This window comes from Peromyscus maniculatus, chromosome 8 (genome assembly GCF_049852395.1).
Source record: "Peromyscus maniculatus bairdii isolate BWxNUB_F1_BW_parent chromosome 8, HU_Pman_BW_mat_3.1, whole genome shotgun sequence".
Classification (NCBI taxonomy): domain Eukaryota; kingdom Metazoa; phylum Chordata; class Mammalia; order Rodentia; family Cricetidae; genus Peromyscus; species Peromyscus maniculatus.
This window is the reverse complement of record NC_134859.1, coordinates 17,374,564-17,512,030: the sequence shown is the minus strand read 5'-3', so window position 1 is coordinate 17,512,030 and position 137,467 is coordinate 17,374,564. Positions and strand designations below refer to the sequence as shown.

At 50.1% G+C, this 137,467-nt stretch overlaps 7 protein-coding genes, 1 long non-coding RNA gene, 1 other non-coding gene and 2 pseudogenes across 16 annotated transcripts; 4 read left to right on the top strand and 7 right to left on the bottom strand.

Moving 5' to 3' along the window:
* Positions 1-310: 310 nt before the first annotated feature.
* On the bottom strand, positions 311-1,189 carry LOC102928917 (hemoglobin subunit alpha). The gene is made up of 3 exons (XM_006978846.4): positions 1,036-1,189; positions 710-914; positions 311-546 (listed from the first exon to the last, which is right to left on the bottom strand). The coding sequence occupies exons 1-3, from the start codon at positions 1,128-1,130 to the stop codon at positions 418-420; spliced, it is 429 nt and encodes a 142-aa protein (XP_006978908.1). The 5' UTR covers positions 1,131-1,189; the 3' UTR covers positions 311-417.
* Positions 1,190-5,563: 4,374 nt separating this feature from the next.
* LOC102903712 (hemoglobin subunit zeta) lies at positions 5,564-7,240 on the bottom strand. Its single transcript, XM_006978850.2, has 3 exons — positions 7,073-7,240; positions 5,913-6,117; positions 5,564-5,803 (listed from the first exon to the last, which is right to left on the bottom strand). Exons 1-3 carry the CDS (start codon positions 7,165-7,167, stop codon positions 5,675-5,677), a joined length of 429 nt encoding a protein of 142 aa, XP_006978912.1. The 5' UTR covers positions 7,168-7,240; the 3' UTR covers positions 5,564-5,674.
* A 10,785-nt stretch (positions 7,241-18,025) lies between these two features.
* On the top strand, positions 18,026-54,129 carry Nprl3 (NPR3 like, GATOR1 complex subunit). 6 transcript variants are annotated; one of them, XR_013053191.1, is made up of 14 exons: positions 18,026-18,309; positions 22,136-22,205; positions 24,070-24,108; positions 27,464-27,593; positions 29,209-29,283; positions 33,408-33,561; positions 36,039-36,120; positions 42,188-42,325; positions 44,135-44,291; positions 49,284-49,390; positions 49,767-49,896; positions 51,837-52,055; positions 52,664-52,856; positions 53,637-54,129. XR_013053191.1 is itself a non-coding variant. In XM_006978853.4 (14 exons), the coding sequence occupies exons 1-14, from the start codon at positions 18,192-18,194 to the stop codon at positions 53,800-53,802; spliced, it is 1,749 nt and encodes a 582-aa protein (XP_006978915.1). In that variant the 5' UTR covers positions 18,026-18,191; the 3' UTR covers positions 53,803-54,129. The 6 variants fall into 6 exon arrangements, 4 of the variants coding, with proteins under 4 accessions (XP_006978915.1, XP_006978916.1, XP_076434198.1 ...); XM_006978853.4 differs by having other exon boundaries at positions 51,837-52,026; XR_013053192.1 differs by lacking the exon at positions 24,070-24,108.
* Positions 45,041-45,163, bottom strand: LOC121831916 (small nucleolar RNA SNORA55). Its single transcript, XR_006075511.2, has one exon. It is a non-coding gene; the product is annotated as a small nucleolar RNA SNORA55 (small nucleolar RNA).
* LOC121831741 (uncharacterized) lies at positions 46,322-49,292 on the bottom strand. 2 transcript variants are annotated; one of them, XR_013053194.1, is made up of 2 exons: positions 49,175-49,292; positions 46,322-46,497 (listed from the first exon to the last, which is right to left on the bottom strand). It is a non-coding gene; the product is annotated as an uncharacterized LOC121831741 (long non-coding RNA). The 2 variants fall into 2 exon arrangements; XR_013053193.1 differs by lacking the exon at positions 49,175-49,292 and adding an exon at positions 48,987-49,124.
* A 595-nt stretch (positions 54,130-54,724) lies between the features above and the next one.
* Positions 54,725-60,837, bottom strand: Mpg (N-methylpurine DNA glycosylase). The gene is made up of 4 exons (XM_006978852.4): positions 60,610-60,837; positions 59,640-59,843; positions 57,333-57,537; positions 54,725-55,162 (listed from the first exon to the last, which is right to left on the bottom strand). Exons 1-4 carry the CDS (start codon positions 60,793-60,795, stop codon positions 54,774-54,776), a joined length of 984 nt encoding a protein of 327 aa, XP_006978914.2. The 5' UTR covers positions 60,796-60,837; the 3' UTR covers positions 54,725-54,773.
* Positions 60,838-65,077: 4,240 nt separating this feature from the next.
* Rhbdf1 (rhomboid 5 homolog 1) lies at positions 65,078-78,475 on the top strand. Of its 2 annotated transcripts, XM_076578082.1 has the most exons (19): positions 65,078-65,215; positions 71,987-72,124; positions 72,194-72,324; positions 72,587-72,688; positions 73,148-73,361; positions 73,659-73,868; positions 73,959-74,081; positions 74,154-74,311; positions 74,768-75,025; positions 75,104-75,215; positions 75,336-75,410; positions 75,495-75,656; positions 76,255-76,355; positions 76,482-76,545; positions 76,921-77,015; positions 77,200-77,275; positions 77,344-77,444; positions 77,558-77,711; positions 77,840-78,475. In XM_076578082.1, the coding sequence occupies exons 2-19, from the start codon at positions 72,011-72,013 to the stop codon at positions 78,257-78,259; spliced, it is 2,670 nt and encodes an 889-aa protein (XP_076434197.1). In that variant the 5' UTR covers positions 65,078-65,215; positions 71,987-72,010; the 3' UTR covers positions 78,260-78,475. The 2 variants fall into 2 exon arrangements, with proteins under 2 accessions (XP_076434197.1, XP_076434196.1); XM_076578081.1 differs by lacking the exon at positions 72,587-72,688.
* Positions 78,476-79,213: 738 nt separating this feature from the next.
* Snrnp25 (small nuclear ribonucleoprotein U11/U12 subunit 25) lies at positions 79,214-82,318 on the bottom strand. The gene is made up of 5 exons (XM_006978857.4): positions 82,124-82,318; positions 81,146-81,236; positions 80,449-80,554; positions 79,788-79,862; positions 79,214-79,505 (listed from the first exon to the last, which is right to left on the bottom strand). Exons 1-5 carry the CDS (start codon positions 82,163-82,165, stop codon positions 79,448-79,450), a joined length of 372 nt encoding a protein of 123 aa, XP_006978919.1. The 5' UTR covers positions 82,166-82,318; the 3' UTR covers positions 79,214-79,447.
* Positions 82,319-86,405: 4,087 nt separating this feature from the next.
* Positions 86,406-99,031, top strand: Il9r (interleukin 9 receptor). Its single transcript, XM_006978858.4, has 9 exons — positions 86,406-86,934; positions 92,649-92,762; positions 93,086-93,197; positions 93,282-93,460; positions 93,949-94,094; positions 94,456-94,666; positions 95,127-95,232; positions 96,258-96,342; positions 97,080-99,031. The coding sequence occupies exons 1-9, from the start codon at positions 86,907-86,909 to the stop codon at positions 97,512-97,514; spliced, it is 1,416 nt and encodes a 471-aa protein (XP_006978920.2). The 5' UTR covers positions 86,406-86,906; the 3' UTR covers positions 97,515-99,031.
* Positions 99,032-106,724: 7,693 nt separating this feature from the next.
* On the top strand, positions 106,725-106,886 carry LOC102906607 (large ribosomal subunit protein eL39 pseudogene; annotated as a pseudogene).
* Positions 106,887-108,997: 2,111 nt separating this feature from the next.
* On the bottom strand, positions 108,998-109,872 carry LOC102906915 (small ribosomal subunit protein uS5-like; annotated as a pseudogene).
* Positions 109,873-137,467: the final 27,595 nt, after the last annotated feature.

The window sequence follows — 137,467 nt, the reverse complement described above, 5'->3', positions numbered from 1 at the left end:
CAGCACAGGGGACCTAAGTCCCAGGCTAGGGATGTGTCCCCCTAGACACCTAGAGGTGCTGCTATGCATTGTGACCTCTTTGGGCACCATATAGCAGATACCCTGCATACCAGATAGTTACATTAGAAATCACAGCAGTAGCAAAATTACATTGATGAAGTAGCAACAAAATAATTTCTTGTCACCACAACAGGAGGAACTGTATTAGAGGGTCACAGCATGGAAGGTTGAGAACCACTGCTTAGGTCCGGGTGGCTCCCCACCCCAGCCCCAGCACCTTTGCACACGCAGACAAGCCAGGGACACAGGCTTCTTCCTACTTAGGCTTTATTCAAAGACCAAGAGGTACAGGTGCGAGGGAGGGGGAGGGCCTGGCCAGAAGGCAAGCCTGGCGGGAGGCAGCCCTGAGGCTCCAGCTTAACGGTACTTGGAGGTCAGCACGGTGCTCACAGAGGCAAGGAATTTGTCCAGAGAAGCGTGCACCGCGGGGGTGAAATCGGCAGGGTGGTGGGCGGCCAGGGTCACCAGCAGGCAGTGGCTCAGGAGCTGTGGAGATAGGAAGGGTGAGTGCGTGGCAGTAGACGCCTAGCTGCCTGGGCTCCCTTTCCCCATGGGTTCCCTGCCCTGGGCATGAGGGACCCCCACGCCCTCCCTGCGGGTCCCAGATCTTGCTCCCCTGTCCCCGCCGCTGTCAGGCCCCAGCACACACCTTGAAGTTGACAGGGTCCACACGCAGCTTGTGAGCGTGCAGGTCGCTCAGAGCAGACAGGGCAGCAGGCAGGTCATCGAGGTGGCTAGCTGCGGTGGCCAGGGCGCCGGCGACCTTCGCGCCGTGGCCCTTGACCTGGGCAGAGCCGTGGCTCACATCAAAGTGAGGGAAGTAGGTCTTGGTGGTGGGGAAGCTGCAGAACATCCTGTGGGAAGAAGGTGGGAGTTGAGATCACAGGACAGCACAGGTAAGGGGCTGCCTGCCCTCTGAGCACCAGATCTGCTTTGGATCCCGTGGTCCTTACAGAGCAGAGGCCCCGGTCTCACCTCTCTAGAGCCTCCGCGCCATATTCAGCACCATGGCCGCCAATCTTGCCCCAGGCAGCCTTGATGTTGGCCTTGTCGTCCGCAGAGAGCACCATGATGATTCCTTCCTGAGTCTGTGAGAATCAGAAGTGTGTTGGATCTGCAGCAAGTTGCACTTAAATACGTGCGGCGCCTGGGCCACGCCCTCGGGTCGGCCCTCATTGGCTGGCTAGGGCGGTGCGCTGCAGAGCAAGGCCGGCAGGGGGCGCTCGGGTTCTTGGAGGCGGCGATCGGCCTCCACCGGGGACGGTGGGGTGGGGAGGAGGGAATCCTCATCCCCTCTGGGGTGCTTCTTGCCCCTTCATTTGTCTCCAGTGATGGTGTTTGGGAGGAAGTAAGGGTCCCAGTGACTTGGGCAGAGAAGGAAGTCGCTCAGACCAGCCTGAGCAGTGCCCCTCCTCCCTCCACCTTGCCCTGGGTCCCAGCTTCTCACTCTCCTTCCTAACCCACACACTCCCTGCTCTGGCTGGCCCCACACTCTTCTGGAAACAAGAAGGGTAAGATGCTAGAGACCCACAAAGGAGCCCTCCCTGACTTCATCTTAGCTGCCCAGTGCTCCCAGTGCTCCCATGGATGAAAAGGAAAAGTACCAAAGCTGGTTTTGGTGTCACTGGTGGGGAACTTCGTTGACTGGCAGGGTGAGCCCAGGAATCCAAGGTCAGCCTCTGCAGAGAGAGACCTCATCTTTGTTATAGTAGCAAACAATAGCAAAGAAGCTGGAGATGTAAGTGGATGGCAGAATGTTTACCTAGTGTGAGGAAGGTTCTGGATTCAGTCCCAGCACTGCAAAAATAGATGTATGATAAAACAGCAGGAGGCGGTGGTCAATGGAAGCTCCTGGGCTCAGTTCCAACTTCTGTGACTTGGCTTGAGGGAGACAGAGCAGAGGGACTAACTTCCCAACTGGAATCACAAAAAGTGTCTGAAGTCCAAATGGCTGTCTATTTCTTCTTTCTCTCTTTTTTCTCCTCCATCCTTCCTTCCTTTCTTTTTCTTTTCTTCCTTTCACTACTTTTTTTCTCCTTTTCCTTCTTTGATTTTTTTTTTCTTTCTGAGTCTTGGGACCAAATGAACAACACCCCTACTACCTTGTAGGCTCTGAGCCCTGCCTGCTTGCTGACTTTGAAGTTGGCCTGGGACACACACAGCTGGTGGACATGTAGTCCGCTCAGAGCCTACAAGGTAGTAGGGGTGTTGTTCATTTGGTCCACTGCATGGCTCAGCACAGGAGCTGCCTCCTTGCCTTGGGTCCTGACCTGGACAGAGTCAGGGTTTTGGTTGTCCTCAGGGGAGTAGGTCCTGAGGAAGCTGTTAAACAGCCTGTGAAGAGAAGCGGTGGTGGTGGGTGAAGGGGATTGGGAAAGGTGAGGGGAAGTTTAGTTAGGGACTGTAAGCAGGACTGATGGGTGGCTTTTGGTATCTAATCCAGGAGTCAGAGCAGGGGAGAAGGCAGAAGATTCCTCATCTCTTCAGGGTCTCCTAACAATAGTCAGCCTTATGCCTTTCTACCTTGTCCCAGATAGCCCCGATGTCGGCCTTATCATCAACAGAGAGAACCATGGTGTGCTCTTTCTGAGTCTGTGTCCCAACTACTGGATTTGGGGAGCATTGTGCATTTATGTACAGTGTTCAGGAGATGGATGAGGTAGTGTACTGTGGTAGGGTGTGAATGCAGCCAGGTTCCTGGGCTCAGCTCATTCATCTAGGGAAGAACCTTACTGGGAACGTGCAGATGGGAGGGGTTAGGGCTTGCTTTGAGTCTCACAGTACTGTGTAGGCAGAGACCAGGCTCTGTATGCCGTAAACCACGGTATCTTGTGGTTCTTGCACAGTTTCTAGAAGCTGCTGAATGCACAATCCATCCTTATGTGGACCAGACCCAGACTTATTTGTTTGTTTCTTTGTTTATTGTGTGTGTGCCATGGTACATGTGTGGAAGTGAGAGAACAACTTGTGGGATGCATTCTTTCCTTCTACCATGTCAGTCTTGGGGATCTTACTTAGGTCCTCAGGCTTCATGGCAAAGGCTTTACTGACTGATGCAATTCACTCGCCATGTAATCGTATATGCTATCTTCTATCATGTTTTCCCAAGGACTAAAGCTGTTATGGGCCCATGTAGCAAAGGATGGTGTGTGTTAACTTCCCCTCTTCTCTCTGCTCAGCTAGTGTTCAGGCAATTCAGGGTAACAGGTCCTCAGCACCAGCTACTGGAGGAGTTCAGGGAGGCATGGATAGGGCATCCCTTTTCAGATCTGGCACTGCGCCAGATCGGGTCTAGTGTTCCCTACACTATGGGGTGTCATCCTGGAGACCAAATGTATTCAGTGTGTACAAAGCCTCAGAATCATGTTCTCTTCAGTTTTTGTTCTTTGCCAACAAACCACGGGAGCCCTGTGATTTTTGCTCCTCAGTCAACCTGAGAGGGTTGAAACATCATGTGGGAAAGAACCCCAAAGTTTAAGTCTCCAGGATGGGGTGGGGAGCTACTGTCTGGTATCCACCATGCACCGCGATCTCAAATTAATTTGAAAAACCTAGTGAGTTCATGATTGTCTGCTTGACAGCTCATACATGCACAGACTCAACCAGCTTGTCGATGGGATCTCTCTGCCACAATGTGGCCACCAACAATCCCCAACTCTCCCCATGCTATGAGGTTCAGAGGAAGGGGCAACCTGTTCCAGGTCAAAGATTGTTGCAGAGAGAGCATGTTAGGAAGGAACAGGAATGGAAAGGAACGGAGGTGAAGCCTGGACCTGCCCATCTTTACCAGGCTTCAGGTTATACACTTGATCCCAGGGGCTTGGTTCCATCTTTGTTTGCAGAAGTCCAGGGATTGGCTGCTGAAGTCCCGGCAAAGGAGGAGGTGAAGGGAGAACGGATGCATGAGAAGACATAGATCTGCTTTGGGGATGCTATGACATGCCTTGGTGCCAGATTTGACTTGGAAAAGAACACACTCCCCTGCCCCCATCCAAGCTCGCTCTCTCTCTGCCCGTGGCACTCAGTGGCATAGGAGGACAAGCCTGAATGGACATTTACGAATTCCAGGGGACTATCTGAGGGATACTGAACTTCTTTGTCCTGCAACGGGGATGTAACCCTTCTAGTTCTCCAAAAATGTCATACACCATTTTGAAGTCTCTGTTAACACAGACTGAGGCCAGCGACTTAGCAGTACTTTTCAGTTAGCTCCACACAACTTGTCCCCCTCTCCCTGCATGTCCACAGTAAACTCACCCTGCAGATGGGAAGTCAGTACCACCCTGAAACACTGGATTAGCAGTTTTAGAAAAAGGGACGAGTCAGCCATTCAGCCACAGTAACTTCTGTTGAACACACCCAGCTGTGCTCTGGACCCTTATGTAGGCCGGATAAGCTCACAGGAACGTTGGTAGGGTCTACCTGAAGCACCAGAGCCAGTCAGATCTGCAGATGAGTGGTCCAGATGCTGCACAGGACATAGCTGTGAGCATGCGCGGTCCGAAGCTCAGCACCTCTCTGACCCGCATTTATTTAGTTGCGGGAAATCTTGGTGTTGGGGCACTGCATGAATAGCCTGCCTCAGCAAGCAGGGCAGCCGTGTGGTTCCCACTAACCCTTGCACTTTGTTTAGTGCCCCGGGAAAGGTCAGGTGAGCCCCGTGCCCCATCCCTGACATGGTAAGGTGGAGGGCTAAGATCTGACTGAAGACCTGCGTGGGCTGGTCCTGGGCTGCTTCCTAGAGGCCCTGGAGACCCCGCCACTTCCACCCGAGAAACAGTTGCGCCTCTAAGCGTGCCTGGTGGCGGGTGGTCAGGTGCAATGTGGCCGCACTGCTGACTGCTGGGTGCTGAGTTTGGTACAGTCGTGGAGGTCTCAGGGGGCCACGCGCCCCGCCTCTTCATCAGAGTCCCCTATCCCCCCCCCCCCAGATCGCCCTGACCCGCTGAGCTCAGTAGCAACGCAGAGCCCTCCGCCTGTCCACAGAAACATGCCCGGAGTGAGGCCTGCGGACAGAGCTTCTGGCTCGGCTCAATCCTGTAGTGGGTGTCTTCGTTTTGAACTCTCAGAACCTGTAATGACTCCTAAGAAGCCAGTTACTGCTCTGTCAGGAGGGAGCCAGAAAGAATCCAGCCAGGAAATCATCCGTTCCTTTAAGGACAGGGTCACCCCCTCCCCCCAGCTGCTAGGGCGGTGGGAGCCGTGATGTCAGACTTTGGGGAACTCCTGACACCCACCACCACTCTGTGCGAAGCGATTTGGGAAGGAGGAGAAGCCCAGCTGCACATCTCACCGAGGACCGGCGTGGGATGGCACTGGGATGCTCTGCTTCCTGCGTGCTGTGACTCTGGGGGTTCTTAAGCGCAAGACCCTCCCCCAATCACCCCAGGGATGCCCTTCAGGCAGTGTGTGGCACTAGGATCCACAGCGTTCCTGGAAGCCCCTGTGCATCCCATAGCGTCCCCATTCCCCTTTCCCTCAGAGAATGAGAACAGAGGACCAGTTATTTCTATTTTCAACCATTTATTGGGGGCTACTAGAAAGACCCGAGGGAGGGTTCAGTGAAGGGGAGGAGAAGGGTCGTAGCCCATCTTGGGGGTCGTGGCGCTGGCGCTTAGCGGTACTTCTCAGTCAGGATGGAAGACAGGATAGACATGAACTTGTCCCAGGCTTCGTGGACCTCAGCGGTGAAGTCGGCCGGGAAGCGGGAGGCCAGGGTGACCAGCAGACAGTGGGACAGGAGCTGCGGAGGCCGGGAGGGAGATTCAGTGCACAGTGCAGCGGAGACCTCACCCGCTTTCCTGCTTTGTGTCCTTCCCTGCTGATCTCCCCCTCCATTCGCACAAACCCACCTTAAAGTTGACCGGGTCCACACGCAGGATGTAGGCATGCAGCTCGCTCAGCTTGGTCAGAGCACTCGCGAGGTTGTCGATGTTCTTAACCGCGTCGCCTACAGCAGCCAGGATCTTGGAGCCGTGGACACGCAGCTGTTGCGACCCGTGGTGCAGGTCGAAGTGCGGGAAATAGGTCTTCGTCTGGGGGTAGCTACAGAAGAGCCTGGGGGTCGGGAGAAAGCGTTAGTTTTGTGGGTGTTCGTTAGGCGGAGGGCTAGGACCCTGGCGCTTGCCTTGGGCTCAGAATTTAAGGGGTACACAAAGACGTACCACACAGAAAAACAAAACAAAACAATATTTTATGCAGTATTTAAAGAAATGAAATTAAGAGCTGGAGAGATGGCTCAGCGGTTAGGAGGACTGACTATTCTTCCAGAGGACCCAGGTTCAGTTCCCAGCACCCTTGTGGCAGCTCACAACTGTCTGTAACTCCACTTCCAGCGTTTCTGGCACCCTCACACAGATACACATGCAGGCAAAACACCAATGAACACAAAATGAAATATTGAAATTAAGTGCAAAAAAATGTACATCAAATCATACAAAACACAAAACAAAAAGCGGTCTAGAGAGATGGCTCAGTGGGTATTCTTCAAGAGCACTGCCTGCCCTTGAAGAGAACTTAGAACCTTCTGTAACTAAGGTGCAAGGGAATCTGATGCCTACACACCCACCCACCCACACAAATAATAAATAAATATTTTTTTTAAAAAAACCCAAGATTGATGTTACTATTTCCTGTTGCACCAGGCTCCACTCTATCTGCTCACTGCCTGTCCCTCTTTCTTTCTTTCATCCATTCATTCCTATTCATTCAACAAAGACTTGCGGAGCCCTGTGGAGGACTCTGGCGAGGGCTGTGAATGCCAGTCCACCTCCTCTAGCAGCTCATCGGCCCGCCTGGACCCGCTCTTTACAAGCACCTGCTCTCACAGTCCCTTCTGGCCAGTCACTCTTCACCAGGTTTACCTCATCGTCTCAGTCCTTACCATCCTCACCACCCCCTCCTCACGGCCCCTTCTCAGTGGCTTCTCCCCACGAACTTCTCCTTGTCATTCCCTTCTTACTGATCCCTGCCTTCTCACTTGGTTACTCAAGCCCCCGGTGCCTGGACTTACCTCTCCAGAGTCTCGGTGCCGATGGCCTCAGCCTGCGAAGCCATCTTGTCCCACATGGACATGATGATAGCTCTCTCATTCTTCATCAGAGACATGGTGGTGGTGGTGAGTGTTGGAGGCTGTGCTGGAGCTGAATGCACTCAGGGCTGGCCTGACGGTGCTTGTCCCCTGTGTCCCCTTATATACACAAAGTTGGGGCCTGCCTGGCTGTGACCACTGCCTGGGAGAGGGGAGGGGGCTTGCTGGGTGGGGCCTGTTATCAGACACAGCAACAACGGGAATCAGGGCCTGGTGGGACTTGGAGGTCAAGCGCTATCGCTCCTGCCCACTCCCCTGGGTCTAAAGGGGGTGGGTGGGGTGTTGGTCATAGTCCTGCACAGAATCCAGGAGAGATAGGGGCCCAGCCATGTCAGGAGGTCATTCCTTGTGTCCAGATCTGCACTGTCCCTACTCATTTCAGAATCTCAAATTACTTGTACCACCCGTGTCCCCTAGTTCCCGTGACTCTTGGGTTTCCTCCAAGGAAGTAGTAGGCCCTCTCTCTCAGCACTGAGGGAAGAGGATGGGAGTCTGCTCCCACCATGAGGTGACAAGTTAATCAGAAAAAATCATCAGTTTGCCCCATAGCCCTCCATAGCAACCAGTGTCTGGTGAAACATACGATTTTTTTTAATTTATCTTAATATGCAGTAAAGTTGATTTGCTCATTGTCCTCTGAATTGACACGTATATAGATTTATGTAACCAAGTCACAATCAGGATATAGAATAGCCCCGCCATCCCAGAAACCCCCACAGCCACCCATTTGCTGTCTCATCTTCCTCTTGCTCCCCATCTAAGCCATGCTAATCCATCTTTTTCAAAAAATTGTGTGACTGGAATCATACAGTGCTATATCCTTTAAGACTGGCTTCTTTCATCCTGCCGACTGTTTTGTGGCTTCATCTGCAGTATCAGCCGTTAGCTACTTTTTATTTTATGATGTAAATATGCAGCAGTTTATCTTTTCTTTCACTGAAGGACTTTTGGACAGTTTCTAGTGTGGGGTTATTACAAAATAAAGATGCTTTGAACATTCATAGAGAAATCTGTGCATGAACATAGGTTTCTATTTCTCTATCCCTGTGTGTAGATGTATCTATATCCAGGAGCAGATGTGCTGGCATTTGCAAAATGCATATTTAACCTTATAAGAAATGACACTGTTTTCATGAGTATCTTTGCTGTTTTGTTTTCCTGTGTGTATCATTGCCAGAGTTTTTGAGTCTTAGTGTTTTGACAGGTAAATAGTGATGTAACATCATGGCTGAGAACTGTATATCTCTGACGGCCAGTGATGTGGAAGATCTCTTCATGTGGCTATTTGCCATCCATATGTTGTCTACAGTAGCCTCTTTGCTCAAGTACTCTGGCCACGTTTAAACTAGGCTGCTTTCTTACTGGCGGCTTATGGGCAGTCTGTGTACAGTTTGGGTGTATTTCTTTTTGTCTGATATGTTGTTTGCAAACGCTTTCCATCAGTTTTTTTACTTTTTAATTTCATCTTTCAATTTTTTCCATTTATCATTTGTTTATTTTGTGTGAAGGGGCATGCGTGTGCCACAACACGTGTGTGGAAGTCAGGGGGCAGCTAACTCACATTGTTAAGAGGTGCTAAGTGCCTCCACCCACTTAGTGAGACAACTCACCCAGCCCTCAGTTCATCTTAGGAAAGTTTTGTAGAACCAAAGTTTGAATTTTATGCAATCTAATTTATCAAGCTCCTCTTTTAGAACTCATTCTTTTGGGCTGTGGTGCCGGTTTTAATCTCAGCACTCAAGAGGCAGAGGCAGATGCATCTTGGTGAACCTGAGGGCAACCTAGTCTAAAGAGTGAGTTCCAGGCCAGCCAGGGCTACATAGTGAGACCCTATCTCAAAATTAAATTAAATTAAGTGGAAGAAAGAATTTATTTTTTGAGACAGAGTCTCACTATTGTAGCCTTGGCTGTCCTGGAACTTGCTATGTAGACCAGGCTGGCTCATAGAGACCCACCTGCCTCTACCTCCCTAGTGCTGGGATCAAAGGTATGGGCCATCACACCCAGTTTAAGAAAGAATTCTTAAGAATTCACTGCCTATCGACAAAACACAAAGATTTGTAATCTATATTTTCTTCTAAAAGTGTCATAGTTTGTTTTGTGTTTGTACAGATGGTTCATTTTGAGATCATTTTTGTCTGAGGTGTGAGGGTCAGGCCTCTGTTAATTACTTTTGGCCATGGACATCTGCTCCACGGTTAATTGTTGCAAAGACTCTAAGCTCTCTAATAGATTCACTTTTCACACTTATTGGTACAAATTTAATTGGCTAGGCTGGGGATATGTGCTTGCCTAGCTTGTGTGAGGCCCTGGATTCAATCCTCAGGCTTACACGCCCCTCCCCCCATGCTAATTAGCTATCACTTCTCTGCGTCTTTGCCAAGAGGGAGTGTAAACATTAATTAGCCATATTTTACTACATTTCATTTCTTGTGTGTGCATGTGCCATGGCACATAACTGGAGGTCAGAGGACAACTTTGAGAGTCAGGTCTTGTCTTCTACCATGTGGATCCTAGGGATGAGGCTCTGGTCATCAGGCTTGGTTGCAAGCGCCTTTATCCACTAAGCCAACTTGCTGGCCCAAATTAGCCATATTTTTATAAGACAGTTTCTGGACTCCATTCTGTCCCACTGATTTACATGTCTATGTTTAGCCACAATGACATTGTCTTGATTACTATAGATTTATAGTAAGTCTTGGGTAATATCCCACAGATTAAGAAAGATAATTTTTATTTACTAATTGAGTTTTAGTTTTTTTAATTTTTTGTTTTTTCAAGACAGGGTTTCTCTGTGTAGCCCTGGTTGTCCAGGAACTTGCTCTGTAGACCAGGCTGGCCTTAAACTTAGTGATCCCCCTGCCTCTGCTTCCTGAGTACTGGGATTAAAGGCATGAAGGCATGTGCAGCCACTACTGAACTTTTTTTTTTTTTTTTTTTAGAAAGAGAGGGTCTTGCTATGTAGTTTAGGCTGGTCATGAATTTGTGATCCTCCTGCCTCCATTTCTCAAGTGCTGGGATTAGAGATGTGTGCCACATGCCTGATAAAAAATATTTGACAATCATATGTCTAATAAAGAACTTATCTAAACTAAGGGACTTGGGGACAGCTCAGTAGTGGAGCCCATGCTTAGCATGAACAAGGCAATGAGTTTATTCCATATACCAAAACTAAAGCAAAATCAAAATTTGATTTTGAAACAGTTTCTCTGCATAGCCTTGGCTCTTCTGGAACTGGCTCTGTAGATCAGGCTGGCCTCAAACTCAGAGATCTGCCTGCCTCTGCCTCCCGAGTGCTGGGACTAAAGGTATGTGCCACCACTGCCTGGCAAAAGTTATCCAAAATATATATTTTAAAATTATACCTTAAACAGAAAGAGACAAGTAATTTTAAAAAGGGGGAAAAGTAATCAGCAGTTTTGAAACTTTCTAAAACTGGCTTATTTTACTTGGCAAAGCACCCTAGAGATTCATCTGCTGTATCAGTAGGTTCCCCTTCCTTTCTTTTTTATTCATATTTATTGTTTTCATTTATTTGTATGTATATATCTGTGTAACGCACACCATGTGCAGAGGCCTGACAGCACCAGATCCCCTGGAGTTCAGAGTTACAGACGAGCCACCTGACATGGGTACAGGGAAACCAAACTTGGATCCTTTGGAAGAGGAGCAAGTGCTCTTAACCACTGAGCCACCTCTCCAGTACCACTGCGCTCTCTCGCGCTCTCTCTCTCTCTCTCTCTCTCTCTCTCTCTCTCTCTCTCTCTCTCTCTCTCTCCTTTTTTACCCCCTTTTGCTTTTTTTTTTTTTTTAAGATTTATTTATTTATTATGTATACAGAAGAGGGCACCAGATCTCATTACAGATGGTTGTGAGCCACCATGTGGGTGCTGGGAACTGAACTCAGGACAGTCGGTGCTCTTAACCTCTGAGCCATCTCTCCAGCCCACTTGTTTGGTTTTTGAGACAGGGTTTCTCTGGGTAGCTCTGACTGTTCTGGACCTTGTTCTGTACACCAGGCCTGCCTCTGTCTGCTGAGTGCTGGGACTAAAAGCATGGGCTTTTATTTCTTCATGTGAATGTACAATAGTTTATCTTTCCATTAACTAATGGGGTTTTGACTGTTCAAAGAAGATATACAGAACCAGGCATGATGATGACTGCCTATGATCCTAGCGTTTGTCAGGCTAAGGCATGTACATTGTCACAAATTTGAAGCTGGGCTACATAGTGAGTTCCTCAAGCTATCCTGAACTAGAGTGTGAGACATTGTATCAAAAATAGACAAACACTGTAGGTATACCACTTCATCGTTACCAGGATGGCCATAATTAAAACCACAAAATAAAGTTCCGGCACTCAGGAGGCAGAGACAAGTAGATCTCTGAGGAGTTCCAGGCCAGCCTGGGCTACAGAGTGAGTTCTAGGACAACCAGGGGTACACGGAGAAACCCTGTCTTGAAAAACAAACAAACAAAAGTGACAAAATAAAGATGCTAGTGAAGATTTAAAGAAACTGGAATCTTGATAAAATGCCGTAGGGAGACATAAAATGGTGCACACTAGAAAGCAATTTGGCAGTTCCTTAAAAAGTAAAAGGTAGGTAGGTGCAGGGTAAGGTGATGCACACCTTTAATTCCAGCACTTTGAAGCCAGCCTGGTCTACAAAGGGAGTCCCAGGACAGCCAGGGCTATGTAGAGAGATCCTGTCTCTAAATAAAATAAATAAATAAATAAATGAACATACAAATAAATAGAAGTTAAAGGGGTTAGCGTATGGTCGGTCTTGCTGTTCCATTACTGCATATACACTCAAGAGAAATGAAGCATATGTATAAAATAACAATGGGAGTATGTTCATAGCAACACCATCACTTTTTGTTTTTGTGAACTGTGGGTTTTTGAGACAGGGTTCCACTGTGTAGCCCTGGCTGCTCTACAACTCGCTCTGTAGCCCAGGCTGGCCTCGAACTCACAGAGATCTTCCTGCCTCTGCCTCCCGAGTGCTGGAATTTGGCCTCTTTTGGGTTTAGAACAGCCAATAAACCACAGGAAGACAGTCCTCTAGGCTGCTCTTGAAACCAACAGCTGTAGTATAACCAACTGCTGGTCTCCAGTCAGGGCTAGCGTAACAATATTATTGATCATAGTCCGAAGTGGAAACAACCCAAATCTCCCTTTTTCTCCCTCGCTGATTTCTCCACTCCAACTCTGACAGGGTCTCATGTATCCCAGGTTAGCCTCAAACTTCCTAGGTAGCCACAGATGACCTCTGAATTTTTTGATCCTTCTGCCTCTACCTCCTGAGTGCTGGGATTACAGGCATGTGCCACCACACTCAGTTTATGTGGTGCTGGGAATTGAACCCGAGGCTTCATGCATGCTAGGCAAGTGCTCTACCAACTGAGCTCCACCTCTTGCCCTGGCACATGGCCTTTCAAAGTCAGAAAAAGAACACTGGACTTTTCCAAATAGCTGGTCAATTTTTTATTTAACTTTTATTTTATGTGCATTGGTGTCAGATCCCCCTGGAACAGGACTTACAGACAGTTGCGAGCTGCTGCCATGTGGGTCCTGAGAACTGAACCTGGGTCCTCTGGAAGAGCAGCCAGTACACTTAACTGCTGAGCCGTCTATCTCCCTGCCCCTATAGTTGGTCAGTTTATATTTCCCCTGCTGGTGTGAGTTTCCCACCCAAACATCTCACCCTGCTGGTCTTCTAGTCTCTTCTAACTTAGTCTTTCTGGTTTGGAGTGCAGTGATTTCTCTTGTGGTTTCCTGGTGGTGAGTGAGGCTGTGTCCTTTTCACAACTTCCCTGGCTGCTGGATTTCCTCTTCCTGAAGTGGCGCTATCTAAGTGGCGCTCGTTCTCCCATTGTGCTGTTCTCACTGATGTGTCAGAATTTGACAAATATTCTGGGTACATTTCCTTGTCAGTCTCACCCTGCTTCCACTGCAAATCGACCTCGGGCCTTGCCCAGGCTAGGTAGACGCTCTGCATTGAGTCACATCTTCACCTCTGCCTCATTCCCCCAGCCCTCAGACCAGTAGCTTTGGTGCTGTCCTGGATCTTGCTCTGTAGCCCAGGCTGGCCTTAAACTCACAGAGAGCCACCTGGCTTTGCCTCCCAAGTGCTGGGATTAAAGGTGTGCGCCACCACCACCTGCTCAGCTCTGCCTCATTCTGACAAGTAACAGTGACAGTGTCTAACCTTAAGCTGTGAGTGGTGGCACAGTTGTAATACTAAGTTTTGTGGAGGCTGAAGCTGGAGGATTGCCGTGAGTTTGAGGTCAGGCTGAGCTTTATAGTGTGTTCCAGGACAGAGAGCTTGTCTCAAAGAAGAAGGGAAAAAAAATAAAGAAGTTGGTAATTTTTTTTTTTAGACTGGTCTTGAACTCACAGAGACCTGTCTGCCTCTGCCTCCCAAGTGCTGGGATTAAAGGCGTGTGCCACCACCGCCCGGCATTAAGTTTGTAATTTTGACATAGTCAATTTGTGAATTTGTTGACCTGTTGGAAAAATGTCATATCTTTCTATTTGAAATACCCTGAGGCTGGAAACACCTTAGATGCCCATCAATGTATGACAGACAAATTATAGTTAGGATATTTCCCTGCAATGAGACACTGTTTAGCCATAAAAATGAAGTGATGATACACACTGCAACGTGGAAAAACCTTGGAAACATTATAGAGAGTGAGATTGACCTAGTTGTGCATGTGATTCCGTGTCCAGTAACTGAAGAGGCAGATCTGAGGAGAGTGGATGACCGTCATCAGACCCGGGGAGAGGGGAGAGCGGAGAGGGGTGCTTATAGGAAGATCTCTTTGCGGGGAGATGACGACATTCTAGAACTAGAGAAAGGTGGTTGTACACTATCATGAATGTACAAAATGCTACTGACTGTTTACCTTTAAAATGTTATATTATTATTTTTGTATTTAAAATTTTTTTTTCTTATTTACTCTTTGTGGGGGGAGGGGCATTGTGGCACGCCAATGTGTGGAGACCAGAGTACGTGGGAATCAGCTCCTTCCACCATGTTGCTCTCTGGGATGGAACTCAGGTCGTCAGACTTGGTGACAAGTCCTTGACCCACTAAAACCATCTCACCGGCCCCGTTTCTGTGGTTTGTTTCTTGTTTGTTTTATTCTGAGTTAAGGTCTTGCTATGTCAACCCAACTCCCTGGGGACTTGCTATGCAGCCCACCATGGTATTGAACTTGCAGCGACCCTCTTGTCTTTACCTCCTGAGTGTTACAGGCATGTACCACCATGCTTGACAACTTTGTGTATTTTTTGAGACAGATCCTCACTATGTAGTGCAGACTAGCTCAGAACTCACTACGAAGCCAAGGGAGTGAAAATCATCACTTCCTGCTTTGACCTCTGGAATGCCGGGGTTGCTGATATGTGCCACCATGCCTTGCTGCCCATGTTATTTTTCATTTGTTCACTTTTTAAACATTTTTTTGGCAGGTAGGGTTTTGTGTGTTTTGAACTTCTGATTCTCCAGTCTCAAATCAAATCAGAATATAAAATATATAAAATAAAGTTAAATAAAGAGTAGCTGGTTGGGAATCGATCTACCTCAAGACCCAGCCATCCCACTCTTGGGCATATACCCAAGGAATGCTCAATCATACCATAAAGATACATGCTCAACTATGTTCATAGCAGCACTATTTGTAATAGCCAGAACCTGGAAACAACCTAGATGCCCATCAACTGAAGAATGGATTAAGAAAATGTTGTACATATCTACAATGGAGTACTACTCAGCAGAGAAAAACAATGACAGCATGAAATTTGCAGGCAAATGGATGGAACTAGAAAATATCATCCTGAGTGAGGTAACCCAGACCCAGAAGGACAAACATGGTATGTACTCGCTCATAAGTGGATACTAGATATAAAGCAAAGAACAATCAGACTGCAACCCACAGAACCAGGGAGGCTACATAGCAGGGGGGACCCTAGGATGACTGTGGCTTATAATAAATTTTAGTTTTACTCAATCACTGGGCAAGCCTCAGTGAAACATTTCACTATTAGGATAAGAATTTGTACTGTATCAAGCTGATAATAGAAAAAAGAAAAAAAAGAAAGAGTAGCTGGATATGGTGGCACACACCTTTAATCCAGCACTCAGGAGGCACATCTCTGAGTTCATGTGGCCAGCTTGATCTACATAGCGAATTTCAGGACAACTAGAACTATGTAGAGAGACCCTGTTCCAAAACAAAACGAACAAACAAGAATAAAAGCATGTCCAAATGTCAGGATTAAGAGAGGTTCTAAGTATACTTTTAAAAGCTTTGCAATGCCGTCGTGTGTATTTGCAACAGTTTGTACTGGGTTGCTTTTGTGTGACGTACGACCACTGACATTTGTCAAGTGCTTTCTAAGGTCCTCACATGGCACCACACTCTCTGTGTTGAGTCCACAGCCCTCATTGCCACTCTGTAAGGGCAGTTCTCTCATCACTGGGATTTGTTTTAACGTAAGAAAATAGAAGCTCAGGGAGGTTATAAATGTGCCTGTAGTTCCAACGGAAGCGGGATCTAGCTGCATGGTGTGGGCTGGCTGCTGACTGCATAGAGGCCGATCTTGGCCTCTCCCCCTGTGGACACAAAGAGCCCAGACCTGTGCAGAGTCCAGGATGCTGAAGCTGCTGATCTGCAGTCAGAACTGCAAGCTCCAGGCACATTCTGCATTTGAGTAGCTGGGCTGAGATGTCTGCCTGGTTAATCGAGCAGAAGACCAGGCTGGGGATCTGTAGAACACACCCCCACCCCCAAAGGTGACCGTGGGAGTTAACCTTGTGAGTTCAGTTTCACCATTTAAACCTCTATGGTGAAGTGGACTTAACTTCCACGTCAGTGTGATGAGAGGTCACCTCTAGCCACAAGAATTCAGGACATGACATTTAAAATTATCCTTTTGCTGTTCTAGGCAAGTGGCTAGAGGCCCTTGGAGAGGCAGGAACACCCAGTGGAGAAGGTGGCTCCCAGATAGTGTCTGTGAACCCCACCCAGCCCTCTGACTGACCAAGTGACAGAATTGATAAGGTCTAACATCCATGTGGTCTCCCACTCTGCACAAGGGAGACCCTGGGGGTAGGGTGGGGACCAAGGGTCCAAAGTTCCAGTTTCTTCTTCTATAAAGGAGGTTATGACACCACATTATTTAAAATTGAAATGAGGACTCGTGGGGCTGGAGGGATGACTCACTGGTTAGAAACATTGGCTGCTCTTCCAGAGGACCTAGGTTCAATTTCCAGCACCCACATGGCAGCTCACAATTGTCTGTAACTCCAGTTCCAGTGGAACTGACTTCCTCACACAGACATGCAGGCTAAACACCAATGCACATAAAAAATAAAAAACGAGGACTCGCTTCTTTAACCCAGCAGTCAGTCAGAGGCTATGCCCTGCAGAGCTGAGGCTAGTCCTGGTGTTTCACTGAACAGTTTCAAATCCTACTCTTGGTGAAAAAGCTGGGGTCCACAGTGGCGTTCCTTGGTCCACAGTTGACAGTGTGACCTTAAGTTCTGATTTCTGTGATAGCTGATGGCGTTTCTTAGCAATGATGTGGACAACTTGAGGGATGAGGTGATGCACCTGAGGAGTCTGGGCTCTCCTCTCCAGTGCTGTCAGTATTGGGTAGGGTGGCCTGGGAGGGAATAACCAGAACGTTGTAGAATGGGATCTGGTACTAGAGTTAGCAGTGGTGGAAAAGATCGAGCCCAGGGCTTTGTGCATAACAGCCACGTGCTCACCACTAGGCAACATCTACAGCCTTCTCATTCCTTCTTGAGAGGTCTCACTGAGTTGCCCAGGTTGGCTTTAACTTTCTTCCCCCCTACCTTAGTCTCTCTAGTAGCTGGAAACACCAGTCTCCACCAAGCCTGGCTGTCACTGTTGATTGCATAGAAAAGTAAACTGTGAATACTCCTCTGAAGGTGGCTGGCAAAAAGTGGGTCCTAAGATCGCTAACTGGGGAAACACTGGGCTCCTTCATTTAGGCCCTTCCGATCCCAGAGATGACCACTGGAGTCCCAAGGCCCTGGCTAATGAAGTAACCTGGACCACAGTCCTTCCTGGCCCGAGTGCCTGGGCGGGCATCTAGTCTCTGTGGGAAGGGCCCACGATACCTTTTAGCCATCCCCAGGCGCCCAGTCCCATATCCCCATCTGCTTCCTTCCCAGTCTCACTTCCCCTGTCTCCTGATTTCCGGTTTAGGTCTAGGGGCCCTGCTGGGAAACACGGAGACGGCAGTAACATTATACAACACTCAAAACAAACAAGATTGGGATAATTGAGTAAGAGGATACCAATCCTTTCACAGAACACGTCCAAACCATCAAAGGGCAAAAGTGTCATTCTCAGACACTGGCAAGTAATCAAATGACACCTTATCTCTGAGTTGGAAAAAAATAGAAAAAGCAGTAAGACTACTTTTGCCTTTATAAAATTTGGGAAACAATTAAAATAAATTAGTGCTCCTTGGTTATGTGATGCCCAGACTGGTATGAAGAGGACCTCTTCCCCTCCCACTCCCAGACATGGTTTCTCGGTGTAGCCCTGGCTGTCATGGAGCTCATTCTGTAGCCCAGGCTGGCCTCGAACTCAATCAGCCTGCCCCTGCCCCCCGAGGGCTGGGGTTAAAGGCGTGCGCCACCGCCGCCCGACTCCTTCTCATAAGTTTAAGTTTGTGCTCTCTGGTCAGAGCAAGCGTGTGACTTGAAACCACAGACACATTCCCTTGCAGAGCCACTGCGGCTCGGAGAACCCGTCGCGCCTGCGCTTCCGGCCGTCCGCGCCTGCGCAGAGGCCCTGCAGGGCGGCGCTCCGCGGCTCTTCCCCCGGCACCGGTGAAGTCTCGCGAGAGCGGGGTCGCGCGCGTTTGTGTCCGGGCCGTGGCGCCGGCTTCCTCCGTGTCCCTGCGGGCCGGGCGCCTGGCTCGGGCTCCCACCCTCCGTCCCCGCGGTCCCCACCGAGTTCCCCTCAGGCCCCCGGCCCGGCCCGGCCCCCGCAGGATGGGGGACAATACCAGCCCCATCAGCGTGATCCTGGTGAGCTCGGGCAGCAGGGGCAATAAGCTGCTCTTCAGGTACCCCTTCCAGAGGAGCCAGGAGCACCCCGCGTCCCAGACAAGTAAGTGGCGCCTGGCGGCCACCCGCCCTGCCTGCCCGCGCGCGGGACACCGTGCGGAGGAGGCAAAGGGCCACGGCACGACTCCGGAGTCTCCAGCCTAGGAAAGTGTCAAAATGCGTTAAGAATCGCAGGCTCTAGCCGCGGTCGGTGCACACGTCTACTCCCAGCTCTCAGGAGGCTGAGGCGCGAGCGTTGCCATGAGTTCAAGGCCAACCTTTTCTCCAAACAAAAACAAAAAGACACCGGGTTTTACACACAGGCACGAATTTATTAATTATTTTAGAAAGTACAGGTTCCTGTAAAGTCTGAAGTTGCCCTTGAACTCTGCTCCTTGCCCATTGCGGGGATAACCGCTCACCGTTTTGGTAATCATCCCTCCGGTACATAAACTTCAAAAGTGTATCCACGAAAAAATAAAATAGTGCGTCGCCCCCGCCTCCCAGCGAGTCGCAGGACGCTCGTTTTTTGTGCTGTATCATCCATCTGCCTGGAAGCCTCCTCATCTGTTGAACACATCCTCTTCTCAGTTATTGTGCACTACTGCATGAGCATACAGCCTTCCTCTGTGGGTGACTGTTATTCTTAAAACTTGGTAATATGATACAAAGGGTTTAAAGCTACAAAAACAGTTGATATCATGCTCTCAGTACCCCCGAACCGTCCATGTAAACACAAGCATAAGCACACATTCTGTTCTAAGAAGCAGTGGAAATACACTGTTTGCCCGTTTTTATTTGTACTTGGTGTCTGTCTTGAATACAGGATCAACCTTTGTAGGAGTCTTGTTCTTTTTAATGGCTGCAGGGAATTCCTTGAGATGAGCATACTATGAATTGTTCATCTAGTCCTCTGTTACAGTTTTTTCAATCTTTTGGGGGCTGGGCAGGTGCTTCAGTGGGTAAGAGCGCTTGCTGTGCAAGCTTGAGGACCTCACTTTGAACCCCCAGCACCTGTGTGAAAAGCCTGGCATGGCTGTGGTGCCTCTCATTGAGTGATAGACATGGGCTGATTTGGAGAGCTCCCTGGCCAACCGGCCAGCCTAGCCCGAAGGGTAGTGTTCTGGTTCAGTGAGAAACCCTGTTTCAAGGCAGTAAGATGTCGATAAAGGAAAACACTTAGCATTTTGCTCTGGCCTCCACCTGTGTATAGGTCACATACACAAAATCCCCAACACTACCACTACCATCAATAAAAAACCCACAAACTGCACATGTCCTTTCTGGATATTACTCTTTTGTAGACTATCTGTACTAACAAATCTTGAGTCATGTGGTTGAGTCTGAAGGCTAATGGTCATGTGCTAAACAGATTAATTTTCAGTCTTTATTAGTCAAATGACAAAAGGCTGCATCTGATAGTGTTTTGTTTTGGTTTGGTTTTTTGAGACAAGGTTTCTCTGTGTAGCCCTGGCTGTCCTGGAACTCAATCTGTAGACCAGATGGGCTTGAACTCACAGAGATCTGCCTGGCTCTGCCTCTGGAATGCTGAGATTAAATAAATGCATGTGCTACCACTGCCTGGGTGTATCTGATAGTCTTATTATGCATTTCTTATTTGTCTTACTGAGAACAAGAATGTTTTCCTATCTTCAGAGCCATTTGCAATTACTTTTCAGAGAATTCATATCCTGTGCCTGATTTCCTCTTGAATACTTAATTTTTTCTTTATAGACTTGAAAGAATTATTCATATATTTGAGTTAAAAAGCAAGAATTTTGCTGGGTGGTGGTGGTGCATGCCTTTAATCCCAGCACTTGGGAGGCAAAGGCAGGTGGATTTCTGAGTTCGAGGCCAGCCTGGTCTACAGAGTGAGTTCCAGGACATCCAGGGCTACACAGAGAAACCCTGTTTTGAAAAACAAAACAAAAAAAGTAAGAATTTTGGACCAGGAGTGGTGGTCAGCATACCTTTAATCCCGGCACTCTAGATGCAGAGGTGGGCACATATCGCTGAGTCCCAGGCCTGCCTGGTCTAATAGTGAGGTCCAGATTAGTTAGAGCTACATGGTAAGATCCTGTCTCAAAAAAAACAAAAAGGATTTTTTTTTTTTTAAATCATAGTAGGTAGCCAGTTTGCTTTTCCTATGTAGTTTTTGCCAGAATTTTGATTTTTACGGAGTCAGGTTTTCAATCTAGTCTCTTGTGGTTTCTGAGTTTTGCTATCTCTAAGGCCTTCTGCTCTGGATGATGTCAGTTTATTTTGAGTCAAGGTTGGCTTGGAATTTGCTGTGTAGACTAGACTAGTCTTAAACTGGGACACCCTTCCTCTCTGGTTCTGGATTGCAAGTGAGCATTTCAAGATTATTAACAAGAGAAAACTCAGGAGTTTTTCATTAGAACATTTATTGTCTTGTTTTAAAATTAATTAATTTACTTACTTACGACAGGATCCTACTATGTATCCCTGGCTGCCTGGAGTTAGGCTACACTAGTCTTGAACTCACAGAGATCCTCCTGCTCCTGAGTGCTGGGAATAAAGGCGTGAACCACCACACTTGGCCTTCAAATGAATTTGTCTTGGTATAAGGTAGAGGCCCCTAAGAGCTAGTGTGGTCTGGGTACTTGCTGCCTGCTTGCCTCCAGAGCCCTGTGGAAGGGGAGCTGTGACAGCCAGGATGTGGCCATATTTGTTGTTCTTGTTGGATTTCCTTGGATGTTGGTCCTGAAAAGCCAACATAATTTATTATTTTTCCATATGGTTATATCAAAAAAAAATTTTTTTTTTCTGAGACAGGGTTTCTCTTGTAGTTTTGGTGCCTGTCCTGGATCTCCCATAGTTGGGGTTTTTTTTTTTTTTTTTTTTTTTTTTAAATTTTTGGTTTTTCTTTCGAGACAGGGTTTCTCTGTGTAGCTTTGGAGTCTGTCCTGGAACTCACTCTGTAGACCAGGTTGGCCTCGAACTCACAGAGATCTGCCTGCCTCTGCCTCCTGAGTGCTGGGATTAAAGGCATGTGCCACCACCGCCTGGCTCATATGGGTTTTAAACCAGGTTTTTAAGCCATAGTGTTCTAGTAAAGAATTGTTTATATATTGTTTATATATATGAGGGATATGGTATGTACATTTAAAAAAACCAAAAACCAAAAAAAAAAAAAAAAAAAGAAAGAAAGAAAATTAAGATCATAGCTGGGCATGGTGGCCCACATCTGTAATCCCAACACTGTAATATCCAACATTTAGGAGATAGATGAGGAGTCCAGCCTCAGCTATATAGAGATTGAGGCTGGCCCTGGCTGCATGGTAAGGTCCTGTCTAAATCCTCTCCTCAAAGAGTAGCTGTTTCCCCACATTGTCATAACTTCTTGGAAACCATCTAATGATTTTCCTCTGTGCTCCAGATAGAACCTGGTTTCACATGCTAAGCACCATCACTGAGCTACGTGCATCCTTAACCCCTGAACATTTTTATTATAATGTGAGATTTGCCATTGTAACCAGTTTAAGTATATGACTCAGTAGCATTAACTGCATTCTTTCCATTGTGAAACTGTCACCAATATGTATTTCCAAAACTTTCATCATCTAAAGTGAAGTTCTGTAATGATAAGTAATATTTCATTTCCTATTCCTCCCAGCCCTTGCTATTATCCAGATGACTTTGTAGCCCTATGAATTTGCTTACTTTAGTGTTTTCATATAAATAATATTTGACATTATATATCAGACTTATTTCATTCAACCTAATATTTTCAAGCTGTATGAGTTTGTTCCTCTTTGTAACTGAATAATAATTGTGTAGACAATGGAAGCCATGGGTTTTAATAGCCCACAATCTTGTGTGTGGAGAGATCCTACTTTCTTAGCCATTCTTCTTTTGCCCTCACTCAGATAAACCACGCAGCAGATACGCTGTCAACAACACGGGCGAACATGTTGATGACCAGGATGGTGACTCCAGGTAAGGACTCACCAGTCATTCTGGGCAGGAGGCCTGGTTCCCTTCCCTGGCCTGACCAGAGCTCTACCTTCCTATTGACCCAGATATTTGTCCCTCTGAGATGACTGGTGTCCTTCTCCATGTTGTGAGTGCAGAGCTGGGGTCACACTGCCTCCCCTGACTTGCTCAGAGATTTCAGCCCGTGCACCAGGTGTGGCTAGTGTGCATGCTATGTGGTTAGTAAAGGAGTCGTGATACATTTCTCTCCACTGAGAGGCTTGCAGATCCCTTTGCTGTCCTCAGACCTGATTCCTTAGCACATGCCTAGTCAGATGCAGTGCTCAGGTACAGTGCAGCCTGGGCACATCCTTTCTCAGGTACAGTGCAGCCTGGGCACATCCTTTCTCAGGTACAGTGGCAGCTAGGGCTGCTTCAGGCCTGGATGAAAGGCAAGTCCTTCTTCTGCCTGTATCTGCTCCTCTGTGTCTAGGAGGACTGTCAGGTCTACATTCATAAACAACTACTTCTGCTTTTTTTTTAAAGTTTACTTTATTGATGTTTTGCCTGCATGCGTGTCTGTGTGAGAGTGTTGAATCCCCTGGAACTAGAGTTACAGACAGTTGTGAGCCACCATGTGGGTGCTAGCAATTGAACCCTGGTCCTTGGGAACAGCAGCCAGTGCTGAGCCATCTCTCCAGCTTTCTGGGTGGGCTTGTCTGCCCTTTGTAATCAAGGACCAGAACTGTGCTCTTCAGTCAGGATCATGGCCAGTGTGGCTATTTACGCAGAAATACTTGGATTCCCAGCACTTCATAAACTGGGCATGGTGGTGAATTCTTGCAGTCCCAGAATTTAAGAGGTGGAGGCAATTGGATCAGAAGGTCAAGGTCATCCTGGGCTTTATAGTGAATTTGAGGTTAACTTGAGATATGGGAGACCCTGTCTCAAAACCAACCAGTCAATAAATAAACGTCTCTGAAATGAAGAAGAGTCCAACTCCTTAGTGTCCTGTGCCCTGTGTTGCCCCTCCCCCTTCAGGTTGCTCAGTGGCACACTTAGAATGTAGCCATCACTGTAAAAAGTTGTGTCAGATAGCCCGTTGTGACTTGGCTAGTTGTAGACATCAAGCTGAGTGAGGCTTGAGCTGCTAGACTGCTAGGTGAAGTCTATTAAACAGCTCCCCCTTCAGTGCTAGCGAATGTGAGGAGCTTAAGTTTGAAGCAGCTAAGGAAGGGCTTCTCTGATATGCTTTTCTTTTACACGAGTCTTTGGCCATCCTGTTTCTGGACAGGGGTCCACAGCGGGTAGTCCAGGTAGGGCCCTTATGTAGTTCTTCACAGGAACATAAAATACTGAACTAAACACCTGAGTCGGATAGTACAGAAACCCCAGTTTTCTGGCAAACTGTGACCTCCTTTCCAGCTGGGGTAGAGGCTCAGGGAGGTCAGGATGCAGGTGGTCCACAGTGTTCCAAGAACTGGGGCTGAATGATACTCATATGACACTACAGATCAGAAGGCTTTTCTGTCCAGGCATCTTATGTGGTCTGTTAGGAAGGCCAGATACTTGTCCTCAGCTGTCCAGCTAAGTCTTGTGACACTGGGGTCTAGCCTTGCAATGTCCTGGGTTCTGAACAGTGTTTCTCAGTCTCTCCTGGCCTGTATTTTGAGAATGTGAGCGTTAGTGAGAACAATCCCTTGGTAAGTGTTCATCTGGGGTATGTATGTCTTCTTTCTCCTCCGGTAAGTTGCTCCATTCAGCTAATACTTTATAATGGTGCTTCTGCTAGACGTTAATGCTGTTTTTATAAAACAACCTTGTAACTTTTCATGGTTTTTAAGAAACAATGATTTGTTTGGTCTTGATGGTCCTGTTCCCATTTCAGCAAGCCATGTCCTCCAACCGATGAGCAATTGGTTGCAGGGTAAGACCAAGATCTCTCCCCCCTTTTCTGTCTTGATTCCGGCTGCCTTCTCTTCTTGTAATTGTGCTTCCTGCCTAATTTCTCTCAATGTGGAAGAATGACTAACGAGGTGCATAGGCCCTAGCTTGGAACCCCTGCCTTTCAGAGCCCAGATCTTCCCACGGCCTCTGCCCTTTCCCCATCTAGAATTATTTAGCTATTTCACATCTCTCGAGAACCTAAAGCATGGTTGGCTGGCACCAGAGAGACTTCTGGACCAGGTGTGCTGTACAGACCTCCTCCCCAAATAGGAGCTAGTGGTCCTGTGATGTTGGACCACCACATACGGGTTTCTCGTTTCCTGTCCTACTGCCACAGCAGGGGCCCATGGTCATTGCTCCTTGCCTTTAGTTTTGAGAGGGAGAGGGATAGATAGAGACAGACAGACAGATAGACACACGGACACTATCAACAGCATTTGAGTATTTGAGAGTTTAGTTAGAGACTCAGGATTAGATGGAACTGAATATACCAAGAAGTGGCAAATATGTCCCCATGAAGGTGATGTGGAGCTTTTGCAGTCTGCACTGTCTTGTCCCCCAACAGTACATCCTGTGTGAGCCATGGATGTACATACAGCGTGTGTGAGTTTCCATCAATAGGCAGGTTGAGAGGCTGGAGAGAGGGCTCAGTGGTTAAGAACACTTGCTCTTGAGAGGACCTGGGTTCAATTCCCAGCACCCATATGGCAGCTCACAGCTATCTGTAACTTTCGTTTCAGGGGATCCAGTGCCCTCTTCTGGCCTCCATAGACCTCAGGTACACACCTGGTTCACATACATACATGCAGGTGAAAACATTCATACACATTTAAAAAAAAAAAAAAAAAGACAAGTTGAAGATGTGGAGTTGAAACCTTTCCAGTCTCTCTCCCTCTGTTTTTGGATAGCCCTACTCCAGAATGATTTATTAAAAATAGAATCCTGGCCTGCTTTTCAACTGTTACATCTTCCTAAATATGCTTTTCTTTGATGTTCAAGTTAGAAATTTTTAGTTTTTATAGTAGCTATTTTATTATCTTATGTTACATTTACCATGTTCTCACCATCAAAAGGATTTTTGTAAATTTTGGAAACGACAAACCTTGTCCTTTGTAATTTGCTATGTATAAGTTTTACCCTTTTCTTGGTCTCAAGATGACTTTATCTTTGGGCATATTATGTCATCAAACACTATGTGAAGTCCACAGCCAAGCAAGTGTCTTTTCATCCTAAGTGTGTAATGTTAAGAGGTGGCGTGCAGCTCAGACCTGCTCAGATGAACAGAACCTAGGACAGCCACTTTAGCGTCAGCACACACATCTCTGTGCTTTGTAGAGGGGGGGGCAGATTTGATTTTGCTCCTTCAAGGGCATATTTGGATTTTGGTATTTATGAATGGGAGCTGAGATACCACTGCTTGCCTCTGGGAATCCCATGACCAGAGCTGAGGCATGTCTGTGGCTCTTCATGGCAGTGAGGGTTTTTGGTGGAGATTTTTGGCTATCAAGGCAGAGTTGCTGTGGAGTGGTTAAGATCATTCTCCCATCTGCTACTTTTGTGTATTAAGTCATTGGTTGGTAGAATGTTGGGTGCTGCTTGTTGAGATGTGATATAGAATGTTGCCTGGCTCAGAACCCAAGTGTTTGATAGGGTTTTGATATCCTGATATGTCCTTCAGACAGGTGGAATAGGGCAGAGAGAGGTTGACTTTGAAGAAAACCTGTAATGCCCTTGTCTGAGATGCTGGAGTCTTCCATATCTGTTTAATCACCCCAGACATTAATGTTCCAGGAAAGCAGGAAGTAAGGACTTGGCTATGGGTCCTGCAGGTCCCAGAATGTCAGTGATAAGACTGCTGCTGAAAGGTTTGACCAAGCCCTCATTGTAAAGGGCCAGGAAGCCCTTTCTGACCCACTCTCTGTCTGGTTTATTTGGGGGCCCGGAAGCCCTGTGGCTGCTGGAGGATCTTGCTCATTCTGCAGGAGCCAGTATAAGCCCTGCAGGCCATAGCAGCCTGGAGCTTTCTTGCTGGCATGGGTAGAAGTGGGAGAATTTGCACGGCTGCTTGTCTTACATGTTGACATAGCCAGGCTTCAGCTCTGTACTGTCTCCAGGCCGCTTTCCTGTGGCCCTGCTTTGTGTAGGGTGGCCTGGAATGAATGCCCCTCCTAGATACTTTCTATCCCATGTCATTGCTGCTTTGGAGTTGAGCCACATCAGCTCCTTGAAGCTCACCTTCCTTTTCCATCTTATAATGGAGGAGTTACGATGTAAGTCTGTCTCCCCCCTCCCAACTGAGAATGCCTCCAGAAGAAACAAGACTAAGGTCCCACAATGGAATGTCTGTCCCAAATAGTCTCTTTCAGGACTCTAAGGGTCTCTCTGCCCAGGGCAGACTGTGGTCCTGGTAGTGCTGGAGCTGTCTTCCTAAAACCACCCTCCCTAGATGTTAGAAAGCTTTCCTTAGTAGATAGTGAGCATAGGTGCTCTCTCCCTTCAGGACCAGATCAGAAACAGTGCCTGTGTGTCTTCAGTGGAGGCCCTCAGTTCCTGCTCTCTGAGATAAGAGGCAACGCCAGGCCCCTGTGCTCTCCTCCCTGCAGGCAATTCACTTATCCAGATCCCCCAGACAGGGAGGACTAGGTTTGCCAGTAGGGGGAACAGATGTACAGATGCTTAGTGGAAGGGGTGAGATCTCACACCCCAGCTATTCCCACTTCTCCATGACACTTGGTTTCTATGCATCCCATGTTCCTGTAACAGTGCATCTGCATGCTTTGTACAAAATTCCCTCAATAAGAACTGAGAAGTTGAAGTGTTGAGGATAAGGAAGGGCTGGGCAGCTATGCTGAAAAGATGTAGTTAGCATACTGCATGCATCATTGAGCTCTGCCCTCTGGTCCTTTTTGTGGTCCTGTTGTGGAGGGTCTGGGGTCACGGAGGTTGAGAGGTACAGTTCCACAAACCAAAGTACAGTAAGGAGAGGCCCTTCTGCCTGTGAGCCTCTGAGTGGCTCCTGAGGGCAGTGCCAGCCCCAGCTGATCTTCCTTTAAATGCAAACCGCAGCTGTTTCTCTTCTAATTTCATACAGCATGCAACCAATGACAGCATGTGCCTTCAGCCTGTGCTTCTCCTGCCTTCTACCTGTAATTCTGGTGATTTCACATCCCTACCCTTGGGATTGCTGCAAGAGAGCCGTTGATAGACATGCCACCCACTGGGGACAAAGTAGCTCCACAGAACTGTCATTCTTGAGCCACTCCCCCTGTGGGTACTGGGCACGGTGCTGTGATGTTCGTTAATGCATTTCCGTCCTGCCTTTCTAAAATTTGAAGGTTCTCCGATGTTATTCTGGCAACAATTTTGGCAACCAAGTCTGAAATGTGCGGCCAAAAATTTGAACTGAAGATTGATAATGTACGGTTTGTTGGGCACCCAACACTGCTGCAGCATGCTCTGGGGCAGGTATGACCCTCCTCGGCAGGTAGGAGTTTTCTAGGGTGGGTGGGCCTGGCCTCTTCTGTGCTGACATGGATGGTGGTGAATGGGCCACTGGGGCAGAGGCCTGATAACCGCTTGAATTGTGTCCCTTCATAGGTCCTGGGGTCCAGGAGAGGATGACAGGGGTGCTGCCCCCAGGTGCTGCAGTCCCTGCCACTGGCTTGTGCCATCACTCAGTGGTGGATAGAACCCAAGGCTTTCTACGTGCTGTGTGGTTGTTGGCCACTGAGCTGCATTCCCAGTTCTCTGTGACTAGTCTTTGCTGACTACATTCTCTGTCTCTTCTAACTGGCCTTTCCTCTTGGATAGATAGATAGATAGATAGATAGATAGATAGATAGATAGATAGATAGGGTATTTGCTTCCAGAGAAGACATAGAATGAATTAGCTAACAATTGTCTAACTCTTGAGCTTTCTAAAAAATGGTGCAAACACTACCTGTTAAATGATATTTTAATAACCAACACATTTTAGCAGGTGTTATTGTGCTAACCTTTTTATATTTGTTTTCTGATAGGTGGGTATTTGGGTCCTGAGGAATGTTAGCAAGGGGGAATGTGCTATTACCAAAGGAGCTTGTCCACTAGAGCAGTCCACTCTGTGTACAGGCAGGATCCATAACAGTCACCTAGATTCAGAAGGGCTTCAGTATGCCATACCATATAGAAGTGGTATAAAGAGCTTCATCCACGTGTGGAGCTTCTGAGGTCATCGGAAGTATCTTGCTCCTTTGATAATACCCTCCCTCCTCACAATGGTCTCTAATGACAGGGCTTGGGTTCCTGTCTATGGATTGGGGGGCAGGGTTGACAGTCACTTAGTGTAGAAATGCAGTGACAGGCAGGGATGGGTACATTTCCTGGGTGTTACAGGGAGAGTTATAACTCCCTCTTTAGGCAACATTTAGAACTGGGCTCAAAGAACTCATGCCGCTCAGAGTGGTACCTTTAAAGGCTGCGGTGTTTGTGACTGAAGCTGCCTGGACGCCAGAACTGGAAGAGATAGGGACTTGGTTCTCTAGCAAGACTGGCTGCCCCTTTTCATCAGGGCTGCTGAACACCGTCGTGTCTCTGATGTCCCGAGGACTTGCCACGGCAGCAGAGGCATGGCTGGACTCTCCGTCCCATACATCTTTTTCTGTCCTGTCACTTTGGGACATTGTCAGCTTGATCCTTTGGTCACGGAGCTCAGAGAGCCAGCCATTCTGTTCCTTCCACACATGTAGTCCATCTGTTTCTATGGCTGATTCTTCTCTGAGCAAAAGCACTGATCGCATCTCACAGACTGGGGTGTTTTCTCTGATTTTACCACACTCTGGAGCCCTTCTCCATGCATGAAGTAGACAGATCTGAACGACTTCCTGTAGCATGTCACGGCTGACTGCTGGCCGTAGTGTCTCACCCCTCCAATTCCAGTATTGGGAGCCTGAGGTAGGATCACTGTGAGTTCAAGACCAGCTTGGATCCATAGTAAATTCTAGGTCACCCCAAAGTTCATAGTGTTAGTCTGTCACAGACAGACAGACAGATAGAAAGGATGTCGTGTCTTTTGATTTATTAGAATTATGCTCTTTTACAGGTCTCCAAAACAGACCCATCTCCAAAGCGGGAAGCACCCACCATGATTCTTTTTAACGTGGTGTTTGCACTGAGGGTGAGTGTTTGCGCGATTGCTTAGATCAGAAGGAGGGCCTGAGGGAGAAGAGCCAGTTTCCAGTGAGGTTTTCATTGGCCCAGAGCTCAGACTCTGCGTATGGCACTTACACTTTTGGTGTGCAGGTGGAGCGAAGCTCATTGTTTTTCCTCCTTCTCCTCTTCCTCCTTGAACTTTTTTTGTAAAATACATACATATAACACTATTTACAGTCATGGTGGAACCCAGGGCCTCATGCATGTTGGACAAGCACTTTGTTACTAAGCTACATTCCTAGTCCTGAATGTTTTCCATTTTTAAGTGTGTGATGGGGGCTGGAGAGAAGGCTCAGCGGTCTTCTGGAGGACTCCAGTTCAATTCCCAGCACTCACATGGTGGCTCACAACCCTTTGTAATTACAGTTCCAGGGGATCCAACACTCTCACACAAATGAAACACTAATGCACATAAAATAAAATTAGATAAATTTAACAAACAAACAAAAAAAGTATATGGTAGTACACACCTGTGGTCCCAGAGCTTGGGAAGCTGATGCAGGAGAATTGCCATACGTTTGAGGCTAGCCTATGCCACAGAATAAGATCCTATCTCAAAACAGATGAACACTCAGCTAGACCAGGTGGTATACTCCTATAATCCAAGCACTTGGGGAGCTGAGGTAGGACAAGCAGGAGTTCAAGGTCATAGTGAGTTTGAGGCCAGCTTGGGCTAATAAAACCCTGTCTTATGCCCTATTACCCTAAAAAAAAAAAAAAAAAAAAAAAAAAAACAACAACAACAATAAAATACAATTTAAGTCCGGCATGACTGCACATGTCTTGGGCTGTATAGTAAGATCCTGACTTTAAACACCAAATAATATAAATGAAACACACAATTTAATTATACCTAATACATTTATAATGTAATGTCACCATGTATCATTCATGTTGTTCATCCCTGCTATCTAGATTCATGTTTTATCCCTCTTCACAAGAAACCCATGAGGAGCCCAGCAGCAGTTTTTATGCCTCTGTATCTCAAAGAAAGTCCTAGGCCTCATGTGCATTCTTTTTTTTTTAAGATTTATTTTTATTTTACGTGCATAATTAGTACATAGGTGTCTGTCCAAGGCCAGTAGAGGAGTCAGAGCCCTTGGATCTGGAGTTACAAGCAGTTGTGAGCGACCTGATGTGTGTTAGGAACAGAACTCAGGACCTCTGGAAGAGCAACAAGTGCTCTTAACCACTGAGCCATCTTTCCACCTTGCCCCCCACCTCCCTTTTTTTGAGACAAGGTTTCTCTGTATAGTCTTGGCTGTTGTGGAACTCCCTCTGTAGACCAGGTTGCCCTTGAACTCAGAGATCCTCCTGCCTCTGCCTCTTGAGTCCTGGAATTAAAGGTGTGTACCACCATGCCTGGCTTTTGTTTCTATTTTAGACATGGTCTTGTATATCCCAGACTGACCATGAACTCTTATGTATCTGAGGATGACCTAGAACTCCTGATGCTTCTGCCTCTACCTCACAAGTGCTAGGATTATAGGCATGTGCCCCATGCCTATTGTATGTCCATTCATTTTGCATTACTACAAGACTTATCTATAAAGTAATGGCTGGTATTTTATGCCATAATACCCGTTTCTATCTGACAAGAGTTAACCACGATAAGTTGGTATTAACTAGTACCTGGTCCGTTAAAACTTACTGATTAAGAGCATAGTTTTCTAGTTGGCCTGTGTGAGCCATGGTGCAGCCCCTACTCAGTGTGTGTGGTATCTCTGTCTCTAGCCTTAGCAGTCCTGCCCATTGTCTGGCCACATTTTCCACATCCCAGTTTGTGTCATTGGCAGGCTGTTATATCTGCTTCCTGACTTTCTGTGCCCTGCAGACTGGAAGTTACTCTGAAGGTGTTATATTTGGATACAAGCTTTTTGCAGGAAGCCCCGTGGGGGTTGACATAGTCACTTGGGTGCTGCTTCCTGTTCTGTACTGTGAAAGTTTACTTTGTTTGCCGGAGATGGTGTTGCAGAGACTAGACTGGCCTCAAACTTTATATGTAGACTTGGACTTGATCCTTCTACCTCTGCCTGCCAAATGCTGGCATTATAGGGAGAAGCAATCACACCTAGCTGCAAGTGTGCTCTCCGTAAGCATTCCCATCAAAGTCTGGCATCTCCTAGGTGGCAGCTTTCTCAGCATCCCTGCATAGCCTTGGGAGCTAAGGCAGCTTCCTCAGTGTTAGCCTGTGCTAACAGTACACACCAGATAGCCCGTCAGTGCATGTCTTTGACCTTAGAGGGGTGGGAGGAGGTAAGAACCACTTTGTACAAAGAGGAAACTCAAACAGTTGGTCCCCAACAGCTGATGTAGGGATGCTTTTGTGCCTCAGCTAGTGGCACCTCTGCCAGAGGGTAAGACTCAACTGTGACTTCAGTTTTTCCTCAAAGGAGCAATCTGTGTTCAAGATTGTTTTCTCCCTGCTTTGGAGTGGGAATGTTTGTACTCAGACTCCTATGTGTGTTTTATTTTGAGGCAGTTGTATATACTCTGTAAATCAGCCCATTTAGAACATGCAGGGGATGCCTTAGGCCTGCTTCCAAGTCTGCCCATGTGCTAGTTCTCTTTGTAAAGATGGAACTTACTGAGGATATAGAAACTCTCTCCAGCTCCAGGTTAACAAAGTGTGGTCTGGGTAAGATTTTGATTTAAGGTAATAGGCACAGAGTCCCCTGGAAAATACACAGGATGGGAAAACAGCATCAGAGGTCCTAATCAGTAGTGCCATTTCTCCCTCTCCCTTCTAACCCTGTGCCCCAAAGTATTACTCAGCAGTCCTGGTGGCCTCTAGAAACACTGAGTCATGCTTGGCTCAGTTATCTACTCCTTCAAGCATCTCCATAGATCCCACGGTGGCCTGCTCCACCCTTGGTCTGGGTGTGTACACCTGCTGGTTGACTGTGGTCTCTGATAGGTTCCAGAGGGGTGAGGGACACTTCTAACTTGAGAACCCTCTGCATGCTACTTTGACCTAGTCATTGTGGGTGTACAGTGGATGCTGGGGGTGGAACGGGATGGATGTGGGCCTGGAGCCTGCTGGTACTCTGGTTAACTTGGGTCTTCTTTGCTAAGAAGAACTCATCCCTGACAGATGTTTAGCAAACAACATAATACTTCTGTATTACATGTTCTGTAACACTGTGGCCTGTTGTGAATGAATTCCTATATACTCTAGGCCAGGCATGTTCATGAATGGTCAGATCACAGCAATGATTACAGAAACCTCCATGGTTTTGCTCATGGCAGCCTCTGTTCTGAGTACTGTATGTGTCTGACTAGCTTTCTCTGCTCAGTTGGTTGTCCTTCCTCAGATGAGGACCTGTGTCCCAGGATCACATGACAGATGGGTAGGATCTGTGCCCTTAGCTGTCCCTTGCTTTTCTGTACAGTCCTAGCATAGTGGGAATGTATGTTCCCCATAGAGGATTCCCATAGAGTCATCTCTGCAGCCCTGTAGACAGTTGTTCCCAAGACTGTAAGATGGGGATGCCAGCCAGCATTTATGGAGGTAGGCTGTAGACATGCACAGGGAATTCTGGAAGGTAAAATTACCTACGAGGAACCTAGTGGAAAGGAATGGAGAGGGCTTTTTTTTTTTTTTTTTTTTTTTTTAAATGATTTATTTGTTTTATGTGCATTGGTGTTTTACACGAATGTATGTCTGTATAAGGGTGTTGGATCCCTGGAACTGGAGTTACAGACAGGTGTAAGCTGCCATATGGGTGCTCAGAATTGAACCTGGGTCCTCTAAAAAGAGCAACCAGTGCTCTTAACCACTGAGCCATCTCTCTAGCCTGAGAGGGCTTTTTTTTTTTTTTTTTTTTTATGGTCTACACTTTTTATTTTTTTAGTTTTTCAAAACAGGGTTTCTCTATGTAGTTTTGGTTCCTGTCCTGGATCTCACTCTGTAGACCACGCTGGCCTCGAACTCACAGAAATCCACCTGGCTCTGCCTCCCCAGTGCTGAGATTAAAGGCGTGTGCCTCCACTTCCTGGCTTGGTCTACTCTTTTGCTGTGCACATGTATTAGCTCCTTTTACATTTTGTCTGTGTACATATTTTGAGTATCTGACCTCTCTCCTGTAGGCCAACGCTGACCCGTCAGTGATCAACTGTCTGCATAACTTGTCCCGGCGCATCGCCACTGTCCTGCAGCATGAGGAGCGCCGCTGCCAGTACCTCACTCGGGAGGCCAAGCTGATCCTGGCGCTTCAGGATGAGGTGTCTGCTATGGCTGACGGTAAGTGCTGCCGTCTGAGGGTCACGGGGCTGGTCTGGCTGATGGCTTCTCTTGGGGTAGTATCTCTAGAGGACCAGTTGGTCACCATGCTTTGTTTTGAGGCAATTGCAGATAATGCTACTAATTGGCCCTCTAGTTTCAGGGACAATATATTGAAGAGATCCTTTGTGCAGGAAAGGCAGGCTTACTGCCTGGTTGCAGGTTTGATCACATGCCAGTTCTCTTTGTGGACTGAGAGTACAAAGAATCTCTCTGCCTCCACGGGCCTCTCCCATACCACAACAGAACAGTCAGAAGCTGCCAAAGCTTTGGCTTTTGGTGAGCTAGACACTGGAGAGGAAGGAAGTCCTTATAACAACTGGTAAGCAGGGACTGGCCAGAGAAGTTACAGGATCTTCATGTTGAGCTGCTCATGTCCAGAAGCACAGGAAGGCTCTTCTAAGGGTTTATATATGAATCTACTTTCCTAATGGAAGGGTCTGAATTGATATTTACAGGAAATACCCCATACACTGCTGTATGATGATCTTTCACCTAGCACAGGCACCTCTACCTGGCATTCGTTCTGTAGACAAATCTGCCCTAGAGTGGGAAACTCAGGGAGGGGTTATTGAGACCATCCAGCTGGTAAAATGGGTGATTTCCATGCTTTTGGCTTTTAAATTGAAGAAGAATCTAACTATATCCCCTAACCAGTCTTTGCTGAGAGACACTGTAACATTTGGTATGCCCAAAGGACCAAACACAGGAGAGAAACTGGTAACAAGCTTGGCCTCCTTTCCCTAAGGTTAGCAGCTACAAAAGAAAGAAAGAAGAACGGAGTGAGACAAAATTAACAAAATCCCGTCTGGTTCTAGTGTATTTTCAGTAAAAAAAATTTACCCCTTTTCTTCAAAAATTAGCTGGGTATAGTGGTGTACACTTTTTTTTTTGGAGACAGTTTCTCTGTGTAGCCCTGCCTGTCCTTTATCTCACTCTGTAGACCAGGCTGACCTTGAATTCACAGAGATCCACCTGCCTCTGCCTCTGCCTCTGCCTCCTGAGTGCTGGGATTAAAGGTGTGCGCCACCACTGCCTAGCTAAGGTAGTGTATACCTTCAATACTAGCACTTGGGAGCCAAAGGCCAGTGGATCTCTGAGTTCCAGGTCAGTCAGGGATATATAGAGAGACCATATCTCCAAAACAAAAACACTTGTATTGGGAGCCTGGAAATAGTTACAGAGTGGTTGCCTAGTAGATGTGAGGCTCTGGATTCCAGCCCCAGGACCCAAAACAAAGTAACAACTAAAACAAACACAAAACACTTAGATTTTTTATTTTAGTTAATTATAAGTATGATAGTAAGCAACTCAGAAATTTTATTTCCTCTTCTTCTTCTTTGATGGTACTCACTTTTTTTTTTTTCCTTCAAGACAGGGTTTCTCTGTGTAGTTTTGTGCCTTTCCTGGAACTCACTCTGTAGCCCAGGCTGGCCTCAAACTCACAGAGGTCCGCCTGGCTCTGTCTCCCGAGTGCTGGGATTAAAGGCGTGTGCCACCACCGCCCGGCTTGATGGTACTCACTTTTAATCCCAGGATTTGGGAAGAAGAGGAGGTGGATCTCTGTGAGTTCGAGGCCAGCCTGGTCTGCATAGTGAGCTCCAGTCTAGCCAAAGGTACACAGTGAGACCATGTCTTAAAAGGAAAGAAACAGACAAACCAAAAGCAACAACAAAAATATGTTAAAAAATTAAATACTGAAAAACCCCACGTTCATCTTAATTATATATATTTTTGTTAGAGATTTATGAAGGTTAATAAAAGATAATTCAGTCGTAAACACATCTCATTAGCATATGAGTGTGAGAAGAGGAGTGGGATGTGGCGTGGGAATACCCAGTAATACCCAGTCACTGCAACAGAAAGGTGGGGGCTGGTGAGCCAAGAGACACTTTTCCATGGGAGGCCGTGAAATGGTTTGCTCCTGTGACTACAAGGTTGTGTAGGCCAGTGACAAGTTTAAATACAGATATTTTATATAGAAATAATTTCACAGCTGGGCTGTGGTGGCACATGCCTTTAATCCCAGCACTTGGCCAAGGAGGCCAAGGCAGGTAAATCTCTGTGGGTTTGAGGCCAGCCTGGTCTACAAAGCGAGTTCCAGGTCAGCCAGGACTGTTAGAGAGAAACCCTGTCTTGAAAAATCCAAAAAAAAAAAAAAAAAAGAGAGAGAGAGAGAAAAGAAAAAAAAATAATTTCACAGATCAGTATGAGTCTACTTTTATTTTACAGGGATCAGGGATACACTGATTTTATTTTTATTATTATTATTATTATTGTTATTGTTATCATCATCACTACAAGGATTTCCTGATGTTAGTTTAACATTGCTTTAACATTACTTGTTAATGTTGACTTTGTTCTATAGTTCCTGTTCTGGCCTGTGCATGTTTCCTTGCTTTGGAAGCTGTGATCCTTACCTGTTGTGATTCTTGTAGCAAATGAAGGTCCTCAGTCTCCGTTCCACCACATCCTGCCCAAGTGCAAGCTGGCTAGGGACCTCAAGGAAGCTTACGACAGGTAAGACGGGCCATGCTTGTTGAATCCCTCCTCCTGGGCCAGCTGCCCTAAGCTTCCTTCCAGAGCCGGAACATCCTGCAGCAGTGCTACCATAGCCTGGGGAATGCTCTGGCCTGTGTGTGCTGGGACAGCAACAAGGACGGCCAGGGGGGGGACGGCTGCGTGGCCGGCCACTCTTCAGGAAAGCCACCTTGGTGTCCACTTTTCAAATGGCAGCCCGCCCCTTTGTTGAGTGATGTGTACTTAGCAGGGACACATCACTTCAGACTCCTTTTAAAACAGAAGATTATACAAGATTATATACGAAAGCTGAAATTATTTTTCAACCATTAAACAAAGTGACATTTTATTGAGCTTAACTTCTTGCCAGGTTCTTGACCACTTTTATTGAGGTGGGTCTCATTGAAGGCTACCTCTTCACACGTGAGGAAATGTAGGTTCAGTGGGTAGAACTAGACTTGACTGTGATGGTCCTTGTTCCAGGAGAGCTGGAATGTGAGACACTGGTGTATAGATAGGGTCAGCAAGTGTAGGACACAGTGGAACCTTATGTTGATCATATTGGTGACTGAATACTCTATTAAAATACTCTGGGTTGGCTTGAGACTTAAGCTCCTTCTGCTGGGATTGCAGGTGTGTGACTCTGTCTGGCTTTCTCTTTCTCTTTGTTTTCTTAGACAGGGTTCCATTATGTAGCCCTGGCTGGCCTGGAACTAACTCGCTTTTGTAGAAAAGGCTGGGCTACATAGCATCCAAAAAACAAAGTAAAAAGCAAATCAGAGACTGTAGGTTTCTAAAGAAAAAGGAGAAAAGGAGTGGACTGGGATTGTGGTGGAAAGTTGGAAGGAAATAAGACCTTTTTTTTTTTTTTTTTTTTAAACAATAATTTTTTTATTAAGATATTTTCTATTGATTTTACATACCAACCACAGATTCCTCTGTCCTCCCTCCTCCCATCCCCCAGTCCTCCCCCACAATCCACCCCTCATTCCCACCTCCTCCAAGGCAAGGTCTCCTCCCATGGGGAGTCAGATAAGACCTTATAGCTTTGTCATCTGCCAGGCACAGCTCAGGGCTTGGTGCATTACAGCACCACCTAGTGGACCAATTTGGAGGCGCACAGGAATTTGAGCTTTTGGTGAGAAAGATTTCTTCTCCTAGCCAGATATCCCTTCTGTTAGTACACAGGGTCTCTCTCACTCCTCAGGTGAACTCTTACACCAGCCAGTCCTGGGTCCTAGAACCTGTCTTGGTGAGGCTGAGAGCCACAGTTCGTTGACAGGATGTGGCAGTTGTGACCTCCTCTGCTTCCACTCCTGTCTGGTATTGGCACAGCTCTGTAATTGCCTAGTAGCCCTCTTGGCCTGATTCCCCCAGCCTCATCCCACAAGGTCTGTGGTTGGCCTTGAAGTCCTGTTCTCTCAGCAGTAAAAAGGTATGGCTGAGTGACATTGGCTGGGTAGCTGTAGTTCTCAGAGAAGACTTAAAAGACAGGAAGTTGTGGGCTTAATTTGTGTAGAGCTTTGAGAGCATCTTTTCAACAGAATCGTTCTGCATTTACTATTTTAACCAAAGCCAGGGTTCTGGTATGGTTGGGTAGCTAGTAATCCTGTTCCCTAAGTGTCTGTGAATATAGACTGGAAGTAGGAATCTCTTAGGAGGTCACCCTGACTGTCCCAGTACCTGTTTCTCCTTATGGAACTCCATGATTCCACGTGAAGAAATGTTTTGTTGAGTGATTCTCTGAGTTAACAGGACTGTGAAGAGTCCGGGAGGCTTAGTTCTTGGGGAGTGCTGTCTGAGGCCTGGCCAGGCAGGTAGTACTGGCTGCACTGCTAACTAACTGCTCAAGAGCAAGAGCAAGCCTGTAGATGCCTCGGAATATTCTGAGAGTTACAGTCTGTGTTTCACAAAAATGCCCCTATATGTAAAGTTCTGTTGGAAGTCTCAAGGTAGGACTTTCGAAGCCCCCACCCATGTCTCTTGGTTTGTGCGGCATTCCACCACATGGAGCAGGAACCCTGACTGCCACCGTGTGGGGCAGAGGACACAGTACACATGATACAGTCTCAGAGTAGGAAGAGGATAAGCTGAGTGGAGGTCAAAAAGTGACCTTTGGTTCTTAGCTAAAGGTAGGAGTTGGCATTCTTTCTCATGCTGAGGAGTGGGGGGTGAGATAAGCTTACACAGGGTGCATCTTGGGTGTGGACCGTAGGATCCTGGTGCTCTGCACAGTCATGGTATGCAGATGCAGGGCTCTGGCAGAAGCATTATCTCCTGTTGCAGAAAGGGCTGGGCTCTTCTGCTGTGAAGGCTGGATAAGCTTGGGGACAGTGTTTTTTTTTTTTTTGTAGACTGTTTTCAGACTAAATAATGAAACACCTGCAAACAGAAACACAAGCTTAGCAGGAAACTTTTCTGGGTGCAGACCCTGGGTTCTGTCTTGAAATGCAGATTACAGAAGTAGGGGAAGCCCCTTTTCTTCCCTTCTCTTAACAGACGTTCGTGTGTTTCCTGGTTTACCCTCTTGCTGTGAAGGTTTCCCCTGACTTCTCCAGAGCTGGAGGCTAAAGTTGGGCAGGAACATTTCTAGTGCTCCCTGTCCTCCCAGTGCACTCCAGAGGCTTGTCTAGAGTGCATCTGTTCCTGGGGGCTCCTAATGGCAGCGCTCGGTGTCTCCACACACAGAGCTTGGTTAGTTTGTAAAGAGCTACAGCCCAGTACCAAGTATTCAGAGGGAAATCATAGGCTGGGGATCCAAAGTCAGCTGTCAGGAGGATGCAGAGACACTTGAGCTGCGCAGGTGTTATTAAGGCCACAGCTAGCATTTAAGCCTGGCCAACACTGTCACACAAGTCTCTGATGTGCCTTTCCCTATGACTCTGTGGTTTATATAATTTGCTAAAGGTTGTCTTCCTTAGTGCCAGCCAGAGTAAGATTCTCCCAAGTGCAAGGCTGTAATTTGTTTCCTTTCTTGTTGTATCCCAGGTACCTGAAACAGTACTTAGAGTTGCACCTAGCAAATGGTTGTCACAGTGTCACTGAGGTCCTAGGTGGAGCAGATCAGTTGTATTTGAAATGATAGGAGTCTTGGCCTTTAATTCTGATTTCATGTTGTTCCAATAGCTACCCTGTGCTATACCCTAAATAAGAGAGCTCAAAAATAGGGCCTATTATTTCTTCCCTTTCTGACCACGCGTTAGCAGATAGGAGGAGCCTGGCTGGTGTTCACATGGGCAAGACTCCATGCAGCAGCACACTGTGACCTCTCCCCTTGTGTTCTCTTTTCCCATCTGTGTGTAGATCCTGGGAGCTTATGATGCAGTGTTTCCTTAGGTGGTTTCTGAAGGTTGGTTGTGAACTTTCCATCTCGAAGAAGGGTACAGCTCTGGAAACTACACTCAGAAATGCGTGGTTCAGGCCCATTTCTAGAGTCCAAGTATGTTGACCTCCTCAGGAAGCCTGGTCTTCAACCCACATCTTGACACTCATTAAACCGTCTAGTTTGTTCTCCCCAAGGGCCTGGGAACCACCGTTGCTCTAGACTCAGCCAGTGTGTGCCTGTCCCTACACCGTTCTTGGTGCTGAGGCCCTGGGAGAAGCAGACATATTTGGGAGCCATGGCATGCTTTGCATTGAACAGACAGTCAGTGCTGCAGGGATCCTGGGGGAGTGAGGAGTCACAGATGTGTTCTTCCAGGTCTCCTTCCCCCACTGCCTAGTCCATGCTTGAAGGGGAAAAGACTAGTTTTTGTGTTTGGAACTGTTGGCTAGAGTTCTTGGCAACCCTCTGGGGAAATTCAGAAGCCTAGGGCTCTTGGTTTATTGCTGCAGGCTTCAGGGAAGAGGCTCTAATAGTCTTCAGCAGCTATGTTGTGACACATGTTGAGAATCTCAGCATTTGGGAGGTAGAGAGGCAGGAGGATCACATGTTTGAAGTCAGTTTGGGGTTACACAGCAAAATTGTGTCTTAAAAAAGGGAGCAGCTCTTGGAAGGCAGAAGCAGGCAGAACCTGTGAGTTTGAAGCCAGTCTGCATATCGAGACCTGGGACAGCCAGGGCTACATACAGAGACCCTGTCTCAGAAAAAGAAGTGTGTGTGTGTGTGTGTGTGTGTGTGTGTGTGTGTGTGTCGGGGGGGGGGAGCAGAGAGAAAAGAGAAAAGAAAATGTGTTTTCCCGGGACTGGAGCAAGGACCTTGTTTCTCCCACAGTACCCAACATTTCCCCCTTTGACCTGGACAGGAAGAACTCCTTGAGCTGCTGGCCTGCCCTATACTTGGCCATTCCCATACTGGGAGCTGAGAATAGCAGCAGCGTGTGTGGTGATGGGAAAGTATTTCTTGGCTGCTCTTCTGGGTAGGAGGCAGCAAAGGAAACGAGATGGGGAAGGTGCTTTAGAAATGGGCAGTTTGAAAACCAAGTGATGTGTCCTGTACGCTTATTTGAGAACTGAAGTTGTCATGAAGCTTTAGGTTGTATTTCCTACATTGGATGAAGGAGGCTACCTGCCTGCTTTGCTCTGAGCTGGACTGGGTTGGGGCGGATGACAAGAAACAGCTTTCTGGTGCAGAATCAGTAGTCACGGGGCTTTGCCTACACGGTCGCTTTCCCTCCTTTCTGTCACTTGTAGAACTGCAGAAGTGTGCTAACATACTTCCTGCCACACTGCATATAGACCTGAACAGATTCTGTTTAATAAGCACATGCTGTTGGCACTTAACACGAGGACTGTGTGGCTGAACTATGGGGCGGGACTCCTTTGCACAACCCACTTCCTGTGTGTGGTTCTTCCAGGGACAGCCTACAGGGCCACATGTCCATATGGAGCCTGTTCTCAGCAGACAGTGTTCCTGAAGACATTGCCTGACTCTGGGTTCTCCCCTCCTCTGCATGAGTGCTGTGTATGCAGTGCACACCTGGCGTAGACATGGTGTGGTTGGTCAGCACAGCAGGAGGTAGCAGACAAGTAGTATCTTGTGGTCCTGAGTACATGGGCAAGGGTGAGGGGTCAGAGTGAAGGTGGGACCAGGTGTCATGGGTCAGGGAATACCTCATTGAGAATGTGACTTTGGTTGAGATTGAAGTAACGAGAGAGCCATGAGGCATCTGGGAAGACAGTTCACGGCAAAATTTTAAGTGCCAGGGTCCTGACAATGGCTAGACTTGAGTGATGGAGCAGGAAAAGAGAGCAGGAAGTGTGTGCGGGCCGTGGGGTTCTCTGTGTTGGAAGACCTTGGATGGTACTGCCCAGGCAGAAGCTGTGAGGAAGTGGCCCAGGTGTTGGTTGTCTGGGCAGCTCTGGACTGCTGTTGCTGAAGAGGTCTGGATTTTGATTATCCTTGCAGGTAGAGCACATAGGATTGATTGATGGTTTGGGGTTCTGTTTGAAATAAGTGAGTTGGGGACAGTGCTGCCATGTTTGCCCTGAACATGCTGAAGCTGTGACTACGTGTCAGTCATTGAGAATGTGGGTAAGAGGTTTGTCGTGGTAGGATGTGGGAGCTGGCTGGATAGTCACTTGTATGTCCTCTGAGTGATCGCTACATACACTGTACCTTAGCACTCCTACCACCAGCAAAGCCTGGGAAGGCGGGTGCTCTGTGCTTCTTACCATTGGCCGCTTCCCTCTTCTACCCATTTCTTCTCTTTGGGACTAGGCCCTGTCCTGCCCACTGCCCAGCCTGTGCCTGGGTGTGCATCAGGTGTTCAAGACAGGTCCTCTTAGAGAGGACGTGCTGTGGATGCCAGGTGTCTGTCTGCCAGGGCTCTGCAGACAGAATTCCCACGGGAGACAGAAGCAGCATCCTTTAGCCCTGACCAGCTGATTGGATTATACATTATTCCAGGGGGTAGGGTGGGCTCTGAGTGTGTGTGTGTGTGTGTGTGTGTGTGTGTGTTATTTACATGTTCTTAGGTATATTGAGTTGAGACCTGAGAAAATACTCTCTCAGCCCTGAGATCTCCACCTGCATTTTCCTCTAGCCAGCAGGGCAGTGTGTGAACAGGGTGGTGGTCTATGGCAACAGGCAGGTGGCAGCTGTACTAACAGTGACCACTCTTCGCAGCCTCTGCACATCTGGTGTGGTGCGGCTTCACATTAACAGCTGGCTGGAAGTGAGCTTCTGTCTGCCCCACAAGATCCACTATGCAGCGTCAAGTCTGATCCCTCCTGAGGCTATTGAGCGGAGCCTGAAAGCCATCCGGTAAGAGCCTTTCCCGTCCGCAGCTGCCTGAGACTTTACTAGTACTTCATTTCAGAAATGCTCTTCTTCCTGCCACAGAAGCTGGAGGTAGGGCTTTGCTGTTAGTAAAACCACACGATTTTACATCCAGCTCTGCCCAGAAATGCCCCATCCCAGGTTTTTCCTGGGCCCTCCCAGCATAGTCTGGGTGAGTAGAACCTGCCAGGGGCAGCCTGGGGCTAAGCTAGGCCTTTAGCAGCTTGCCTTCATGGTACAGTACACTCAGTAACTGTCAGCATTTCAGTCAGAAATCATGGGACCCAAGTAGTTTCTTAGATTACGTGATTTCCTGCAAGGAAAAGCTGGGCTGGAACAAAGCTCAGTGGTCTAGTGCTTTCTAGGCCCTGGGTTCTAGTTCTGTCCTCAGCACTACAAAGGAGAAAGAAGAGATGAAAAGGAATCTGCACACTCCTAACACTGGAAATGACAGGCACACTCAGAGCACTCATTGCCTAGTCCTCCCTCCTCCCACCTCTGTGCTCCAGGTCAAATGGCCTCCTTTCGTGCTGAGCATGTGTGTAGTTCTATTCATAGTTGGTGGATATTTTGTTTTTCCTGCTTTAGAAAGACCCCCCGCTTCTTTTTTTGCGGTACTAATGATTGAACCTAGGACTTTGCACAAGCTAGGTAAGCACTTTACTAATGCACACATATATATGTTTATGTATATGTATACACACACACACACACTCACACACACACATATATACACACATACATACATTTCTTCCCTCATGAGACAGGGTCTCTCTCTGTCTTCCTGGTTGTCCTGGAACTCACTTTGTATACCAGGCTGGCCTTGAATTCACAGATATTCACCTGCTTCTGCCTCCCAGGTGTTGGGATTAAAGGCATGTGCCACCGTCCTCAGAACTTTTTTTTTTTGCTTTTTATTCTAATTTATTTATATGTGTGTGTGCATGTGTATGTACATGTGTTTAAGGTAGTAGAGACAGGCAGATCTCAAAGGCTTGGTGGCCAGCCAGTCTAGCCAAATTGGTAAGCTTCAAGTTCTATGAGAAGTCCTATTTCAGAAAATAAGGTGGAGAGCTGAGCATAGTAGCTCAGGCCCTTAAACCCAGCACTTGGGAGGCAGAGGCAGGAGGATCTCTAGTTTGAGGTCATCCTGGTCTGTATAGTGAGTTGCAGGACAGCCAGGGCTACACAGAGAGACCCTGTCTCAAAAATAAACAAGTAAAATAAGGTTGAAGATTGATGAGCTGGCTCAGTAGGTAAAGGTACTTGATTCCAGGCTCGATGTGAGCTGAGTTCAAATCATGGAACCCACATGGTAGAAGAAGAGAACTGTGTGTGTGTGCCTCACACACATACAACATTAAATAAGTGTAAAAAAAATGGTGGAGAGGGATAAAGACATCTGATGCTGACCTCTGGCCTCCCCCCACATACATAAATACACCACACACACACACACACACACACACACACACACACACACACACACACACACACACACACACACAGAGGAGGTACTGGGAAATCCCAGAAGGGGGATGGGAAATCAGGTATTCAGACTCTCCCTACTTTTGTTCTAATTTCTGCGCCCTGCCCCCCTAGGGCAGCAGTAATCCTTGTAGATTTTATTAAGGCCCCTGGACACGTGACTGCTTTCTCTGATTTCTCCCTAAACCTCTCCTGCCCGCAGTTCAGTGCCTATGAACTCTGGCTGTGCCTTGGTGTTCCAGGCACTTACCTGGTACAGGGCCCATGGCCCTCCGTGTTCTGCTGACATGTGCCTCTGTCCTTCAGCCCGTACCATGCCTTGCTACTACTCAGTGATGAGAAGTCTCTGCTGAGTGAGCTTCCCATCGACTGCTCTCCGGCTCTAGTGCGGGTCATCAAGACCACATCTGCTGTGAAGAACCTGCAGCAGCTAGCCCAGGATGCTGATCTGGCCTTGTTGCAGGTAGGCTGGGGACGTGGAAGAGTGGGAAGAAGAGGCCTTTGGGTCCATTTAGGGGCAGCCTGTGGGGGAAGTGCTAAGTTCTGAGAAGGGCAGACTGCCTGCCATGCTGCCTCTCCAGGGTCCTTGTCTAGCACGTAAGGAGAAGTCCATGACCTGCCACAGACCACAGTGGTCTAGGTGGGAGGGAGGCTTGGGGTCCTGGCCTCTGAGTCACACCTGATTTAGAGCTGTCTTTGTGAGCACTGGAATGACTTCCTTCTCAATGAGCAGAGGTGAGATGAGCCACGAGAGAAGTGTTCCCAGCAAAGGCCTGGAGGACAGGCTGGGGACGTAGTAGCATACAGCAGACCCACCAGCTCAGGACAGTCACAGTGACACACGAGCAAGCGTGTGGGAAGTGAGAGCTCGGACCTGAGCTGCTAACTTGCTCTACTGTATGTGCTTCTGTCCTTTGCACATTTCCCCACCTTTTATTCTTTCTCCTTTCTTAATAAAATACGTCTTTAAAGATGAGACAGGCAGAGATTCAGCCTTATTCTAGAGATCAGTTAAGTCCAATCAAATGTTCAGAGAAAGCCTCCCCTATAAGACAGAATTTGTTTAATTCACTCTCTGATGCCTGCAGGACCAGTATCTAAGTGAGTTACTGGTCCATGTGTATCCCTTTTGTTTCACTGCCCCACTCCCCCCCTTTTTTTTTGTTCCCAACCCAGCCCCAAAGTCATCAAATACCCTTATTCTCAATGAGGAGGTGTGGCAGAGCTGTGGAGACAGGCCCCAAGGCAAGTGGGGAACAACTGATCAGGTTGTCCTCTACTCGTGAGGTAGCACTGTCTGTCTCAGACCAGCAGAAATGGAAAAGATTCACGTGCTAGATCCCACTCCGGGGGAGGCCTTCAGCCTTGTCTGTGTTTCTGGTTGAAGTGTGGTGGAGGAAAAGCACAGAAGAAGCTGGTGTGCAGGAGCTTGGAGGGCTCCCAGGTCACCTATGCCAGGGCGGGAAGGCCAGGACCAAGAGAGTGAACGCCAATGTCCTCATCCGGTAGTGGTGTGCACCCTTTGGCCACCAGGGGGTAGCAAAAGCCCACCCCAGGCACCTCCGTTTGTTCAAGGGCTAGACTTCTCAGTGGGATGAAGTGGCCACAGCTCTGAGGCAGGCCCTCTCTGATCTCTCTTGCTATGGCTCATGTGGACAAGAGAAGTGAGTTGGCATTGCTGGTAGTTTTTGCTTTGTGGACCTATTGGGCTTCCCCCCCCCCAAAAAAAAAATCCTTTCTATTCTCAGAATAAGTTTGTTCCTTCTCTCTATCTGGCTCTCCCTGGGCTCTGTGAGAGCACTTAGCATTCCTGCCTTTGTATTTCAACTTGGCCTCCTAAGCTGGACGAGACCCAGCAAAGACCACATTCTGCTTCCCTCTGTAACATCTAAGACACAGAACTTTGAATATATTCAGTGTCCCAGATATCCACACAGAGGGGCAAGGCTGCTGTTGTAAAGAGTTTGGCCGACATGGATGATAGTGTATTTTCATTTCCTGCTGCAAGTTTGAAAAGACTAAGAGGCTGTTTGATGGCGTCTGTGCTAAGACTGCGCCTGACCCTCACCGTCACAGTCCTCTTTGATAAACCTTTGATGTCTCCTCCATTTCCTTGCCTTGGCCTCGTCTGGGATCAGGGAAGAGGGTGTTGTTTCCTTCCGTACCAACACCCTGCTGAACCTGATATAAATAGGAGTTTACTGCTGGTGTGCTTGCGTGAGACCCTGGGAGTTCTAGCCCTGGTGGTTCACCTCACCATTCTCTGGGACTGCACCTGTGGGGTACAGTGGACCTTTGGGGGGAACATGTGCCTTGGGTGTGAATGTCACACATGATATAAGATCACTCTGATGGGCCCTGGGACACACGTGTAATTCCAGCCCTCAGGAGGCTGAGGTGGAAGGATCTGAGTTCAAGGCTAGCCTGGGCTATGAAGGGAGACCTTGTCTTCAAAAAGCAAGATAAAACAATTAGAAAATCACTCATACCATATCAATCCAGAGAGCATACAATTCTGGGAGTTTTGTCTTGATGAATCACTAATCAATAGTGCTGGAGAGGTGGTTCATTCTGTTGTTATTGCAGAGCATCTGAGTCCTGCATCCAGATCAGGCAGCTTCTGGGAACTCCATCTGATGCCTTTGGTCTATGAGGGCACCTGTACACACCTGAACACACATATACACATAATTAATACAAATAAATGAAAAATTATTAACAAAGTTTCTCATGAAATTTCTACATAACATAAATTACAGATCAGAAAGTCCCCACAATCCTCTATTCCAGAGATAAACACTGAAGATCCTGTCAGCATTTCAGTTGTTTGTTTGAATCAGCGTCTTGTTATGTCTCCCTGACTAGCCTAGAACTTAAGAGATCTGCCTGCCCCTGTCTCTTGAGTACTGGATTAAAGGCCCCTGCAGACTTCTGTTGGTTTGAGATAGGCTGAATTCTGTGTGGCCTTGGCTGTTTTGTTTCTTCCTTCCTTTCTTTCTTTTTTTTAAGTTTTTAGAGACAAGGTTTCTCTGCATAGCTCTGGTTGTCCTGGAACTCACTCATTAGAACCAGGATGGCTTTGAACTCAGAGATCCGCCTGCCTCTGCCTCCCAAGTGCTGGGATTAAAGGCATGCGCTGCTGCTGCTGCTGCCGCCGCCGCCGCCGCCGCCGCCGCCGCTGCCACTTGGCCTGCCTTGGCTGTTTTCAAGCTTGTAATTTTCCTGCCTTGGCCTCCTGACCTCTTGGGTGTGTCACCATACTCAATTCTTTTCAGGTTTTTTTTTTTTTTTTTTAAACAGTTCTAGCTGTCCTGGAACTCACTTTGTAGACCAGGCTGGCCTCAAACTCACTGAGATCCTCCTGCTTTTTTCAGGTTTTTAATGTATGTACACATATTTTTTTGGCAGTACTAGAGATTGAACCCAGGGCCTCATGACTGATTAGGCGAGCACTCTACTCTGATGTCCTGCATATCAGATGTTTACATTATGATTCATAACAGTAGCAAAATTATAGTTATTTTATGAGCCGGGCGGTGGTGGTGCACGCCTTTAATCCCAGCACTCAGGAGCCAGAGGCAGGCGGATCTCTGTGAGTTCGAGGCCAGCCTGGACTACAGAGTGAGTTCCAGGAAAAGCGCAAAGCTATACAGAGAAACTGTGTCTCGAAAAACCAAAAAAAAATAAAATAAAATAAAATATGGTTGGGGGTCACCTGAGGAACTGTTTTAAAGGGTCACAGTGTTAGGAAGGTTGGGAACCACTGACTTAGAGGTTTAAGAGTACTTCAGAGGACCTGAGTTTGGTTCTTAGAACTCATGCTGAGCAGTTTACAGTCTCCTGTAACTCCAGCTCCAGGGGATCTTATAGTCTCTTCTGGCTTCTGAGGGTACATTAGCATGAACACACACACACACACACACACACACACACACACACACACGCACGCGCGTGCACGCACACACACGCCTGCACACACACACACACACACACACACACACGCACGCACGCACGCATGCACGCACGCACACACTATTTTTAAGAAGGGAGTTGAAGGAGAGTTGATTGCAGAAGAGAAGAAAGTGATGTAAGTAAGAGTGGAGATTGGCGTGATGAGGCTGCAAGCCAAGGAATGCCAGCAGCTGGGATAGACAAGGACAGATGCTTTGTTTGAACCCCCAAGGCAGCACAGGTTTGCTGGCACCTTGATTCCAGCCCTGTCATTCTGATTTTGGACTTTTAGTCCCCAAAATGGTGTTCTGGCTGCCTAGTGGAGAACGTTTTGGAGTAGAGGGAAGATGGAAATGAAGTGTCAGCAGAGAGAGAGAAAGTGGGCATGTCTGCCTGACAGCTCATGTCAGTGGCCCTCGGGACAAGAGCAAAGAGGGGCAACAGTGAGATGGCTGTGTCCTCCATGTTTGAGCTGGTTGTTGGCAGATACCTGCCCTTGGTAATATAAGACACTGTGTCCAGGCAGGAGGACTCACCACCCTGGGCCCATCAGCTGAAAGGATGGAGGTGTGTGTGGGGTCTTTGTGATCTCTGTAGAACGTCATTGGTTGGGATTTCACACACCTTCTCATGAAGGGCTGTGGTGCTGTATTTTCAGGTCTGGCTGTCTCCATGAAGTTAGTGTGTATGAAGGCCACCCTTTGAAAGGATTTCTGGTGTCTTTGTGTATTTCCTGGTATATGAGAGCCTAGGAGAGCAGGATGGTCTTTGCGGAAAGCAAGATACATAGGGATGAATTGGGACTTTCAGTATGCAGGAGTGGATACAATGAGAGACTCCATATTTCATTACTTTGGAGAATGGTGCTGGAGTTCTGGTTGCCATGGGAACACTATGCTTCTGCTGGAATCATCCAGCCCAGGTAGGCTGATCAGGTTCCCCAGCACTTCAGTGTCCTTGTGTTCATGTGCTTACTGTCTAGCAAAACGGTGGTACCAAGCAGCACAGGGAACTCTGAACACAGAAACAGTGCTGTAGGAGTCTTTCTCTGTCCCACCTGCCAGTTTCCAAATAACCACATGGAGACTTCTTATTAATGATAAAAGCTCAGCCTATAGCTTAGGCTTGTCCCACCAGCTCTTATAACTTAAATCAACCCATTTCTATTCATCTATGTGTTGTTGCCACATGACTTCATGGCATTTACCTGTTGTCCTATATGTCTTGTTCTCTCTCTGTCTGGTGACTCCCTTCTTCTTCCTTTCGTCCTCTCTGCCCTGAAAATCCTGCCTAGCTATTGGTCATTCAACTTTTTATTAATCCAATCAGAGTGACACATATTCACAGTGTATAAAAAGATTATTCCACACCACAGTGCTGGTGGTACTCACTGACCCAGGGGCTGGGGTGGTACAGTGCTGCTTTAGATTGGAGGTGTTACAGAGTGTAGGCAGGAAGGCCATGGCCTCCAAGTTCAGTCCCTCCATCTCCCCTTGGTCTGCAGGTCTTCCAGCTCGCAGCTCACCTGGTATACTGGGGCAAGGCCGTCATCATCTACCCATTGTGTGAGAACAACGTCTATGTCCTGTCTCCCAATGCCAGTGTGTGTCTGTGAGTACCATTGACTGCCAAAATCTAGAGTCTAAAGCCAGAAAGAGCCCAGCAGGACCCTTTAGTGGCACCTCCAGTGGCCAGGCACCAGAGGCTCTGAAGCCCTGAGGCCAGCTTTAACTGTGTCCTGATGCACATACTCACTCAGGTGTGGATCCCAGTTGATGTGGTGCTGCCCATGTTAAGGCTATCTCTTCCTGGCTGAGAACAGAGAGGAGTTCTGTGGCTCCTGCCACGTCTTGAGGGACAGTGCCTGCAACTCTGTCCATCTGAAGGCCTGCTGGGTCACCATACTTCATTCTGTTGTCATTATGCTCACCCAGACGGTTGCTGTGAGCATGGGAGATTGCATTGTGACCACTGTTGTCTGCTCTAGGTACTCCCCACTGGCCGAACAGTTCTCCCGCCAGTTCCCGTCCCATGACCTGCCATCCATCCTGGCCAAGTTTTCCTTGCCTGTGTCTCTGTCGGAGTTCAGGAGCCCTCTGGCTCCCCCGGCACAGGAGGTGAGTCACTAGAGCCCCCATGTGGCTTATAAGGTAGACTGGGTCTAACTCCCTGTCTGGTGGCCCCTGACTCAAAGGCATTGTGGACCTTTTTGCCTTAGTTTGGGGGAACTTGCTGGTGAGTACTGCAGGCTTCCTGTGGTCCATGGAGCCCACCATGGGTATCCTCGGGTCTAGGACTGGGTTAAGTTTGCCAGAAGGGCATTCATTGGCTTTTCTTGGGCTGACAGGATCCCCTTGTGCTGCCTCCTGGAAGAGGGGCTTCTCATACCGGAGGCTGCAGACAGCTTTGTTTTCACTATGCCTGGGCCCTGCTTTCCAAGACAGCTTAGTTCCTGCACCCCTTCCTCTGGGGGCTTAGGAACCATGGGATCTTTGTGTAGAATCCTAGGGTCTTTGGGCCTAGAGTCCTTTTCCTAAGACCTCCTTCCTGTACATCAGGCTAGGACTGTCTTGCCTGGTGGGCCTGGGTCAGGGCAGAGGCTGGCAGCTGGAGGCTGGTTGTGGTGGGGGTGCTTCTAAAGGTGCAGTGGCTGCAGGAGTCAGCCACTTTTCACAGCCCCACACTCAAGAGGTGGTGAGACGGTGACTTGGGGCAGAGAGGCTTTGCCCCCTGCTCTCTATTAGTGCTTTGAGCTCTAGGAGAGGATCTGGGGAAAGAGGACAGGTGTCTGAGACAAGCTGGGTGATCTCCATGCTTTATCTTCAAAAGCAAAGTATTTGTTTTAATAGGTGCCAGATACACTGGGCAAAATCAGTCTTTAAAGTCAAATACTTCCCCTTCTCAAATTGTGAATGGTAATAAGATCCTGGGGTTTTAGCTCATTTACATGCCGAGTGTGCCAAAGTTTAAAGCTGCCTTTCACGGAGCCCTTGGTTTCCAGGAACTGAGCCAGGAGGAGGGAAGATACACTTTGCATCTGTACCCTCCCTCCTCCCCCCAGGCAGCTCTTGGGGAGGGTCTGGCAGTGCTCCCATCCCAGCAGAAACTTCCCAGTTGTCTGGATAACGGCTGATCTTCAGGCCATGTCTGAGCAGCTGCTTCAGGCCTTGTCAGGAGGCTGGGATGGAGCTGTTTGGTTTGCCACATCCCAGGGACATACTGTCTAGTGCTTATGAAGCTTTTGTGTTTTATTCTTTATATTTTGTGTTTCAATAGCTTGAATTCCTATCGAATTTTATTTGGTTTTGACCATGATTGGTATGCATGTCTTCCTCCCCAGTAACTCAGCCCCCTTCCATGAGTGACCTGAGCAGCAGCTCTTCTGGGCCTCCCAAAGACGAGAGCACTGGTTCTGTCTGCACACACCTTACTGCTTGGGGTCTGTGCCTGAGAGGTACTTTTCCATTGGTGCTGGCTACTGCCTGGCCAGTGCTCCTAAGGCCTGAATGTGCCTTACCAAGGAAGAGCTATTGGCTCCACACTGGAGCAGTAGGTCCCTTTCTCATATCCTTCTGGAATCATCTCTGCTCTCGGAGCAGACTTTCAGCTAGAGCCAAGGACTCCCAGGGCAGTTGCTTCTCTGAACAGTGTGTGGGGCCTGCCCAGCAGTGGACTGTTAATGGGAGCAGGGCTCAGTGGGCTGGAGGGAGGGAGGCAAGAACAGAAAGGGAGGGAGCCCAGGTGTGTGATGAGAGCTCCTGCAAGTGCGCTCTGGGAATTCCTCCCGCCCTTGCTGACCTTCTCTAGCTACGCAGCAGTTGAGGGTCCCTTCTTCCAACTGGAGGCCTTCCTGTATAAGTATTGGGGCTGCTAAGGGCCACAGTTCTCATTCTCAGGGAATAGAATTAAGACTGGAGTCAGGGGGTTGGGGATTTAGCTCAGTGGTAGAGCACTTGCTTAGCAAGCGCAAGGCCCTGGGTTTGGTCCTCAGCTCTGGGGGGAAAAAAAAGACTGGAGTCAGGGAACCGGTCCACACTGTCTCACCCTGCTCACCCAGACCCAGCTCATTCAGATGGTGGTGTGGATGCTGCAGCGCCGGCTCCTCATCCAGCTGCACACCTACGTTTGCCTGATGGCCTCACCCAGTGAGGAGGAACCCCGACTGCGAGAGGATGATGTCCCCTTTACAGCCCGAGTTGGTGGCCGCAGCCTCAGCACGCCCAACGCCCTAAGCTTCGGCTCCCCAAGTAGGATCCCCATCCAGGACATCTGTCTGGTAATGGGGGGCTGGGAGACTTTGGGATGGCATCCAGGAAGCCTGGGCACTGTTGGAATAAGAAGTGTCTTTACATGTCTGTACACTCACCTCCCTCTCCTGTACTGCCATTGGTCTGAGCGGGAAGCTCCTCCTCTGAGCGCTTGGCTGTAGTCAGGAGCAGCCTTTGCCTACTGCAACACAGCTGGACTCCCCCACTCCAGCCTGTGCTCAGAGCAGGGCCTCATACTGTCATCACAGGGACCACAGCTGTCTGCTGTTGGGGTCCATGTGAACTCTTGTCTAGTGCTTCCTCCCCCATGTTGGCTAAGGTGTGGAACAAGATACCCATGCCTGCCTTAGGGTATAGTGGGCATGCAGCATTCTTCCATTCTGGGCCCTTGAAGCTCTTCCTATAGGGGCAGCTCCTTGTGTTCCAGGTTAGCCATACAAGAGGCATACTACGCACTTAGGAGGTGGGATGGCAGTGAGTTCTTCCATGAAAGCATATGGTACAGTTGGGTACCAGAGTGGAGTGTGGCAGTGACGTCAGGATCTGGATGCTGTCAGTGCCTTTGATGCTCCCCATCTTAGCACACTTGGCATCACTTGGCTCTTCTAACCCACAGCCAGCAGTGATGACATGACCCTTACCAGCCCCAGTATGGACAACTCCAGTGCAGAGCTGCTCCCCAGTGGGGACTCACCACTCAACAAGAGGATGACAGAGAACCTGCTGGCCAGCCTCTCAGAGCATGAGCGGGCTGCTATCCTCAGTGTGCCTGCAGCCCAAAATCCTGAGGACCTCCGCATGTTTGCCAGGTAGGGAGCAGGTGACTGAGTGGGACCTGGATAACTGCACGGGAGTACTGGTATCCTTGCACAACAGCTGCCTACTACCACAGTCGCGGTGGGTCTCCCCCGGAATCGAAGGGCAGGAGCTATTGTCCAGGGGTGGGGATACAGGCGCTGGCCAAGCCCCTGGGTTTAGTGGGCAGCTTACTCAGTACCTCTGGATGTTCCTTGTCACTGCGGCAGCTACCCTCAGGTTCTGACCCACTTGGGGCTTGGCCCTGGGGGAACTTAGGAGCCTGTGTGATAGCAGATTGATGTCTGTCATGTCCATCCTGACTTAGGTGTTGTAAGGGCATGGTGTAATGGGAGAGGTCAGGCTGTCGGTGTTCAGTGTTTGAAGAATCACACTGCAGACTGTTGGAGGAACATTTGCAGCTCTTCCAAGTGCTGATCAGGCCTTCCCTGTTCCCTGGACTTCTCTGTGCTGGACCCAGCAGCAGAAAGCTCCTGGAGCAGACTGAACCCAATGCCATGGGAGAACAGAAGGAAGCCGTTAGCATTCCTCCCTCCATCAGGGTGCATGCTTGGGCTGCTCTGGGTTTGCACAGCCGGGCTGCTTTGTGGACTCACTTCAGGCGCACCACCGGTCACTGGGGGATTGGTGGACATCAGTCCAGGATGCTTGCGCCCCACCCCACAGCTCTTTACGAGCTTGCAGCCAGCTTACAGGTCTACCCACCAAGGGCTAATGGAGTCCTTAGTAGCACTGGCCTTCTGCTAGGCTCATGCCACTCTGTCCTTCACCAGGCTCCTTCACTACTTCCGTGGCCGTCACCATCTGGAGGAGATCATGTACAACGAGAACACACGGCGTTCCCAGCTGCTCACGCTCTTTGACAAGTTCCGCAGTGTGCTGGTGGTGACCACCCATGAGGACCCCGTCATTGCTGTCTTCCAGGCCCTGCTCACATGAGCCCAGGCAGCGTGCCCAGTGTGAATGGGAACTAGTCTACCCCTGACCCAGAACTACTGGCTGGCCTTAGGAGGATGGGCAGCCCCAGCCTGGCAGAACTGGTTCTTGCCCCAGCTGTCCGTCTGGTCAGAAGCAGCTATGGGGCAGCCACTGCTGGACTTGTTTTGTTGTTTTGAGACAAAGACTTAGGTAGCCCAGACCTCATATTTGCTATGTAGCCAAGGATGACTTTGAACTCCTGATCTTCCTGCCTCTGTTCCTGTGTGCTAGGATTACAGACATGTGTTACCAATGTTACTTTAAGAAATACATGTATATTTATTTTCATTTATAGTTTTGTGTGGGGGGGTTCCCTCAGAGGTCAGAAAAAAGCATACCCTGGAGCCAGAGTTACAGAGGTTGTGAGCTGCTGGGTGTGGTGCTGGGAACAGAACTCTAGAAGAGCAGGAAGCACTTTTTTTTTTTTTTAATTATTTATTTATTATGTATACAGTGCTCTGTCTGTATGTATCCTGCAGGCCAGAAGAGGGCACCAGATCTCATTACAGGTGGTTGAGAGCCACCATGTGGGTGCTGGGAATTGAACTCAGGACCTTTGGAAGAGCAGCCAGTGCTCTTAACCTCTGAGCCATCTCTCCAGCCCCACCAGTCTTACTGTTCGGTCTGGTCCTTAGAGCATCTAAACATTGCTGAGCTGGAGGTTTTCCAGATGCGTCTCTCAAGTCCAGACCTTCACACTCACAGGTTGTGTCTTTCTGATCTCTTCTCAACCCTTATGCAGCTACCCTGGAGTGTCCTAGGTGTGTGTACCCATACACTGATGATCCCCCTCTCCGGTGCCAGACATATTGGGTACCCAGGTTTCCTGACCTGGGTGAAGAATTAACTTCATGCACACAAATTCTGGCTGAGACTTGGACAGTTCCCCACAAACAAGATATTTATTCTACTTTTAAACAATAAAAAGCCTGTCAGGCTGTTTGCTGAGGCTGATACATCTGTTCAGCCACTCTGTCTACCACACTGACCCATGGGCTGCCCTGGACATAGAAGCGCAGGGGCTTCTGGGTCCACTCCCCTGCGTGACCAATGCCTATGCGAGCTGCTGCCACCACAGCTGGGCTCCTGGACTCGAGAGGGCCATGTTCCAGCCACACAGCCTCATCTTGGGCCAGGTCTCGCTGGTCAAAGCTCTTATCAATGGCCAGGGCCTGGCACAGCTTGGAGGGACCACTACAGAGCTCACGGTCCTTGAGGGTACGGCTGACAGGGCTTTTCCGGCGGGTGTTGCGAAACTGCCGCATGGTCTCCAGGCCCTCCAGGGGCTCTAGTGCTCTCAACAGGACACAAGCCCCAGCCCCTGTGGGACAGACAGACAGCCTGGAAGTAAACTTCAGACCTCCTGCCATACCCAGTGTGACAAGGGTGTTGCTGTCTTCTTACACGTGTAAACTGGTATCCACTGCATCCAGACCCCTGTGCATCCCCTTCCCTGTAGCGTCAACTAGGTTGCTATGCCTTCCGAGTACCCTGGGAAGCCTCTACCAGGCAAGCCTGACAGTGAGACTCCACCCCTGCTCTCCAAAGCCAGAACTATGATCAACTAGTGTGGGTGAGTCTTTGGCATCCTCTTTCTGTAGCTTCCCCTAGTCGTGACTGGTAGTGGCTATGAGGATGGCATAGGAAACCCCAGGGAGCCAGCACCTCGGGTAGAAGGGATGCCACTCTACTAGAAAATGGTAAGTCTCAGATCTAATGCACATATGACACAGGTCAAGGGAGCCTGAAAGGTCCAGTCTCTTGAATCCCTCCTCCCATGCTGTACTTAGCTCATCACCTGTGACTTCCTCTGCCATTTCAGGGAGAAGCAGGACACACGATCCCTACTCTCAGCTCCCAGGACCACCATGTCATCCCCTACCATCCTGGCTCCCTCTCGTCTTCATGCAAACACTTTTGATCTCCAGGTCCTTGCCTAACTGCTACACCTCTGCTTTAACTCAGCACTCTGACCTCTGCTCTGCTTGGCTCTGCAACCCTCATCCTCTTCCCAAACCTTCAGTGTTCACACTTGAGTGTCAGTGATACCCAGGTCTTTCGCCACTACTCAACATGCATGACCCTCACCAGGACCATGTGCACCCTTGTGGAAATTTGCCCCCAACCTGGATGTTCTTGGGGGGGTTGGTTACATGTTCATCCTTGCCTCTGGCTTGTTCCCCAGGCCCTAGGAACCCGAGGGTTTTCTCCCTCAGAGACTGCAGCACCAACCATCTGTTTCCTTAGTTCAGCCACACTAGCGGAGGTAGTTCTGTCCAAGAAGGCTTTGTCACCTCTCTCTCCTTTCTCTCTCTCCTTTCTCTCTCTTCTCTCTCTCTCTCTCTCTCTCTCTCTCTCTCTCTCTCTCTCTCTCTCTCTCTCTCTCTCTCTCTCTCTCTCTCTCTCATTAGAGGAGGAGGAGGAGGAGCCTGGTGCCAACACAGGCCAGAAGAGGGCACTGGGTCTCTTGGAACTGGAGTTATAGATCTGGCTATGAACTGCCATGGGGGTGCTGGGAAGAGAACCCAGGTCCTCTGCAAAAGCAGCCACTGCTCTTAACCACTGAACTGACTCTCCAGCCTCCTCTTGTAATCTTTTGATGTCTAGTCTGCCATCGTGTCACTCAGCATCAGCTTTGTGGTAAGCACAGAGCCAGTCACCTCCAGCTCCCATGGCCCCTGCACTGGACACCTTCAACTTTCTGCTATGGACAACCACAACTCCCTGCATCACAAGTACTTGTCCAACAAACCAAGAACCTTTGGGGACTTTGGGCAAGCAGGGGGGTGCTCAGCACATAGATGCTGAGATACGCCAACCATGTTCCTAGCCAGTGGTGGCTTTGGCAGGACGGTACTGTTCTTCAGGCTCAAAGCACTGAGAACACAAGGCTACATGCTTGTCATGACAGAGCTGGACCCCAGAGGAGAGCCAGTTTCTCCCAGGAGCATTGCACCAACATCCCTCCATAAATGCTATCTGGGGCCAGAAGGACCTATGCTGTTATCACAGGGTTTCTAGCAAGCCTTTACCTGCTAGATACTAGCCAGTTATGGTAACTAAATGTGTCACCAAACATTGCCCAATGTCCCCTAAGGGGGCAGAAATGCTCCTGGGTAAGAATAACTGAGCCAGATCCCATAATAGGACTTTTGGCAAGGCTCCAGTAAGAGTCCACCTCACCCCCCAAACCACCAGTCTCTTGATTTCCACTTCCCTATCCCCTGGCCCACTCCAAATCTAACCCAGAATCAAAAACACCATTCTGAACTCTGGCCACCGAACCTGACTGCTTTGGCCTGTAGCCTCTGTTCTGTGGAGCCTCGGCTGCTTTAGCCACGCTTGCCCTGTCAAGAACAGCCAAAGCTCCTGAAATCCCAACTTAGCCCCTGGCAATGGTACCTCCCCACTCAAATGCCTGTCTACCTCAGTCTTCCAGGGGGACTGGCCAGCTGCTAGCCTGTCTGCTTCCCAAGCCCAGCACCACTAACCTTGACTGGAGACATTCAGGCAGAAGTACATGCCATAGATGAGGTACACATACAGGGTCCCAGGTTTCATGAACATGCCACGGTTGCGGGGAGTCTGCCGGCCACCCCTTGAGTGAGCAGCTTCATCTTCTGGCCCCAAGTATGCCTCAGTCTCCACAATGCGCCCTCGGAGTTCTGTTCCATCAGTGAGTCGCCGGACAAGTACCTGTGGGCAGTGAGTCTGCTCAGACAGTAGGGGTGGGGGTCCACCCACCTGGGCAGTCCCCACCTAGACCTCCTCTCTTAGGCTCAGGATGTACCAGGAACCCAGGCCCAGCCAGACCGAGCTACCTGGCTCCTCCATTGTGCCTCCTCTTTTGGTCTGCTCAGAGTTAGAAGGCCGCTGTTGTTAAGGTCAGCAGCCCTTCTTGACCAACTCTAGTTGTTCACTAAGGGTTCTGACCACATCTCGAGATTCACTTGGATTCACTGTGCAGGTTGACCTCAAAGTCCCCTCAGTGGTGTCCTCTGCTTTCCCACATCCTCTCCCAGAGTTCCCTTGAGAGCCTTAAATGTTCAGTGGCCCCAACGGGTCCCTACACAGCTTCCTGGGATAGTCCAGATTCCATGGTGTGCTTATTAAGCTAGGCTAGCCACAAAGGATCTCCATGCTCAGATTGTGCCCACTACAATCTGAAAGTGCTAAGGCTTTAATGAGAAGCAGGGCCAGCAGGGCCAGCTCATGCAGTGCCTAGTCTGGTTCATGGTCCAAAGAATGGCCAGCAGTCTTAACCAGGGCTCATAGAAGGATTTCAGGATCCAGCCATGTCCCTCACATCCTTAGGGGTTATTTGGACAGAGGGCACCTTCATCTCAGTCCAGGTAGACCCATGATGCCTCAGGGTTGATGTAACAGGCAGGGAGGAGGAAAAGAGGGGCCAGTGCTTGCCATGGAAGCCTGGAAATCCTTTCAGGAACCCAGAACATTGAAGACAGGGATGAATGTTTTGGGAAGAGAAAATGGTCAGGGAGTGTTCCTTTACTAACTATACTCACATGCTCCCATGTCTCCAAGGGGCACACTGGGAGCCCCAGCTGAGCTGGAGGGAGCTCCTGGGACTTTCCTGGTGGAGGGCAGGAAGGCAGCACGATCTTCAGTCGAGTAGCCTGCTGTCCTGGCAGTCACTGCAGTGAACCTTTACTGAGCATGTGACCCACCCCGCGTGTGACCCCCACCTGGGGTTTCCTTGACCAAAGGGGTACACAGGCTAAAATACCCCTCTCCCTGCCAGACGTCATCTTGTCTACCAATGTGGGCTCAAGCAGGCATGACAGGGAGCCAGCTGACATGCCCGGGATGCTGAATAGAGGCAGATGTATGGTGGTGGTGGTGGACCATCCTTGGGCCCTTGACCTTCACCTGAGATGAATCTGTGCCATGTTGTTTTGTCATATTAGAGATGTTGATTACTATGGTGCTTTTAGAAGGCACACAGATCCTTGCAGCTTAAAACATCCTGACAACAGAATTAAGTCCCTTCTCCAGGCAGTCAGGGTCTGTTCCTGTTAACACGGAACTCTTCATATCAGTTCTTCTATTAGAGAAACTGGCTGTCCTTGGCCATGCTACCCTAAAGGGAAGCTTGTTAAAGGAAAAAGGTGGGCCAGGGAACCTTTAAACTAGGTCAGGCCTAAGCTCTGGCACCTAGGAACAGCGAGTGCTTCAGTGAGCCCGGCCAGCTTCACGATGTGCATCGGGAAGACGACGGGCCACACCAGGCTGGGCCTGGGGTATCCCCACTTCCCACTCCAAGCATGCCTGGTACAGCCCAGATCCTGGGCCTATACTGAGCCATGCAGCAAGAAGACCAGCTCTTTCAAGTGATTCAGATACTGGCAGCCTAATGCTGATACTGATACTGATTTCAAGTGATTCAGATACTGGCAGCCCCGGCCATAAGGGAACAAGGTAGGCAAAAGTGGTCCCTCACAGATGCTGGGGCCTATACCGTTCATAGTCCTTGTAAACAACCTGTCCTAAGGCGATTTCAGATAGCACAGTCCCTATTTCCCTGATGGGTAAGGCTAACAACATCCCTACTGTTACTGTCAAAGCAGGACAGTTGCCAGTGGCCCTGCTACCTCCACCGAGGAGCACCACTGTCAATATTCTTATTCTTTGCAGTGATCCTAGACAACAGCCGAACTACCTGGGGCCAATGTGAACAAAGCAGCTACCGATGTGAGCACAAGGAAGGCCGAATTAGAGACGTGAACAAGCAGTGACCGGACCAGGGCCCCTGGGACCTGCACCTGCATTTATATTACCTGTCCCAGAAATGCACGGGCCAGGGTGACTGCTGGCTGGTCAAAAAACTCTGGTCCCAGCCTGGCAGGGTGGTCCTCTGGGCTGGAGAAGTAGATGCTCCGCTGGAGGCCCAGGGTTGAGGGTGGACTCTCTTTAGGGATCTGCTGCTGCTGCTGCTGTGATTCTGCCAGTCGCTGCTTTTTTTGCCCAATCTTTCGGGAAAGCTGTAACAGGAAAAATACAAAGCAAGTGTGCCTGCCTGAATTTCTTTATCTGCAAAGTGGAGTGCCCAATGTGTGGGTCATTTCGAGGCATAAACAATGCTCCAGCTAATATAGCCTCAGGGGCCTTGGAACACGGTGTGGGTAATGACAGGCTGTTAGCAGTGCCAGGGTGGGTGGGCATTCTTTGCCCACAGCTGCTGTACATAGAAGAAACTAGAGTCAGGGGCAAACTGACCTGACTGCTTGCATATAAGAGTAACCAGGAACTGGGATAAAAAGTCTATGAGTCAGTAAGACACAGCAGGCCTTAGTCGACCAAAAGCCGGGTAAACAAAGTAGGGACATCTGACTACATCCTTCAGCTATTGTGGTACAACAGAAGGGGGATGAAAGGAACAACCGGGCAGTGAACCTGGGGGCCAGGGCCAAGACCTGCTCTCAGCCCAAGCTGGGCTTCAGCTATGACCACGGCTCCGTGGCTGGTTAAAGAGCCATTACTTTTCTTTAAACAAAGTCCCATGTAGACCACGCTGGCCTTGAACTCCTGATCCTTCTGCTTCCATCCACTTCCCAAGCACTGGAAATACAGGCGTGCGCCACCACGCCCGGGTAAGACCCATTATTTTTATCTGCTGTGCTGACGTCCAGGTTGGACCGAGGCTGCCAGGCTGCCGGGAATGGATGCTGACGTGACCGTCTCTGCAGCCCGACCCACTGTGCCAGCTCGCCGTGGGCTCAGACTCCGCGACGCTGCGCCCCCTCTCACCGGCGCTGGCATCTGGCCGGCCTCACGACGTCCGGTCACTCGGGATCCTGCTCTGGCATTCCCCGGGCGGCGGGCTCGTCCAGGAAATAGAGGCTGATCGGTGTCAGGAGGCAGGGTCACGGACACCGGTTTCAGAGCGCCTCTGCCCAAGCCCGCACTCAGAACGGCCCGGCCGCGGGCGCGCATCTAGCTGCCTACAGGATGCACCCGGCCGCCGGAAGCGCGGGGAGGGCGGGGACAGAGCCTGCGCCTGCGCAGAAGGCTCACAGCGCGGGGGTGGGGCGAATGTGTGAAGAGGCGGAGCGAGGAGCCTAGGGGAGGGGCGAGGCGAGGCGAGGCGAGTTGAGGAACTTTCTTTACCTTCACTTCTCTGGCAGGAACTCGGTTCCCCAGTCCGGTTCTAGCCCAGTGGCCCGACTGCTGTCATTCCCGCCCCCGATCCTGGACTGAATTTTGAAGAGTCCCAGGCCGGAAGGCCTTGCTTTGCGACGGGCTGGGTCCCAGCGGGTCCTGTTGGTGCTGTGGAGAACAAACACGAGGTCCTGGAACCTCAGACCGAACTCTGATCCTGGAACTCTCCTTCGCCAACCTTACGGGGTGGGGGGGGGAGGGTTGGAACTGAACCGGAGTGGATGCCTGCCCCATCTGGAGGCCCCTGCCCTGGGGTCATCACAGCTGATAAGAGGAAGGATTTTCCTCGAAGGGGGAAATCACTGGATTGTTTAAGGGAAAGGAGGTCTTGGGACAGGGTAAGCCGCTCCACTCCAGCTCCGTGGCACCCTACACCCAGCGGAGCCTCCTTCACCCTCTCCTGCCGTCCTAGGGGGGATCTGGGTCGGTGGGTCTCTTGGCAGACACAGTCCTACTTTCCCCATTCACACTTTGCCCCCTGCCTTGTCAAAACCCTTGAGGGCTTGTCAGAGCTGTCTTTGAATTCTTTGACCCTAGCATGGAAGTGCAACTAACTGGGTATGGGATGGGAGACGCTAGACAGGACAGAGGGACGGGCCATGTGTTTGTGACCCTTAGATGAGCAAGGCACTTAGCCCAAGGAAGGCTAGGCTGTCCCTCAGGACTCTGATCCCCAACTGCTTCTCCACGGGCCAGCTCAGGCTGGGGCTCCGCCATCCCCTCTCACGGGCCTCAACCAGGACTTCCTGAGGAGGGAGGGGCGGCCTCTCTGCCTGGCTGCTGCCTGCTGGAAGTCATCCAGCTGTTTGTGGCACTCTGTGCCGTTTCCGGGGGTGGGGTAGGGGCAATATGTTGTAAATCTGAACTAATGAGATTGGCCTGGATGTGGCTTCCACCCCCTTCCTCCTTATCCCCTTCAGCCATTCCGTCCAAACAATGACTCTCCCTTCCGGTGGGAATAATGCCCCTTTCCAATCTAGGAGGGGAACTAAGCCCCTAGTTGGGTTCTTGTCCCCTGATAAGGGCATTCTGTAGACTCCTAGAGAGCTATCCCATCCCCATCTTTGGGTGAATGACAAGCTCCTCTGTTTGGTGGGGAGCCTGGCTTCTGCCCCAGGAGGAGCTGGGGGTGGTTGCCAGCATCCTATTCTCCAGATGTTCTGGCCTGAGTGTGGGATTATTGCGCAATGTCTGCCCCCTCCTCCCCACTTCCTGGTTTGTGGTGTGAAGCTCCCGCTGCAGGCTGGAAGTGTGGGGTTGGGCTTCCCTGCTGTGTTTTGCCAGGAGTAAGAGAACGTACAAGAGGAAGGAGCCTGGGACCTCTTCTGTTTCCAGTGTATCTTACGGCCGGTTGGTGGCAAAGATGCCACTGGGAGATTCTTTGAAAGGGGTCAAGGCTGGGGTTGGCACTGGTGTGAGCTGTTTTGATCCCCCACAGGTTGTGGGGAGGTTGGACCTCTTCTAGCAGTGGTGGTCTGGGCTGCCAGTCCTTGCTAGCTGTGTAGGCTACAGATGCCAGGTTTCAGTTTCACCATCCCAGGGTCCCGGCCCACTGGCTCAGTCTCCTTTCTAACATGGGAAAAGCAGGAGCTGGGTTGGAGCCAGTTGGCTCTTCCTCGATTGGAAACTCTCACCCTTCCAGCAGCTTCTCAGCAGAGTGGCTGCTGACATCCTGACAGACCTCAGGGGCTCTCTGTAATGGGGGGCGGGCTGGGGCCTTTAGCGTTCCTTGGGCAGAGAGGGCAGCTGTTGGGCAGGCCAAGGAGAGGTATGCTGTCAAGGCTGCTAGGCTCTTGGCCCAGGAGCTTCTAGGACCCCCTTGTCAAGTCCTGGACCATGGGGAGGGAGTTGCCTCAGAAATAGCTGGGGATTTCAGACCTTTGGCTAGCCTGACCCACGCTGCCTTCTCCCAAAATAGCCAGGGTCCTGGGTCCATCCCTCCATCTTCTCTCCCTCTAGGCCTGGAGGCTAAGCTGAAGGTTCAGGCGGCTGTTGAGAGTCCTCGGGGATCCTTTGCACACAGGTGCTGGCTAGAGAACTCACAAGACCTGGAGTAGTGTAGACGCCTGTCCACCCTGATACCTGTTCATCAGCTCAGAGTGTTAGGGAACTGTAGCCGACTTCCTGTTCTGCCTAGTCCATGAAAGTATGAGAGGAGCCAGGGGCTGGGATTCCAAGTACTGGGCTCCTCCACCCAAAGCACAGGTCAATAGGACAGGCAGGAGGTACTGGGATTGGAGAGAGTGGATTCAGACCTGACATATGTCCACACTCCTCTGCTCACACTGTCCTCCTGCCCTTGCTCAGGAGGCCAGGGTGGGCTGTGTCTGGAGAATCCTGAACTCGTGTGCTGAGATGGGCATTTCTCTGCAGGGATCATGCTCTGGGGAACAGCACCTGTGGATGTGGCTGGAGGTGGCAGGGTTTGTAAGAGGCCTGCGGCAGGCTCCCTCGGAGCGAGGGGATTGCAAGGCCTCCGGAGCAGTGAATCCTGGCAAGCCGCTTTTTTCTGTCACTGTGTACAGCAGCTTCTCTGCGGAACGACTGCCTTGAGGTGACTCCAGAGCTGCTCAGCAGTTGAGAGTGCCTGCTGCTCTTGTGGAGGACTAGAGTTTGGTTCCCAGCACCCACTGCCGTTCACAACTGTCTGTAACTCCAGTTCCAGGGGGATCGGATGTCCCTTCTGGCATCTGTAGGCACCTACAACCACATATGCAGAGTCATAAATAAACATAGAATAATTCTTTTTGTTAAAAAAAAAAAAAAGATAACTGGCCAGGTGGTGGTGGCACACACCTTTAATCCCAGCACTCAGGAGGCAGGGGCAGGTGGATCTCTGTGAGTTCGAGGCCAGCTTGGTCTCCAAAGCGAGTTCCAGGACAGGCTCCAAAGCTACACAGAAAAACCCTGTCTTGAAAAACCAAAAAAGAAAAAAAAGGTAACTGACTCCTGGAGTCCTGGAGTAGGGGTCGTCTTTACTGTGAATCTCCTGTAGGGCTTCTTACAGCTGGCAATAGGTTTCTAGTTCTCAACATAGCTCTAGGTGGATCTCTAAAGCATCCATGGCAGGAGGAGGGATCTACAGACACCAGATGCCCAATTGTGCCCGGTTCCCAATTTTCCAGAAAGGACACCATCCGAGCTAGCCCAGTCTGGCTATCAAGACCCTGCTTATTCCTAGTAGGGGTCAAGAATGCTAGCTATGGAGACAGTCCCATCTCTGGCCTGGCATGTGTGGGCTACAGGAACCCAGAACATCTGCATTAGGACAACCTCCTTCTCCCTCAGCCTGCAGCCTCAGCTGAGGGCAAAGGAGCATTTTGTGTCCAGCTGACAGAGGAATGAGTTTCTGCACCAGAGGCGATGGTTGAGCTGAGGCAGAGGGAAGAGGAGAGTGGACATCCAAATGGACTGACGGAATGCTGCTGTCACTCTGCAAAATGGCTTAAGGGGTGCCAGGTGCAGTCTGGCCCTTGTACCTGCTGGGAAAGAAGTAGGGGAAGGGGTAATTGCCGGCCTGGGGTTGCTGTGACACCGTGTATGAGTGTTAGTGTGCACATGTGTAAATACATTAGGGCAAGAGTATGAGCCTATGAAAGGGATTTGAAGTGCATGTGTGCGCACGTGTCTGTGTAAACAGGTGTGTGAGGGGTTGAATGCATGATTGTTTACTATGAAGGATCAGGAGTATGTGCACGAGGGAAGTGAGAGCTTCCGGAGCCTCAGTGATTTACCAGTGCCTGCCTTCCAAAGGGGCGTCCAACCTTTAGGTGCCTCCCACTCCCACTCCCTTGCTCTGGAGCTCCCCCCTCCCTTCCCAAGCAGTTAGGGGCAGCACCAGGGGAAAGCCAACCTAGGAGTCAGGGAAAGGCGAGCCCAGGACTGACGTTGATCATTGCAGTCACCGGCGAGCCCGACTCCCAGCCACAGGTGTCTCTGCCGGACGGCTGGCAGAGCGCAGCCGGCGGTCTTCCCGGAGGAGGCGCCCGGGGCGGGCGGCGCGCATTCCTCAGCCCTGAGTCAGGCGGCCGCCCCTCGGCCGGGCCCGCCCCCGGCGCGCACGCCCCTCGGCCCGTGGCATTCCCAGGCGGACGGGCCCCGCCAGCGCGCGGGCGGCGCAGGCAGGGACTAGGCGCGGGCGCCCTCCCGGCCGGCGGCGGCAGCCGGTGCAGACCCCTCCGAGGACCCCGCGGCGGTGAGTGGCGGCCGGGGTCTTGGCGTGGGGCTCGGGGCGGGCCGGTGCGGGGCTTGCGTTCTGGCGCAAGTGTCCGCCGATCGCTGCCAGGCGGTGCGCGGAGTTTTGCCCGAGCGGAGGCGGCGCGGCCCGGATTCCAGCCCGGCGCCCCACAGAAATAGCCCATGGTCGGATCCGCGCAGCCTGGCGGGCGGGGCAAGCCGGGCACCGGCCCCACCGGGTCCCCGGGGCCGGAGGTCCTCGGGCCGCAGCGGCCCGGAGCGGCGCCTCGGCTGCCAGCCCCTCCCCCATGCCCTCCTTGCCCCCTGCCCCCCAAGGGTGGCATCTGAAACTCTGCGCGGAGCGCGCGACTTCGGGCCACCGGGTCCGCGTCCTCCCGGCTCACAGGAGTAACAGCAGCAGCTGCGGGCTGGGGAGCTCGGCTGGGCCTGCTCGGCCCGTTTTCAGCCCGGTTCGTATCAGCAAACCCGGGAACTGCCTCCAAAGACAGCTCCCGCCCTGTGCAGTGACCCGGAGGGCGAGCCCGAGGCCACAGTCGGGTTCCTGAAGTAGGCCTGGGCGCGGTGGGGTGACCGCGGACCCTAGGTGCCCAGGGATAGGCGAGAGGGCCTGTCTGTCCTGCTGGGAGCATGCTTGTGGAGCTGGGTGGAGAATGGTCCCGGGACTCCCCCTAGACTTTCTTTCCGCTCAGTTTGTCCCGATCAGAGTTCCTGCTCCGTGTGCCTCTTGGGGTAGTGTGTCTGTCTGCGTGGGCGGGGCCTGGATCTGGAGGCCCCCAGCTCTGTCCTGGGAAAGCCCCCCCCCCCACTTCCTGTTGAAGCAGGGAGAAGATTCTAGGATGAAACTGGCTTTTCAGGTTTAGACCAGCTAGAAGCCGGGGCAGTCCCAGCTAGGTGCTCCCCACCTCCACGGGGCGAGCCTCAGCCCCTTGCCCCCGCCCTTAAGCCTGGAGGATGCTGGGGAACTCAGCAGCTGGCTGGTTCTTAAGAGGTTCCAGAGGCTGAGTTCTCTGCTACCAGGGTCCTTCTGGGCGAGCTGGGTCCTTTAGAGATCCGCTAAGAGGGCAAGTGTGTCGGGTAGGCCAGACTGAAGGTACAGGTTCGGGCACCCTCCACGACCTCCAGGCAGCCTCCATGACTGGCCAGCTCCTCTGCAGGAGCCCTTCTGGGAAGTCTGCTTGGGGGAGCCAGCCTTGGTTCCCTAGGGGAGCTGGTCCAGTGGCGATGGTTTAGGTCTCCATTTAAAGGGCCGTCAGAGCCCTTGCCTCCTATTACCCTGGCCCCATCCCTCTAAGCCCCTCACTGTACCCCTTTCCGGAATGTGAGTATCTCCCTCACCTCACTGTCCTAGGATACTCTGCTTCAGGATCGGATTCTTGGCCTTCTGACATTTTTTTTTTGTTTGTTTGTTGTGTTTAGGGGTGACTCCCTCCTCCCTCACCTGAGAACGGGGTCACCCAGAGAGTCACAGCAGCCTCCCTCAGCCCCAGATACCCTGCAGCCGCTGGATCCCTCCCAGTGCCCTGGCAGACCTGGCCGAGGTGCTGAACTCCCTTGAGGTCCTGTGACCTCAGGCAGGGAATGGCCTCTCTGAGTTCATCTGTAAAATGGACGTGCCTCCTTCCTGCCATACTGCCAACAGGGTTAGTGCGGATCAGGTCTGAGGCAGGTGTCCTTGGCTTTTGATGACTGAAGCTGTTGTTGCAGACTCAGTTTACCCTCCCAAAGCCTCTCCTGTCTTGTCCTGCTTCCTGTGGTTCCCGGGAGGGGTTTCTGAGTTGTAGAATGGCGGGAGTCAGTCAGAGCAATTCTGGGGAGCTCTGTGCCTCCCCGCTCCATTCAGTGACTCAGCTGGACTGCAGATTGGGACCAGAAGTGTCCGACTTAGTGGGCACTAATCCAGGGTCTAATTTACAGCTAACTTCTAACTCCAAGCCCCTTTATGACTGGGTGGCTTGGACAGGTTCCCTCTGAGCCCCAGCTGGATCAGTGATTTTGGCTGGCCATCAGAGACCCCTGGGCTGTGTGTGTGCTTTTGAGCTATGGCTGGTGGCTGTCCCGGGGGATGGCCCCTTTCCTCCCATGTGCTCCACTATCCCTTGTTCCCATGGGTCCCAGGGCTTCCTGCTCCCCTAGGGCCTAGGAGTTTCCCACAGATTGTCTGCAGCAGAGAATCCCTTGTTCTGCTGCACTCTGTGTGTGCTCGCACTTCTCAGAGATGCTGGCAGGTGAAGGGGAGGGGCAAGATCTAGTGTGTCCTGGAGATGAGGGAGGGACACTGCAGAGGCCTGTCCTGCCCCGTGCTGAAACAGGTTTCTCCTCGTGAGAATGGAGGAGCCAGAGCGGAGGTCGCAGAGTTCCTTATGGTTCACAACGGGCCCTGCCAACACTCAGTGTGAGGCCATTTCCAGATGGGACAAAGAGGCCGGGGGAGTCCCAGTGGCATGTGGTGATGGGCTGGCACAGAGGCTATAGAAAGCTGTGAGTCCCTCCCCCAGGGGCAGTTTGAGGCCGGATATTAGATCAGAGAGAAGACCAGCTTCAAGTGGGGGTGCCAGAGTGTGAGGCAGCTGTAGCCCACACCGAGGAGGATGCAGTTTCACACCAGCCTTGGGCAGACGTCTTGGGTGTCTGTGCCTTATGGCTGTACCTTCCTATAGTCTACCTTTGCAGGATGCATCCCCCGGTCCTTCTCACACCTGTAGCTTTGCTCTCTGGTTTTTTTGTTTGTTTGAGACAGGGTTCCATGGGGTAGCCTAGACTGGCTTCAAACTCAGCATCTTCCTTCCTGAGCGGAGTGCTGGGATTACAGGTGTGTAACACCTTCTTACCCGGCGGTACCTCAGCTTTGGCTGCCTTCTTCCCACTCAGGCCGCTGTTGATTCAGCTGCCGCTTATTGAGCACCTACTGTGTGCCAAGCACTTTCACCACCCCCTTTCAGATGAGAAAATGGAGGCTTGCCAGGTGTGGTGGTGCACATCTGTAATCTCGGCACTTAGGTAGTCCTCTAACTATGTAGTGAGCCTGAGGCCAGCATGGGCTGCATGAGACCCTGTCTCAAAGAGTCGAGGGGAAAGTCCAGGCGTGCTCACGCTTGTAAGTGCTGGAGACAATGGTGTGGGTATGGAGTTTTGGCTCATGCCGCGCTACCTGCCTTCTGGCTTCCTGGCTCTAACTGTACTGATGAACGGCTAGCCCGAAGGGTCCCCAGTTGTCCCACAGCAGGATCGACCCCCTATCTCTTCGACAACCTCCCTCCCACTCTTCACACCATGTCCACGGACAGTCAGAGTGGATTCTGATGTGTGCCACTTCGGTAGCTCCCTGGTCCACCCTGGCCCTCACCCTCGACTGGAATCTTGCTCAAGCTGCTTGGAGCCCTGACAAGGCTCTGCAGCCTGACCTGACTCCATCCCACCTCCAGCCACGGCCCTTGCCTTCCGACACTTCCCACTTACTCTGGTTCCTTTTTGGGCGGCTCCTTATGTTTCTGGGGTGACTCATGGTGTGTGACCCCAGGCAGTCAGCCTCTCTCTCCATGGGCCATGGTTTCCCACTGCACCGAGGCCAGCAGAGGAGAAAGGGCTGTCAGGGAACAAGAGCCCACTGTGTGCCTGGGGGAGATGTAGACACTGAACCACTGTGGGCCGGCAGCATGCTGCTCCTTGGCCTAGACTCTTTGTCTGGCCTGGTATGCCCCTCCCCCAGGCCTTGTGAATCCCACTAGCTTGAGGCCCTGTTAGGAAGAGAGCATCGGGTGGGGCATGTTGGGAACACAGTACTAGGGCAGGGTGGGCGTCCTCTCCCCAAACTGCAGGCCTAGGGTTGTGTGTGTGTGGTTCTCTTGGGTTTCCCTTTGCTGCAGCGTGGGAGGTTTGTAGAAGGGGACCCCGGGAGGGCCAGATGTCCGGGCAGAAGCTAGTTGCTGGGCCAGGTTCCCTGTGCTGGGTCACAGGCCTCTCAGCTCATGCTTTGCCCATTCACACTCACCCAGGCTGCCCAGCTTTGTCTCCAGGTCCTGCTGAAGGGTCAGCTCCTACCAGAGTCCCCACAACCCACTCAGGAGAACCCCACAACCCAGTGGACAGACAGCCCTGGAGGCCAGCAGAAAGCGTGTTGCAGGACGGACTGTGACAGGAGAAAGGGAGGTGAAGACAGTCTTTGGTCAGGGAGGTGGAGCCGTGGAGATTAGTAGCTGTTGGAAATGGCCTCTTGGATTCCTGAAGGGCACCAGTTCAATGCCATGTAGGAGTGCTGGGCACAGGTACCCAGCTTGTTGGGAAGGCCAGTCCCCAGCACTCCGCATTCTCTGGGGTCATGGGACCACGCCTAGTCATGTTCCTTTCTGGAGCTCCTAAGTGGCAGCTCAGGATGGACCAGAGGCAGGACATATGAGGCATCCTCCATCCTGTCTGGTACCTGTCCCTTACCCAGTGGGCCTCACAGGGCCCAGCCCAGGCAGGGCTGTAAACTGCCTTCCAGGCCTCCTTTTCCTTGATTGTTTATAGTGAGAATGGAGCGTCTATCTCCTCCAGACATGGAGAGGGAGAGCCCTGAATTGAAGCATCAGCAGGTGGGTTACACGGGTCTGTTCAGGTCCTAGATTAGGTCTAGGATTTTGTGTCTTCTGCCCTCTGAGTCCTCCCTCAGGGAGCCCTACCTTGCCTGTGTCCTCAGCCCTGAGTCCTCCCTCAGGGAGCCCTGCCTGTGTCCTCAGCCCTGAGTCCTCCCTCAGGGAGCCCTACCCTCAGGGAGCCCTACCCTGCCTGTGTCCTCAGCCCTGAGTCCTCCCTCAGGGAGCCCTGCCTTGCCTGTGTCCTCAGCCCTGAGTCCTCCCTCAGGGAGCCCTGCCTTGCCTGTGTCCTCAGCCCTGAGTCCTCCCTCAGGGAGCCCTGCCTGTGTCCTCAGCCCTGAGTCCACCCTCAGGGAGCCCTGCCTGTGTCCTCAGCCCTGAGTCCTCCCTCAGGGAGCCCTGCCTGTGTCCTCAGCCCTGAGTCCTCCCTCAGGGAGCCCTACCCTGCCTGTGTCCTCAGCCCTGAGTCCTCCCTCAGGGAGCCCTGCCTTGCCTGTGTCCTCAGCCCTGAGTCCTCCCTCAGGGAGCCCTGCCTTGCCTGTGTCCTCAGCCCTGAGTCCTCCCTCAGGGAGCCCTACCTTGCCTGTGTCCTCAGCCTGCTTTCATCTTCGCTTTCCAGACACCTGAGGCCCATCACTTGGGGCAGGGTCAGGTGTCTATCTGCTCAGACTGTCCTTGTAAAGCGGGAACTAAGAGTCCCACAGAGGTCAAGACTTGCCTGACAGTCTTGGGCTGGGCCTTTCTGCACTGACTGGAACTTAGATAGCCTCAAAAGCACAGATATCTGCCGGTTTCTGCCTCCCAAGTGCTAAGATTAAGGATGTGTAACAGTATGCCTGGCTCAAATGTATATATAAAATTTTGAGACAGGGTCTCACTATGTAGCCCTGGCTGTCATGGAATTCACTGTGTAGACCAGGCTAGCCTTGAACTCACAGAGGCCTGCCTCTGCCGTCCAAGGGCTGGGATTAAAGGCATGCACCACCATGCCCAGCTACACACACACACACACACACACACACACACACACACACACACACACACACAGACTGAAGGACAATTTTGTGGATCATTGCCCCCTTTTCTTGTGGTTTCTGGGGATTGAATCAGGCTCGCACACCAAGCACGTTTACCTTCTGAGCTGTCTGGAAGGCCCGCTTGTGTGATAGTTTAGGGCCTTACTATTTATTCAGTTTTCCCCAACCTGTCCCTGCCTAGAAACTTCATGGCCTTTTTTGGCAATTGGCGCCACCTCGTGGTCATTCATCGTGGTTTCTGCTCCAAGGAATTTTTGTTTTGTTTTTAGACGTGGTCTCACTGTGTACCCCTGGCTGGCCTCGAACTCATAGACATCTGCCTTTGTCTCCTCAGTACTGGGATTACCCTGCACCAAGGGATTTCTCTTTCTAAAGTCCTTTGGACACAGGAGTCTGGTGCCCTGGCTGTTGCTCTGAAGCCCCAGAAAGTCATCTTTCTTTAAATGTGGGGGGTCTCTGTGGACTTGATTGATCACAAACCCCACAAGTGTGGGAGCGGAGGTCATGGTGGCCTGGGACAGATGGGCTGGTGCCCTGTGCTCCTAGACTTTGCCTGCTGCTCCTGTATGCACAGCTCCACATGCCATCTGTGTGGTTTTCAGCCTCTTCCAGCTGCCAGGGAATTGTCACTACCCCCGACAAGCACCTGTAATTTGCTTTCTGCCCAACACACGGAGCACTCCTTTATTTAATAAGGCGGTTGCTACCTAGGCTTTAAGTTCAAGAGGGTGGGGGCCTCTACTAGTGTGTGTGTGCCCAGCATCTTGTCTTGCTCATAGTGGCACATGTAGTGTTGCCCCATGGATTTCTCTCTCTCTCTCTCTCTCTCTCTCTTGATTTTTCAAGACAAGGCTGTGTTACAGCCTTGGCTGTCCTAGAACTCTCTTTGTAGACCAGGCTGGCCTCGAACTCACAGAGATCCGCCTGCCTCTGCCTCCTTGAGTGCTGGGGTTAAAGGCGTGCGCCACCACCACCTGGCTGTCCCATGGATTTCTATTGTTGGGGGACCTGTCTGGGGTGAGATCAGGCACAGAGCATGCCAGCATATGGCAGGAGGTGTGAGCACCTCTGCTGGGCTGGCGCTGCTTCTTCTAGGTTTGGGTCCATGGTGTCCCTGGAGACTTGCCAGGGCTGTCACTCAACACAACTCTCCATCCCCAGGCCTGTCTCACCGCATCCGGAACCATGAGTGAGGCCCGAAGGGACAGTACCAGTAGTCTGCAACGCAAGAAGCCCCCATGGCTCAAGTTAGACATCCCAGCTGTGCTGCCCCCCGCAGAGGAGCCCAGCTTCCTGCAGGTAGGTTCTGGCCACTGGGGGTTGTGGGAATTCCCTGGCCAGGCTCCTCACCGTAACTCTGTTGTCTAGCCCCTGAGGCGGCAGGCTTTCTTGCGGAGTGTGAGTATGCCAGCTGAGACAGCCCGTGTCCCGTCACCCCACCACGAGCCTCGGAGGATGGTGCTCCAGCGTCAGACATCCATCACACAGACCATCCGCAGGTACCGCCACATCCTGTCTGTTCATAGGCTGGGGCTAGGGCAGGGGCCTGGAGGCAGGCATACAGAATCCCCTTTAGGTACCGGGGATGGCAATGGGGCAAAGGTCCCTTCCCTCGCAGCTTCCTCCTCCATCTTAATCCCAGCAACACTGCATCCTCCTCCTGTTCTGGGGATCTATGGCTGGCACTCCACCTGCCACTCTGTTCCTCCCCGGGGCATGCATTCTCCTTTCTCCCCACCCTAATACCCTGGCCCCTCACAGACAGGTACGCTTTGGGCGTGTCCACACTCTGCCTCTTCTGGGGCCCCGGGCTGCTTGCAAGGCCCTCCCACAGCGCCAGTCTCTCTCTTGGTCCTTGCTCAGGTACCTCATGCAGGTCTTGAGTGTGTTGGTGTTTTCTGGCACGTGCATGTTATGTAGCCTCTTGGAGCTGTTGGAGTGCTTGACTTGACATTCCCTGGCTGTTCATGGCTGGGTCTGGCTGTGTTTTGATTTGCATGTCCAAAGACCATGACCACCCTACAGCTCCCGTTGCTGAGTTCTGTAGTGTCCTGGGGTGGTGGTGGCTACCTGAGGCCAAGTCTCCCTTTGGACTCAGGGTGGGTGAGGGCCTATGGGAACTTTCTGCTGACAGGCATGCAGAATGCTGTAGTGGGGCTTGGGGTGGCCGGAGTTGGAACTGCCTCGTCCTTATAATTAGATGTCGCCAACTAGACCCGGGCCTTGGAGTGACTGGAGGCCGGGGTTGGCCTTTGAGGCTCCCTGACTGGGGTAGGGGGACAGGAGACGTGGCTTCCCCTTGCTGAGTCCTTCCCACGCCAGGGGGACAGCAGACTGGTTTGGAGTGAGCAAGGACAGTGACAGCACCCAGAAGTGGCAGCGCAAGAGCATCCGTCACTGCAGCCAGCGGTATGGGAAGCTGAAGCCACAGGTCATTCGGGAACTGGACCTGCCCAGCCAGGACAACGTGTCAATGACCAGCACTGAGACGCCACCCCCACTCTACGTGGGGCCATGCCAGCTGGGCATGCAGAAGGTGTGCTGTCTCCTCCTGCTCCTCTAGGTGGTGGGGAGGGTCTGGGGGCGGGGGAGAGTATTCCTCCGAGCCTGTGGATGGGAAAGCAGCCACAGCATCTTAGAAAGGCTCCTGAGATAGCCTAGGAGGAAAGGTCGTAAGGCTGTACCAGTTCAGATTCAGAATAGCAAACGTCAGGGGAGAGGAACCCCTCTAGGTGCCGTGGATGAGAGTGAGGCTTAGCGGGTGGGGAGCATTTACGCTTTTCGTGGAAGGCTTGCCTGGGTCTGTGCACTGATCCAGCATCTTCTCCTCCAGATCATAGACCCTCTGGCCCGCGGCCGGGCCTTCCGCATGGCCGACGACACCGCAGATGGCCTGAGCGCCCCCCACACTCCTGTCACACCGGGGGCCGCCTCGCTCTGCTCCTTCTCCAGCTCCCGCTCAGGTTTTAATCGGCTCCCTCGGCGGCGCAAACGGGAATCAGTGGCCAAGATGAGCTTCCGGGCTGCTGCCGCACTGGTGAAGGCAAGTGTGTGTGTGGGGGCCAGGGCTGGAGGTGTGGGAGCGGGGGCCCCCTTCCACTGCCGGGTCCTGAGGTCACCTCCTTGTCCTCAGGGTCGCTCTATTAGGGACGGCACGTTACGAAGGGGACAGCGCCGAAGCTTCACTCCTGCCAGCTTCCTGGAGGAAGACATGGTGGACTTCCCTGAGGAGCTGGATACGTCTTTCTTCGCCCGGGTAAGAAGAGTCTGGGGTGTCGCCCCATCTCCTCGCTCTCTGGACCCACCCTGACCTCACATATTTGCTCAGGAAGGTGTCCTCCATGAGGAGCTGTCCACATACCCAGATGAGGTGTTTGAGTCGCCATCAGAGGCAGCACTCAAGGACTGGGACAGAGCCCCAGAGCAGGCCGACCTCACGGGTGGGGCCCTGGACCGCAGTGAGCTCGAGCGAAGCCACTTGATGCTGTGAGTACAGGCAGCGGGGGAGGGCTTCAGAGGGAGAGGCTGCCCCACTGGGAGCAGCTGGGCCCTTGGGTGCGATGCTGCAGTAGTCATAGCTTGGACTGGGAATCTGGCCTGACCACTGTGGGTATGAGGACGCAGGGGCAGGCACAACCCTAGACTTCGATGCCCAGCTACAGAAATTCCAGAGCCCAGGGGCTAGAGTGAGATGAGAGGAAGACCATGGCCTAGTCAACACTGTTGAGATATACAGCCTCAGTCTTGAGGCTCCCCATTCCCTCCCTGCCAAGCTGCCAGGAGCTCACTGGTAAGGAGGAGAAGGAAGAGAGATGACTTCCTGGGGGTCTCCGCCACCCCTGGGAGGGCAGCAGAGACCCGGAGCAGTGCTCTGGTTCTGCCCGAGGGAAGGCAGTTGTAGGGTCTAGGCAGGAAGTGAACGAACGTGCTGTTCCCCTCCAGGCCCCTGGAGCGAGGCTGGCGGAAGCAGAAGGAAGGAAGCACGTTAGCCCCGCAGCCCAAGGTGCGGCTTCGCCAGGAGGTGGTCAGTGCGGCTGGACCCAGGCGGGGTCAGCGCATCGCTGTGCCAGTGCGCAAGCTCTTCGCCCGGGAAAAGCGGCCCTATGGTTTGGGGATGGTGGGAAGGCTCACCAACCGCACCTACCGGAAACGTATCGATAGCTATGTCAAGCGGCAGATCGAGGACATGGACGACCACAGGTAGGCTGTGTTGGGATAGAGGCTGGGCTGGGCTGGGGAAGCCAAGGCAGGGATGTTCCTGACACCTCTGTCTCGCAGGCCCTTCTTCACCTACTGGCTTACGTTCGTGCACTCACTGGTCACCATTCTGGCTGTGTGCATCTATGGTATTGCGCCTGTGGGCTTCTCGCAGCATGAGACAGTGGACTCGGTGAGCCCAGCAGGTCTCCCTGCACCCAGATAACTGGAGTCCAGGCTCTGGACCCTGTGGCCCGGCTCTGGGAGGATGGAGGCCTCCAGATTTGATCTGATCTCACTCCTTACCTCCCAGGTACTTCGGAAGCGGGGCGTCTATGAGAATGTCAAATACGTTCAGCAGGAGAACTTCTGGATCGGCCCCAGCTCGGTGAGGACAGGGCTGGAGGAGGAGCTTCGAGGTGTCCCATCAGTCCTGGGCCCGAGGCCACAGCTGCTGTCTCCCTCTTCACAGGAGGCCCTTATTCACCTGGGTGCCAAGTTTTCACCCTGCATGCGCCAGGACCCACAGGTGCACAGCTTCATCCTCGCTGCCCGGGAGCGAGAAAAGCACTCAGCTTGCTGTGTACGCAATGACCGGTCTGGCTGTGTGCAGACTACGAAGGAGGAGTGCTCGGTGGGTCCCCTACGCTCCCGCTCTGTCTGCGCTGCTCACTCTTACCTTCAGATTGAGGCGTTCTTGACTGTGGCTTTTGTCAGTGTGTGGTACCTCCCCAGGCCCCCTCATTCTTGCGTTTCACTCTCAGTTCCTGTGGAAGACGGTCATTTGACTTTAATCTGGTCTCGGTTTGGGCCTGCTCTTTCAGCACCTGTTTGGAGTCATAACTTGGATATTGCCTTACTGGATGGTGCAGGCCCAAAAGCGCCGTAGTTAGGAAGCTGAAGGAGGAGGAGGATGTCTAAGTTCCAGGCCAGCGTGGGCTACACTCCATGGTCTCAAAAGGAAAGAACAATGCAAAAGACTCCTCCAAACTGCGGCACCACAGCTGATGCCGTTCCCCTACTTCAGGGTAGAGCCTGTCTCTGGGCCTCTACTGTGCCGTTGGGCACCGTGGAATACGCCCCCGTGTGTTTCTGGGGCTTTAAACCTAACAGTTGTGTGGAGGCAGGAGGCACTCATGAGGCCTTGCCTTTGATTCCCGACTGAGCCAGCACATTGCTCTGAATTGGGCAGAGCATGGGATCTGACTAGGGCTGACCCTGTGTCCCCACAGTCCACGCTGGCAGTATGGGTGAAGTGGCCCATTCATCCCAGTGCTCCAGACCTCGCAGGCAACAAGAGGCAGTTTGGGTCTGTGTGTCACCAGGACCCCAGGTGAGCACTACTGATTACCCTCTAAAAGACCTTTGGTATGTCTGAGGGGTGGAGAGGAGTCCTTGTTTTGGGCAGAAGGGTGACATTGCCGTGGGACAAAGGCTCTAACCGTGTGGGCTCATGCAGGGTGTGTGACGAGCCTTCTTCCGAGGATCCCCATGAGTGGCCAGAAGATATCACCAAGTGGCCGGTGAGCTGGGGTCTCGCACTTGTGGAAGGGGGAGGAGGCCACGCCCTACCTTAACGGTGCAGCAGACCCTCACTGCCGGATCACCCGCATCTTCGCACTGCCCTAGCTCTTGTCCAGCCTGCCTGTCCGGCAAGGCTTGCCTCCGTGAACAAGGAGTCAGGGCAAGAGAATGGCGCGAAGACTTGAGAGGCTGAAAAGCGGGATTCTAGATTGCAGGCGGCTCAGCTCAGGCTTTGGGTGTTACCTGCTTGAATCTAGGGAGGCCGGGTTTCCGAGTCTTGTCTTTGTCTCGGTCTCCAATAAGGAGGGGGATTAGGCCAGAGTTGGGAGTGTGTGGTAATGACCCTGACCCACTTATTTTTCTTCCTCACTTAGATCTGCACCAAAACCAGTGCCGGGAACCACACTAACCACCCTCACGTGGACTGCGTCATCACGGGCCGGCCCTGCTGCATTGGCACCAAAGGCAGGTGGGTGCTCCTGCACAGCTGGCTTGGGGCAGCACTTCTCTCCCTCACTAAAGCCCGAAATAACCGATTCCAGCGTCAGGGAGTAAGACTGGGCCAGTGAAGGTGGGTGGACAGGTACCCGTAGACCTCAGCAGCCTCCGTCTACAAGGCTGGGCACCCTCCAAACCCTGGCATGACCCTCTAGGTGTGAGATCACCTCCCGGGAGTACTGTGACTTCATGAGGGGCTACTTCCATGAGGAGGCCACACTCTGCTCTCAGGTAGGCCTCGAGGGCCAGCCCCTCTTTGCCCCCGGCCACTGTGGAGGCTGACGGGCCACTTTGCGCAGGTACACTGCATGGATGACGTCTGTGGCCTCCTGCCTTTCCTTAACCCGGAGGTGCCCGACCAGTTCTACCGCCTGTGGCTGTCCCTCTTCCTGCACGCCGGGCAAGTGGGGCTGGGGGCTGGGGGCTGGGGGGGAGTGGCCTCATTCCCCACGAGTGGCGGGCTAGAGGTGAGAGAGCATCTCCTTCCTGCTGAGTGTCCCTCGCTGCCCACAGGATCCTGCACTGTTTGGTGTCCGTCTGCTTCCAGATGACCGTCCTGCGGGACCTGGAAAAGCTGGCAGGCTGGCACCGCATAGCCATCATTTACCTGCTGAGTGGGGTCACGGGCAACCTAGCCAGTGCCATCTTCCTGCCGTACCGAGCAGAGGTAAGGTGGCTTCCCAGGGCGTGACCCCATCTGTGTGGAGATGGAGTATGCTCTGAGAGGTGGGTGGGAGGGGGATGGGGAGACGCGGCCGCCCCGCTAGCTCACAGCTCCCGGGCCCCCAACATCAGGTGGGTCCAGCCGGCTCGCAGTTTGGCATCTTGGCCTGCCTCTTTGTGGAGCTGTTCCAGAGCTGGCAGATCCTGGCCCGGCCCTGGCGCGCCTTCTTCAAGCTCCTGGCTGTGGTGCTCTTCCTCTTTGCCTTCGGGCTGCTGCCCTGGATCGACAACTTCGCCCACATCTCAGGCTTCATCAGCGGCCTCTTCCTGTCTTTTGCCTTCCTGCCTTACATCAGCTTTGGCAAGTTTGACCTGTACCGCAAGCGCTGCCAGATCATCGTCTTCCAGGCGGTCTTCCTGGGCCTGCTGGCCGGCCTGGTGGTCCTCTTCTATTTCTACCCAGTCCGCTGTGAGTGGTGCGAGTTTCTCACCTGCATCCCTTTCACCGACAAGTTCTGTGAGAAGTACGAGCTGGATGCTCAGCTCCACTGAAGCAGCTGTGGGCACCCAGCCTCCCAGGGCTGGACAGATGGTGCTCCCTGAACACTGACCTCTTGTGCCTTGCTCGTCCCTGTTGAACCCCTGTACTGCTGGACATTTATTACATGAGTTCCCACGATAACCTTCTAACTGGTCCCCCCGCCCTCCGACGACCACTTCGTGTGGCCAATAAATGGACTGGGAGCGTTTTAGCTGCCACTAACTTAACCAGAGCCGTCGCCTTTCCTGATTTCTGGCTGGGGCTGTGGGGGAGAGGCCACGAAGACCTTGGACATACAATTCCCCATGCCAGTGGTTCTCAACCTGTGGGTCGTGACCCCTCTGCCGAACCTCCATCTCCAAAAATATTTATATTACAACTCATAACAGTAGCAAAATTACAGTCTTGAAGTAGCGATAAAAATAATTTTATGGCTGGCGGTCACCACAACACGAGGAACTGTATTAAAGGGTCGCAGCATTAAGGTTGAGAACCACTGCCCTAAGTACCTGGCTGTCGCCTCTCTGTGAAGTTTTGTAGTGGGGCTGGTGGCCAGTACTGCGACACGGACCTGGGGGACCTGGTGCTGCTGTATCTCCGCGGTGGGGAGTACCTTCCCACCCCTGTAACTCGTTCCTCACCGTGCTGTCTCTTTCCACTGAGCCCGGGGAAACATGGTTATAGGGAACCTGTAGATGGAGGCCTGAGGCCCCCACTCCTGCTAGGTCCTCCCTAGGCCCTGGGACGCAGGCTTCTGTTTCCCCACAGCAGAAACAAAGCGATTGGCTCAGCTTGTAGTATTCCATGCTGGGAGGCCATGGCAAGAGAGGTGAGCAGAGCGGTCCCAGGGCTTAGGTGTGGCCTGAGACTTCAACGTTCCCCAACACCAGTGTCTGCCCTCACCTCCCTCTGGCATGGGACAGAGCCACCTCACCCCCATGGAGTGGCTTTCTGATTTCCCCAGATACAAAGCAAACAGGTTTATTCCGTAGGCCAGCCCCACCATCATGTAGGCTGCAGGCTGAGTTCACAGGAAAAGCGAGGGATGGAGGAACTTTCCACGTTCCGAGGGCTCCAGGGCTCACGCTGACAGCTCCATCCAGGCAACCCAGGGATGCAGCCACCTCAACACCCTTTCCTGTGAGGACGAGGGGAGGGGGCCATCTTGCTGGGAAAGGTTAGATCACTCTGTCTGGGGGTCACTTTTGCCTAAGCTTCTTGATAAAGGAAACCTCGTCTCGATTCCGGATACCATAACTGAAAAAGAGAAAGGCACAGAGTCTGACATACAGCAGGATCACCCGGGTTCAAGAGGGGTCAGGAGCAGTCAGGTGAGGCTGCCCATCGCCTTCCTCCTCCTCCACACCCCGTTTCCTTCTGCTGGGAGCACAGCAGGCTTGTTTCTCCGCCCTGCGTTAAGTGGGAGGCCCCAAGGAAATGCCCCCGGGGACAGTCGGTCCAGCCAGGGACCTTCCTGTCACGGCTCACAGGGCGCTGATGGACCACAGACCTGCAGCTCAGGAGGTGGGCTAGACTTACTCTCTGAGCTTCTTCCTGTCCTCTGTGAGTTTCTCCCCAGCTGAGGTCAGATGGTATGTCCGCCACACGTACGACCTGCAAAGAAGGGACTTAAGTGCTGCACACACAAGCTGTCCCCGGGAGGGTGAACTGGGCAGCTGAGATGGTAGAGGCTTGCGGCACACAGCCTGTGGTCCCCAGGACAGATATATCCCCTTTCGGGAAGTTTTCCCTACATGCCGTATACGGTAGGCCCGAGGCAGCTGCAGGAGGTACCGAACACAGCTTGCTAATGAAACAGGTGATACACCTAGAGTCAGATAACAAGACACTTGATCCAGTAGGAGGGAACAGCACCTTGGTGAGGAAGGAGGGGCCACTGACAGGCATGCCATCTATAACCAGGGAGACGTTAAGGTGTCAGGTGTTTCCAAATGAGGGTATCCAGCAGTGTGGGTGGGGTGACGTCGGTGAAGGGTATGTTTAGAAAGGACAACCAGGGCAGGCCCCTGAGGCACAGAATTACCCACCCTGCAGGCTCTCATGACATGGGGCTGTCTCAGCGTCACTCCTGGGTAGTGGAGCATTGGTGGTATATACCAGAGGAGCTGAAAGTTGCCTCCTCACAGTGCCCTACACAACCCCAGGAATGGTACAGAGAAGGCACCTCTGCCCCACTCACCAGCTGATGTGCTGAATGCCTCCTTCCCGCTCCTGCTTGAGCTGCATGTATCTCTGGATGGCCTTCTTCAGGTCCAGGACCGTGGCATTCTGTACGACGACCACAGCTGTAACCACGGACACATATGGGAGAAGAGCCAATGTGGGGATCCACACACGAAGCCCCAGGCAATGGGAGAGAAAGCCAGGGCTCTGCTCTGTTGGGCAGGGTGGCTGTGTGGCCGTCCCAACACACCCAGGCATGGTCAGAGCTTCACAGACGAGCTCTGCTAGCACCTTGCTGCTGTGAAGGCTCAGGCTTAGAGAGAAGGACGGTTGTGGTATAAATGAGAGTGGCCCCCATAGGCTCGTGTATTTGAGTGTTTGGTCCTCAGTGGAGCGGTTTGGGGATGTTTGGTGTGGCCTTGTTGGAGGAGGTGTGTTACAGGAGGTGAGCTTTGAGGTTTCGAAAGCCCATACCATCGCAGTTAGCTCTGTCTCATGCCTGTGGATCAGAATGTAAGCTCTCAGTTACTGCTCCAGGACCATGGCTGCCTGCCTGCCTGCCTGCCTGCTGCCACGCTCCTGCCGTGATGGTCATGGACTCTAGCCCTCTGGAACATGGATTCTAGCCCCCACAAACATTTTCTTTTATACGTTGCCTTGATCGCGCTGTCTCTGTACAGCAAGGGAAAAGTAACTAAGACGGTGGTACTTACGCATTCCCTCTCCATCCATCTTGCACACTCGGACTGTCATTGCTTGGCCATATTCCAGTGCGATCTGAGAGTTGACCTCTTCTAGAGTGACCTAGGAAAGACCAAAGGGAGGTGGAGATGCTGACCCAACACCCACACAATAGCAAGAACCAAGCCGACAATGACCCCAAGTGGTGCCTTGTATTATGAAGGGCAAAGATACAGGGTTCTCGCCTACTATGCGTTAGGATTTTCTATTAGAAAAGTCCCGCAAGGGAGCAAAGGAACAGGATGGAGACGGAGCTGCACAAGGGAAGAGCATCGGGCCTAACAATTCTGAGAGCCCTCTATCAGGGGCCTCAAGCCTGGTGCCTCAGGGCTAGGTTGAGGGGGGCAGGGATGCAAAATTTACCAGTTACCAAAAACCAGTGATGACAAAATAAATATTTTTTGTTTGTTTATTTTGAGGCAGGAACTCACTATGTTAGTTACCCTGGTGGGTCTGGAGCTCTAAGGGGGTCAGGCAGGCCTTGAATTTACACAGATCCGCCTGTCTCCGCCTCCTAAACGCTGGGATTAAAGGCGTGCACCACCACTGCCTGGCCACAAGAGATGTTTTAATAAGACACTGAGGAAGTACAAGTTGAGAAAGTGGTGTAACTCCGTGGTAGAGCACTTGTTTAGCGTTCGAAAGCCTCCAAGTGTGATCCCCAGTTCTGTGCGCACACAGACATTAAATTAAACACCCTTGACAGCCAAGGTTAAAAAATACATTAAAGAATTACTATGCCCACGCATACTGATGCTTGAGGCAAATGGAAAAGACCGGTCACACTGCTCGTGAGTTAAAACCGTACTATTTGTTTAATCCTAACTTCTGACGCCTGTGAGGGAATGTTTTGGGGTCCCCTCACCCCAAACTTTCCGCTTATGCGCAGAAGCGTCTTTCGCTGGTGGGACCACCGATGCCCATCCCCGCCCCAGAGCCCTGTCGCACACCTGGATCGGAAGGTCGCAGAGCAGCGGGTCTTGCACCACCATGGCGAGACCTTCTTGGAACACGTCCACGGCTTCAGAATGCGGCAGGGCCTCCTCATCATCCTCATCGTCCTCAGGCACTTCCGGCCGATCCGCAGGCTCCGGGTCCTCCAGGGCTGCCAGCTACCGGTGAAACCTCTCGCTTTTCGGTCGCTTCTCCTGCCCGCCCTGCCTCCCAGCGCGTGCGCAGTGATTGCGCCACGCCCCCCGGCGAGGCAGCTCGGTCATTGGTGCACTGTGTGGCTTCAGTGACCAATGAGACGTGCGAGACCGCTGGGGAGGCTGGGAGATTGCGTATTGGCCGGGTAGGGCGGGTCACCGTGCGGGTGCGCGTGGCGCGGGAGCTGTGTGCAGTGCGTCGGGTCTTCAGTTGTCGAACTCTGTCGGGTCCTGTGTGGTTTGAGCTGCAGTCAGGCTGCCCTTCTACCTGGGCTGCTCGTCAGGGAGGGTCAGCACTGCCACCGTTTCACCCAAGACACCTGTCCCCCAGGCACAGCGTCACTCACAAAGTGACACTAGGAGATGGGCGCCTCCTGCTGCTCGGGGCCAGCCGTTGCTACCCGTGCGCCTTTGCTCCAGCCAGGTCTCAGTTACTCAGGGATTCCTCCTTGGGCTCCATTCCAAAAAGTGTCCAGAAAGGTCCACTTAAAACCTAGTGAGAGGGCCTGGCGAGATGGCTCAGCGGTTAAGAGCACTGGCTGCTCTTCTAGAGGACCTGGATTCAATTCCCAGCACTCACATGGCAGCTCTCACGACTGTCTGTAACTCTAGAGATCTGACACTGTCGCACAGATATACATGCAAACAAAACACCAATAGAATAAACAGATAATTAAAAAAAAAAAAAAAGGCCGGGCGGTGGTGGCACACGCCTTTAATTCCAGCACTCAGGAGGCAGAACCAGGTAGATCTCTATGAGTTCGAGGACAGCCTGGTCTACAGAGCGAGATCCAGGACAGGCACCAAAGCTACACAGAGAAACCCTGTCTCGAAAAATCAAGCCTCCCCCCCCCTAAAAAAAAAAAAAACCCAAATACCTAGTGAGATGGAGCCGGGCTTTAGTCCAAGCCCTTGGGAGGCAGAGGCAGGCAGAACTCTATCTCTGAGTTCCAGTCCAGCCTGGTCTACAGAGCTAGTTCGAGGACAGCCAGGGCTACAACAGGTAAGTAAACCCTGTCTCAAAACAAAACAAAACAAAACAAAACAAACAAATCCAGGCGGGATCCATAGTCTTTCGTGCCATGCAGGGTGGCAGTGACAGGCTCCCATCTGCTCACCACCTTCTCTGGTCTCCAGTCTTCATGTTCTTTCTATTGCCTTTTTACACCAGTCCCTGTAACAGCTATAGCGCCCATTTTTATCTCGTGTGCATGGGTGCTTTGTCTGCATTGATTTCTTCTGTGCACCGTGTGTGCAATGCCCACAGAGGTCAGGGTGTCAGATCCTCTAGGACTGGAGTTAGAGACAGTTATGAACCATCATGTGGGTTCTGGGAATTGAACCTGAGTCTCCTGGGAGAGGAGCCAAGACTCCTAACTGCTGAGAGCGCTCTCTCTCTCTCTCTCTCTCTCTCTCTTAAATAATGGTTACCCTATTTTAAACTCCAGTTCTTACCTGGCAGTGGTGGCACACACCTTTAATCCCAGTACTCAGAAGGCAGAGGCAGGAGGATCTCTGTGAGTTTGAGGCCAGCTCTCTCCACAGAACAAGTTCTAGGACAACCAGGGCTACGGAGAGAAAACCTGTCTTGAAAAACAAAAACAAAAACAAAACAAAAAAGAAACTCTAGCCCTTGTCCCAAGCCTGTTGCATGCCTCTAATCCAGCATTAGGAGAAACTGAGTCAGGGGGATCTGTTCAAGGCTCACCAGGGTTGTAAAGCAGAGACAAAGAAAGTAAAACAAATGGATTACACAGTGAGACCTTGTCTCAAAGCAGACCAAACCAACCAACCAACCAACCAACCAGCCAGCCAGCCAGCCAAACAAACAAACAAAAAAAGCCCTTCTATGGTATAGATTAATTTGGCCTAAAGAAGCACAATTTCTGGCCAGGTGGTGGCGCACACCTTTAATCCCAGCACTCAGGAATTAGAGACAGGTGAATCTCTGTGAGTTCGAGGCCAGTCTGGTGTACAGAGAGAGTTCCAGGACAGCCCAGGCTGTTATACAGAGAAACTCAGTTTCGAAAAAACAAACAAACAAACAAAGAAGCACAACTTCTTTCTCGTCTTTGACATTTTTGTTTGCGATGTCTCCTCTCAAGCACATACTGTTTCGGGCCATTTTGGCTTTATTAGTTGTGTCAAGTTTTCTGTCTTTATCATCAGAAAGGGAAAACCAGATCCTGAGATGAATGGCCTCTTTTCTTTCCCATGTTTTCCTTTTTATGCCACTGTAATTTTCGTGTCCTTCTATCCTGCCTCACATCTGTGTCTGGATCTCTGTAAGTTCACATCAGCACAGAATTGTGAAGCAGCATCATATCAGTTACTAAATCTTGTAAATATTTATTATTATATATGCCTTTTGGGACACTAAAAGACTAAGCATTAAAGGGACCCTGAACTACTTTGAGGGAAGGATAGTGTGCTTGTGGTTGTACTGGGATAGTTACATTAGGCAGAATTGTGAACTTGTCTTCACTTGGAAATTAAGCATGATGATGCTTGCTTCTGTGCCTTGTTCATGAGTTCATCTATTCTGTTGATGTCACGGTTCCCGCTGTCTTCCAGTGACACCGGAACTCAGCCTTTTCAGCTTCCAACGCTGATTGAAGACAAGTGGCTCTCCAAGAATTCTCTTGGCCTTAGAACTGCTGGTGATGGCTGGTGGTGGCGCCTTTAATCCCAGCACTAGGGAGGCAGAGGCAGGTGGATCTCTGAGTTCGAGGCCAGCCTGGTCTACAGAGCAAGACCCAGGACAGGCACCAAAACTACACAGAGGACTGCTGAGGCATCCAGCCTTGAGGACTGAGCATCTCCTGGGTTCTCAGTCTCTCCAGTGTGCGGGCAGCTGTTGTTTGATACCCAAACTGTATTGGGTAAACCAATCTACTACAACTCCCTTTAATATGTCTCAATTCTATTGGTTCTGTTCCTCTAGAGCCCCTGGCTGATACAGATGAATATGCCACCTTTTAACATAAAAATATAAAAATTCCATTATGTATTAGGCAATGAATAGTAGAAAAGAGAATGAAAAGATGATATTGATCCATTTGGTCAACAGATTGAAAGCCCAAATGACTTTACTCATTCTTCTAAATACTGAGGTTTCAAGGAGGACCAAACTAATGATAATAAGAGTAATTCATAAAAATAGTAACAAATGTAATCCTCACAGAAGGCTTAGAGCAGAACTCCAGAAGGTCCATTTCAGTTAGTGCTTCATGTAACGATCTAGTCCCTTTTCCCCAGCCCCTTCCTTCTTATTTTTGGGACAGGATCTCACATAGCCTAGGCGGGTCTTAAACTCACTCTGTAGAGGTTGATGTTGCCCTTCTGAGCCTCCTGACTAGCTCCCAAGTGCTGGGGTTCTGGGCATGAATCACCATGCCTGGCTCACTGTCTTCAGGGTGGAGTTTCTAGCTCTGTTTCTTTTCTTTTTCTTTTTTTTTTTATATCTAATAATCTTATGTGAGCTTAAAAAACAAAAACAAGTGTGCCTGGGGGACTAGAGAGATGGCTCAGTGGTTAGGAGCCTTGGCTGGTCTTCCAGAGGACTCTGGCTCACAACCAGTGGTCCAACTTCTTTTGATGGAACCCTGAGGGCACCAGGCACACATATGGTGCAGAGACATACATGCAGGCAAATATCCAAATACATAAACCCAAACCCAAACCAACCAAACACAAAACCCCACAAAATCAAGTGTGGTGCACACACCTTTCATCCCAGCAACTGAGGAGGCAGAGGCCGGTGGATCTTTGTGAGTTCGAGGCCACCTGCTTCCAGTAATGAGTTCTGGGACAGTCAGAGCCATATAATAGAGAGATCTTGTCTCAAGAAACAAATCAAAATAAAAAAACAAAAACTTAATAAAAATATAAAGAAGTGTCTGTGCTCACACGGGCATCCATGAGGGAGAGGTAAAGATCTCCCGTTTCAAAAGTCCTTATCTATCCATCCATCCATCCATATCCATCTATCGTTTTTCAAGACAGGTTTTCTCTGTAACACCCCTGCTTGCCCTGGAACTCGCTCTGTAGACCAGGCCTTCCTCTTCCTCCGGAGTGCTGGGATTAAAGGCGTGCCCCACCAACCGTCCGTCTTGTTTGTTTCTCTTGACTGAGTTTTTACTTACATTTAGCACTCATACTTGCTGTCAGTGCTGTCTCAAAAAACCTCGAAGGGGAAAAACCTAGAAGGGCTTCTGCTCAAGCCTGCTCTGTACCATGTCCTTGCTGCCCGTGTGCTCTTGTGGGGTTCCTGGGAGGACAGTGCACACTCGGTCAGTTGTTAGACAAATGTCCACTGTCCCTGTCTGGTGATGCTCGGTGTCATGGAGTGAAGTCTTATCCCTCCTCTGTCTTATCCCATTCTCTGGCTTGCAGCAGGCGGTGACAGGCACCTCTCAGCTCCATGGAGGACAGCAGCTCTGTGATGTGCTTGTGGTTTCAGATGTGGGTGGCCCGTGTCCGCCTGCTGAGACTTATCTCCTGGATCAGGTAAGGGGCTTTGCAGTTCACGCGAGGAGAGTTGGCAGGAAAGTCGCCTCCTGGCTGGGGTTGCCTGCGACTCTCTATGGCCCTGAGAAGATGCACCTCAGAAGGTGAGTCTGTGTTTAGGGCTCCCCTCTTCTCAGATTAATGTGAGCTTCAGGAGGCAGAGAGGTACTGTGACCCCGGTGACGTGGGTGACAACCTCCTGCGACGTTGCCTAGTGCGCTGGTCTCGACCGTCTCCCAGAGGTGGCATCTTTGCAGAGATAATTATGAAATGGCAGACTGTGCGGTATTCAGGGCTGGGGTGGGGGTGAGGGTGAGGGCAGTGTGTCCATGCCCTGAAGCGACAGAGCGAAGGAGCAAGCTTGTCAGGACCATTGCTGATTGTGGAAAAAGGTTTGCTTCTCTGATTGAGCTGACTTTTGGGGGCAACAAAACCTAACAGCGTAGGCCCAGGGTTGGTAAAGTCCCTCTAAACCCCCAGATCTTTGGAAAGCTTCATGGTAGAGGAGGCTATGGGGGCAGTGCATGTGGGTGGGATTCCAGGTTAGCTCGGTGGGGTTGGGGTGGGGAGAGGAGGAGGGCGTGTGGTGTGTGGGTGAGCAGCATTCTGTTTCCGGGTTACTGGGCTTCAGGAGGCTGTTTTTCTGGGACTCCCCCTTTCTTCCCTAACTTGATCTTCCCAGGACGCTGATGCTCTTGGCTCGGCCTCCTAGGAGTAAACTATAACCTATGACTCCCACGATGGTGAAAAGTCCTGGATACCCCCAGGGGCAGGGTGGCTTTGGGAGGGCCTGGGAGGGCATTTTTGTGCAGGAGTTGGGCTGGTGCAAGAGGCGTGCATTATCAGGACCTCGCCCATCTGGTTTAATCAGCCTCGCTTGCAGGTGGCTTCGGGGAGGCCCCTGCCAGTGCAGGGCATAGGAGGCACTTCCTCACGAAGGCAGTGGGAGTAGCCGGGCACCATTTCCTCCCACCCACCCACCCTTCAAGTGCACAGTGTCAGTACATCTGCTTGAGCCCTGCCTTGGCCGGGACCTCTTGTTCAGGTGCTGAGAGACACAGCTAGCCGAGCCTGGGCACAGTTATCCCATCAGGCAAGGAAGCTAGGCTGGAAGGTGGGCAAGCACTCTAGGATGCAAAGAAGCCAGTTGGAGGGACGGAGTAAGAATGCCAGGAGAAGCTCCCTGGGCACCTCCCCACCAGCTTCCCGGTGCTATTCAGAGCTGCCACCCTTCTTTTCTCCCCTGGTACACCCACCACTTCTGGAGCCGGCCTTGTCTGAGTCCAGCCAAGTGTGCCGTGGATATCTGCTCCATTAGCTGTCCTTCCTGCCGGAAGTATGTGGGAGGGTGCTTCTGGGGGGCTTCCTTCTTGGCCCCTCATCTCGACTCCTTCCGGTCTGTCACTTGGTCCTCACCCACTTGGTCTGCTGGCGCCGTCCTTCCAGTTCTGACCATCCCCGCCAGCATCATCAGTGTCCTCACACGCCCTGTGCATGGCAGGATGCCCCCTGTGACAGAGAAGGTCCTTACACCCCAGGGGGGCAGTTCCCAAGGGGAAGCTGGATCCTGGGCCCACCCCAGCCCCATTTCCTGGCACAGCTTCCATATGCCACAGGCTCCTGCTGCTGATGGAGAGAGGGGGGTGTCCCCCTCCAGAGAGAAGACACTGCTGGACAAGGTTCACCTAAAGAGCAGCCTCCTTCCATTCGCCTCCATTTCTGTGGGCTTTGTGCGTGGGCAGGAGAATGGGGAGTTCCCCCGCCCCTGGTTAAGACAGAGAGCAGGGCCTGGGGAGATAACTCAGCTGGTAGGTGCATGCCTAGCGTGCACAAGGCCCTGGGTTCAATAGCCAGTACAGAGAAAAGAAAAGAAGAGACGGAGGGATGGTTTAGAGGTCTAGGGCACTTGCTGATGGCGGCGGTGGTGCACGCCTTTAATCCCAGCACTCAGGAGATAGAGACAGGCGGATCTCTGTGAATTTCAAGGCCAGTCTGTTTTAAAAAGTGAGTTCTAGGACAGTCAGAGCTGTTACACAGAGAAACCCTGTCTCGAGGGGAAATATAACCTGGAATGCAGTTTAGTGGTAGAGTATTGTAGTACCTCATGAGTGCATGTACACACACACACACACACACACACACACACACACACACAGAGCAGGGCTTGGCTGTGGCTTCTTGTAGAGTACTTACTTAGCTCTGTTCTTGACCACAACTGTATTGTTGTGATTAGTATCATTTTTTTTTTTTGAGACAGGGTCTTGCTCTGTAACCCTGCCTAGCTGATCTGGAACTCACTATGTCTCCCAGGTTGAACAGGATTCAAGATAATCATCCTGCCTCAACCTTTGGTGTTTTGCCTGCATGGATGCATGTCTGTGTGAGGGTGTCAGATCCCCTAGAATTGGAGTTATTGACAGCTGTGAGCTGCCATGTCGGTGCAGGAACTGAACCTGGGTCTTTGGAAGAGCAGCCAGTGTCCTTAACCGCTGAGCCATCTCTCCAGTCCCTATATACCTATATTTATATAGCTATATGGTTCTGTGCAGCAATAGGTAGAGGGAAAAACGCACTTGAAGGGAAGCTGGCTTGTGGCATGTGCCACACAGCACTGAGTAGCCCTGTGCCACTGGCCAGCTCCCATGCTGGTAGCCAACTCTGGTCAGGGAGGGTGGAGGGCAAATCCTGTACGGAGATCTTCTTCTGTGTCAAAGGCAGAGGCCAGTTTTTAGGACAACCTATCCATTGTAGTGGCCCAGAAAATCAGGGCAGGTAGGCCAACAGGGTCAGACTTGAATCTCAGAACATAGAAGAGGTGGGGCTTTAATCCAGTCTAATGACTCTAGCTTGTGTCAAGTTGACATAGAATTAACCAGGATAAACCCTGCCTCAAAATAAAAAGTGAAAAAGAGGACCTGGAATGCAGCTCAATGGTAGACCTATCAAAGTTCCTTGTGGGGGGCCGAAGAGATGGCTCAGCAGTTAAAAGCACTGACTACTTTTCCTGAGGACCCAGGTTCAATTCCCAGCACCCTCATGGCAGCTCACAACTGTCTGTAACTGCAGCTCCTGTGGACCCGAAACCCATGGCAAAACACCAAGGCACATAAAATAAAAATAAGTAAATTATTAAAAAAGTACCTTGTGCATGCAGACACACACACACGCACACACACATGCACATGCACACGCACACGCACACAGAGCAGGGCTTAGCTGTGGCTCCTTATAGAGTATTTAGCGAGCCCTTTTCTTGACCCTTGACCACAACTGTATTGTTGTTGCTGTTATTGGTATTAGTATTATCATTTTTTTGAGAGGCTGGGAGGCTAGGGCTATATCCTCACACCTGATGTGAAGGGCTGTGCTGGGCAGTGGTGGGGCCTCCACAGCAGGACCGTATGCCCGGGAGCATCCATTCCAAGATGGTGGGTGTTGGTTTCTCCAGGTTCTCACAGGTCCTGTAGCCTGGTGTGTATGGGTTGTGGTCAGACATTTTTGATCTGAGCCCAGCTCCTTTTCAGGGATCAGTGAGAGTTCAGTTGCCTCCCTCTGTCCTAAGCACCTGGCCCACGGTCTCTCTGTCGAGGAAGGGAGCCCTGCCAGTGATGTGTTCCAACATGTACTGGTAGCGCTGCGGGGACAGAGAGGTTTGTGATGTCCAAGACTTTGGCCTCGTTGGTGAGGTCAAGCCCCAGGACCCACACATTGCACTCAGAAAGTTCATGGATGGTGTGGCAGTTTGTGGGACCCCTTCCTAAAACAGGGGTCCAAGAGTCACATGCTAGGTTAGTCCCTGATCTTCCATCATTAGAAGGGTAGTGACCCCACCCTCCCCAAGTCGCCCAGTACACATGGAGGTTCCCTGTGCAGAGGAAATGTTCCCCACCCACACATCTGCACCGGGCCATTTCCAACCCTGGTGCACCTGCCTCTGTCCCTGGCTAGGAACGGGGTACGCTGGGCTGGAAGTCACTCTCCTCCTTCCTCCCAAGTCATCTGCTCACGGGTCAACCCGAGGCTGCAATGGGTGATCCTCTCCAGGGGTGGCAAGTTGTCCCTGAGGTCTGTGTCAGTTCTCAGCTGGGAGTTGTGGCAGCGCTGATCCTCCCCCAGGTTCTGTGAGTCTAGGATCCTGCTCTCATAGACCCTCGGAGCATTTGAGAATATGTGTCCAGCCTGGGCTACAGAGTGAGGTCCAGGAAAGGCCCAAAGCTACACAGAGAAACCCTGTCTCGAAAGAGAGAGAGAGAGAGAGAGAGAGAGAGAGAGAGAGAGAGAGAGAGAGAGAGAGAATATGTGTCTCGTCCCCACTTTGCCAGTGATCACCACGAGAGGTGACACACACTTTCCGGGGAGCTTAGTTCTCATGTCTTTGGTGACCCAGGTTGCAGGCTCCATCCCAGAGGAGGACAAAGCCTTAGTGAGTTTGTCTAGAGGTACAGACGGACGGGCAGACTGCTGGGTGGTGGGTTGGAGAAGTCTGTCTTGGGGTTGTGCAGACGGGCTACTGGGTGGGTGGGTCAGGGTGCTGCCTGCTGAGGTGATGCAGACTCCTGAAGGCCAGGACCGTGGGCTCTGAGCTTGTGTGCTTCCTTCTTCCTTATCACTCATCAGGCTTGTGTAACCAGGGTGGCCCTGCTTCCTGCTCAGGGGCTATCAGTGAGCCATCTGTAGATGTAAATGGTGACAGGGCCTCAGTAGGGTCTCATCCCTCCTCTCAGGAAGTCAGGCACTTTCTGAGAGGTAGCTTCTGGTCTCCATCCACTTCTGGCTCCTTGGGGATCCCAGGGCCCCAGGTCTTGCTCTTCTCAGGGGCTTCCCTTTGTGGGACGGCTGAGAACACCACATGACATACAGTTTGGAGAGAGCTGTCTGTTACCTAGACATCTGTTATCTTCCCTGTGTTCCCAGGGCAGAACTCTGGGAGAAGTCTATTTCTGGAGTAACAAATAAGTCACTGCACAGAGACTTGTCCTGTGACCCCGAGAAGAGCCCTGGTCCTCTATGTGGCTCCACTTCCGCATTGCGAATGGACAGTTGTGAGAACCTAGGCAAAGCTGGGCATAGTGGTGCATGCCTTTAATACCAGCATCCCAGCGCTCAAGAGGCAGAGGCTGGAGGATCTCTGTGAGTTCGAGGCCAGCCTGTCTACAGAGTGAGTTCCAGGACAGCCAGGGCTACATAGAGAGACCTCACCTCAAAACAAACAAACAAACAAACAAACAAACAAACAAACAAACATCCAAGGCAGAAAGTGCAGGTATTGCTGAGCCTAGGGCACCAGGCTGAGAGGGACGGCAGGTAAGTGTGGACATGCTGCTGTCAGAGCCTAGGATCCAGGAGATCTGAGTCTGAGGGAGCAGCTCAGTGCTGAAGGCACCAGTCCTCGGTGGGGTCAAGTGGCTTTCCTAAGCTTCAGTTAATCGGTGAAGCTGGCGAGCTGTGCCCAGTCCTGTCCACAGCACATGGTAACGGCATCTGCTGTGGGAAGCAGGCCTCCTACTGGGTGCCTAGCACAGGGGGTGCCTCCCACAGGGGACGCCTCCCACAGGGGTGCCTAACACAGGGGATGCCTCCCACAGGGGTGCCTAGCACAGGACGCTTCCCACAGGGGTGCCTAGCACAGGGACACCTCCCATGGGGTGTCTCCTACAGGGACACCTCCCACAGGGGTGCCTAGCACAGGGGTGCCTCCCACAGGGGGCGCCTTCCACAGGGGTGCCTAGCACAGGGGTGCCTCCCACAGGGACACCTCCCACAGGGGACGCCTCCCATGGGGTGCCTAGCACGGGCCCTACAGTTGAGTCTTTTGCAGGTTGGCCCTCGGAGAGGATGGCAGGGAAACAGGTCCTGGGCTCCTGGTTCCTGGTCTACACCTGCGTCAACTCTTGTGTCTGCTGGGGAGCCTCCGTCCCAGAGCCCGGAGCAGGTGAGCGTTGGGCACCATATCTCCCTGAGGTGGCCGGATAGAGAGTTAGGGACAAGCTGTCATCTGTGATAACCCAGAGAAAAGCACGGACCCAAACATTGCTGGAACCTGTCCTCTGGTGTCCACTATCTCCCACCCCACAAAGCTCTGAGGTCTGACTGGTCCTGGTACCATGGTCAAAACCCAGCCATTCCCAAGCCTCTTATTCTGCCCCGACACATTCTCTGGGGACTTTCTCTGGAGTCTGTCTGGTCAGATCCCCCCCACCTACCTCAGCTCTGCCTCGAGGCCCTACTGTGTGCTCCCACCATCCCCATCCCCAGGGACGCAGGCTGGGACATTCACCTGCCTCAGCAACAGTATTTTCAGGATTGACTGCTCCTGGTCGACTCCAGAGCTGGGCCTGGAACCCAGGGCCTGGCTCCTCTTTACCAGGTGAGGATGGAGGGCCAGGCTGCTTGGGGGAGGGTACAGGGTCCCCGTGGTGGCAGCACCCATGCTAACCCTCGGCCTTTCCAGTAACCAGATGACAGACATCAGGCACAGGTGCACCTTCTGGGACAGCGTGTGTACCCTCACGCTGCCTCCGGAGGAGGTGTTGGTGCCGACCGATAACTTCACCATCACTCTGCACCGGTGTGTCCTGGGGCAGGAGCAGGTCAGCCTGGTGGACTCACAGTTCCTGCCGCAGAGACATGGTGAGTGGGACAGCCCTGCCAGCAGTGGCCTTGCTGCGTGGCTCTGAGGTTGTGGCCTTGAGCCTTCGGCTCTGCCTGAGGATCCTTGCCAAGCAGGACATGAAGCAGATCGGACCCTGGAGAGGGGGCGTAATGGCTGCCGCAGGGCCAGGGTTCCGGCAAAGACATGAAAAGACATGGCCAGGTGGGGCTAGACACTACAGTCCGAGCTACTGGAAATGCACTTCGGTCAGAGCAGGAATTACTCCGGGAGGGCACCGGGAAGAACTTCCAGCAGCCAATTGTGAAGGAAATCACCTTGCTGCCAGGACTTAAGGAAGTCATTGACTGCCTTTCCCCAAGGGGCTTTCCTGAATTAGTCTTCGAATGAGGTCCCTGGCCTGAAGGAGCCCTGACCATGACTTCTTGGCGATGTTCTTGGTCCCAGTTCTGGCCATGCTGAGGGACCCAATGGTAGCCGCAGCCTCACTGGACCCTTCTTGTTTCAGTTAAACTGGACCCTCCCTCGGATCTGCAGAGCAATGTCAGCTCCGAGCGCTGTGTCCTGACCTGGAGCATAGATTTTGCTCTGGAGCCCTGGAGCACACTCCTCAGCTATGAGCTGGCCTTCAAGAAGCAGGAAGAGGCCTGGGAGGTAACAGGGTGGTAGCTCCCTGAGGTCTTCTCTCCTGGGACTGGCTAGAGTCAGGGGTGAGAACCGATGGAGTCAGAGTTAGATGTGCACGTGTGTGCTGTCTACATACAAGCCTATGCTTGTGTGTGTGTGTGTCTATGAACATAGTGTGTGAGTGTGCATGTTTGTACATGTGTGTTTGTATGTGTGTGAGTGTGTCTTTGCTCTAAGCTTATACGGGTGAATGCATACTGGATAGAGTGCACAAATGTGGTGAGTGTGTACCCATAGATGTGTCTAAATATGTGCAGGCGGGCTTGTTGGTACATGTGTGTCCATTCTTTGGGACCCTGCGCTCAGTCAAATGCCCCCAACTCTGCAGGAGGCCCGGCACAAGGACCGTATTGTTGGAGTGACCTGGCTCAGCCTTGAAGCCGTCGAACTGAATCCTGGTTCCATCTACGAGGCCAGACTGCGTGTCCAGATGACTTTGTTGGAGGATGGGGACACGGTAGAAGGGGAGTATCATAAGAGCCACTGGAGTGAGTGGAGCCAGCCAGTGTCCTTCCCTTCTCCCCGGAGATGGAGACAGGGTAGGTGCTGTGTGGTGGCTGCCTTGTCACGGCCGGGGCCGAGTCTCTGTTCCTTGGGTCCTTCTGCCTCTCCTCCATTTTATCAACCTACAGCCTTCCCCTTGTTTCTGAGATGTGTGAGGCTTCATAGCTAGTGGCCACCGTTAGGAGCAAGGGTGTTTAGGACTGCACACTGGCTGATACTTCTGTCTGAGGCTGGACAAGACCTGGGTTTCCTTTGCGAGTGTTGGGCTGACTATGTGCGGTGATGACCATCAACCATATGGCAGATGGGAAGGGAGGGGTGCAGATGAGATCACCCCAGGAACATCAGAGGTGTGACACAAACCCCAAGGTCCATCGTAGACCCCTTCTGCTTGACTCAGAGAACTAATGGTCACATTTTTTTCCCCCCATGTGGACTGAGGGGAACATCCTGGCACTGAGGCTGCTGACAGCCATGGACTCTTTCTGCCCCTAGGTCTCCTGCTCCCGTCCTGGCCGTGGTCGAATAGCATCCTGGTCACTGTGTCCATCTTTCTTCTGCTGACCGGCCTTATCCACCTTCTGTTCAAGCTGTCACCCAGGTAGGTAGGCCATGCATGTGGATATGAGTTTGAGTGTGTGTGTGTGTGTGTGTGTGTGTGTGTGTGTGTGAGAGAGAGAGAGAGAGAGAGAGAGAGAGAGAGAGAGAGAGAGAGAGAGAGAGAGAGAAAGAGAGAATGAGAATTGTGGACATGCATGTAAGTGTGCTGGGGTACACGGGTTTTAATACATGTGTGTGTGTGAGACTGGGGAACCACAGCTGCCTGTTGATGGCACAGATGTTATTCCTGGAGCTATTAGCTTCATCTGAGAGGGCACAGCTGGTTGCTTCCAGGCCCTGAACCCACCATTGGAGATCAGTCTGCAAAGGACACAGGCCATGGTGTAAATATGGGCGTTAACCAGAGAGGCTGCAGTGATCCACATGGGCTCCTGTTCTGGGATTTGTCCAGAGGTTTTATTTATTTATGGAGGCTAGGATGAAATGATAGGCATGTGCTGCTGTGCCTTGTAGCTCTTTGAGGCCAGGTTGGATGTAGGGGCTGGCATCTGTAGGGAGAAAGGAGTTCCAGTCTTGGCAGTGACCTTAAGCTTTCTGGGGTGTCACGTTGGGAAAGGCTTCTATCTGGGTCCCTTTGGTCCTGACTTTTCTATTTTGGCTTCAGGGTTGTGGGGGTCCCTGAACTTAAGTCCCTGTTCAGGACACCATCTGTGGGAGGCCAGCTCCCGCCTTTTAAAAGGGTTCCTATGAGGAGGAGAGAGGAATAAGAAACTTTCAGATAGAAAGATAGCAGAGAGGAGACAGAAACACAGGATAGTTTTGGGAGGGCCTGGATCAAAATCCACCGACCCCGTCTGGCTCTTCAAAAGGGCCTTTTATAAGAATGCCAAGGGGCGTGGCAAAAGACCTCCCCCTCGTTAGATCAAAGCATACCGCAGAGCCAAGTGCAGACCCCTCCACACACACCTGGTAACAACGCCCGTGGTCCAATCATTCCCCTGTGCAGCCCTGCTGGGAAAGGCAAGCTCAGATCTCACTAGGAAACCTCTGTGGGTCTCCACACAGGGTGAAGAGGATCATCTACCAGAATGTCCCCTCCCCGGCAGCCTTCTTCCATCCTCTCTACAGTGTGTACAACGGGGACTTCCAGGTGTGTGCAGGGGAGCGTCAGGGAGGCACTGCAGGGACAGATACGGCCTAGAAGTCTGCCCTGTGGAGCAGAGTTTGGGCTCCTTAGACTAGGGGGCATTAGCAAGCGTGGGGGCCTTGTCTATGCCCTGAGCCTCTTTTGTATATATAGTCGACTTACATTTGTACCCCATCTCTAATGGGCACATATTTTGCTGCATTTATGGGATGATGATACGGGTCAGCTTTCCGGAGCACAGCAGTGATGGACTGTGAGATAGATACGGGGGGCATTTTGTGGAGGCTCCTAGTCCCTCTGAGAGACAGCATTTTTTTGGGAGGCCCATCCCTCCAGTTGCTCCACGGAGGCTCCAGACTGTGTCTCTAGATTTGTGTGCCGCTGCATTTAGGGGGTGCCCATATCTGCCTCTGTTGGATGGCCCCGGAGAGCATTCTGGCATGACTTTGCTTTGTCTTTGGCGCCTGTCACATCTTTCCCATTCTTTTGGCTCCTGGTTCAGGCTGCCATAAGCCCGTGGCCTCAGCTGAGGGGGGCACTGGGGGGTCTAAAACAACTCAGCGTTTCACACGTGGGAGGAGGGTAGAGTGCGCTGGGCACCGGCCCTGCTTGGCTCTGGGAGTGCTTGGTAGCGCTTCCTGGAGAAGAAGATCTGGGCTGTGCAAGGGGAGGCGGCTGCTCCCCGAGTGAGTCCCGAACATGCTGCCTGAGCCTTTCTCCTACCCCCTGCTCTGATGCAGACCTGGACAGGGGCCCATAGAGCCGGACCACTACCAAGACAGAGTGGTGTCAGCACTCCATCAGGAGGCTCAGAGTCCAGCATCTGGGAGGCCGTCACAACGCTCACCTACAGTCCAGCATGCCCTGCGCCCTTTTCCAGCCTGGAGTGGGAAGGCACAGGCCCTGGCTTCCCAGGGCCCCCAAGCTTAGAGCATGTGCTGCCATCAGGGTGTCTGGAGTTGGAAGGACAGCCATCTGCCTACCTGCCCCAGGAGGTCTGGGCCCCTGTGGGCTCTGTCAGGCCCCCTCCTCTAGACTCAGACGGAGGAGGCAGCAACTATTGCATCTTGGACTGTTGTGAGGAGGGCCACCCCTCAGCATTGCCAGAACACACCCAGAGCCCTGGGCTCACACAGGCCCAGCCTGTGGCCTTTCCTGTGTCCAGCAGGGCCTGACACCTACCGAGGAATGTGAGCCTTTTCCTCTCTTTCCCCTCGGACGGCACCAGACTCAGCCTCAGCTGGATGCACCATTTCTGTTTTGGGAGGTGAACTAAAGATTCTGGGACTGACCCTCGGGTGGGCGTGGGACTCCAGAGAGGAGGCAGCCAGCCGTGCATTGGTCAGAGGCTGTGTGACAGATGAAAGCAGCAGGGCTGTACCTCACCGCTCTGCTCGGCCCTGTGGCGGGGAGGCCTCCACACTCAGTACCTCAGCATCAGGCTTCCCTCTCCCTCTTTCTGGCTTTGTCCCGGTCCTGAAAAGAGGGCGTGACAGGGTTAGCCTGGGCCAAGGGGACGCCGCTGAGACAACGTGAACAGGTGAAGTGTGTCCTTTTTCTGTCCCTTCCTGAAGTGCCTTCCCCACTAAGACTGAAAGTGATGTTTTTGACTGTTCCAGACGGTGGGTGGCTGCTGGGGTTGGGGAGAATGGCGGAGCTTTGAGGAAGTGGGGTTGTCCATCTCTGAGGTCAGCAGGATGGAGCCCCACTGAATGGTTCAAAGAAACCTTACCCATCTGTATGAATTACTTTTCTGTTGCTGTGGTAAGCCACCACGGCCAAAAGTGACTTACAGAAGAAAGAATTTATTTTGAGGTTCCAGAGGGATGGGAATACATCGCGGTGCAGAGGCGTGGCAGTGAGTGGTGGCGAGTGGCTGGCACAGCGGCAGGAGCAGGGAGCCGAGAGCTCACATCTTAACCAAAAGCATGAAGCAGAGCGGAAGCGACCTTTTATTCGCCAAGCAAGGCTCCACCTCCTGAAGGTTCCACAACCTCTCCAAACCATGCCACCAAATGAGGACCAAGTGTTCAAATGTCTGAGCCTATGGGGACGTTCTCATTCAAACCGCCACACGCCCTCCTGCCCCCAGCCTTCTGCTGTTCCTAGGAGGAAAACTGAAGCCAGGGCCACTCGATGGAGACTGTTCCTCAGCAGCTGTGGCCTGTGAGGGGCACCGATACCCCGCTGCCTTGTGGGGCGGTCCAGAGGGAAGGATGGGTAGACAGAATCTGACTGCTACTTTCCTAGGCCTGCCCTAACAGAGTGCCAGGGACCGGGTGGCTACTACTATAGATTCATTTTCTCTGAAGTTCAGGGGCCTGGAATGGAGATGCCAAGAAGGCCATGCTCCTCTTGGGGGGAAGGTTGGTTTCAAGTCTTGCTTCACATTTTCTTCCTTCTGAACAACCTCTTCCATACTGAGACTAGATGCTACCCCAGTGGCTGGCAGAGTCTGCCTCAGACCCTTGCGTGCAAGCAGAGATTGTGATCCAGTGGGCAGAAACTTAGGCTGAGCGGGTGGATAAGTTTGTACAGATTTGGGGCCTGAAGGCACTGACCGGTCAGGAGTCCTCCTGATACTTGGAGGTTTTTTTAAAGGGTAAGCATGGAAACAATGGTGTGAACTGTGAAGAGGATGTCTGAGGCCAGAACAGTGTGCAAAGGATAGCCAAACTCCTGCATGGTGGGCACGGGGAGTGGGTGGGCGCGGGGAGTGGGTGGGCGCGGGGAGTGGGCGGGCGCGGGCGGTGGGCGGGCGCGGGGAGTGGGCGGGCACGGGGAGTGGGCGGGCTCGGGGAGTGGGCGGGCTCGGGGCAGTGTTGTAGGGTCAGAGCTGGTGTTCCGGGAGTGCTCACAACGCTGACCCCAGAGAAAGTGTTGGCTCACAGGCTCATGCATGGCATGAGGGCCTCTACTCAGAACTGAGAGAAGCTGGAATCCCCTCCAGTTCGGTTCCCCGCCTCATCTGTGCTGGCATGCAGAGATGTTAAAACAAGGATCGGGTTATTTAGAATAAGTACTTCAGTGGAATAAAAATTTCAAAGAGGATATTTAAAATTTTATCTTTTAAATTTTATTTTTAAATGTATCTTTCATTTCAATAATTACCCTTTTTGTAGAGACACAGTATATACACCTACATAAATACTATTCTGGTCTTTACCATTCTTTTCTTCTTTTTATTTTTTTGGTTTTTTGAGACAGGGTTTACCTGTATAGCTCTGGCTGTCCTGGAACTCACTTTGTAGATCAGGCTATCCTCGAACTAAAGTTTGTGTGTTTTGTAGGTCATGGAATGACCTGTGAAAACAATTAAGGACTAATTTCACAAAAGGCTGCTTAAGATTCTGGACTCTGGGGCTTTTTATTACATTCCTGTAACATCGTTCCCATGACCATCGCAGCTCTTACAAAAAGAAGTAGGATGCTGTTGATGGAAGTAATTGTCACCGATTACTTCCAAGTATAGTAACTAACGCTGCAGTGGTTACTAGGCAGCCATGACACCATTGCCTGAGTGTGTGATTAGCATCTGTTACTTAGAAACTTGAAGAAAGATGGAAAAGCTTAATATCTGCGGCAGTCCACTCAAAATACAGAAGTAACAGCTCATTAGAAAGAGTCACTTTGCTAGTCATAGTGGGAGCACACCTTAATCCCAGCACCTGGGAAGCAGGGGCAGGGGCATCTCTGAGTTCAAGGCCTGGAGTTCCAGGACAGCTGGGGCTACACAAATAAACCCTGTCTTGAAAAAGCAAAACAAAAACAAAAACAAATAAACAAAAAACAAAGCCAAAGAAAAAAAACCCAAACCAAACAACAACAAAAACAAGATACTCCCAAAACAGAACAAAAACAAAAACCAAACAACAACAAAGACAAACCAACCAAACAAAAAACCCCAAAGAGGAAAGATTCGTTCTTATTTAATGAAAATGTACATAACCTGAATAAAGCATTTCAGAATCCACTGTGTGGTCTCTGTCGTATAGAGATGACAAATTCTCAGGAATGGCTCTTGTTTGGTTATAAAGATCTATGTGAGAGTGTTTTCCTCCCTGGTCCAAGAGCGAGGATATCGAGTAACCTGAGATACATAACACAGTCATTTTAGAGGTGAGCGTCTGCATAATTGTCTGATGTCTGTGATGATCTATTTCCATGGCAACTCATGGTAGCTGGAAAAGTTTAAGTGGTAAAGGTTTTTCTGGGCTGGGGATGTGGCTCTCAGGTAGAGTGCTTATCCAGCAGGTGAGGCTTATCTAGCAGGTTAGTACTGTAACAAAGTGTCCACATTCCTGCGTGTATGCTTTTCATCTCCAGTAGCAATTAGCTTCGGGTCTGAAGTGTGAGCAAAGGCTCGCCATACTCCTTACATCTTTGAATAAGTATTTTGTCTTTTTTTTTTTTTTTTTTTTTTTTTTGGTTTTTTTTTGAGACAGGGTTTCTCTTGTGTAGCTTTGCGCCTTTCCTGGAACTCACTTGGTAGCCCAGGCTGGCCTCGAACTCACAGAGATCCGCCTGCCTCTGCCTCCCAAGTGCTGGGATTAAAGGCGTGCGCCACCACCGCCCGGCAGTATTTTGTCTTATAAATATATATTTGCTTTTCTTTCATGTGTGCATTTGAAACCAAAGTCTTTTTATTTTTTTCATTAAAAAATATTTTGTGAATGGATGTTTTGTCTGCATGTATGTCTGTGAACCATGTTTGTGCAGTGCCCTCAGAGGCCAGAAGAGGGCATCAGGTCTCCCAAGGTGAGGCACTATGTGGGTGCTGGGAATCAAATCCTGGTCCTCTGGAAGAGCAGCTGGTGTCTCTAAACCAAGGAGTCATCTCTCCAGTCCCAAAGAGGCCTTTACAGTCAGTATAGCTATAAGAATTCTTTCCGAATGAACTGCGATGTCAGAAGGTTTACACTTTTGTTAAAGGTGTTGCCACACTCCTCCCGTTTGTAGGGTCCTCTCCAGTACAAATCCTGTGATGTTCTGTAAAACTGGAACACTTGCCACATTCCTAACACTTATGGGGTTTCCTCCAGCCTGAACTCCGATGTTTGCTAAGGACTGAACAGTAGCTAAAGGATTTTCACATTCTCTCATTTTGAGACAAGGTTTCTCTGTGTAGCCTTGACTGTCCTGGAACTTGCTCTGTAGACCAGGCTGGCCTCGAACTCAGACATCCACCTGCCTCTGTCTCCCAAGTGCTGGGATTGAAGGCCTGCATCACTACTGTCTGTCTAGATTTTCACATTCTTTACATCTGTGGAGTCTCTCTCTTGTGTGGACTCTTTGGTGTTTAATAAAGCATGAACAATATTAAAAACCTTTGCCATAGGCTGCAGAGATGGCTCAGTGGTTAAGAACAGTTGCTGTTCTTCTAGAGGACCTGGGTTTGATTCCCAGCACCCACATCAGGTAGCTCACAACTGTCTGTAACTCAAGCCCCAAGGACATCTGTCTCCCTCTTCTGGCCTCATCCATCATCCAGACACATGTGGAGTGTGCTCAAAACATACATACACATACACACACACACCACACACAGTAAAATAAAACATAAAAATAAAAAAAATTGCCAAGTTCTTTAAATTTGTATGGTTCCTCACTAGGTGAGTTTTCTTGTATTTTCTAAGGCTTGAACTGTGGTTAAAGGTTTTCCACATGTTTTACACCTGTGGCGTCTCTCTCCACTATGGATTTTATGTTGTTTATGATGTTATGAGTGTGAGCAAACGCTTTGCACACTCACTACATTCATAGGGTTTCTCTCCCATGTGAACTCTGTTGTCTAAGGCTTGTCCAGCAGGTAAAAGGTTATCACATCCTTTGCGTCTGTACGGCTTCTCTCCATATTAATTCTCTGTGTATATTGAGTAAGGGTTGAGCCATGACGAGTGACTTTGCCACGTTCTTTTCCTCTGTAGGGTTTCTCTGTGTATATTGAGTAAGGGTTGAGCCATGACGAGTGACTTTGCCACGTTCTTTTCCTCTGTAGGGTTTCTCTGTGTGTGGATTCTCTGCTGTCTTGTAAGCGCTGAACACCAGTCAGGGACTTGGCCACATACCTCGCATTTGTCTGGTTCTGTCTAGCGTGAACTCTTAGTAGGTTTGAACTTTGAAACAAAAGCTTTGTCCCAGTCTACCCTCTTGCAAGGCTGACCCTGAGTGTGAGCACATTAAAAAATAATAAGTTTTGATGGTTGATGAAAGATTTTTTTCTGTAGAGTTTCTTTGAAAAATAGTGTACTGATATTTAGTAGGATTTGGGCTGTTGTCAAAGTTGTTATAGATTCTGTTACATTGATAAGTATCCTTTGCAATATAAATATTCTTGCAATTATTTAGATTAGATCCATTAATTAAAGCTTTCCTGTTTTCTTTGCATGTGTATTGGATTTCCTGAGTATCCATATCTTGGAGAATCCACATCATTATTAATTTTTTGTTTTTATGTGTGTGGGTGTTCCGACTGCACGTATGTCTGTGCACCATGATCATGTAGTGCCTAAGGGGGCCAGAAGGGGGCGTCAGGTCCCCGGGAACTGGAGTTACAGACAGTTGTGAACCATTATGTGTAACATGAATCTTGGGATTAAAGGTGTGCGCCACCATGCTTGGATCTGTTCCCAGTGTGGCCTTGAACTCACAGAGATCCAGACGGATCTCTGCCTCCTGAGTGCTAGGATTAAGGGTGTGTGCCACCACTGCCTGACCTCTATGTCTAATCTAGTGCCTGGCTCTGTCCTTTGATCCTCAGATAAGTTTTTAGGGGTTCACAATATATCACCACAACTATGTGGGTGCTGGGAATCAAACCCCAGTCTTCTGGAAGAGCAGCAAGTGCTCTTAACTTCTGAGCCATCTCTCTAACCCCCTCCATCTGAGTTTTGGTGAACTGATAATGGGTGTGTAACAAATGTCCCATGTTTATTACGGTTGTTTATCTGGACACAGGAAAGACCCGGTGTGCTGACGGCAGGCTGAGAACTCTCCCCTGTTTCTGAATCTCTTGTCTACAGAAATGCTTGAGTGGAAGGTGATCTGATCCCAATGACACATTGTTCAAATTATTAGCTAAAGGGACTGGGGTCCTGTTATAGATTCCTGAAATTCCGTTTTAGAGGAAGAGTATGTTGCAAAAGCCACTGTGGTTATTTCCTTCTCCAAACATGGCCCATCAAAGCTAAACTGGCCAGATGTGAGCTTTTTTTCTAACATTTCCCGTTGTTGGTTCTATTAGCAGTGACACTTTGGCTCTGGTTAGCAGCCGGGCCTTGCTTATGCCCACCACGAAGGGAGTTTTGACCATCACGCTCACCTTCAGTGTGACCTGTCAAGGCCACACTGTTCCAGGTCTTTCCACCTCGGGAAGGGGTGTTCTGTGCTCTGTTCTTGAGAAAAGTCTTGGGCATGAGTAGGAGACAGGACTGAAAGACACTGAAGCCACAGATCATCGCACTCAGTAGGCGTGGACAGGTGCGGCCTTGTGTACACCAGGAGAAATCTCCGAGCTTCCCGTTTCCTCAGGAGCAGTGGAAGGGGAGGAACTCACACACAGCCGTGGCTCTCTGGGGTGGGGGTGGGGGTGGGGCGACTGCCCCTGTCTGCCCCAGCGCAAGGCAAGAAGAGATGACTGGCAGATTATGGGTGACCTGAGAATAGATCTGAGAGGCTCCAACAATCTCTAGATTAGATAAATGTTGGATGAAGGTAACCCAGAGAAATGGGGGGTCAAATAACTTGTTTCGAGGTTAAACAAATATTGATTTTGTTGAAAAATTGCCATATGCAGCATATTTAGAGTATATAAATGGTTAAAAAGCTAAATCTAGCCACTCAGCACTTGCTTTATATAGTTAACACCTGGTGCTTAGAACACTCTGCGTCCACTCTGTTAGCACGTCCCTTAAAAATGTTTCTTCTAGCCAGGTGGTGGTGATGCACACCTTTGATCCCAGCACTCGGGAGGTAGAGGCACATAGATATGTGAGTTTGAGGGCATCCTGGTCTACACAGTGAGTTCTAGGGCAGCTAAGGCTACACAAAGAAACCCTGTCTCAAAAAATTTGTGTGTACATGTGTGGGAGCCCGTTCTCGGGTTCCTCGTGGCTTTTCCCAGCAGGTCCGAATAGAGGATGATCAGGACCATGGGCCTGAGTGCAGGTGTCTGAGATGGTCTGCACTTGGCTGTGCTGGGGGAGGAGGTCTTTTGCTCCACCCCTTGGCATCTCTATAAAAACCCTGGGCCAGAGACAGTCAGGGCCCGTTGGAATAGGTTCGAGGCCCTCTCGAGGCTATCCTTTATTTTCTGTTTATCTCCGCAAGATTCTCCGCTATAAATCCTTCTATCTAATATTTCCTGCTGATTGCACTCAAGAAAACTCTGGGGAACTGTGGGGGTGGTGGGTAAATGCCCCATATGCATGTGTGTGTCCTGTGTTACAGAGGTGGGAAGAGGGAATCAGACCGTCTGGGTGCTGGGAGTATAACCCGGGTTCTCTGCAAGAGCAGTAAGTGCTCTCAACCACTGAGCCAACAGCTCCATTGCTTTGGTAATTTTTTTTTTTTTTTTTTGAGACAGGGTTTCTCTGTGTAGCTTTGCGCCTTTCCTGGAACTCACTTTGTAGACCAGGCTGGCCTCGAACTCACAGAGATCCGCCTGGCTCTGCCTCCCGAGTGCTGGGATTAAAGGCGTGCGCCACCGCTGCCTGGCTGGCATTCCATTCTTAATGCTTTGAGAAATTTCCATCTTATTATCCTTAACTTTCCTTATGGGAGGTCCTGCTGATCGGTTTTCAAAAGCGCAAATGTTAATGGGAGGTAACAGCATCCACAGAAGCCGAGAGTCACGATAGAACGGAACAGCGGCGGCGACAAGGAAACACTAGAGACCGGTCAGTAGGACACCAAGGTTCATGGATTACTTAAAGAATTACAAATAACCATTTGAAAGATGCTCAAGGAGCTGAAACACAGAAAACTGAACAAAACGAAGACTCTAAACAAGGAAATAAACAGTAAATAGAAACAAGCAGGAATTAATTGTACAGGCAACGTGTCAGTGAGAAGTAATGGAGAAGAAATGGGAAATGAGATGGAGAAAATAAAAATGCAAGAGCCTTGGGCTTTCGAGATGGTCCCGCAGTTAAGAGAACTTACTGTTCTTGCAGAGGACACAGGTTTGATTCCTATCACTCACATCGTCTGCTAACAACTTCCTGTATCCTGCCCCAGAGAGATCTGATGCTTCTGGCCTCTGTGGGGTCTGCTCTCACGTGTGCAGACCACTTCCGTCTTAATTACTGTTCTATTGCTGTGAAGAGACCAAGGCAACACTTACAAAGGAGAGCATTTAATTAGGGGCTTGCTTACATTGGCTTAGACCAGTGCTTCTCAACCTTCCTAACGCTGCCACCCTTGAATACAGTCCCTCATGTTATGGTGACCCCCAACCATAAAATTATTTTCATTGCTACTTCATAGCTGTAATTTTGCTATTGTTGTGACTCATAATGTAAATACCTGTGTTTTCTGATAGTCTTAGATGACCCCCACGAAAGAGTCATTTGACCCACAAAGGGGTCTCAACCCACAGGTTGAGAACCACTGGTTTAGAGGTTTAGTCCATGATCATCATGGCAGGAAGCAGACAGGCATGGTGCTGGAGCAGTAGCTGAGAGCTTTACATCCTGATCTGCAGGCAGCAGGCAGAAAGAGACATTGGTCTTGGCGTGGACTTTTGAAACCTCAAAGCCAACCTCAGTGACACACTTCCTTCAACAAGGCCACACCTACTCCAACAAGGCCACACTTCCTAGATTTTCCCAAACGGTTCTATGCCCTGGTGACTAATCACTCACGTGTATGAGTCTGTGTGGGTCATTTTCATTCAAACCACACTCCCCGCCTCCCCACATAACTAAAACTAAACTAAAATCTGAAGAAATTCAAGGAGATCAATTATCTGTAGCTAATTTAAAGACAGATGCGAAATGAGGCAGAGGCATATTATATCTACGGTTCCACAAGTCACAGTCAGGGAGAGGGTCTTGACGTGTCCCAGGCCATGGACACACACACACACACACACACACACACACACGCACACACGCACACGCATTAACAAGAGGACTGGAGAGATGGCTCACAGTTAGGAGCACGGGCTGGCTGCTGCTTTTCTCACGGGCGCCCACACGGTGGCTCCTAGCCGTCTGGAACTGCAGTCCCAGGAGACCTGAGCCTCCTTTTGGTTTCCACCGGCACCAGGCCTGCTCATAGAGCACAGTCGCACAGAGAGGAAAAACACCCACACACTGCAAGAAATCTGCCCTCCTCTTCTCCTTCCCTCCTCCTCAAGTGGGCCCCTGACTTGACTTCTCACCATGTCTTCTCACAAGACTTTCAGAATCAAGTGATTCCCCGGCCAAGAAACAAAAGCAAATCATCCTGTTCCTCAGTGGATTCGGATGAAAACTGGTAACAAAATCAGGTACAACTCCAAGAGAAGACACTGAGAACAAAGGAGAACAAAGCTGGGTCTGTAAGGATTCACACAATGGCAAAACTGAGATTTTATATTGAATTGTGGGTCATCGAGCAACCCTATCATTTTAACCCGGACACTTGGTCGTGTTTAAGTTGGAGGAGGGTTTGTCCAGTAATAAAATGTAGAACCTTTTAAACTGCTTTAAAAAAAAGAAAGAAAGAAAGAAAGAAAGAAAGAAAGAAAGAAAGAAAGAAAGAAAGAAAGAAAGAAAGAGAAATTTGCCCAATTGCACAAAACTCATGAGTATATTTTGAGATGATGTTGTTTGTGGGGTTTTAAAAATAACACTATTGAGACACGTTTAAGGGGAAATTTTTTCCCATCTTTTTCTTTTTATCTATCATTTGTTTGGAAGTATAATTTCTAATTTTAATATACTTGGTAAAATATTATTTTTGCTTGAAAATGAAGTAATGAAATACATGTTTGTGATCCGGGGGTAGACTGAAATGAAAACCCACAGCAGGGCGGCCCATCTCGAACAGTCAAGTCACAGAGCCTGTTCCTCAGCCCTGAAGGGAGATCCTTCGTTCTCTGAGCAGAGGAGCTAAACAATGGGTTTCATATCAGACACAATGGTGTACTCACGTTATGACGGCGAGAAAACAATTCAGAGGGAAGCCAGAGAGAGAGAGAGAGAGAGAGAGAGAGAGAGAGAGAGAGAGAGAGAGAGAGAGAGAAAAGAAGAAGAAGAAGAAGAAGAAGAAGAAGAAGAAGAAGAAGAAGAAGAAGAAGAAGAAGAAGAAGAAGGAAGAAGACAGACAGACAGACAGACAGAGAGAGAAGACAGACAGACAGACAGACAGACAGACAGACACACACACACACACACACACACACACACACACACACACACACACACAGAGCGCTTTAACCAGAGGACGAAGTTCTCAGCTGTCACACAGTGACGTCACTGTACATAGGACCATAGGACACATCACTGCTGTGACGCCAGTGGCCAGGATAAAGGGAAATAAAAGTGTATTGTGAACTTGAAGCTGTGGGGCGCCTTGGTTTGCACTGCCCGTGGTATTAAGCAGATGCTTGTTACCATTCTCTCTGCTCTTTACATGCGTCTCTTAGTTACATTTCCATCCCGTGGACTTGCCGTGAGACCTCCTGACTGTGGACCCTTTGTTCGCCGTGCGTCATGGCTTTATTTCACTGGCGGTCCCTACGCTTTGCAATGTGTCTACACCGTTCTTAAAATCTGTGGAAGTTTCAACCACTGTTTTTTTTTTCCTAGAATTCCTGACCCCCTTTTCCTCTTCCTTTCTGGAATTTATATAATTAAGCAATTTTTATTTATCCTGTGTAAATTTCATCCATATAGACAAAGTATTTGATTATATCAACTCCCCACTAACCCCCGCAAGTCCCCATGGGACCCCCAACCTGCCCCCTCCTAATTTCATCTCTGTTTTGCATTGATTATTAATATCTCCCTGAGTTCATTTAGTGCTGACTGTGCACACAAGTGTGTGGCCGCTGCCTGGGGCCCGGGCCACCTCTCATAGCCACATCCACAAAGAAATGACTCCCTTTCCCAACAGTACCAGCTGCCATACAGGCCTCCTCCTCCATCCCTGCTGGGATTTTTGTTTGTTTATTTTTCATTTTTATATCCCAACCAAAGTTTCCTCTCCCTCCCCTCTTCCCAATTCCTTTCTCCACCTCCCCTCACACACACCCAATTCCACTCCTCCTCCAATGTTTCTCTTCAGAGGCAGCTCTACTGGGTTTTTTTGTTTGTTTGCTTTTTTGTTGTTGTTGCTGTTTTGTTTTGAGACAAAGGCATGGGCTACCACGGCTGGTAGGATTTTTTTTTTTTTTAAGTTGACATAATTCACTTTGTTTTTCTTGTATAAAAACTCTTATGTGGCCGGGCTGTGGTGGCACTTGGGAGGCAGTAGCAAGTGGATCTCTGAGTTCGAGGCCAGCCTGGTCTACTGAGTGAGTTTCAGGACAGCCAAGGGTACATAGAGAAACCCTGTCTTGAAAAAAAAAACTAAACAAACAAACAAACAAACAAACAAAAAAACCAAACAAAACCAAAAAAAAAAAAACAAAAAACAAAACAAAACAACCAACCAACCAAACAAAAAACCCTTATGTGGTGGCCACAGCTGGAGTCTGGGTCCTCTGAGCAGAGACTCTGGTGTGGATTTTCACAAGGTGGTCAGTGAATTCCTGATGAGGAGACTTGGTGAATACGGTTTCTTTCCAGAGGTCGGGGGTCAGGTAGCTGTAGGACTTGGAGATGGCATCAAAGGTGACTTTGGCAAAGTTGCCCAGGGTGGCAGTGCAGCCCCTGGCTGACGTGTAGCAGTCATCAGTACCGGGCATCATGAGCACCTTCTTGGGCACAGGAGCAGAGACGATGCCAGTGCCCCTGGGGGCAGGGATGAGACGCACCAACACAGAGCCACAGCGGCCTGTCACTTTGCACGGGACAGTGTGGGGCTTGCCAATCTTGTTCCCCCAGTAGCCTCCCGCACAGGGACAATGGACAGCTTGGCCAAGATGATGGCCCCTCGGATGGCAGTGGCTACTTTCTTGGAGCACTTCACACCAAGACCAACATGACCACTGTAGTCCCCAATAGTGACAAAAGCCTTGAACCTGGTCCGCTGGCCAGCCCGAGTCTGCTTCTGCACTGGCATGATCTTTAGAACCTCATCCTTTAGGGATGGACCCAGGAAAAAGTCAATGATCTTGGATTCCTTAATGGAGAGGGAGAACGGGTAGATCTCCAGGGACTTGGTTTTTATGTCCTCCACCAGGTGCCCCAGCTTGGTGACGGGGATCCATCTTTGTCCTCAGCTTTACTTCCAGAAGCCCGGCGGCCTCAACTGCAGCCCCAGCATTGACCATGACCACAGCCCCTAAGACTACCACCAAATCCTCTGTGGGAGCCACCATGGCCTCCTCATTCTGTGCCCCCATCCTCCAGGCCCTCCTGAAGCACAGGCGCCATCCGCCATTTGGTGTCTTCTGAAGAAGGAGCCCCCGCTGGAATTTTGACTTCCTTGACCCTGTGACGACCTTGTGCAGATGAGCAAGGCTGCTGTGAGTCGATGTGTGCAGTGGTGACATGGAGCACCAGCAGGTGGTCCTTCAGTGACAGGGTCCTGAGAGAGGGAGAGAGGACCAGGGGATGAGAAACAGGACAGGAACGTGTAGGATCTTGCACAAGCCGATTGCTCCCGAGAACAGGGCACTAAGAAGTACGGCATCTTGTACATGGTTTGCAGGGGGGAAATGGGACAGAGTCAGCAGAAAGCTATCCTGCAATGGGATGAAGTCCACAGATCAATCAAGCAGCATTGCATGAAAGGGACACAGGGTTTCTCAAGTGTGCCATAGACTGAGCACACAGCAGTCTTGGGACTGATAACTCTAGTCTCTTCAGGGGGAACATCACGTTTCCACGAATTGAAACCTTAACTCCTTCAGACCCTGTCCTCAGTCCCACACCGGACCTTGCCAAGTTGACCTTGGAGAGGACACAGAACTCTGGTTTCCATGTCCTTATATCAGGGCCTCTGAGAAAGCCTTGGGGCAGCCAGGCTGCTGGCACAACAGCCGTGCCATGACCAGAGGCGGTGTTTAGCAGCTCTCCTCATCTGGCTGCTACACTCTGCCCTGCCCCTCCTTCTCCCCCGAGGCTTGGTTCAGGGGAGGTTGGCATAGCACTCACACTCACAGCCACTGTTCTTGGCACTCTGATTAGCTATAAGTCTCTACATTACCCCTACCCACTGCAATAAGACGTTCCTTTGATTGACAGCAGCAATATATGGGTACACACATAAACATTTACGAGGGAATTTGACAGGGTGACCATTCAGTGAAACACCACCAGAAAGTTCCCCCAGCAATCATGGTTTCCCAGCCATAGGCTTTTGATGAGATTTGCATTACCAGACATAAAAAAATCCCTACTGTGAAGCAGGCCTTAAGTGAAACCAACCATCTTGCCACCATTGCCCCGATGGCATATCATACCTAGCAGTTTGATATTGACTTCTGTGTCCTGTAATCTAGGTGTATGGTATCTTCAGCAACAGGGTCTCATCATTCAGTTATGGGGGGGCAACCACGAGAAATGGCAACAGTGTTTATTGTTTTGAGTGCTTCTGGGGTCTCCCTGCCCAATGGTTGGGATTGGTAGGGAGGTATCCTGTGTCCGACATGGATTTTCACTTAATAACCCATGTCTTCTGGGGGCCCTGTTGTCCGCTCAGTGCAGGGTACCTGTGTTCGAACTCATTTTTGATACTATATTTTTAAAAAATTAGCTTACAAACTAGTGGATTCCCATAAGGATTCTTTGTACACCCTTAGTTTTGGTGTCCCAATCCTTACCCGCTCCACTCCCATCCCTCCAGCCCCCTTCCTATTGAAACCTTTAACCCCAAGCATCCTCCCTCAACATACCTTCATGTCCCCGGGTTCTCCTGTCTCCTCTAATCACATCTTTTACTTGAGTTTCAAGATTGTAGACTTTCATATGGACTTTTCCAAAAGTAGAGCATGCTCCACGAATGTGCATGTAAATTCTCTGCATCATTTCAGTTTTAGCAAATGTGCTGCTGAAGTGAGCAGCACACAGTCCCGTAATTTTGTAGTTCTCTGCTTCCAGATGACATGGCAGGACTGAGGGGCTTCCAGGCTCCCATCTCCTTCTCTGCCTTGACGCTTTCAACGATGGCAGCTGCGGAGCCTGAACTTCTCAGTTCAGTTCTGGATTTACGGTTCAGTAGTTATTTTGGCTCTTTGTAATGTTGTCCTTTTTTTCTTTTTCTTTTCCAGACAGGGTTTTTCTGTGTAGCCCTGACTGTCCTAGAACTTGCTCTGTAGACTAGGCTGGCCTTGAACGTCACGATCTACCTGCTCTGCCTCCTGAGTGCCAGGTTTAAAGGTGTGCATCACTACTGCCCAACGTCTATTTCTTATTAACAGCATGGGCTTCTTGATTTTGTTAGATACATAATTATGTTTTTTAAAAATTTATTGCGCATCTCAGAATGATTATTCTGAATTCTTTGTCAGGTAATCTATAACTTAATGTGTTTCAAAAATTTTTTGAGACACTAATTTTTTTCCTACTTAAATCACTTTAAAAATGAAATCAAACAAAAACCCTCATTTTAGGAGGTAGACAATATCTAAAAATCAAATCATGAAAATGGAAATATGGCTCAGTGGTTAAAAGAGCTTGCTACTCTGGCAGAGGACCCAGGTTTGGTTCTTATCACCCACATAGCAGCTCACAACTGCCCATAACTCCAGTTTCGGGGACCAGACACCCTCTTCTGATCTCTGTGGCACCAGGCGTTACCTGTGGTTCACAGACATACAGGCAGGCAGAACACTCATACATGTAAAAACCTCCACATCATGTTGGTGTACGTAATCAATCAAAACACTTGTTATTCTGATATTTAAATACCCTAAATAACATTTGTAAGAAGTAAGTCCTAGATGCTCTTGGCTCTCACAATAGATAACTTTCTTATTCCAGTTATATAAAGTGGTGTTCCTGGTTGGCAATTGCGATTCTTTTTATTTGTTTAGGTATTTTAACTGTTTTGTCACATTAATGTGTTTGGGGTAAGTTTCTGGATGGTTATTTTTTTCCGTTCAGCTCAGGATAAGTCGTGTGCGTGTATGTGCATATAATTAAAGGCTAGTAACTTTTTGTTGATATTTGGACATCTCTGATTTAACAAACAGTTTTTATTGTCCTTTACACTAGGGAAGCCATTTACAAATCATGCAAGAGATTCTAGGGACCCACAAATTCTTGGTGAATTTGGGTCTTCTTTACATTTCTCCTGGTTCAGCCTTTTAAATATTCAGCGCATGAGCTCTGTCTCCCTCTAGTGTTCCACTGTGGTAATGCAGCCTCCTGGGCCTTGTGGAGAGATCTGAGCTCCTGGCCCTGAAGCCGCCAATTGAGCTCTTTCAGGGGCTCAATTGTGTAGAGAAAGAAACAAGTCTCCCCACACTCCCCAAGTCCAGGGCATTGACTGAACGTCACACCCCTATTTCTGTTCCAAGGAAGGAGCTGCGAGGTGGAGCCTCTGTCTGCTCGCTAGAAGAGGAGACTAGTGCACAAATGCAAGGAACTTTCGACGCCCTTCCTGGCTCTGGGGTGCTTCGCCTTGTTCATTTCGTTTTTAAAATTTACGTTTTTGGGGATTTCACATATGAGTCCACTGTATTTACACCACTTCCATCCCTCCTTCCTCCTTCACCTCCTTGCTTACCCACAACCCCCTCTAGGGTTAGTGACCGAGTACATTTAATGTTGCTGGTGTGTACATACGTTTAGGACTGACCGCTCAGGGCGGGGAAACCTACCCGGGGCTTGTCCCTTCCTCAGCAGCCAGTGACTGCCTGCAGCATTTCATCTACACCCTCTCAATTTTTCTGGCACTTTAAAAAATGAAATTCATCCTGTGTATTTTCATTATGCAGGTTTCCGTGGTGGGAAAAGAGCCTGGGATGTCCTACTGATCATCTCAGTATAACTAGCATAAAGTTTTGAGGATCCAGCCCTTCTGTGACAGGTTAAAATAAATGGAATATTAATGTACACGTATACAAAGTTGGGAGTTGCAATCCATGTCAGAATCCAATATATAGTGGTTAAGATAATCCAATATATGAGTGGTTAAGAGCACTGGCTGCTCCTCCAGAGGTCCTGAGTTCAATTTGCAGCAACCACATGGTGGCTCACAACCACCTATAATTCAATCCGGTGTCCTCTTCTGGCATGTAGACAGAACACTGTATACATAATCAATAAATACATCTTAAAAAAAAAAAGATTTGGCCAGGTGGTGGTGGTGCACACCTTTAATGCCAGCACCAGGGAGGCAGAGCCAGGCAGATAGATCTCTGTGAGTTTGAGGCCAGCCTGGTCTACAGAGCAAGATCCAGGACAGGCACCAAAACTGCATGGAGAAACCCTGTCTTGAAAAAACAAACAAACAAAAAAAGAATGTAACATATAATTGTTTCAGATCTGCCTACTGACTACAAAACAGTGGAATGGCAATTATAACAGTGAAGTTAGCAATGGTATTGGGAGATAGGAGAGATACCAAATATCTAATTGTGTATTAATAGAAAGGCCCACCAGCAGTGTATCTAATGAATGAAATTGTGATTCTTACAATGGAAAATATCTCTGACGAAGATGTTGGCAAATACAAATTTCCTATTTAGCCCAAGAATTTTCTCCCTTTCTATCCCCTTCTTGCTAAATAAAACAAAAACATTGTTCCTGAAAAGCCCTCTGCTGTGGACTCAGTTTTGGGGAGAACAATGATAGACTCCTCATGTGATAGAAAGGAGCAGAGGAGCACATCTGTGCTTATCTTAGTCCAGAGTCCTTATGCTCAAGTCCAAACTCTAACGTGACCGTGGGTGATGAAGGCGACGTTGAGGATGAACTAGATCATGAGGGTGGGGCTCAGCATCTTTACAGGGCCTCTAAACCCTGCCTCACTCCCCTCCATCTGAGGACGGTGAGGTGTTGGCAGACTGGGTACCAAAAGAGAGTCCCGTGAAGGATAGACCTTGCTGGTACCTATGTGTCATGTGAAAGCAGTTGATTGTAGACTTAGTCACAGCTTCCAGGATGGACCCAGGAACATCTCCTCACCTCTCTCATGCACTCTCACTGTCTCTCTGCAGAAATTGTGAAACTGTCTCAGGTTGTTAAGGGGTGTTGCAACTGCACTTAACCACTTGGGTAACCTACTCATTTTCATCTCCTAACCTTTAAAAAGATATTTATTTATTTTACCTTATGTGTATGCCCATGAACCATGTGTATGTCTGGTGCCTGACAGAAGAGGGCATTGGATCCCCTGGAACTGGAGTTACACATAGTTGTGAGTCACCATGTGGGTTCTGGGAACCAAACCTGGTCCTCTGCAGGAGCAGCCAGTACTCTTAACCACCGAAGCATCTCTTTGGCCTCAGTGCACCCTCCTTCTTCTTTATGTTGTTTGAACATAATTATAATCAATCATTCCTGTTAATTCTTCATCTAGAAGTTCTTCCAGGCCCTTGTCAGTGGGGTCCCTTAGCATGGGGTTGGCAGTTTTTGAGAAGACATGTTTCTGCACTGAGATTTGTATGTTTACAGTTAGTTGATTAATGGAGAGTGTGAACCTGTTGCTGGTGGTCTGGAGATGGCTTGCCTGTCAGCACCAGGAGGAACCGTGGAAAGGCTTTCTTGGTCAGGGAACCCTTACAGGCCAGCACTAGGAGCTGGGCCTGGCATCGTCCTGTATGTGGCAGGAGCTGGGTAGACTGGTGTCTTAGTTAGGGTTTCTGTTGCTCTGAAGAGACACCATGACTACAGCAACTCTTAAAAAGGAAAACATTTAGTTGGGGCTGGCTTACAGTTCAGAGGTTTAGTCCATTATCATTTATCATTATAAAGGCAGGAAGCATGGTGGTATGCAGCAGACTTGATGCTGGAGAAGGAGCTGAGAGTTCTCCATCTGGATCAGCAGGCAGAAGGAAGAGAGAGAGGAGCTAGGTGTGGCTTGAGTTTCTGAAACCTCAAAGCCCACCCTCCAGTGACACACTTCCAATAATGCCACTCCCTATGAATCGAGTCTATGGGGGCTATTTGCATTCAGAACACCACAACTGAGAAGTGTAGGCTGGGTGGTTGGGCCTGGTGGAGTCCTTTCCTATCAGCAGCTGGAGCTGGGCAGCTGGGGAAGTTTGGGCCAGATGATTGGTGCCTAGTAGGTCCTTTTTGTCCACTGCAGCAGTTAGGCAGGCTGGCGAGTACAGCCTGGGTGGCTGGGGATTGGGGACACCCTCATTGTCATTCATAAGAGCTGTCACTATGAAGTATTTTGTTTTGTTTTGTTTCAAGACAGAGTTTCTCTATATAACATTCCTGGCTGTCTTAGAACTCGCTTTGTAGACTAGGCTGACCTCGAACTCTCTGAGATCCGCCTGCCTCTGCCTCCCAAGTGCTGGGATTAAAGGTGTGTGTCACTACTGCTCAGCTACTATGGAGTATTTTGATATCACAGTGTGGCACATGAGGGCATTATGATGTCTCGAGGTCACACTGTGACATCAAAAATCAACATTGTATGTCACAAGGGAATATCATGATGTAACAGTTCAGTATTGGGATGTCACAAAGGGGCATGAGGTCTTATCAGTAGAGCATTGTGATGTTGTAATGGAGCACCAGGATGTCAAATTCAGTATTGTTACAATAGAGCTTGTGATGTAAAAATATAGCATTATGATGTCACAATTCTTTTTTGGGGTGTTACAGCTAAGCATAATGATGAAAAAAACTTAGAAAAAACTTAAGAATTATGTCAAAATGCAGCTTTGTGATGTCCCAGGGCAGCACAGCACCAGCGCCATGAAACACTTTTTTTTTTTTTTTTGAGACAGGGTTTCTCTGTGTAACAGTCTTAGCTGTCCTGGATCTTGCTCTGTAGACCAGGCTGGCCTCAAACTCACAGAGATCCACCTACCTCTGCTTCCTAAGTGCTTGGATTGGAGTCATGCACCACCACTACCTGTCTTTTTTTTTTTTTTAAATTAGATTTATTTATTTATGTATTTTATTTTCTATATATACCAGAATAAGGAATCTGATCACATTACAGATGGTTGTGAGCCACCATGGGGTTGCTAGGAATTGAACTCAGGACCTCTGGAAGTGCAGTCAATACTCCTAACCTCTAAGCCATCTCTCCAGCCCCGAAGCACTGTGATGTTAAGGAGCATATTGCAGTGTCATGACGAGGCCTTTGCACAATCACTGAGCTGAATTGTCACATCACAATGCTGGGTGGTGACACCACTTTGCTGCGTCTCTCCAATAGACCAGTAACTGTGACAAAATCAGCTAGAGATCTGAGCTAAGTGATATAATAGATTAAGTGGGTTTTAATAGACATTGCAGAATATTCATTCTTCTCAGAAGTGTGTGCAACTTCCTATTTTAAATTTAAATTTAATTTTTTTATTATATAAGATTTTCTCAAAGATTCACCATCTTTATTTGTGTGTGTGCATGCGTGCATGTGTGTGTATGTGTGCACTGGATCCCCTGGAGTTGGAGTTACAGGTAGTTGTGAGTCACCTGATGCAGGTGCTGGGATTTGAACTCAGGTCCTCTGGAAGAGCATGAAGTGCTCTTAACTACTGAGCCATCTTTCCACCCCTTATGATTAATTTTTCCCTTCATACAGAATGCATTTTAGTTTGATCAAAACATCCTTTATTACCCTCTAACTCCTCCTGTGTCCCAACCTCCATCTGCACACACACGTACACATACCACACACACACACACACACACACACACACACACATACCACACCTTATTGGGTACAGTTAAGGTTGCCTTAGTGCATGTGGATGTATGTGGATGCATGTGGATGCATGTGGATGCATGTGGACGTTTGTATGGATGTAGGACTGTCCATGTAGCATGGACCACAAGGCACAGGCTACACCCTCGGACAAAGCTGACTTTCTCTCCACTGGCAGCATCAACTGTGTGGTTTTCCAGCTAGGAGTGGGGACTTGTGAGGCTCCTACCATCCCCGCTGAGGTGTCTTCTAGGCTGATCTTGTGCAGCTCCTGCGTACGCAACCGCAGCCGTTGGGAGTCTGTGAGTGCAATTGCCTGTCAAGTCCTCCCCAGCCTCTGGCTCTTAGAATATTTCCACCCTTTTTCCACGCTGGGGCCTGAATCTTAGGGGTCAGGGGTGTGATACAGATGTCCCATTTGGGGACAAGCACTCTACAGTCACTTTTTCTCTCTCTTCGATCATTTGTGGTTCTCTGCTAACCTCCAGCACTACAGAAAGAAGCCTCTCTCATGGGCCATGTGAGCTGGACCCATCATGGGTGAAAAGACTAGGGTGTAGAAGATAGATACTGTATTAGGCAGAAAAATGACCGTAGTGAGGTCTCGGCCAGGTATTTCGGCCAGTGCTGGGGATCAGTTCTTTCCTCGGAGAGGACTTTAAATCCAGTAAGAACACTGTTGGTTACCTTCTAAGACCCCATTGCCACTATTGCCCTGATGGATCTACTTTGCCAAGCAAGTCATTATTGTCATGTGCGGGGCTCACGGCTGAGTTAAGACTTGATATCTTTTCTCTCCTGGCAGCCTGCCTAGCATGGCCTGGAGATATAGGTCAGAACTGGAATCCAGTACCAACTTGATTTCTCCGAGTACTGTGGTCAGTATGGGCAGTGCTTTCTCATGGCTGAACCAGTCTGCACAGTGCTCAGGACCAGCCTTGCCTCATCCTTGTTTCCCTCTCCTACCCACATATCAGCGTCACATACACTTCCTAAAGCATGGACACCTACCTCCCACATATACGCATGTGTGGACCAGCATTGGGGGCCTCCCGGCTGCAGTAACCATGAAGCTGATGATTTCATCCTTTCAAAGCAACAGTCAGATTCCTCTCTGGTGGCTTCTGCCTCACATGGATAAATCTGAAGTCCTCACTCAGCACCGCAAACGCTCACCATCTGCCCCGATGGTTATTTGTTCATATTTATTCACATCCCCATCCCTTTGCCTAGCAAGCCCACGGAGACCAGCTCATGAACTCCTCCCAGTCTCTGCTGAGACTAAGGTGACAGAGCTGACCTTTGCCCCTGACACAGACAACCCCCACGCTGTCCCCCCAGGCCATGGAGGCTCGCTCTCTGTGCCTTTGCCATACCGTTTCCAGCATCCACTGCCATGAGGTCGATCAGACACTGTGTATTTGCTGTGTCTCTCCCTCCCTGGCAAGGGGAAAGCTCCCCGAAGACAGGAACCTCTGTTTTCCCCAGGCCTCATCATCAGTGCCCTGCATGGTGCTACTAACAAGTTTAGTAAATATAACCTAAGCCAGCCGGGCGGTGGTGGCGCACGCCTTTAATCCCAGCACTCAGGAGGCAGAGGCAGGTGGATCTCTGTGAGTTGGAGGCCAGTTTGGTCTACAGAGCGAGATCCAGGACAGGCACAGAGAAACCCTGTCTCTAAGCCAAGGAGTCAGCAGAGGATCAAGTGAATGAGCAAGCGAGCGAGTGAGTGAATGAATGAATAGAACTCTTCCAGCTAACTCGTGATCTATGCCATAAAGGCCTAAATCAGAATCAAAGAATTTGGGTCAACGTTTTCCCCCCCTCTAGAACCAATTCCTTCCAAAGTCTTGTTGCTTTTTGTGTGTGTCACACACAGACTTCTTGCTCTTTCACTCATTTCCAAAACCCTGCGGGTTGGAGTTGGGTCAGGGACCTTTGACATGGCAGAGACGGAGTGGTTCTCGGAGAAGCTCTGTTCTGCCCTCAGAAGCGGCTTGTTGATAGAGAGTGAAAAACTCACCAGGGCATTCCTGGGTTCAGATCTCAGATTTCAGTCTCTGATCTGTGTGAGCATTTGCCTGGCCCAGCCTCAGTTTCGCCCATTCATAGTATACGCAATCTTACCAGTGTAGAATGGGTTGTGGTGATGTTAATCATGGGTACGGTCCTCTGGGGGTTGCCTACTTCAGGCCGAATGTCCAGACAGCACTCAGCCCTGCGGAACACTTGACAAATATTTCCCTCTCCACTGCAGCACCATGCTGCCCCCTTGTGGGGAATTCAGGCAAGAGCACGAACCCTCTTGCCTCTAAGGATGGGGCTAACTGCGAAATGGAAGCGGGTGACTCTCAAATTCTTGACTTTAAGCCCCAAACGCATCCACTGCCACCCACTGCCACCCACTGCCAGTGTGACTCTAAAAAGGCTGCCTGCGTTTGGTTTCCTTGGTGAGCACTGGGGGTGGTGAGGAGAGCCGTGACTAGAGCTCAAGTTAATTCCACTCTCCATGCCGCCTGCAGAGGCTGGTGTGTCACCACACAGACGGACACTTACGAAGGCCTTCCCGGGTCAGGCTCCTGGGTCAAAAGTAACTTCATTTGATTTAGATTTATTTATTTACTTTTAAATGTAAAGAAATTAATTTTATTGTTAATGATGTGTATTTGTGTGTGTTTCTGCGTATGTACATATGAGTGCAGGTGCCTGAAGAGGCCAGAAGAGGGCGTCAGACCCCCAGGAGCTGGTGTTCCAGGCCATTGGGTGCTGGACACTGAACTTGGGTCCTCTGAGAAAGAGCAGTATGTGCTCTTTACTGAGCTATTTCTTCAGCCCCACTTCATTAAGTTTAATCTTAACCCAGTCTTAAGGAGCAGGCATTGCTATGGCAATTTCACAAAGGGAGACATTGTGGTCCACGGAAGAGCAGCTCCAAGTTCAAATCACATACAACTTTTACACAGCAGACCTTGGGTTCATACCCAGGGCTACCTAAACCCCAGCTTTCTCCACTGCATTGTGGACAGGCCTCCTCCGGGGGCAGGGGCACATTGTTTTCTCCAGCTCAGTCACCTGGAGGCCTCAGGCAGGTCGCCAACATCAGTGAGAGAAGAAAGTGGACAGTGTGAGGACAGCCGTGCTAATATGCAGTGGAAAGTGAGCTCTGTTGGGTCAGAACGTGAATGGACCCAGGACATCTTTTTCAAGACGGAATGAAATCCAAATACTCTTTAGGAATTTCCTGATGTTGAGGTTCCTAGTTACATTTACAGGTAGAGATTTCTGGTCCCTGGGCCACAGCATAAAAGGGGCGGCAAGTGGCAATACTAGATAATACGGATTTTGGCTCTTCTCTCCACCCCCAACCCTGTTCCCTTCCTATTATAGGCTGTGTTGTGCCCCCCACCCCCAACAAAACGCACTGTGTTCTTACCCAGGCATCTCAAAATGTGATTGCATTTAGAGACAAGTCCTTCAGGCAGGCAGCTAAATGAAAACGAGTTGATCGAGGCTCTGTTTGACATGACTGCCGTCCTCATGAGGACAGGAGATTGGTACACAGTATTAGGGGGCAGGGCAGATGTGCTTGGACGCAGGGAGATGATGCCATCGGCAAGCGGAGGGGAGAGGCTTCGGAAGGACCCAGTCTGCCTGCGCGAGTGCCTGACTCTCAGCCTCAGTGGTCAGAACATGCCTTTCCGCTAGGTCATGAGGCCTGGAGTGTTTTGCTCTGGTAGCCCTGGGGAGCTGGTATTTTTTGTCTTCTCTTCTCGCCCCCCTTTTGTCTCCTGTTTTATCTGTCCTTTCTTTTTTTCTCTCTCATCTTCCCACCCTCCCATGTCAGAACAGAACCTAAAATGATTGGACTAAAGAAGAAAATAATGGTTCCAGGGTGGATTAGTGGCAGCTCTGTCTCTAGAAAGAGATGAAGGCAAGCCCACCTCCACACACCTCCCAAGATGCGTGCCAAGGAAGAAATATGTCACTCTTTTAGGGACCTCTCAAGAGCGTGGCATTGCTTAGAAGCAGTGTTTGGAGGTGTCAGTGAGTCCCAGGAGCATCCTCAATCGACAAACGGTGTTCTTTGTTCACTAAATTGACAAGGCAGGAGGGAAGAGGCAGAGGAGCCAGTTAATGGAATGAGCTGCCAGTGGGTGGGTTGGGGGATCCTGTGCCTCCCACCTCCAGAGAGCCTCTCAAATGCTATGCTCAGGCTCACAAATGCCCTTGCGAATGGGTTTCCTCACAGTACTTGCAAAGGTAGGGTGGAGCAAGGGGCGCGATGGCTGCGACCAGCTTCTTGTAACACAGTTTCCCTGCTTACACCACAAGCCTGTGCTCTTCACCCCCATTTTATTCTGGTTGAAACCGAGGCTCCGAGCCGACCGGTGAGCAGGTCAAGGCTTGGAGCCAACGAACAAGAAGGAAGGATTGGAACTCAGGTTTACGGGCTCTAAGCACACGCTGCAGGCACAGCAGGCAGCTGGTCCTGCTTGTCCAGGCCCTGCGCAATCTTGCAACAGCCCAGCAGCCGCAGAACAAAGGAGCTGTGCATGGCATGCGCCGAGCCACCTCGCCACCAGGGGGCAGCGCACGCGCACGGTAGCCTTGGGCGCGGTGGGCTGGCGTCAGCACGCGTGTGTCGCTGCTGCTTTAGCGCCCCACTGCCTACGCCGCCTTCCCCCTCTCGCTAAGTGAAGGAATTGATTTTCTAGCTCATGGCGTTTTCTGCCCACCCCTCCTTTTTCTTTCTACACACAGAGCCAGGCATCCTTGGCCACTGCCGGGTGCTTCGGCCCCAGCCCTGCCGGCCCCAATCTGGACCTCCCACTCCGCTGCGATTGCGTTTTCCCGTGTCAAATGTAACACGCAAATGTAGAACTGAGCATGCCCGTGGCAGTACAGAGGGAACTTGGAGAATCTCAGAGGCATTTGGACTCCTACACCTGGACAAAGGCCAGTGTCCGCGACGGATCCGTTGCTGACCACAGGGAGCTGGGAGATCCGCCTATCTGCCCATCATCACCTCTCACTCATGACCAGAACCACCTCACCTCTGCACCACGTCTCTGTTTCCAGCTTGTTCCCTGCTGGCTAAGCCTGTGTGGGTTCCTAGGGCCTGGAAAGCTCCCTCCTGCCTGCTTGTCTTCCAGCACTGGCGTTTCTCCTGGCCTGGAAAGCCTGATACTCCAGATAGGTATGCACAATACCATTAGGAGTCCAGCGGAGGTGACCTCCCTTCCCAGTGGCCCGCTCTAGACCTGAGCCTCCCACCATCCACTGCCCCATCACAGAGAGGCCACCTCACCCTGAGTTGAGCTATGCATGGAGCTGGCCTCCTTCCCGGAAATCATGCCTCTGTGCATTCCCTCATGGCGTCTTCGTATAGCCCTGCAAAGGAGAAATGCTGCCATGTCCTTTCCTCGGGGGAGACTGAGGCCCCAGGCAGGGAGCCTTCTCTGCTTCTCTCTGGGAGGTTTTTCAGGGTCCTGCTTTCATCCCGGAATCTGTTCTTTTGTTCACTCTTCCCTTACAACTGGACCATGTTTTTTTATCTTGCAGCTCACCATCACTGCTGTTCACCCGGCACATACAATGTATGATTCCAGTCAGCCCTCCAGACTTACAGCCACAGATTCAACCCACAATGATGAAAACACTTGAAAAAAAAAAAAAAGCACACTCTATACAGCATGTACAGACTCCCCCCCAACAACACAGTATAACAGCTATTTACATTCTATTAGGTATCTCAGGTCACCTAGAGATGATTCAAGATGTACAGGAAGATGTATTTAGGTTATATGCAAACATTCTGCCATTTTCTATCAGGGAGTATGATGACCAGAGAATAGTTGAGTGTAGGCATGCACTCTTGGATTTCACAGAACGGTTGAATTGCTTTCTCAGGTAGATTAATGAGACTCTTGAGTGGCTATGACAGATAACACAGGAAAGCGACCTAGATGTGGGGACATTTGTCTTGGTTCATGGTTTCAGATGTCTCAGTCATATGGCAACCGGCCATCTATAAGTCAGTTAAAGAATAAAAATTAATCCGGGCGGTGGTGGTGCACATCTTTAATCCCAGTACTGGAAAGGCAGAGGCAGGTGGATCTCTGAGTTCGAGGCCAGCCTGGTCTACAGAGTGAGTTCCAGAACAGTCAGGGATACATAGAGAAACCCTGTCTCAAAAAAAAAAAAAAAATTGGAATGAAAAAATGTGAATGGAGAGGCTGCATGGTTGAATAATGCTGTTCCTGCAAGACTTAGGCATTAAAAACAAAAAGCTCCAGGGCCAGGAGTGGGTCACCTCCTTACCAGCTGATGGCCAGAGAAGCCCTTCGAAGCAACACAGGCTCCTGCCATTCTTCTTAGTTGCCACCGGAAGTTCATGATAAGGCCCTATTGCTGAAGACATCACCTACTTTGGTTGCAAGATATAGAGAAGCTCGGCTGGCTAGCATTCAGTGACTGGCTAGCAGTCGGTGATGGAGGAGTTACCCAGCCTGCTGGGGGAGAAAACTCTGCAGTCTCCCGTGAACTCTGTGAACCGCAGTATCAATCTGCCAGGCAAGATGCATCCACTGGTGCAGTAGCGGCATGACCCTTTGCAGGGATAACCGACCGCTTTTGCCACCGCACAGGAGGGACTCACACTAGTCACTATAAACCTGGTCAGAGCCCCGGGCTGTGGAGGGCATAGTCCCTAGGGGGACCTACTTACTGCTGCTTGTCTTAGGGTTCATAACACAGCGACGAAACACCATGGCCAAAAAACAAGTTGGGGAGGAAAGGGTTGATTTGGTGTACGCTTCCACACTGGAGTCCGTCATTGAAGGAAGTCAGGGCAGGAACTCAAACAGGGCAGGAACCTGGAGGCAGGAGCGGATGCAGAAGCCACAGAGGAGTGCTGCTTATGGCTTGCTCCCCATGGCTTGCTCAGCCTTGCTTTCTTATAGAACCCAGGATCACCTGCCCAAGGGTGGCTCCACCCACAATGGGCTGAGCCCACCCACATCAATCACTAATTAAGAAAACGCCCCAAAGGCTTGCCTAAAGCCTGATCTTATGGAGGTATGTTCTTAATAGAGGCTCCTTTCTCTCTGATGACTCTAGCTCGTGTCAAGTTGACATCAAACCAGCCAGGACAGATGTGTTGTCAAATTGCCTTCTACATACTTATGTTTGTGCCCATAGGTTACTGTTGATCTCACCTGGGCTAGAGAAGATTCTGTTTGCAGTGGGCCATGATTAATAATTTAATGATGCAACTCACAGGCTCAGGAAAACAAGTGTACGGGCCCTCGGACCTTAGCACAACTGATGCCCTGTTGGAGGCGCCATTCTGACCTTAGAACCCAGCATTTAGGTCCCAACACCTGCCAAAATGGGAATGAAAAACTAGTTCATCAAAGACCTGGTCCATAGTTCCAGTAAAGTCCATAAAAGTACTGACCTTGCTTTCTGGTTTCTGTAGTGCTGTTTCTTGCTAACTGAAGCGTGATAAACAGGATGTGCTTTTTGTACAGAAAAAACAAAGGACTGTAGGGCATGGGACTGTGTGATTTGGGCATGTTCCCCATGCAGCTGCTACTCAGCAATAAAGACCTTATTTTTGGCTTTATGAATGTCTGTGTGGTGGTCTCTGGTGGGCCTATCTTGCAACATACTGGAGGTTCCATCAATATCACCAGAGAATCAGATGCTGGGACATGAGGGTCTCAAATCCCTTCTGTGGTGATAACATGGAAAATGGCAGTTCCTGGGTGGTGAGCACCCTGAGATGTCCACATGAACGTCTGCCCAGAGGCTCTCGATGCCTCCACCCCGAAACAGGAAGTCACAGAAAGTTCTTCCTGCCCGAGCTTTGCTTCAGTGCCAACTTTTATCCATTTCATGGTTCATGTGTGAATTAAGTCGTCTCTATTTCCTCCTAATCAAGATTGTGTTGTGTAGAGGTAGTGTGTATATAGTTGTGGACCAATAGCCTGAGGCCTTCTCTTTCAGATGGCCTCCGGAATTCTGAGAAATGTGTAATGATAGTAGTCACCATTATCTCCAAAGAGACCCAGATATCCCGAAGGCTGAAACAATTGCCAACCTACCGATGTGCCCCTCACCTGAGACTCTCAGGAATGCTCAACAGGCACCTCACCATGCCCAGGAAATGTTAAGTACTTTTCTGAGTTCCTGCCTTTTTGTTACTCATGCCTCAAATGCCCTTAGCCCGTGGCTTCCTATGCAAACATTTTATGCATCCATTGAAGTCTGCTCCTTTGAATGTCATGCTCTGTGAATCTTCTCCATGGCCCTGCCCATCACCCCTAATCTAGTCCACTGTCTCCAAGTGAACTCTCCCTTCTCCTGGGCGTCCGTATCACTTGGCTGGGACTCTCAGGGTGGTGGTTGTTCTGTGGGATGCAACAGACATCCTCTGTGGAGCATCCCCTGAGCTCATCAAGGTCAGAGGAGGCACCTGGGTCTTTTTGTGTCCTGAGCATCCCGCACAGTGCTAGGCAGAGGGTAGATGCTATCAGCCTTTGTTGAACGCGTGAATGAATGAGTAAATAAAATAAATACCGAGTGCCGGCTGGTTTCTAGGAGGCTCCGTGGTGTAGAGAGCATTCACACAGGACTCTTCCCCATTCACCCAGGCACAGCTGGCCGGCTGCACACTGGAGCCTCTCGTTAGGAAGAGCTGGCCTCTTTATTCGGTTTCATTATTTTTTTTCCCATAAAACAATATGATCCCTCTTTAGTGCTTTCCAAGGCACACCAATCAGCATACTAATCACCCAAAAGTGTCAACGGAATCTGCCAATTTCGTACATTTGCATATTTTCTGTAGGGTTCCGCCTTCCCCTCCCCCTCCCTTTCATTAGCTATTCTTGGAAGAGCTGCGTACCCTCCATATTGTTCAAACTGGCTTGATTTTTATTTCACTTTGTACAGACAGATTTATGAGATGATGAATGAGTCCCTGCCAATTTCATGCATTTCCGCTCTGTACATTTACACCTTATATTTATTCAGCCCCATTCTCCTCCTGGCTCCAGATGGTGTGGCAATATAGCCTTGGGTGAAGGCAGAGAACTCCTCCTCTCCCTCCTCCTCACGCTTTCAGCTCTGGCTCTCCGGTGCCAGGTTTGAGTGGTGCATGGCCCTCTGGCAAATGCTGCTTCGCCTGCGGGTTTCACTGCCGCTTAGGAACCTGGGAGTGCGAGCGAGACAATGGGAAATGTCACATGCAGTAGCCTTTCCCATTCACTCACTGCCCCATACATAAAACCACAGCTGAAACGGAGTTTGATATATTCACAGATGTTTTTTCCCTAAATGCTTTATCCATTCAGGAAGCAGGCCACAAATGTCTCAAGAGAAGACTCAGGCAATAGAACAAGGAGACGGAAGCCCAAGCAGATGAAAAGCATTGGCAAGAACTCATATTTGGTCCGGGTCAGCACCCTCTTGCCTTCTGTCTGAAATGTGACACAGGGAATCATGTAAATGGGCGATGGTTAGAGACAAAGACATCAGTGATCTTTAGGATATGGACCTGCACAGTCCCCCCATCCCCCAGCTGAATAGGGGCCGGGACAGACCACAGGCATGGGGATTGATTATGGGGCATCTGAGTGAGAACAAACCCGCCCTTTGCTTTCCTTATGGGTCCAGGGAACTGGGGAGTTTGTATGGCTCCGAAGTGCCCAGGCTCAGTGGAGCAGGGAATGGAATGTGCCATGTACAGGCAAGAAAATCAGAAACAAACCTCGACATTTGAGGTCAGAAATTTTCCTGTTTTTAGCAGGAGTGGTGGCATACATGGGATACAGAGGCAGGAGGCTTGCAGGTTTGATGCCAGCCTGGGCTACACAGAGAAGCTACAATAATAAAAAAGCAAAGCACAAGGACTACAAAAAGAAAATCTCCTCTTAAGAGTGAGACTGGACAGGAAACAGGTTAGGCCTGGTGAAAGTGTGGTTGGGAGAGTGAACACACACACACATACACACACACACACACACACACACACACACACACACACACACACACACTGACATGCTTGACGCTGCAGATTGAACCTGAAATTCCCTCCAAAGGCCCATAGATATTAAAGACTTGATCCCAGCCCTGGCAACCTCGGGCGGGGCACACTTGAGTAGATGTGGGTTTGTGTGAGGATGTTAGGTCTCTGGGGTGTGCCGAAGAAGAGGATTGAGACTAAGCTTGCTTGCCTTTCCTCTTCTTCTGTGGTGTGCATGCCTGTGAGCGTGTGTGTGTGTGCGAGTGTGTGTGTGTGTGTGTGTGTGTGTGTGTGTGTGTCCAAGCAGTTAGGTAAATGGCTTTGCTCTTCCATGTGTCCCTGGCCAGAATATATCACCTTTTTTTTAGGCCCAAAGCAACAGTGTCAACTAGCCACAGATAAAATCCTCTAGAACTGTGATCCAAACCAATCACTTCGTCTTTTAAGTTGATTACTTAACTCCACCATGGCCAAGGATCATTAGGAGTAGTAGGCATTCAGCAAACGTCCAGGTGTATCTAGAAAGACCCAGAAACTCACAGCCCACGCCACACGATGCTGCTTATGAACTCAGACACTGGTGGGAAATCGAGGAAACCCTTGACCTGGGTGAGGAAACCCAGAACTGATTGAGTTGGTCTGCATTCACATGAAACTCTTCAGAGTGGACTATGGATTGGAGGGCACCGATAGTCATGTAGGTTAATCATGAGCAGATTTACAGACTTGCTTACATCTGGGATAGGTAAACTATGTATACCTTATAAAGCAAAATTACATAAACTGACTTCAAAGTTCCTGTGGGTCCTAGACCCTTAGGTAGATCCTAGACCCTGATATTTTTGTCTCTGCCCATCTTCCATCTACATGATTCTCTGAATCACATTTCAAACAGAGGCAAGAGAGTGCCAAGCGGGACTAAGCATGAGTTCCTCCCAGTACTTCCTCATCTGCTACTAGGAGATGTTCCCTTAGAGGAAAATACAGAAGGCAGCTATATATTTTATGGATCCGGCCACTTTATGCACCAAGCATTTCAATATCTCATAGCCTGTAAGAAGAGATCTGATTGTCTTGTCCTGTAAGCTTTCCAGTACCTCCCAAAGCTGGGGATGATATCTGAAAGCCCCCAAACAGGTGTCCACATGAAAACATTTTACAGAAAAGCTCCCAGTATCTGTGGCGTGCACACGTGTATGTGTGTGAGAGTTCATGCAGGAAATGAAGAGACTGAATGGCACTGAGGAGCAGGTGTTCCGCTTGCTTAGATGGCACAGTCCTCCATGGGCATCAGTTTCCTCACAGAGCATTGTCAAGGGCATCTGGAATAGGCATGTAATTGTTGGCAGAAATAGAACCAGGCACTGAACGTCATTTGTAAGCCTTGAATGTGGCTACATTTGCAGACTCTGAAGCAGAAAAGGACCTGCCACTTTAGCCCAGTTGTCTTTTCCCACATTTTCTCATTCGTCTTTATTCCCGTGTGTCGTCTCTGCCTAAGGGCTGTGAGGGCTGTCATGGGTGGATGAAGAAAGAATGAGAAGCGCCCGTCATGGTTCCTGCTAGGTCTGCAAAACTGGAGGAGGGGAAGGAAGGGGAAGGGACAGGACAGGAGAGGAGGCTAGACCATTTGATGTTAGAGGCGTCTGATACAAATTCCAAGAGGCAAGTGTTTGGAACTGTTAGGTTCCAAAGGACCAAGCTGAAAACTCAAAAAAATGGAATCACTCATACTGACATTGTGAGAAATCAAGATTAAAGGCTGAGGGGCTGGAGAGCACATGTTGCCCTGGCTGAGGATCCAGGACCATCCATATGGTGGCGTGTGGCTATCTTTAACTCCAGATCGAGGGGATCCAACGCTATCTTCTGGCCACCTGAGGCACCAGGCATGCACTTGGTATCCATCCATAAACTCTTATACTATGAAATAAAGCAAATAAAAAAATTAAGGCTGATTTCCCCTGATAGACCTGTCTTCACTTGCCCTGATGGTGGAATTCCCTCTGGTAACCTTAGTCTAGTTTTGTTTCCATTTGCTGACAAACACCATGCAGTTTAGGGAGAAGAGGGCTTATTTATCTTACATTTCCAGGCCATAGTCTATCACTGCATGAAGCCAGGGCAGGAACTTAAAACAGGAACCGAAGGCAGGAACCACGGAGGGCTGGAGCTTGCTGGGTGGCTCTCTGCTTGCTCCCAGGATCATATCTTCCTTCCTTCCTTCCTTCCTTCCTTCCTTCCTTCCTTCCTTCCTTCCTTCCTTCCTTCCTTCCTTCCTTCCTTCCTCCCTCCCTCCCTCCCTCCCTCCCTCCCTCCCTCCCTCCTTCCTTCCTTCCTTCCTTTTTTTGGTCAGGGTCTCTCTGTGTAGCCCTAGCTGTCCTAGAACTCACTTTGTAGATCAGGCTGGCCTCGAACTCACAGAATTCCACCTGCCTCTGCACTCCCCCCCGCCCCCGCTGAGATGAAAGGTGTATGACACCATGTCCAGCTTGAGTAGCTTCCTTATACAATCCAGACCCACCTGCCTAGGGATGGTGCCTCCCACAGTGGGCTGGGCCCTTCTACATCAGTGAATAATTAAGGCAATCCCCCCCTCACACCCACAGACAAATCTGCTTGAGGTAATTTCTCAGTAGAGACTTCTGTAAGATAACTGTCACATGTCACAGTCTTCGGAACGTATCCTTTATGCTCTCCTGACTTAGCATTGCCGATAAAATAGCTGATATTATTCTGGTGTGTCAGCTTTGCATGGGATTTGGTGGGTTTCTTTTTACTGTTTTTAATATTGTTTCTTTGTTTAGTGTTTTTGAATCTGATTATAGCCTATCATGCAGAGGGCCTTCTTTGGTCATGTCTGTTTGACATTCTAAAATGCCTCTTGCGTCTCCATTTGTTTTTCTAAATTTGAGAACTTTTCTTGTACAATTTCACTGAACAGGTTCTATATGTCTTTAGTTTTAAACAACTTTCTTTTTCCCTGTTGTGTGATTTGCACACCTGTTGGTTTGGATATCTCTGCCAGTTTTATTTGGGGGATTCCCCCCACCCCAGACAGGTTTTCTCTGTGTAGCTTTGGTGCCCTTCTTGGATCTCGCTCTGTAGAACAGGCTGTCCTCGAACTCACAGAGATCCTCCTGCCTCTGCCTCCTGAGTGCTGGGATTAAAGGTGTGTGCCACCACCGCCCGGCCTAGGGAATCTTTTTATTAACCAGGGGGATCTTTTTATTAACCAGCATACACCTGAGGGCTCAGTCCCTAGTATCATTCAGTTCTGAGAAAACGAAATGATAAAGCAGCGGTTTACATAAGATCTGGAAATACATTTACTGATTTTAGCCCCAGATACATGGCTAGTTACCAGAAACCAGAAAATGGGGAAACTAGTGTGGAGTGTTTCAGTTAAAAATTACTCAGACAGGGAGGGTGCTCTTGCAAAGCCCAGCTTTGGCTCCTAGCACCCATATTGCAGCTCACAATTGTCTGGTACTTTAGTTGCCAGGAGAGCCTTTTCTGGGCTCCTAGGCACCAGACATGCATGGCGACACACAGACATGCACACAGGCAAAACACCTAAACACATAAACTAAAAAAATGCATCTTAAGGAAATCCTTAGCACAAATGTGTAAATAGTATATGGATTTAACAAAGCAAGGAAGGATAGAATGGTAGAGAATACTGGAAAAAATTTTTACCTGAAAGACAGATTTTTTTTTTTTTTTTTGAGACAGAGTTTCTCCATGTAGTTTTGGAGCCTGTCCTGGATCTCACACTGCAGACCAGGCTGGCCTCAAACTCACAGAGATCCGCCTGCCTCTGCCTCTGGAGTGCTGGGATTAAAGGTGTGCACCACCACTGCCCGGCCAGATTTCCTATTTTTAAGGAAAAGAAATAAGATTTACCTGTTACATCAATTAAAAAAACAAAATTAGGTCAATGTAGGAAGGGGAATATAAAAAGAAAATGTGAGTTTAAAAAGTTCCTCATAGCCAGGCAGTGGTTATGCGGAGCCTTCTCTTTTTTTCTGACTTGATCATTTTTACCTATTTGTACTTTTTAGGTGTGATGTCTAGTTTTGGTTCTAGACTCACCCAGAAGGGAGTCACAATGAGAAACTGCCTTGATTAGGTTGGTTTGTGGATATGTTTATTCAGGACCATCTTAAGGATGTTAATTGATGTGGGAGGACCCACCCACTGTGGTGGCCTTACTCTCTGGGCTTGAAATCCAGGACTACCCGAGAGTGGAGAATTGAGCCAAGCATAGGCATGCACACATTCGTTCTTTCTCTGTCCCGACTGTGGATGTGGCCAGCTGCTTCTGCTTCCCGCCGCTTTGATTTCCCCTCAGTGATGGGCTGTGACTGGGATTGTGAGCCAAAGTAAAGGCCCCGCCCCCCTGATGGCTATTCTTGGTTGTCAACTTGACTACATCTGGAATTAACTAAAACTCAGAAATGGAGGTGTACACCTGTGAGGGATTTTTTGCTTAATATGAAATGGAAGAGCCATTTCTAATCTGGATCTTTGAAATAGGAAGACACACCTTTAATCCAGATCATTTGAGCCGGGAAAACCCACTTCTAATCTGGTCCACACCTTCTGCTGGAAGCCTACATAAGGGCATGGAAGGAGGAAGCTTTTGCCCTTTACTGCTTGCTCTGGCCCTCATTAGCAAGTCCATTCCTTCACTGGCATGAGAGTGTACTTCTTCACTGGCATGAGAGTGTACTTCTTCTGGATTCCAGTGTATACTGTAGACCGGCTGAACAATTTGGGATTCTTGGACCTTCCATTCATAGAATTAGCTGGACCACAGCCTGTAAGTCATTTTAGTAATAAATCCCCTTTCTATGTATATATAGAGATTCAGTCTATAAGTTCTGTTACTCTGGACAACCCTGACTAACACACCCCTAAGCTGCTTTCGTGATGGTATTTTACCACAGTGACAGGAAACAAAAGGAACCCATCAGGTGGATTTGGGAGCCTCTTCTCTCTTGGAATAGAATTTGTTTTTTCACCAAGTCATGTGTTATGGGCATCTTCTATTCCACCAGCTTCAGTGTTTTTTCCACCATCAAATTTTGGCCCTGCTTTCCTATGAAATCAAATGTGGAACTTCAAGGTCCCCCAGGAAGAGTGCAAAAAGGTAATGGAGGAGGAGGAAGAAGAGGAAGAAACCATGTATTGTTGTCCAAGAATCCTAAAAAGAGTTTCATAAAAGCAATTATATAGGACGTGTAATGTTCTATAACTTAAATGTTTTTTCCATTTCATCTTTTTTCTCATACATTGATTGCTTGAGGGACTGAAGAGATGGCACACTGGTTACATGAAGAGCACTTGCAGCTTTTGGGGAGGACTGAGGGTCAGTTCTCAGCATTAGCACGATGGCTCACAACCATTCAGACCAGGAGATTTGGCGCCCTCTTCTGGCCTCTGCGGTACATTTAAGGTGCAGGCAAAACACTCGGGGGCATAAAATAAAAACACTAGAAAAAAAGAAATACTGGTTGAGAACTGGATGGTACTGTAAAAGTCCTTTTTGATGCTATGAGCCGTCTCTTTCCGATGTTCACAGTAGACACGTCTGCTTCGCTTCCAGTCTGGAGCTTTCTGCCCTTCGTCAACACGCTGAGAGAGCGCAGCTAGGTGCCTGGATTCTGAACTTGCAGGGCACTGAGTTTGCGTGGATGGGAGGACATGCGCACATTGGATCATTTGTTCAGAGTTGAGCTTTTTCCCTCAAGTGATTAAGGTCTACGGTGTGTGTGGGGAGACAGGGATTTGAGGAGTGACAGTTATAAGTGAAGGTCATTGTTCCCTTAGCCGAAAGTTCACTTAGGTTTGTCTAGTGGGAGATTAAGAAGTTTCTTAAATGGAGTTACACCTAATCACCTAATCTGAGTTCTAAGGATGGGTAGACATTGTCCAGCCGCAGAAGACAGGCAGCGAGGGAGCTCACAACCCAAGGAGCATCCCTGACAGGAGAGTGAAGTGCGCTAAACTGGCAAAGAACCGGTGAGCCCAGGAGGCTACGAACTATGGGAGTGGTTGGATGACCCTCACAGAAACTGTCCGGAAGCAATACGAGCCTTGCTAATGCTGTTCGTGGTCACAGTATTGCTTCAGCTCTAGTTCATCTAAAGACTTGGTGTTCCCTTGGTGTCCCTTTGTGCCTGGGCCCAGGTGGCATGGATAACAGGAGGGAGGCAGGGACACAGCCCAGTCTTGCTCCCTTTGATGGCTTAGGGAATGTCCGGGGAGTCGGTGAGTCTTTGAGGATGTTCCTGGAAAACCTTGCCACTTGATTAAGTGGACTGAGCAAGAAGGAACCCTCACTCAGTGTGGATACCATGCAGCCAGCCATGAGACCCACGAAGACACAGGTAGAGGGCAGGGGAGGTTGTCTTTCAAAGTCCTTGGACACCGGAACTGCAAGTTCTTGAGCCTTCGAGACTGCACTAGCAGCCTCCACGTTCTTGTTGGTTTTGATGCCCCCAAACCCCGACGTAACTACATCATCAGCCACTTCCACCCCTTGCCCAATTCCTACCCAATCATTAGCCTGATTTCCTCTACAAAACCCTGTCTTACATCTCTCTCTCTCTCTCCACATCCTATTTGTTGTGGAACTCTACAGAAACCTGATTAAACACTCTAGCCTATTAAAAAACACAAGTAAATAAATTGGGTTGTGAGTTAGTACCAGAGTTAATAGTCCTGGCAAGGTGGGCCAGGCTCTGTCTGTGGGTTCCACAGGAGCAGATTTAACCAGCCTGAAATAAACAACAACAACAACAACAAACAAACAACAACAAACCCCCAAACTGACAAAAATGTGCCTGTACTGAACATGTGGGTTGTTTTTCTTGTAATTATTCACTAAACAACCTAGCACAGTAGTTATTTACATGACATTTACACTATATTAGGCATTAACAAGTAAGCCAGAGATGATTTCCCCTTTATAGCGGGCTGGAAGTAGGTTCTATGCAGGCATGACATGATTTTATACAGAGACTTGAACATCCATGCATCTTGGTACCCAGGTAGATCTGGACCAAGTCCCTACAGATTCTAAGGGTCAATTATAGTCTAGAGACAAAGAATGGCTCCTGAGTGGAGCTCACGATGTTATTTTATTTGAACCACTCTTTTCCTTTTTTGTCATAAAATGTAATTTCTAGTATGAAAAAGTTGAACTGCCAAAAAATGTTGTGGGTTCCTGATCTCTTTTTAAAGATGAAAACATTCTAGCCACAATCCCATATTCTAGGCCAGTCCACAGGCTGTCCCGGGGCACAGGCCCCATGACAAATGGAACACCTGTTCACTGTCCACCTCATCTGGCTTCCAGTGGCATGAGCAGTTATCTGCATCTGAAATCCCTGAAGCACACAATTGCCCCCAGGACTTGGTGCTTAGCAGGCCCTCTGCAAATGCGCATTCAGCATAGCAATAACCACTGTGACTAAATTTCATCCTCTTTTCTTCCGAGGTCTCCCTGTGCACCTGAAAAATCAGACGATCGCTCAGGTTTTCCTCAAGCTTCAGACGCAAGCAAAGCCTGTAACATAGTCCCGACCAGTGACCCAGTCCCTGCCCAGGAAGATGAAGGGGCTTCTTGGTAGGTACCCTGTAGGTACCGTAAGCCTTCGCCCCATTTAGAATGCAGCAAAGGATGATATCAGGGGATGCAACATTTCCAAGCAAAACAGAAAGCAAGAACAGAGACCCATAGTTCACTTCGCAACAGGCAGAGCCAGCTCCAGCTCTGGGGGGGCTGTTCTGTAGCAAATGAGGACATTTCTGACAGACTCCAATATGGCTCCTTTCTTAAGAGCCTGTCTAGGCAGACCCCAGTTTCCCTTCATCTTTTTCCCCTAATCAGCATCCCCAGGGAGCAGCCTGGCAATTACAGCTTCAGTGCCACACGGGGGACATTTTCCCTCCTTCGCCTGGCTCTTCCCTCCATCTGGACTCACGTCTTTATCCACACAAACGCTTCCAGCAGCTGCTCCACCGCCGTTTTATGCACATCAACACTGACGGTTGGTAGTTCAGCTGTCCCAAAAGGACGGCAGAGTCCAGAATCAGGCTAGCAGAAACGTGGAGGATGTGGTAGCCCAGCAGTTGGTGTCCAACCCAAGAATACAACCGAAGGGAGACATTATTCATTTTGACTGGTGGTTTCAGAGAGGTCATCCATCATGGCAGAGGGGGTGGGGGAAGAGGTGTGCCGGAAGCGCGAAGAGAGGGGAAGTGTGTCTGCACTGATGGCTCTCTCCCTGCCCCTTTTGTTCACCTGAACCGTCATATAGACCGTGCTGCTCATATTGGGGATGGTGATTTTCTAGGTTCTCCTCAACTGATAAGCCTGACGGTCAAGATAACCCATAACTGGTGACTAGGGGACACGTGATCCTACTAGGAGGTGCCTTCTGGACCGCATTTTGTCCCATCAGAATTTATAAGAACCCCAACCTCCTACTCCCCAGTGTGGAGATGGCCGCTCATGGTCACGTGGCACTCTCTTCTGGCCTTTCTTTAGTTTTCAAGTCCTTCTTGTGCTGAATATGATGCCAGACCTGGAGGGCATGGGAGAGTGGAGGAGATTCTGTCCCTGACATCAGGAAGCTGGTCTCTCTGTGGCAGGGACAGTCAGGTAAATTACAGGCTGTGTATTAAGATTCAGGACCAGCTCCCAGGCCATCCGAATGTAGCTCAGAGTCCTACTGAGTACCAAGAATTACCACACAACAGTATCAACAACCAATCTAACCACATCTTGCTGGATAGGCCAAAGTCATATGCTGGCCATTTACTAGAAGAAGAGTGTCTAGTTATAAAGATGTGTCTTTTACATCAGAAGCACCCATCTAAGACTCCGAGAACCATTCTCAGAATGGCCCTGTCTAGAGAACAGGCCTCAAGGCTCCCGAACACCACTGCAGACAATTCTTATTTTGATTGTCACCAGCCTGTAGCACATAATTCGCTTAGTCTCGTCTTCTAACTAAACCTTCATGCTTCTGATTTCTCTCAGCCCTTCGCTTCCCATGAGTTGCTTCCTTTTAGTTGGCGTTGAAAGCCACTAATTCTGGAGAGATGGCTTTGTGGTTAAGGAATAAACTGCTCTTGCAGAGGTCCCAAGTTTACTTGCCAGCACCCAGGTTGGGCAGCTCACAATGGCCTGGGACTCCAGACACGCTCCGCGGACCTCTGCAGGCATGGCACTCATGTGTACCTAATACAAATCAAAACAATTTCCAAAAACAAAAATCACTAATTCAGGAGGTCATGCAGTCTGGCTCCATGGCACTCTCCACCCTTAGCATTGCCAGAGACGACTCTTTGCGTACTGTAACTGAGATTGCCTAGTCACTTTCTAGAACTTTGAAGATGGTTTTGGTTAAAGCGATCAGCTCTTCCCCTATAAGTGTCTAGTGCTGACCTTTGACATCAGGAGGTCAGAAGCTCCACCCTGAAGTCATGCTAATGGGTATCATTCTTTGAACATTTGCATCCTTGAAGAGCCATGAATACTGATCACTCACGTAGATACCACCGATCAATTCACTGCAGTCACTTCCAACACTTAAACTCCACTTCACCATTCTACAGCCTCTCACCCCACCAGAGAGCCGGATTCAGACTTGGATCCCTTCCTGCTCCAAAGCCTGGAAAACCAACCGTTTTTCTCTTGAAAAATGTGTTCAGTGACCGAGCTTCAGGACAAAAGCGGGCCTGCCTGGGTAACAGATCGTCATGTTAGTTGAGAAAGGGAGGTTGGGTATAACCACCTTCTATTATTTCCTTCTCACAAGCAAAACCAAAGCCCACTGGCTACGATTATGACAGTAATTATCATAGTCGCTGTGATCTTTACGTGGCACAGTCAACCGTGACAAGATGGATTCCACCGAAGGAGAGATGAAAGGGATCACATTCGTGCCGGGCGTTGGTGGCGCACGCCTTTAATCCCAGCACTCGGGAGGCAGAGCCAGGCGGATCTCTGTGAGTTCGAGGCCAGCCTGGGCTACCAAGTGAGCTCCAGGAAAGGCGCAAAGCTACACAGAGAAACCCTGTCTCGAAAAAAACCAAAAAAAAAAAAAAAAAAAAAAAAAAAAAAAGAAAGGGATCACATTCATGCTTTTA

Bases quoted from the DNA above. Each gene is read 5' to 3' on its own strand.
- Mpg (XM_006978852.4), bottom strand. From the start codon at position 60,795: ATGCGCGCCCGCGGCCGGGCCGTTCTGAGTGCGGGCTTGGGCAGAGGC. The intron at 59,844-60,609 runs GTGAGAGGGGGC...TTCCTGTTACAG, and splicing joins CCGGCCAGATGCCAGCGCCG to CTTTCCCGAAAGATTGGGCA. The intron at 55,163-57,332 runs GTTAGTGGTGCT...TCTGTCCCACAG, and splicing joins CCTGAATGTCTCCAGTCAAG to GGGCTGGGGCTTGTGTCCTG.
- Il9r (XM_006978858.4), top strand. From the start codon at position 86,907: ATGGCCCTGAGAAGATGCACCTCAGAAG. The intron at 94,095-94,455 runs GTAACAGGGTGG...CCAACTCTGCAG, and splicing joins AGCAGGAAGAGGCCTGGGAG to GAGGCCCGGCACAAGGACCG. The intron at 96,343-97,079 runs GTGTGTGCAGGG...GCTCTGATGCAG, and splicing joins TGTACAACGGGGACTTCCAG to ACCTGGACAGGGGCCCATAG.
- LOC102903712 (XM_006978850.2), bottom strand. From the start codon at position 7,167: ATGTCTCTGATGAAGAATGAGAGAGCTATCATCATGTCCATGTGGGAC. The intron at 6,118-7,072 runs GTAAGTCCAGGC...CCCGACCCCCAG, and splicing joins GGCACCGAGACTCTGGAGAG to GCTCTTCTGTAGCTACCCCC. The intron at 5,804-5,912 runs GTGGGTTTGTGC...CGGCCTCCGCAG, and splicing joins TGGACCCGGTCAACTTTAAG to CTCCTGTCCCACTGTCTGCT.
- Rhbdf1 (XM_076578082.1), top strand. From the start codon at position 72,011: ATGAGTGAGGCCCGAAGGGACAGTACCAGTAGTCTGCAACGCAAGAAG. The intron at 72,689-73,147 runs GTACCTCATGCA...TTCCCACGCCAG, and splicing joins CTCTCTTGGTCCTTGCTCAG to GGGGACAGCAGACTGGTTTG. The intron at 75,657-76,254 runs GTGGGTCCCCTA...GTGTCCCCACAG, and splicing joins CTACGAAGGAGGAGTGCTCG to TCCACGCTGGCAGTATGGGT.
- Nprl3 (XM_006978853.4), top strand. From the start codon at position 18,192: ATGGGGGACAATACCAGCCCCATCAGCGTGATCCTGGTGAGCTCGGGC. The intron at 18,310-22,135 runs GTAAGTGGCGCC...GCCCTCACTCAG, and splicing joins GCACCCCGCGTCCCAGACAA to ATAAACCACGCAGCAGATAC. The intron at 24,109-27,463 runs GTAAGACCAAGA...TAAAATTTGAAG, and splicing joins GATGAGCAATTGGTTGCAGG to GTTCTCCGATGTTATTCTGG.
- LOC102928917 (XM_006978846.4), bottom strand. From the start codon at position 1,130: ATGGTGCTCTCTGCGGACGACAAGGCCAACATCAAGGCTGCCTGGGGC. The intron at 915-1,035 runs GTGAGACCGGGG...TTCTTCCCACAG, and splicing joins GGCGCGGAGGCTCTAGAGAG to GATGTTCTGCAGCTTCCCCA. The intron at 547-709 runs GTGTGTGCTGGG...CTATCTCCACAG, and splicing joins TGGACCCTGTCAACTTCAAG to CTCCTGAGCCACTGCCTGCT.
- Snrnp25 (XM_006978857.4), bottom strand. From the start codon at position 82,165: ATGGTGGTGCAAGACCCGCTGCTCTGCGACCTTCCGATCCAG. The intron at 80,555-81,145 runs GTAAGTACCACC...CCGTGGTTACAG, and splicing joins GATGGATGGAGAGGGAATGC to CTGTGGTCGTCGTACAGAAT. The intron at 79,863-80,448 runs GTGAGTGGGGCA...CCTTCTTTGCAG, and splicing joins GGCATTCAGCACATCAGCTG to GTCGTACGTGTGGCGGACAT.